The sequence below is a fragment of the Meleagris gallopavo genome, chromosome 20, assembly GCF_905368555.1.
Source record: "Meleagris gallopavo chromosome 20, MGAL_WU_HG_1.1, whole genome shotgun sequence".
Classification (NCBI taxonomy): domain Eukaryota; kingdom Metazoa; phylum Chordata; class Aves; order Galliformes; family Phasianidae; genus Meleagris; species Meleagris gallopavo.
The window spans coordinates 3,823,845-3,945,740 of record NC_139423.1 but is presented as its reverse complement, the minus strand read 5'-3'; the positions used below and the strand labels follow the sequence as shown (position 1 = coordinate 3,945,740).

The 121,896-nt window shown below is 45.4% G+C and overlaps 1 protein-coding gene across 8 annotated transcripts; it reads right to left on the bottom strand.

Annotated features, from left to right (window-relative positions):
* Window positions 1–510: 510 nt before the first annotated feature.
* On the bottom strand, window positions 511–88,825 carry TNRC6C (trinucleotide repeat containing adaptor 6C). Of its 8 annotated transcripts, none has more exons than XM_085240497.1 (23): window positions 87,783–88,825; window positions 73,379–73,478; window positions 72,504–72,525; window positions 51,573–51,896; window positions 33,821–36,412; window positions 27,772–27,981; window positions 26,395–26,561; window positions 25,415–25,495; window positions 24,635–24,692; window positions 24,283–24,428; window positions 19,333–19,506; window positions 17,905–18,051; window positions 17,356–17,475; window positions 16,014–16,097; window positions 15,480–15,711; window positions 13,698–13,865; window positions 12,269–12,460; window positions 11,974–12,117; window positions 9,266–9,382; window positions 7,089–7,283; window positions 6,293–6,363; window positions 5,478–5,617; window positions 511–3,832 (listed from the first exon to the last, which is right to left on the bottom strand). In XM_085240497.1, exons 2-23 carry the CDS (start codon window positions 73,439–73,441, stop codon window positions 3,475–3,477), a joined length of 5,805 nt encoding a protein of 1,934 aa, XP_085096623.1. In that variant the 5' UTR covers window positions 73,442–73,478; window positions 87,783–88,825; the 3' UTR covers window positions 511–3,474. The 8 variants fall into 8 exon arrangements, with proteins under 8 accessions (XP_085096623.1, XP_085096625.1, XP_085096624.1 ...); XM_085240499.1 differs by having other exon boundaries at window positions 19,333–19,482; XM_085240498.1 differs by having other exon boundaries at window positions 27,772–27,978.
* Between the last annotated feature and the right edge of the window lie 33,071 nt (window positions 88,826–121,896).

The following is a 121,896-nucleotide window of genomic DNA, read 5'->3' as shown; positions in this document are numbered from 1 at the left end:
CACCACCTCCTGCCAGCCCATCCACGCATCAGCACACAGCGGGTTGCCATCCTTCCCACCTGCTGCTACGGGCGTCCTTACCTCCCTCATTTCAAAGCCTGAAAGGCCAAACGTGAACCGATTTGAGCTCCCACCTGGGGGCTGCTGGCTCACCCCTTGCAACTCAGCGGCATCAGCAATCTTTATCTAGAGCGCCAAGCTCCCAACGTGGGGATGGATGGGCAGAGCTGGAGGAGCCCTCGGCCTCTGCTCCCAAAACTGCATTCAACACTCATCCACAGCACTGCCGGAGTGACGGACAGAGGTGAGGGGCAGCTCTCCAACACCAACCACAGCCCCTCCGTGCATCCATCTGGATGCAATACGCACTCACTGCTCTTACAGGAATCTGCTCCCTCCACGCATCAAACTCTGCTTTTTATTTTGTCCTTTAGCACCCCCTGCACAAAAGAAAAACACACATCATTTCAACAGCCAAGAAGGGAAAAAAAAAAAAAAAAAAAAAAAAACCCAAAAAAACAACTGCAATTTATTTAGTTCTCAAAGAATCTTCGTACTCTTGAAAGCAACTTTCGGTGCATGTTCTTGAACAATCACATTCTATGAGGAGAGATAACATTGAAAGCCACGTGTTTTGTTGTTCTGTTTTTTAAGTTTTTTTTCTTTTGTTGTTTTTTTTTTTCCTTTTTTTTTTTTCATTTAATCTCAGAGTTACAGACATCTTTAATCCAAAAGGAAAGGCAAAAAACAAAAAAACAAAAAAAAACAAAAAAACAAACCAACCCAAAAAGCCCCCAAATCAAAGCCCCACGCCCTCCCCCCAACCCCCACAAACAGAAATGTTCCTTCCCCGTTTCAAAATACCACGAGTTCTACAACTCAATGCTAAAGTTCAGCATGGAAAATCGTATGTCAGCACGCACAGACACACATACATATTTTATATGAGCGTGGAGAGAGATATAAAATATCCATCCGTGTCGTGGGCGTGCGGTGGCAATGAGATGCAATTACTCTGAGGAAAGGTAATTGAGCTAAATACACTACGGAACCTCGAGAACGAAAGAACAAGTCTTGAACCCAGTTTGTGCATAGTTCATGATCCTCTATAAAACCAGCTTTTGTTAATTTGCAATCTTGCAGGACCCCTTTTACATCGGATAAAACCATTAAAAAGCTCATCTTCCAAAAAAAATAAAATAAAATAAAAAATTAAAGGAAATTAAATGTAATGCACAAGTTTCCTGATCCAAGCAGGCAGGGAGCACAATGTCCATATAACTCTTAGGACATACGCCAGGTGTATGTCGTTCCATTGTCTTTCTTCCTTTCAAAACAATCAAAAACATCGATTTTTTTTTTTTTTTTGTTAAACATAAAGCAATTTTTTTTTTTTTAATATATAAAGCACTCTTCAGACATCTATTTCTTTTTGAGTCCATTATTTGGTAAATATGTAACTGCTACACATTAGATTAGGTATTTTCTTCTTTCTTACTGTCTTTTTTTTTTTTTTTATTTTTTTTAATTATTTTTTTTTTATTATTTTTTAATAATATCTTCAGTGCTAGGAGTTGGGTTTTAAAAATACATGAAATGGTGTGGAGTTGCTCCTCGGGAAACCCGGCTTTCCTGAGACATCTTCCACCATGTGCAAGAGAGTGACCACAACGCCTCGCCGCGCCGACGGAGAGGAGGAAAACAACAACAAAAACAGTACACAGCAATGGCCAAAGAAAAGAATCATACAACAACACTGTTCAATCCCAGAGCTCTGAAGTAGCATATCTTCATTCTGAAAATAAGTTTTCTTTACGATGGAAGTCTTTTTTTTTTTTTTTTAAAGTTCCTTTTTTTTTTTTTAATTTTTTTTAATTTTTTTTTTTATTATTTTAAAGTTTGAAGAAGGAAAAAAAAAAAAAAAAAAAGAAAAAAAAAAGAAAAAAAAAAAGGTCTGTAAACAGGTGAGAGCCGAACGCCCGGCTCCTCCAAAAGCAGTCAAACCCCATGTCCAAGTGCTTGTTTCTGTTCCTGCTTGCAAGGGAACCATCCGCTCTTTACAATTATCTATGGCCACAGTTCAACGAGAGGATTTCTTCTTCAGCTTTAGATCCCAAATGGAAAAACGGTGCAATACTCCGGGAATCGTTTCCTTGCATTAGTCCACAATAAAAAGCCGCCCAAGGTAGATATACATATTATTCTCCAGAGATACACACTGTCATTTTTAAAATGCGATAAGAGTCCTTGAGTAAACATTTACACGTGAATTGTCGCCGGCCCCTTCTATCAGTTTCTTTCTTTTTTTTTTTTTCTTTTTTTTCTTTTTTTTTTCTTTACATTATAGGATGAGCTACAAGAAGGGCTGCGGACACTCAGTGCAAAGTTAGAAGCTAATAACAATTAAACATTTGACCAATGAGCAAATCAAAAGCATATACTGGATAAAAGGAGAACACGCTTTTAGTTAAACCACGTGTGGGCACACACTCACACCTCGCACGCGCACTCACACACACTCACACATCTGCTCAAACGAAAACAGAACGTCCGAACCTTGAAAAACAAATCCTTAGAGCCTGTTGTCTCTGTACTGATGCCAACCTGGAAGTGTAATCATCAGACGTAGCGAGTGTTCACATTTTGTTATTGGCCTGCTGGATTCAAGTATTTGCATGTTTGATATGTTCTTTTTTTTTGTTTTGTTGTTGTTTTTTTTTTTTTTAAAACTTTTTCTGTTTTGTCCTTTTTTTTTTTTTCTTCTTTTTTTTTTTTTTTTTGGAGGGGGGGAGAGGTTAACAAAAACGACATGAAAAAAGTAATGAAACGAGGGTAATGTGCATAGGCAGATCCATGGGAGTAGTGGACACAGATACCCCAGCCCGCCCCCCTCCCCCTTCAACCTGTACAGTCAATAGTTACCATTCAGATTCATCACTTGTCTGTACCAATGGTAAATATCACACTTCACCCTTTCTGATTATTGGGTCCGCCTCTGGTAATGTGCATAATAGTCACAGGCTCATTTTAAATAGGCTTTCATTTCCCCTTTCCCCCCCCACCCCCCTCCCAAGCTGATAAAATAACCCTTTCCAGCCCAAATTCTGAAAAGTGCCCTTCATGATAGACCTATTCTAAGCAGCTTTTATAGTTTGTTTTTAAAATCACCATACAAACATAAAAAGACGACATAAAACAAAAAGCCATGAAAAAAATATAACCTGTCATTAGCACGTGACACTGACCAAAAGAAGCCCATACTGTTGCATTAACAGTTCACAAGGACTTCTGCAGTTTCATAGTCGATATTGGACAGAGGTACTAAAAAAAAAAAAAAAAAAATTAAAAAAAAGGGCTGCCAGTCTGATCGGTTAAAGCTGGATTCTTCATCAAGCCCGGGACTGGAAAGGGTTACAATTTTGTATTTCCTTTAGTGCTGATGATTGTGATTTCCACTCGGTTCCTCTCCGCTTCCTAGATGGACTCCCCGCTGAGAAGATCCCCCGGAAGAAGAGTATTCAGAGGCGTGGGGCTCCCGATCACTCGCCCGTCGTCGGCGCTGGGGGGTCCCCAGAGGCTGCTGGAGTACTGGGGCACGCCGCCCCACAGCAGCTCGCTGCTGCCCTTGCCCCCCAGGCAGGGGCTGTTCCAGTGCCCCGCGTCGCCCCTCACCAGCCCGTGGGAGCCGGCGGAGCCCAGGCGTGGCTGCGTGCTGCCGGCGTTGGATTGCCAGCTGGAGGTGGGAGGCAGCGGCTGGCCCTGCGCGAGGAAGCGGTTCACCTCCTCCTCGCCGGCGAACTCGGCCAGGATGGTAGTGTTACCCAGGACACACCTAGGGATGAGAACAGAAGGCGTGCTGATGTGAGGCTGGGCGCTCGGAATGATGGAAGATCGCGGTAGGGACTCGTGAGGATCAAGCAGTGAATGGACCCGCACGGATTTCTGGAGATAGCTCCGGTTTCTGTAAATCACTGCATTGTAGAGGCTGGACAGGATCTCACGAGATCACTGAGTCCAACTCCCTGCTTACAGCAGGCTCCCTACAGTAGGTCGCACAGGTCAGCATCCAGACAGGCCCTGAAGATCTGCAAAGGAGACTCCACCACCTCTCTGGGCAACCAGTGCTCCATCGCCCTTACCAAAAAGAGCACAGAACTACTTCTGTTCAAAATTTTAGGCCACTGCTCCTTGTCCTGTCGCTACGCAGCAGTGCATCTTCTCTCTACTGTTTCCTATTTACCTGTCTAACCCAGGCAAAAGCATGTGAATGCTCCATCCATCCCTGGAGGTGTTCAAGGCCAGGTTGGATGGGGCCCTGGGCAGCCTGGTCTGGTATTAAATGTGGAGGTTGGTGGCCCTGAATGTGGCAGGGGCTTGGAGCTTGATGACCTTTGAGGTCCCTTCCAACCCAAGCCATTCTATGATTCTATGAAACACAAAGCCAGCTGTGTGGTGCCCACCTCAGTCAGCCAACATCTTCCACAGGAGACAGTCTGCACTCCACTTAAGGAATGATTTTTCACAGAATTTAAAATTCGTTTTGAAAAAGTATTTACTCACTGCTGATCCTCACTTAAAAAACAAAGCTAACCACATAACTGGGGATGCAGTGAGCAAACCGCTCCCACGTCTAATCCAATGGGAGAGATCCAATCTGAGCCTGCTGACTCTGTGATGTACCTTCCAGCCCACAGCAGGGGTTGGAAGATGATTTTAAGATCCCTTCCAATCCAACAATTCTATATTTCTATAATTCTATGACACCTTTTGGGACCCCAATACTGACTTGCTGGCTTCCAAAAATCCCACTGTATTTTGTCACTGTCACGCTGCCAGCAAAACAACTGCACAGACTGCTAAGGCCCTGTCACTCAGAAAGGGCAGGCCTCTCCTTGTCAGCAATGTAACTACAGGTATGCCACAGCCTATTAAAAAAAACAATTACATGGAAGCCTTCCAGATCACTGATCATATAAGGACCTTACCGTATGTATTTTTAATATAAGTACTCATCTTCAAAATCAGATATGAATTTTGCTACTGGCATCATTTCTCTTACCAGATGCACACATCTAACCTGATGTAACTAAGATGGGGTGATGTTACTTCTCTGATTACAGAATGCAGCTTCGTAACATTTCATTAAGGAAAGGTCATCCCTTATCATGTGGTCATGGAGCAGACGATATTTCCTCTACAATCAGTGCTTTTAATCACACTTGTGCTACCAACTGTTGATAAAGGAAATTCTCTTCTAAGTCTAAGCAGATAAGTGTTCTTTCGAAACATCAGTCTTCGTATTCTTCCTATTTTTAATCCTCCCTAATGCCACTGATTATATCACTCAAATTCTCCAACTCTTGCATTCTATATCTATTAGTCCCATGCAGCTAAAGAAGCCCATCTTCTTGCTTTAAAAAGTGGGTTCCTAGATAAAACAGGCTTCATAACAGAAGAAAAACAGGACAGAAACATACATATGCAGAGACTTTTGGGCCTTGGCTGCTTCTTCCTTGGAACTGTATCGGACCACAGCATTCCCTTGTGTCAGGTTCAGGTGGAATGTTATCAGAGGGCCATGCTGCAAACACAGTGTCCGCAGTGTGGAACCATCAATCTGGTCAGAGAGAAGGGGAAAAGGTTACTTTGTGGTTTTGTGACTTTAAATGCCTGCTGGCTGAACAAGTTTGTAAGCTGAAGGGTAAGCAGATGTGAAAGGAAGTTTGTCCTCCATAAGAAGAATTTCATTAAAGACTTATCACTTCTAAAGACTTGCCTGAAGCCCAGTGCACAACCCTTCCCAGTTCACGTGATACGAACTATAGCTATTGTTAGAAGCCTACAAGTAAGTTAAAGGAAAAAACACACGGCTCATAAATTAAATCAATTTTCCCCAAGCATCACTTTGGATGCTTTGTAGCTTACGTCCTTCCTTGTGAATGATACTATGGGGAAGAGTGGAGGGTTTGACAGATTCAGAAGAAAGACAAAACCCTACAGGAGATGCAGATTTCACACCTCTGAATCTGCCTTAAGACAGCATTCACCTCCCAACTTACACATACAGAGATGGTGCATGCTGAACAGCTAATTGCAGAGCCTTAAAGCTCTTACTTCATTTGACAACACTTTAAAAACCTAACAGACTCCCTGCAGAAGACAGGAAATTGTAACATACACAGAATAATTATTTTCCCTTGAAATGAACCAAATCAGCCCAACTGATAAACCTTATCATCTCCTGAACATGGCAAGTTGCTTTACACATCTCACTACATGCAGTTTCATTCACCTGGGGCGTGAGGTTACGAAGAACCAGCCAGCTGCTTGTCCTCCCTGAGCTGTCAGTACTCCATGCAGAACCTGCAACACAAATTCCACAACAGAATGTTTCACCACCATGCAGTAAGCAAGGAAACTTATAGTGAATCACAACATCCTGGCAAGCACTGGTTGTGCTCCGACTGAAGATACAAAGGCATAACCAGCAGCAAAATCTGCTCTTCCAGCTTCAGTATGGTGTTCTACAATGAGAAACTGGACAAGCTGGATGTTTATGGGTGGCATTTGGGAAACTGCAGTACTTGTGCAGCCACATGGGTGAGCACAGTGCTCAGAGGGAGCTCTGGCACTAACAGTGTCTGACCACCAGGTGGGGTTTTGGTGAAGAAAATGGACAAAATAAATGGTAAGAAGAGGGAAGAACATTTAATTTCCAGCTTACTGAAAAGAGATCAATAAAATAGTCAGCTAGATATATTAGGTGTAACACTTACTTTTGAAGCTGTCGATATTTCACTAATAAACATGATGTGTATGCTGCTATCGCCACAATCGTGGCTTCTCATTTTTGTATTTAAACAAGACAATAAAAAAAAGTCTCACAAAATACTACAGCATTCCCTGAGGGCCCTGCAATGCCATCAGGTCCTACATGGCTCACAGGTGCGTTCTGCACCCCAGTGCCATCAGGCCTACACGTGCCATGTACCACCTATGGGCTATTTCACTACAGTAAGACAGGAAACCAACCAACAATTACAAAAGAAAGGTGCTGTGGTGCTATGAAAGACAGAAGCCAGGAGTACCAGAGGAGTAAGAGCTGGTCCAGCCCAGGGGACTGGCACCCCACGTCGATGATGGCTTGGTGTTGGTTAAGCCCGGAGGTGGTCTGGTAGGAGCAGTAGTGTTTCTGGGTACCTTCCATAGTTCATGGGACAGAGAGGCTTGTGTGTGGGAGATTGGGCCAGAGGACCACGTAGACTTGATGTCTGACAGTTTACCTGCAACAGAAAATAAGAGATTTGTGTGTTTTCAATTAGCAACGATGGTTAAACCAAATGGTAATCAAGCTTCTGCATTGCTATATTACTCCAACTTTCCAGGAGATGAAACAGCACTCCGTTACCAACTCACTGCTACAAATGCTGCACACATTTAACCTCCTTACACTGGGATTTACATTTTCAAATAATTTTCTATTTGCTGATTTTAACACCACCTACTATATGCACAATTCCCCTCTTAAGAATTTTCAGTATTATTTTCAGTAAAAGATGACGTGACTAAAAAAAAAGAACCCCCAAAACAGAAAATTAGTTTAAGTATTTGAAATCTCATTTCATCAAAATTACAATGAAAGCCTTAAAGATGATCTTTCAAAGGTTTAACAGAATGTAACCACTTTTTTTTTCCTGTGCAACTCATTTTATATAATGTAAAGTAAGCAGCACATCCATACATTCTGATATACTATTAAAATTTCAAAGATCAAAGACCAATACAAATTGTATTTCTGAACATTCAAATGACACACGTAACGTGGAAGCCTCCAGGAGAGCAGAGCAGATCACAATCTGTCACTCTCTGTAACTTCTCACTGCTTGGTTTACTTCTCCTATCAGTATTTAAACTACTTCAGTACCACTCCTGTCCAATCAGACCTTTATAAAGTCATTAAAACAAAGCTAAGAATAAGGAGTAGTGTTCAGCAGTGAGTTGCACAAACCTGATTGAAGATGAAGATGCTGAACCAAAATCCTTTATTCACCTGTGTGGCAGGTAGTTGTAGAAACCTTTATGTTAGGAGCCCTAACACCAAATTTACCAGTCACCAAATCACAGCCTCTGTTTATATACACTCTCAAAACTGCCTCTGTTTATCATCCAGCTCCATGATTTCACACTGAATCATAGGAATTTAAGTGGAAGAGTGAGCACTTTCCCACTTCTTGTTTGTTGTAGTGACAAAAATAATTTAACAATGATGACGGTGACATTAACAAGGGGGAAAAAAAGTGGTGGTTAAGGAGGAAAGTCTGAGTTTTAGAACTCAGAGCAGCTCAGCCTGCAACTCAGCACACAATGCATGCGCAGGTTAGATGTTGCTATGTCACTAATTCTCATAGCGTTATCACAAAGATTAGATGAGACTGCAAAAAATACAAGTAAATAGAGCAGGAATGCATGGCAGATAAAAGAAAGCAAGCCATCCCTTTCTTTTCCTTTCAGTGAAGCAAAGCATTTCAAACAGAACTTTTTTTGCTTTGCAATCTGCAGTATGCCTTGGGAGGCTGCGGCTTCGTTTGTTCAAAGCAGCAGAGATTCTTCACTAATTAGACATGAAAATGGTAATACAATCCATGCAGTAGCCCCTACACGTTTTTATAATGGAGCAAACAGGATATTTACATAGCCAGTTTTCTATTATTTGCAAGGAGAGAAAGCTCAGAATTTATTACTCATTTATTTCTCCTTAAGGAAGGGAACACATTCAGAACATTTACTCTTGAGGAAGCTTTCCTCGATAGATAGAGCCCCAACTCCAACCCCCATTCCCAGGCAGAGCATCCTCCTTGAGGTACAACCAAACTTCTTCCCGAGCTGAAGATATTTTACAGTTAGCAGTGAATTTGTGAACAAAAAAATCCCATCAGCTCTCACTGGAAGGGTGTAGGACCTTGGCAGAACAGAACATTTCTCTGCAAAGCTGCAATGGAAATAGTCATTAAGACACCTCAATGCCAACACAGAGTAATGGCATTTGGCATCAAGTGGAATAAATACATTTTCCTTAGCACACCTCCAGGCACACCACTCAGTGCCCCCCAACAGAGCCTCCAGAAATGCTGCCTACCTCGCGCAGGACTACAAAGTGTGCTTCTGCCTATAGCAGCACTACTGTAGTAACACAGACAGCACTTTCTAGGGCCTTTTTTTCTCAGAATGCAGAGAAATGTGAAAGTAGAAAGGCCATTTTTCGTACCTGCAATGCTAGGTGCGGATGCAATGCTGCTGAAAGAGCTACTGTAGCCGGAGGCACTAAGCGGCCAGGCACTCGATGAAGGCAGCGTGGCATTCTGAGATGATGTTGGGGATGACCCTGCAGAACCAGCAGAGAAGCAACTAAGAAAGATGGGCATAATGATGTTTGGTGTGACATAAGCAAATCTATTATGTGCAAATACAAACCATGCAAGGCATTTTCCTTAATCAGCCTGGTCTCTGAAGTCTAGGAATGAAATGTTACAGGAAGCATGAGAAAGTGAAGCAGAAGTCTTTAGCAGAAGAGAAAAGAAAGCTGGCACAGTAGTACATGTATTAGTGCCCGTGCAGAAGATAAATTCTGCATTTCCTTTAAGACACACAACTGAAAAAAATCAGCATTAAACTGTTCAGTCTCAAGGAACAGGCTCCATTTATAAGGGTGCTTCACTGGCTGACTTGAGCAATGACAACTACAGATGAACATAAATGTATATGATAAACTAACCTCTTACCACGGGTGATTCGTCCTAAATTACTTGAGGAAAGCACTTCTCCTCTATTCCAATGCCCACAAACATCTTTAGATTTTTGCAGACTTTCAGTAAAGCAAGGATATATTTTAGCAAACTCTTCTCAAACTAATAACATTAAACGAAATAGCCTGAAACCATCCTGGTAAATCATTTACAATCTGAGCAGCTATCTAAGCATGCACACAATTTCCTTCCTGGCAGCAAATGAAAGAAAGTGAACATAAAATAAAATATGTTTATTATAAAGACCAGAAGAAGTGCAGATATTCTCTCTAGCCAGCAACAAAATTAAGTACGTATCCCAGGTGACTTATCATTCCTGACATATGCAGGTACACTGTGATACTGAAACATCTCTACCTGACTAAGAAAGACAGGTGAGCACTTTGGAAGAAGACAAAGTGGTCTACTGGGGCAGAAGAGAGGAAATTAAAGGGCAATCTTAACCCTCACAGATCAACAAAAGTCCAAAGGGCTACAAATACTCATCTGGAACAGAAACCAATGCAATCTCACCTATCCAGACTCACTGTGCTCCCCGAGATACACACACAGACACCAGACTCGTGCAAAATCACTCTCTATTAAGACCCTCTCTGGAAATAATCTACTCCCCACGCAGACATCCCTGAGGAAGACTGGGGGTAAAGAAATTACACCAGATTCAGAGCCCCATACGCCCAAAGAGCTGAAAGCAGCCCTGACTGCCCATGGCTAAAGCATCATTATCAACCAGGGCAAAACAATCACCAAACCCAACGCTTTGGTTTTGCCTAAGAGTTCAGTGTAGCAGCCACAGTCTAACCCTGTGAAGGGATTTCAGCTCTATTAATACAATCTGTGAACACCACATTCAAGATGCAGTATTCCAAGAGCCTTTTCCTGGCAGGATGTCATGAAAATCCTCGTCTCGTTTGAAGGAGTACCAGCAATGACAGAAACAAACACCCAGGTCACGTGAGCATAAAGAAACAAACTCAGCAACTACACTTTGCATTAAAATTATATTATTTGTCTTTAGGAAGATAAAAAGCCAACAGGGTAAGGAAGCATATTATGGACCCCCAGCAGCCACTGCTTTTCATGGGGTTTTGTCTCCCAACAGACTGTTTATTCTGCAAAGATCATCTCTATTGACCCTCCACAAGTGGAGCACCTATTTCTTCATGCCACAGACAGATTATATACGGACAGAGCTGATGTACACCTACATTCTGTAAAGAAGACCTGCAGAAGGAACATCTCAGAGGCAACTCAAAATCACTCAAGGCAGTGGAAAACCCTCCTCCCTCATATTTCATATCCCTTCACTTGAGCTAACGCATTTCAGAGCTGGAAACCAGTTTCTGACTGAATTTTGACTTACAAGCTTTGCAAATATCACAGACGTAGCTATCTACCATAACCAAATCCTGACAGCTCCTTCTTGACAGCCTGATTATAATACTCCTGTCCATAGTAGTGTTTATTTTAATAGAGTATACAGAACTTGCCTACTAAGGCACACTGATCACAATTAAACCGAGCCATCTTTCCTTGATCCCCTTCCAGTACATCTAGCTAGTAAGTTGCATAGTCCCAGTGCTTTATTGTTCTCTTAGAGAATACTTTTAGTTCTGTCTGCCAAGACAAAGGGAATGGAAATAGCACTCAGAAATTGCAGTTTACAAGTTAATCCATTTTTTTTTTTTCCTTTTCTTTCTCTTTGATGGTTTTGGGGAATAAAACAGCTCTAATTTATTTTCCTGAGTGATCTCCTAACAAAGCCACAATCACATATGACAGAAGCCTGCTGCCTCCACAGTTGTGGAACTTTTATATTGTGACTTCTTAAGTATTTCCTGAAGTGCAGGGGGTTGGTCAGAATGGAGAGAAGAATCTTGTTCAAAACAAATTGGTAGGAATTATATATGTTATAAAAACTTCCAGTGACCACAAGAGTTTATATTACATCTCACAGCCCTTCTCAACATAAAAATATTTGCATTCCCAAGGAAAACCAGAAACGTCACAGTTCCATATCGTGTGTTTCTGGATTGTGAGTGAAAGTTCAGAGCAGAAGCTTCTGTAGATAAGATTACATGCAAAAACATCCTACACTCATATTATAGGAAGTCAACTTTGTTGGAAAGAAGAAAGTAAATACAGATGTGAAAGCAACGTGTGTGTTTACCTCCACTCTTGAGAAGATAGCGATTCACATCCTGTATCGTGGTGTTTATGGTAGGCCCTGTTGGGACACTTCCAGGAGTAACATCAGGGTCATTTTCAGGATCAATATTCTGTAGTCCTTTCCATGGCACTCCTGGATGGAATTCTGTTCCAAATATAATAAAAACAAGAGCACATAAAATCACAGTTCTCCAAGGTTTAATTCTTCCTATCGGAAAGCATAGGGATTCAATAAATACAATGTAGAATGACCTTCAACGGCATCAGCTGAACACAAATGCTTTGCGTTTTGTTACCTGGTGGCCAGTTTATGCTGGAGCCATTGGAGATCTTATCACTATCGGTTTTGGCACGTGACCAGCTGTGAGGAACAGCTACAGGTGGGCTGGCAGGCGACTCACTGTTCTGAATCAGATCATAGCGGCCATAAGAGTCATCAATGGAGGACTTCCCCGGAGGACCAATGCTTAAACCTCCAGGTATAGCACCTGTGATGAATGAAATGGAAAGGCTCTGGTTAGGAGTCGGACTAATTTGGGGTATGGGATTTCACCAGTAAGTAATCAATAAAATATAAACACAATAAGGAACAGCCTCTGAAGTCTTACTAAGAATTATAGCTGTGAAGTACACGGCTGGTAAGATCTAGACTCTCAAGCTAGCTAAGGAAACTTGGGTTACTGCCAGAAAGAGAGTAAATAATTCAAATAATCATAGTGAATGGTAAATAGGAATTTGCTGAGGCAGCATGTTACAGAATATCATTGCAGGCACGTCCCCTTCTTGTCATTCTCTAGGTATCTGCCACTGACAGCACAGCAGAGCAATGCCCTGCTGGTCAAACCGAGGGATAAGGAGAAGTACAGGCAGTGGAAGCAGGGATGGGTTGATGGTGGTCCAAAGAGCTGTGGTCAACAGCTCTATGTCCAAGTGGAGGCCAGCCACAAGTGGGGACCCCCAGGGAACCATCTTGAGACCGCTGATCTTCAACATCTTTGACAATGGCACAGACTGTGGGATCAAGTGCACCTTTGGCACTTTGCTGATGACACCAAGCTGAGTGGTGGCTGACACAATAGAAAGGAAGAGACGCCATTCAGAGGGACCTGAGCAGGCTTGGAAAGTGGGCACATGAGAACCTAATGAGGTTCAACAAGGCCATGTGCAAAGGTGCTGCACTTGGCTCGAGGCAATCCCAGATGTGCCAACAGAGTGGGAGAAGAACTAGATGATCTTTAGGGTCCATTCCAACCTAAGCCATTCCATGTTTCTGTGATTTGAAATATCGACAACAATTGGGCATAAGCAGTATAGTATCGATAGATTATTTTTTGCAGAAGAAGAAACTGCTGTAAAAGAGAAATAATTCATGCTGCTTATAATACAAAACAGGATACAAGAGAGTTAACAGAGCATCGTGTTCTTACATAATACTTGCACATGCTGCAAACACTAATGGCTTGTTTTATCTGAACTCCAAGTTCCCAGCAATAAAATTCCCTAAACGAAAGAACCAGAAAGGTCTGCATGTAGGCAGTTCTGTGTGCAAGAATTTCAATACCCTGCTGAATGTGGTTACAGAAATCTTAAAAATGTCTTAAAGAGTGTACCACTGTACCACTTACCAGCACTCAAAGAAAAGAGCAAAATGGGAAAAGATTGGTAATTGCAATGTGACTCAAATTCCAACAAGCCAAACTGACCTAGAAACTAAATGGGACATACCGTGCTTGCTGGAGTTCTGGTCAAGAGAAGAAGCAGCACTAGACAGATTATCCATTGAGTTGGGGTGTGTCCACTGAGGAAGGCGAGACTGGGACTGAGAAGTGTCCTTCACTGACAAACCACCAGTAATGTCCATGTTATTTACATTCATGTTCGGGTTCAGTCCAGCTGAAGGAAAACAGGTCGTTAGACAGCCCTGATACACTGGAGGATTAAAAAGGTGTCTCTGCTTATCAACCCAGCTAAAGGAATTATTAAATACGTCTTTTTAAACATTTATACAGAGATTCAATATGCATGTTTTCAATCTGCTCTCAGAACACTAATTTAGAATAACATTCCTATGAATTCAGAAAATACTAAGTATTGCTAAAAGGAAAAAACAATAAAAACGTAGGGATAGACTTTATATCTGTTGGTATTTCTACTTGCAGTCTTTTCCTTGTCCCAGAAAAGGCATTCTGAAAGAATGCACTGGAAAGCTAAGTTTAAACCAGTGAAGAATTTGCAACATTCCACTGCGAAGCCAAAGTATTCTGAATGTCTCACCAGAGTACTCCTGTGATGTCTGCCATTCTGTTTTGCTAGCAACATTAAAAAAATCTTCAAGCAATTAACTGAAAGGTAACACAAAGAGCTGCTTTTTGACAGAGCAGATATTCAACTACGTGAATACATTCACAGAAGTAGATTGAAAAAAACCACCCCAATGGCTTTCAGAAAGCATATACATAATATATATGTAGGGAATCATTTTAATCTGTTTCAGTGACACAGATCTGGGTCCTTTTTGATATACAATCCTGCATGTTAGCAGATCACAGGAGGCTGATATGGTAGGAACCTCTCACACTCCGCAAATTCTTTTGCCTTCTGATGCTCCCTGCTATAACAGCTCCCCATAGTGGTGAGAATCACTTTCTAAACTTCTGAATGGAAGACAAAGCTTGGCAATTCTATCACATACAGCATAAACAGAGGCACAAAGAGATTACATTAATTCCCCTACTTCATAAAGTCTATGGCATACAGCAAGCAGTCATGAAGAACAGGTCTGAAGTGTCACCATCTCAAGGCTCTGAGTACATTTCTTTTGACACGGATCACATTTGACAGATCTGTGTATCACCTACCACAAAATGCCCAGTGAAGAAGATTTCACAAACTTCCTGGACAATTTTTTTCCAGTATCATACTTCCCGTGGAGCAAATAAATGATTCTTAATGTTTAAGGATCTCTTTTTAACCAACACAAGTTGGTTATTTCTTGCATTAACAACGTGCACATACCACTTCTTGGAAGCTAGCTTTTATGTTTTTGAAGATGTCTCTTGAATCACGCCTTTAAATTGACCAAAGAATTGCATTTTAAACTCAGCACTCATATTTTCAAAATACCCAATCATCTCCACAACACTCTGCATTCCATCAAACCCATCTGGGTCTGTCTTGAAATACATTGACCAAAGCTGACGATTCACTAGTGCTGATTAAGTGGAGATTTCAAGTGACTGTTTATAGATAATATTTGTTCATTTTAGATTTTAGTATTAAATGCACGAAGGGCTAAGTACCTAGATAAGTAATTAGCTAATCTTCTGTTCTGCAAAGCATACAGATCACTAGTACCAAAACCACAGTTTTGTTTAGGCATTTCAGCAGTATTTAATACGCATTTATTTTGTATTTATTATACTGTAGAGCTCGTACTGGAGGACAAAATAATGACAAACGCTCCCTCTGCCTTTTGCATATGGAACTGCTTTGAGGAAGGACACATACCAAGAGGGTAAGGAGCAAAGGTGTTCGGTGAAGACTGTTGCTCTTTGGTCTGCAGGTCAGGAAGGCCGGGAGCCTGGGGATGGGGTGAAAAGCTATCCATGGCTGATTTGCCTGCAGAGGGGTGCAAAGATAGATGTGGAGGGGGAGGCTGCTGCTTCATAAGCAGGGCCTGGGCCAGCTGGCGCTGGTGCTGCTGGATCTGCTGCTGCATGTTATTGATTGTACGTGCAACCTGGCAACAAAAGAGAACAAATCAGTAACTGCTCGATTCGCAATGACTTAAGATTTCTTATGCCTTTTTCTACACTTAGATAGATCTCTTTGCAAATAAAAATTGACTGAATTAAATGCTGAAGAGCTTTCCTCCAACAACTGAGGTGCTGCGAAGCAGCTTTATCCCCCCAGCACTCTTACCCTCCCAATACTCAAACCATGGACTATATTATTGTTTCTAAGGTTTGGTATCATGTTCAATCTCTTTAAGCTTTTGAAACCAAACTCTGATGGTGGAATTGAATTGGTAACCAAACCTACTTGCTGCTCCTGTTGTCTCATGGGTCCGGAAACATTACGCTGAGCCTGTAACATCTGCTGCTGGATTTGTAAACGTTGGTACGCCTACGGGATGGAAACCAGAGGTCAGAGACTCTAACATATACAAGAACCCTAACAAGCCTGCCTGAGCTGATCTGGTATGATACACAATAGGGAAGAAGCACTGGAGTTTTCTGAAAACACACAATGAAGCAAATGTAACGATCTTGTTAAGAACGTATTCCAAAATGCTTTTGTTTAAGTTCAGCATTGTTTCTCTTTAAATCAAACAGGCTACTGAGTAGGTTCACCAGCAGTATGGATTCATTCAACATAGGAACGTGCTTTCCTTCTGAAAAATGTGCCAAAGGACAAAATAAAACATAAGATTATAAAGTTATCCAAATTGGGTAAATATCAACAGTTATTTTCTATTAGTTGTTGTTTTTATTCTGATTGCACATTGCATTTCATCAGTTGTGTGACTTTACTCCAGAAAAATCCCACAACTTTAATGTCGTTCACTGGGCAAGGCATCATTTCCCTGAATCATCTGAATTCAAAATCCAAAGGAGTTCTCTACAGGTATTTCCCAAGTAGCTTTATACTGTCCAACCAATGGCATGAGATCAGTGCTGTGCTTCTCAAAACTGGAACATATGATCAGAAATGAAATACCAAATCTTGTTACTAAGAGAAGAGTTAGACTAGCACATGACATCAGTAATGAAGGTAATCTGTCAACCACCATTTTATATTTAATACAAGCAAACACTAACAAACTGCTGGCACAGAATATAACTTTTAAAGAAACCCACAATATGTGATTAAATAAAACATATATTTGCAAATGTAGCAAAGATACACAACTTTCCAAAAACAAGCAGTCCTTACAGCGTGATTAACATCCATACCATTAATGACAGGAAATGCACCACGCACTTTATTGTTTAGTGAGGTAATGGAATGCAGTTCCTACATAACTCAGGTGACTGACACTGCCAAGCTTTCTGTCTTGTTATGTTGTGACACTAATTTCCCAGTTGGTCAATGAGTTGCACGTGCTTGACTGTAAGAGGCAGATTTAGTGCTGTTTGATAATATACAGTTGCAACAAGACTTTTTAGTTCCCCTGATATGCTGTAAAGGATAATTATTCCACAAAGCCTGAGGCAAAAACCATGGTTTTGTTTCTTTGAAAAGGAGCTCTTCCAAAGAAATCACCATCTAACTGCTTTAAATATCTGCCATGTCCATTTAAAGACTTAGTTGCTGTTCTCTTATTTTACCTTCATGCCTTCCATCCACATTTAGAGCTTACTTGCCAGGTTTTCACACTTACCAGCTGCAGCTGATAGAGCTGGTTCAACATCGTCATATGCTGAGGATTAATTGGCGAGGTTAATAGTGCAGGGTTGAGACCAATGTTTTTTGCTGCAAACTGCAAAAGCTGTGCTTGAACCTAAGGAAGAGCAGTGTATTAAGCACTGTATATTCACTGTTAACACTGGCAGCTGTGTAAGATGTAAGAAAGAATCACAAGGCATCAGCTGAATAATATTACTATTGTATAATTGTGTAATAAATCATTAAAAAAATTAATAGGCTCTAAGTAGGTCTTAGTAACAATGCTCACATGTGTATTTACAGAAAGTAAAAGAAAAAAAGAGAATGAAGTCCTCAGCTTTCTAGGAACACTGCCTTTTGCAAAAAGGAGCGAGAGAATCTGCATACACAGATAACACAGAGTACACAGGAAGAACATTTCACCATATAACATGCTTAATGCCTGCAGAGCCTCAGGATCATCACAGAATAAGCATGCAGAGGAGAAAGCACACGGGAGAATTCTAGGAAAAGGGAGAACATAAGACGGGTAGCTCCACCTCACCTGAGGGGATAGAAACTGAGGCACTTGAGCACGAAGACTAGGCTGGGATGAATTAAGAGGTTGCACTGGCGGTTGCTGCGGCTGTTGCATGGTCCTGGCTTGTGCTGCTCCGCTATTGCCAAACATACCCAGATTGCCACTCGGTATCTGCAGTGGGACAAGAAGGACATCGGCCTTGAAACACTTCACTCAACACAGAAGCTCAGAGTTCCTTATCTGTGCAGCCTGTATCCCCAGTGACTACGACTGGCACAGACAGAGAATCCAGGACTGTTCTGGGAGAAGCCTTGTAGACAATAAGGCTCAGAATCAGGCACTGCAAGCGTTACCATACACCCAACAACACCTCAAACCTGCCAAAACTTTGTAAGGTGTCAGAACAAAAGGCAGCTGAAGGTGAAGATCTCTTTTATAAGGATGCATAAGGCTGGAGGTCACAAGATGAACAATGAAAAGTACTCATAAAAATATTTGTATTTATGCAGGAACAAACAGGAGAACGAAGTCATTAAACTCACATTCTAACCATTAAGTTATCTAGGCAGTTTTTATACATATTCATTTTACAAACCCACTGATAATAGATGTGCTATTAGAGCTGCCTCCTCTTCAGATATGTGTACTGGGTGGTAAGTGCTGAACAAGTACTGCCTTTAGAAAACTAGCCTAGAATATGCATAATAGAAGCCACAACAGAACTATCTCTCTCTCTCTCTCTCTCTATATATATACACACATTTATATTTCTTTTTCTTATTTTAACTAGTACTTCAATTTATACGGCAAAAATAACTTCTACATAAACAAGAGTAGTCCATGACCTCTCCATCTCATTCTGTTTATGAATCTTCCCCTTCACCTCCTCTCCCTTCTCCTGTTCTTTCAGTATGTTCTATCCAGGGGCCAAAACTCCTCTCCTGCACGATGTTGCGTTTGACCAGAGAAAGCACAGCTCCCTTCCTACCACCTGTCAAAGCCGTGAGCTGCCTTGACATTTATGACATGAATAAATAAAACCGCATCACTTCTCACCCATCTCATCACTGAATAATTACTCCAGCCAGGAAAGATGAATTAGAGCAATGTCTCTGTCTTAAAAGTCTGTGACAATTAGCAGTGCCTCAAAAAAGAACCCTCACATCAATCAAGGCTGAGCTACACCGGGGCTTGCTGGTATAAATCCATAACACTACAGCCTCTTCTCAATGCATGCGTGTAATTAGTAGGCTAATTACAACCAAGCAGTTGTTTTATGTCCAATAACGTGAAATGTTTACGCAGCAGGTAGCTTCTTCACTGATATTTCAAGTGAACAAAGACTTTGTGTGCATTTTCAGTTCAAAGCCCCATTTCCAAGGGGAAGGGACAGGCGCAAGCTGCGAGTCCGAGCGCTGCAACTCAAGCTGTGACCTCTCTGAACAGCCTTACCTGTCGAGAAGAATTCAAGTTTTGCATGCCCAGCCCTGAGGCAATCCCGCCCAGGGTCTGATTAGGGAGTGCACTGTTTGAAAGGGGGAGCTTCAGGCTTGGTGAAGGCAAAAATGGTGAAGTAGTGGGCTCTTCCACTAGGCCGCCATCCTGATTGGAGAAAGAAAGGGTGAGCTGCGTGCAGTGCCCAGGAGTGAGCAGCACACAGAACAGTTGCCCATGAGAATATAAAGGGGCGTGGATGAGTAAAAATAAAAAAAATGTGTGTATATTAAAAAAAAAAAAAAAAAAAAAAAAAAGAGGTATGAATGATGGGAATGAAAAGCATGGAGTGAAGGAAGAAGAGAAAGAGAAACAGCATTAAGGTACTGTTTTTCTTTACTTTGTCGCACTTAATCCACAAATGCACAACCACCCTCTGCCACCTCCCAGCAGGAAAGCAGGGCTCGAGGCACCCAGAGCCCCAGGCAGCCCCTCGCTAAAGCTGGGCTGGGGAGAGACCTCACAGGGTTTGGGGAGGTCTGCATGACTCTGCTAAACTCCCAAAGCAGAGCACAGACAGGCAGTGCAGTGCTCCTGCTAACCCTGACAGGTTCGATACGTGAATCTGACACCGGCCTGCATTTGGTTCCACATCACAGCCCTGTTTATAAGAAAACATTTTTGCACTAATCCCCTTTCCTAACTCAGACACATGAGCCTCTTTTAATATTCTCATAGCGGTGACTTATTAATATCCACTCTGAAACACTACCGCACCCACGGAGCACAGACACTTAAAACCAATACTGATAATGTTGTCTGTGTGGCCATGCTAGGAAAGCCACGAAGACACTGCCCAAACCCCCAGGAGGAGGCACATAAGGAGCCCCTCTCCTAACGGGGCTGCAGGGAACCAGGGCTGAACACGGATGTGATGCACATAAAGCAGCCCCTGTGGGGGGCAAACAGCATAGCAGAAAATAGAGCACATCCCATAATCCCCGGTCTAACAGGTAGCTATGTGGGCAGCACTGCGGTGGGGCACTCAGCTCTCTCTCATGCTGGGCTTTGATGTGTGGGCAGCCTGCAGCAGGCACCATCAAACAGTGCTGGTGTACAAAGCACGGCTCCAAAAGCAGGCAGAGGGCAAAGCCCTTTCATTTGCAGCGTAGCAGACTGGTGTTTTTCTAGCAATGTTTTCAGTGCAAAGAAAGGCCTTTGTACAGGTGGGGAGCTAGGTTAGATCAGTCGTTAAATCCAATCCTCCTTTGTTAGCAAAGCAGCCCCGTCCTCAGAGCAGATACCCAAACAAACGGCCTCGTGCAGCAGGGATCTCAGGAAATTTCACGTCCTAAGATAATCTTGAGAAATGCATTTTCAACAGCTCTCCTTTGATGCAAAGAAAGTTTCTCTGCTATCAGGCACACTGACACTCGACATGCTATCTGACTGTCCTAGGGGGACACTGACATTTTCTAATGATATCCCCAAGGCCTTTCAGCTCAAGATATTTTACATTCTACTGGACATCAGTCACACTCTACAAACAACTGCAGCCTGCATGACAGTAACAGGTTCAAGGATTTCTGCTCTGATCACAGACACGTGTTTCCAATTCTGCCCCTCTCTCTTTAAAGTGAAAATCATTTCAAGCTCCGTGTGTGCTCTCTTTCAGGTGCCATTGTTTCCTTTGTGAACAGAACTACTGACCAAAAGAGACCAATGCACCAATGCAATCCCTTCCCATGCCCCAGATTACTCAAATATTGTCCCACTGATACTCTTTTTCCTCCTTTTGGAATGAGGCACTGCTGGGAGAGGTGGAGGACAGCCATGCTAGAGATTTGGGCATCTGATTTCTGCTCTGTTCTGCTCTAGACCATTGTCACCTTGAGCGTGTTCTCTGGCTGACCTACAGCATGTGTCTTTGGTTTTGTTTCTAACACATTGTTTGCATTCACTCGGGTTTGATTTTCTGAATATAACTTAATGCAAGAGGCAGACTGTTGCACAACCCTGTGCCCTACAGCTGGGGCTGAAATCAATTCATTTCACATCAAGTATTCAGCCATTCTCAATCCAGACCAGGTGATACCTTCACTGCAGACAGTGGCTTGTTACCTGTTATTTTTCAGACTTTTTCTGCACTATTTCTTGAAAAGTAGTATTTTTTAACCCAACTTTTCCTGTCCATCTCTCTTCAGTGATGCTCTCACAAATGGATGTTACATTTCTCCCCAAGGTGAAAATTCTGCAACCCCCCTGCATTTGAATTGTTAAAATGATGCTCAATCCAGCACTGCATTTCACTTCATGGAAAGGACTTCGACACAGCTGCACAACGCTACTGGAGGCAGTATTTCCTTCTACACTGAACAAAATGCACCATCCTTATGCCCAACAAAACATTACTTTCAGGACACCGGAAGGTCTCTCACAACAGTTCCATGTACTAGATATGACAGAATACAAGCACTCTTAAGACATTTTGGTGCTACGAGCTATGGACAGTTTAGCAGAGGATTCCTGGATCCCTGTCCACAACAACTGTCACTTCATGAATGAAGGACCTCAAAAAACGGTCCTGTATTAAGGATGAAATACCTCATCTGTTATCCCAAAGACAAAAAAACTGACACTCAGGAGAGACAAGTGGGACCAGAATGTGAGGAATAGGCTGGAAAAAAATCCAACCAACACTATATTTGAATTAGAAACAAGAGAATAGTGCAGACAAGTAGAGTGTTTGTGGAAAACCATGATGGCAGTGAACAACCACCAAGACTTTTACACCTCAACAGCAGAGAAAAAGAGCAGATTGAAGACCAAAACAACAGTGAAAGAGGGCCTTAATTTTCAAGGAGAGAATTTCCTACATGCTCAAGAATTTGGGAGGATATTTGCAAGCAGCATCAGGCCACGGAAGAAAGGACTCTATGCTGGTGATGTGTGAGAAAGCATAAAAAAGAGAATGTAGAGGAACAAAGTAAATGACAAAATAAAACCCACCAAACTTGAGTTCTAATGCTCAGGAATGGTACCCGAGACCAAGCCCAGACAGTTTCAGAAAAGAGCCAATGAAACACATTAGGCTTATTTCTGCTATCCTTCAGGATGCTGCCAGGAACACCTTACATGCACTTCTTTCAAGTCTGATGTCTCCAGAAGACATCACGTAACATCTTCAAGCAAACCTGATGCCTAAGCACAGCATGCTTGCCACCAAGTATAAGGTAATGTGGTTGAGATCACAGGGTACTGCCAGGCTGGATTTTTGTTTTCTCAGAGCCACTGGATTTTCTCCTTTCTCCTTTTATGGCGCTACAGAGCAGGATAATTTCCTGAAAAAATAATGCAATTAACAAAGCACTGTGTGCCAAAGACTGACTCAATGTGACACAGAATAAAGAATACATGAGTTAAATGCTGACACAATCAGCTGACTGAGGCAGCAATGAGCACAGCAACCTAGCTTACAACTTCTTCAAAAAGAACCCTGCATAACTCATGGAAGACTAAAGCTGACGAAAAGGATAAGGACAAGACAATAGGTAAAATGAGGAATGTCAGCTAGATTGCTTTGTGCAGCTGTGGCACCAACCACGGAAAAGATGACCTGATCAAAAAGAGAGGCAGCTCCAGGTTTCTGCTCTGAAGCATTACCCCGAAGGACAAAAAGGCTCTGGAGAAGAGCTACACCAGTAGCATGAGATGTAAATACAGAGAGAATATCATAGGGGGAAAAAAATCTATTCTTAGTAAAGATGCTGTATTTGTTTAATTCACTTAGCAAGTTGCTCAACACTAACAAATATAGTTTGGGATTATTTCCTCTATCATTTTAAAGTCGCTGTGACAGATTATGCCTAGACTGACAGATTTTACTTGCTGTATGAATACTAATCATTCTAGTACTCCCTTCTCAATACCTGTGTTTAACATATGTTTCCATAATTATGTGTTATGCTGCACATAATACACCCCTCCCTTGTGCAGTAAATTTACTGCACAAGATATTGCTATTCAAGAGAAGAAAAGGCTAGCTGGCATGCATGCACTAATTCTGTGACCTCCATGATGAGAGGGATCTTTCAATTAACACTCATTGAGGTTGGACACAAACAAATAGTTTGGCTGTTGTTAAGAATGAATTTCGAGTGGCAGGAAGAGAAAAAGAAGAGCCAGGTAAAACCTCACATGTGAGGGATCAAGGCTATGATGGACACACACTGATACCTAGTGTCCTAGTGCAGTGCCATGCTGATTTTCTTAATACAATTCTTGGGATCTGTCACAGCTCACACCTTAACTTCAACCGTAATGCTACACTTAAGACTGTAAGAAGGGTGGACGATTAGATAGAATGATTATTCCTGGTCAATAAAGTTTTTAATACAGTCTATTAACAAGTTAGGTATCATTCCTGTCTCACATCCTGTAAATAGCTTATGTAAAATGAACTGGTTTCAGCACAGCTTGTAAAAAAGGCACTGCTTTCTGCAACTGAAAAATAAAATAATATCAACTTTTACAGACATTTCAGATAACTCATGAAATAAAGACTGGCACCTACAGAATGCTCACTCCTGATGAACAATTTTGGGTGGAAGGGATTCTGAGGCGTTTCGGTGAGTCTATTTATAGGGCATTGCGTCAGGTTGTCACTCCCATTTCCTACTGAAGATCTGGCTACACTTTTCCCTACATTCTGTTCTTTAGGTACTTTGAATCTTGGACACCTGAACCCTCCTCATTCATTGCACAGTGCTGGAAAATTTGTCATATGTGACCACAGAAAAAGGAAGCTCATCTGAGAAGCTGTTTACGACTGTCTGCTCTTTGACTTAAAAATACCTCAGCTCCTCGTTCCTGACTTAACTAAAATACTGAAGCATTCAGTAGGATTCAGTGGTATTTCTCCAGTGTACAGTCTTAACCTGTGCATCATACTCATACTTCTGAACCTACCTTGTCAAGGAAGGTGGGGCGGTCCATGGAAGACTCTTTGGAGATTGGTGGTGGGCGGCAGCCAAGGGGTTTGGTGACCATTCCATTATAGTCGGTCACTCCCATTCCACGCTTGTCCATTTCCACCTTCTTTTCCAGCAGAGCACCTTCAGAGAAAAGAAAAATGGATTCAAGAAGGTGGCACAAAGACAGTGAATTTGCCAGCATCAGTGCTTCCTGTTTACAAAAGCAAAAACCCTCAGTAAAAACACGTCATCCAGCTCAACTGGACAAGATCAAATTCTCAGAATCATAAATTTTAGGTATTTTTTTTCCATTAAAGGAAAAAAAAATCAGTTGCAGAGACACTTACTCATGGCCTGATCAAGATTCATATTGTTGCTCTTCAAGGCCTCTTCCGCTGGTTCTCTCTGTCAAAAACACAGATCACGTTAAAAGAACTAATTGTGCTTATAAGATTTCAAAGAAAACAGAAAACACATCATAATTCTGGATTTAATATTTACTCAGTGACACAAACGTCTGCATGTATTTTTTTTCTGCTTTTACTAATGCTCACAGCAGTTCAGTTTGTTAAGTGTGTACCACTTCTGCAAGGTCGAGTCACAGTCTTCTGCTATTCCAATTTCTTCCTGTTTTCTATGGTGAACTTAAACATTACTACTATGTGCCCTTCCTTAAAAATACAGCTTTATTCTCGTTTCATCTATGTAATAAGGAATTATTTCCGAACTTCAAAGTAACACCGTAAAACTCTGTTTCCTAAGTTCTACAAATATCATCAAGCAACCTCAGAGAGCACTCTGCTGGCTTATGACAGATTCCTGAAACTGAACTAAATTTCTAATTGTGTAACAGAACTGCTTCCCAGTCTGAAGAAGACATCATCTTTCTGTACTTTCAGTCCGAAACACTGAAAAACAATAAGTTCAAGCTCCCCACCCCTGGAGGCATTCAAGGCCAGGCTGGATGTGGCTCTGGGCAGCCTGGTCTGCTGGTTGGTGACCCTGCACACAGCAGAGGGTTGAAAGTAGATGATCATTGTGGTCCTTTTCAAACAAGGCCATTCTATGATTCTACAATTCTAACAACAGCTTAGCCCCAGGTATGCTGAGCTATGAGCACTACTCACAGGGAAGCCCATATCTGTGAGCTGTTTTATCAGGCGGTTCATGATCCAGGCCTCATCTTGCTTGCTAGATGTCTTCATGCCCTTGGTAAACAAGCAGGAGATTCCATTAACGGTTGGCTTCCCACACCCGTAGTAGTGAGATGTAAATCAAGTACACAAGCAGTTTTTCTTGTTAATAGTAGATACTATTGCAAGATATATCAGTACACTAATTTAAAAAGTATTCAGAGCCCTACGATCATTGCAACTTTTTTCCCTTCCACTACAAATTATCCAAACTCTACAATCACCATCAAACTCCATCTCTGTTCAACAGGTATTCCATGTACCACTTCCTATTTGATTTCATGACCACTGAATTAAAGCCACCTTTGAGTTTAAGTATTTCATGGTAATTTTGGCAGAGAACCACAATGAAATAAAAAAAATCTGACAAGCTTGATTGAATCATTATGCTGATCACAGCCTGTGTTGGGTAACGGAGTAGTAAGTGGACTGATTAAATGCATTCCCAATTTCTTTAAGTTCCAGGCTTCCTTTGTCCTGAAATGAGGTACATGCAACAGAAGATGTCTGTTACATTACTGGGTATGATCTTGCTTAAGCATGGCATCACTACAAAACTGCTTCCTTCTCATATCTATACAAACCTTAAAATTATCTACTTGTTTCTCCAAACAGAAAATAGGTATTTTTTGCTGGACTACTCCATCACGAACTACTGTTTGTTTTCTAGCACTACACAGTGTCTGAAGGCTTCTAACAGTTTTCCCATTGACACATCATCATTTCTTCAGACTTGCCCTGGAAACAAGGTCAGCTGTACTCCAGTATGGAAGCAATGAGCTGTGTTGGTGTTCTGGTGCCAGGGATACATCTATTGCCAGATGTAATGCAAGAGAAAATCTCTAGCAACAGATTCCAGAAATGCTGCACTGTACTTCTACTCATTCCCAGAGACCATCTTTATTTTTTCTCACCTTTTGAAGTCCTTTCTTTGGGGCATTCCCCCAGGAATTACAGGAGGAGCTGCTTTCTTGTGAAGCAGTATTATTCCACATATCTCCTTCTTCATCTTCCCACTGACTAGTACTGAGATTCACTTCATCCCCACCACTGCCCCAGCCTTCTTGCATAGATTTTGAAGCTGAAGGGAAAGAGGGAGAAAAAAATCAGACCTAATTTTATGCAAATTTTACAGAAATAGACTTTTATACCATAGCCTACATGCTAACGTTTAAGTGTTTTCGAGAGGTATAGAGGTTCATCAAATAGCTTAACTGGCATTAAACGATAAGGACTCCTCCTTTGAAGACAACAAAAAAGAGAAGTGCTCTAAATAGAGCTACAGAAGGAAAAAGTCCAGCAGTGGCAAATCTTCCTTTCTCCTAAACAAGAGAGATCTGTGACCCTTCCCGTCTTCTAGGAACAAGGAACCAGAAGTATGACCACACACTTGTGTACAATTCTGCTTTCCATGAATCTCACAATTTCAGCCACCACATTCTTCCACTGGACAAAACCAAATTGCAAGGTTACTCATGGCCAGAAATTCATTCACACCTCAGAAGAATGAGGTCTGAAAGGAGCAAGCAGGCTGCAAGGAACACTGTACAGTAAGTGACGAGGCTGTGTCAGCTCTATCTGTTTTATTGTTTAGTCTGCTTAAAGCAGGGATCATTCATTCTAAGACCTCTCGTTCTTTTCAGGTTTTCTGGGACTTTTAAACTATCTCTCACTGCAGCATTTAGCACAATAACACTTAAAGATTACCACAGCCTGAGTGTTAGTTTAAAACCAGACCTGCAGCCTTCAGGGCCGTTGGAGACTTAAGATTTTTATCAAATAACTTTTGTTAGAAAACAAGAACCAGAAAGCAGCTCATGGTGCTGTAACAGCTGAAGCAGATATCCACTCTTTCAGTATAACAGATGAGTGACATTACGACCAGCCACTTTCATGTGCTTCTTCTCCTCCCAAAGTTGATCCTATCTCGACTGAGCCCAGTTTCTTCTCATCCTAATACAGGTTTCTTTCAGGCGTTGGTCACACAGTCCCGCAGTTTCCTTTTTTTCCCATGCCTGTGTTATTTACGCTGTACTGTCCTTAAAGAACGCAACAAATACCCTTAAGGAACACGCTTAAATTTACTGGACAAGTTTGTTAAATTCATGCTTTTAAATGAATCTGGTATCTGGAATCACAGAAGTTTCGAGAGACCTAAAGGAGCTCTGAAAATGAAATTAAGCAATTCTGAATTAAACACACAGGAGAATGAGAAGCCCTGCCTGCAGTGCTGGCAGCAGCAAACACCTTTGCCTTCTTTTATCCCCACCCCGTGATGCCCACCCACGTACCTGGTTTGCACAGTGCTGGGGCAGCAGCTGGAGCGGCTGTTCTGCCGTAGGTCCCCGCTGGCTCAGCAGGGCTCTCTCCCCACCCTGTCCCACTGCTGGGGGGTTTCCCCCACGCCGACGTGCCGTTATCGACTGCAGCAGAAGGGGATGATGGCTCTCCCCAAGAAGCTTCGCTCTTCGTGTGGACGTTAGGCATTTCTCCCCAGCCTGCTGGAGCGAGGCAAGGAGGAAGAGTGATGAAAGGTTTCTTTTCAAAGTGGGACATTTTATTCCAGCCTTTAACTGGAAAGAGCATGAAACAGTAATAGAGTAACTACAGCTCGTTATTCTAACTATAATTAGTAACTCTCCTATGAAGAAAGGCTGAGGGAACTGGGATTGTTTAGCTTGGAAAAGAGAAGGCTCCAGGGAGACCTCTTTGTGGCCTTCTAATACTTGAACAAACAGGAGGGGGAACGGCTGTTTACACGGGTGGGTAGTGATAGGACAAGGGGAATGGTTTTAAACTGAGACAGGGGAGGTTTAGGTTGGATATTAGGAGGAAGTTCTTCACCCAGAGGGTGGTGAGGCACTGGAACAGGTTGCCCAAGGAGGCTGTGGATGCCCCATCCCTGCAGGTATCCAAGGCCAGGCTGGATGTGGCTCTGGGCAGCCTGGGCTGCTGGTTGGTGACCCTGCACATAGCAGGGGGTTGGAACTGGATGAGCGTTGTGGTCTTTTGCAACCCAGGCCATTCTATGATTCTATTATAAAATAGATTCAAAAATCTCCTTGGTTTAGTCTCGGAAGTCCTTCTCTTTTCTCACACCTTGTATGCAAGATATTATTTGCTTGCTAACACTTTCAACACAGATTACATATGTAGATAACATTCCCTAAAGCTCTTATTACAGCTCGTGGCTGTGTTAACTGCTTGTTCCTTCTCTGAGGCTCTGTGCAATAATCAATTTATTTTATTTTTTTTTTTACAGCAGAACTAGACTAGACTGCAATTAGAATGAGGACTGGCAGGTAGCAGCCCCTGCTTTCCTGCAGAGTATTACTTTAACTCATAAAAGCTACTGTAAAGAAGCTACTACACAACACAAGCTACTATAAAGAAGCTGCCTCAGTCTGGCTTGAACGTAATGCGCTTAAATCCGTGTGCCACCGAGCTCAGTGCCGGAGCTGTGTGTGCCAGGAACTGCTTCTGCAACCTACAGAGTAACACAGAGCAATGCAACAGAATTGGAACTGGAATTTAATGCGTCCCTTACGTCTTACAAAAAGGTTTTTTTTGTCCCAACGTTTTGTGTTGTTTGTTTTTTTAACCTTTCTTTTGTTGCACACAGGAGTTCAGTAGTTTTGTTGAACAGCAGCACTTGAGAAAAGTGTTTTTGGAGCTGAATGTTATTTAAGTGCGTGTGTTTTATTCCAATGAATGAAGGCCCTGCCCATCTGTAGCTTCTGGCTCACAAAATGGAAACAGGACTAGTTAAGAAGGAAACAATTCAGCTCACGAAATCAGCCTTAAACCAAAACCCATGTATGAGAAAGACAAAGTGTAATAAGCTGTAGACTGTAAATTCCAAAGAATCGGTCCTGCTGCTCTTTAATCAACACTGAATTTCGAATGAAGACCATGGACATGCAATGTCCAAGTTAAGTTCTTTAAATGCACTGAGAAGCCATACGGGATTACAAACAACGAGGGAGCTAGGCTTCATTGAAAGATAATGCTTGAAAGCACCCAACACCAAACAAAATGTATTAAATGGAAGTTTTCATACTGTCTCACCAAATCAAGTTCAGTGCAGGAACGAAACAAATACAAGCTGAAGGGTGCTGAGTGCTGCAAAGACGTGCCAATGCTAGCTCTGTCCTCCCCTCTGAGGTAAGGACCCCTCTGCTCACATCACTGTCTGTGTTACCTTTGTATGGCTCTGCTTTACAAACTTAACAAGGAAGGTAAGGCTACACATTCAAGCAGATGCTAAATCCTGAAGTGAAGTGGAAAGAAGATACTTGCTTTGCAGCCTCCAGAAGTCAGTTGTAAATTAGGTTTTTCCTGGATTTTTACAACATCTAGTATGAGTCGTATCTGAAACAGACATCAGTTTGAAGAGCCTGCAGTCCCAGTGCAGCAGATCCCAAATGTTATTGCAGAGGGCTGAAGCAACACGCAGAGCTACTTCTAAGCTCCCTTACACAGCCCTAGGGAAGCAAAACACCTTCCTAACTGTCTCAAATCTGAGCTAGTCTTCCACTTTCAAAAATTCTTACTATTTTCCTCTCTGAAAACAACACACATGTAGGCTTTCCTAAGAAAAAGCCCCACGCTTTTAAAACAAAACTACAAACAAATGTCCCTGCATGAATGCTGTTTTGCAACAGCGTAAGCTCTGCTAAAGGGCTCCTTGGCAAGAAAGTGAAGCATTAATGCTGCAGTTTTTCAACTGTTAGAATTGCAAGAAACAAAGAGATCACAGTGAGTAATGAATACGGCCACATTGGCAGAGTTTTGTTTTATAGAAATAAAAACATAATTAACATTGGGCCTCAGCCAACAGGAAATCCTCAAGGGAAAGTGAAATGTTAACTGAGTTATGGCAGGATGCAGTTGTTTTCCCTCAAAATAACCCTATGGCCATTTAGATGATAGAAACTGTTCTCCTTGAAGTCGTTTGGTCTGTGATATATAGCAGAGCGTATGACTACAGTGCAGGCAAACTGAAGTATGAGAGCCTTATGCAGATGGAGATGGAAGAGATTTAGGAGAAAAAAAGATAGCGTATCATTAGTCTGCTCATGCAGCGAATAAACAAGGTGCAGCAGTGTGTACTCGTGTATGCACCCACGGGAAGGTTCCTGCACCCTTTAACCTCAGGTCCCATCTCCTGCAAGCTTCATGCAGTGGGGCTCAATGCCTTCTTGCATGGCTCGGCACTGGGGAAGCTCTCACTTGGCTCTCAGCAAGGTCATGGCTGCATGAAAGCAGAGAACAGGTTTCTCAGTAACCTGGCCATCTCCCAGAACAGAACTGTCAGAGACCTGAGTACCCACAACATTTTAGGTTCTAAATTTTAGGATTTTAGGTTCTAAATGAGCGCCCTAAAGGAGCTCAGAGCTGCTCCTCCGGTTTCCAATCCACTCTGATGGAAGTTCAAAGGATGATGCACTGCTCCCATCTTTTGCTCCACGGAAATCACAGACTGCAAGTGGCACTGGAGCTGCTCCCAGCAGAACAGCAGGAGATTGCAGAAGCAGCAGAAGAATTCAGACTTTGTTTAGATTTTTTCAAAGGAGAGCATCCAACCCTTCCCAGCATTTGCAGGAAAGATCTCCTGCTGTTTGGGATCCAAAAATCCCTTTCTCACTCATCCCTGTTTTGTCACTTTGTCTTTCTAAATAACCCACTGCTGGCTTGGGATGGAGCTCCTACAACCAGAAAGGAGTACATTTATCACATGATCCATCCTGGTTTTTGTGTGCATTTATTTACAACACGAGAAGAAACTTCTCAGAGCACGATGCACTTCATGAAGTGCGTACCAACATCTGCTTCCCATCAACAGCTTTTAAGCTCCGCAAAGAATGCTGAGAATTTCTGAGGATGGGTGACAACTCGAATAACAAGGCTGTAACTTGGCCTGCATTTCTGAGCTAACACAGCATAAACTTCTATTTCAAAAGGAACTGCTATTCCTTTGTGAACCATTAATTAGTTCTGTACAGCAAAACTAAGAGCTACCTCTTGGTTGTCAGTGTGTGACTGTGCCATCCTACAGCTAAACAATGGGTTTCCCTACTGAGATAGGAACAGAACGGGGATTCTTTATTCCCTGAGCCATTCCCTGAAATAAATGATAACCATTATTGGCAAAGCACATCACGATCCATGTAGAAGACCAAATTCCAGTCTTAACTACTCAGTTCAAATGCTGGAAGATCTCAGATGAGCACTTACCTATGCCCTAAGGCACAGCCTTCAATTATACAATCAAGTTTTGCACAGAAATAATGTACATGGAACAGAACCACTGTTGGATAAACGTGCCTTTGGTTCACAGAAGCGTCCTGGCTACAGGACTTGTTTCCCCTGCTGTACAGGTTAGAAAGGTAAATTCCCCATCAATGGGAAAGGAAATTGGGGTTAAAAAAAATAACATTACACAGTATGACAGCAGCCTGCATCTCACTGCTGTCTGTGAGGAAGGACAATCACTCATTAATTTCTTTTTTTTTTTTAATCCTTTTTTCTTGGATTCTACCTTGCTTGATTACATTCTGAAAGTTGTTCCGGTTTAATATCTTAGAATATCTTATTTCTAATGAAAATCTTTGCAAGATGCAAAATACGGTCATTTTAACTGAGTCATGTGGCATCCTGAGTGGGTGGCTTCAAATTAATATGCATTTCTGACTGCACAAACACACTGCTTCCAAGAAACCCTTCCTTTGCTACCACCTCTGGAGAGGCACTGCTGCACACCAACAGTTTTAGAAACACATGGAATCATCCAAAAATCAGCTTATGGGGGGAGAACAAACCAACCAACCAACCCACGCTAAGGAAAGAACCTTTGCTATAATCCAGAAATGTAAGATCTCGGTTTCGTGGCTGAAGGCCTCAATACAGATGAAATAAGTTTAAGGTAAATGATAAATGGAGCGTGGCCATGTACAAACCTCTTAGAAGATTCCTCTTTCTGGAGCAACAAAAACAGACATCCTCAACTGTTAAAGTATTTGACCAGAGTAAGGAACGTGAGACTATTTTTATACAGACATTACATTAAGTTTGAATTATTTCACAACATCAAAGAAAAAAAGAAATGATGGCAATAAAAGGAGGAGAACAAATCTCACTTGGAGAAAAGCACAGTTAGAAAGCCAATATTTAGGCATGGCCAAGACAAAACAAAAACTTGGACACAAAATCAAATGAGAAATTTTAAAGAGCTCTGCAAGATTGGATTTGAGATGTCTGTGGTTGAGACACAAAGCAGGACTTCCAGTGACATTTATTTAAATACCTCTCCTCCAAACAATTTTTTCTCTGTACCTCCCCCCTATTTTTATTCTTTGCTGCTCATCTACAACAGCACCTTCTTTTTCATTTGAAAAAATCCCATGCTCTTCTCAGACAAACAGCGCTTAAAACCTCGTATCTGGAACAGAACTGAAGTGGAATGGCTTTTTTTCACCACCCTGAATATTAACATCTTTAACCAATCCAGCTTTACAAGAACCTCATGAAAGCCCAGGCTACAGTCCATGCTTGAGACCTGAAGGATGGAAGAGAACCATTTCTCCACAAATGACAGCAAACAGAAGAAACAGCACCAGTCTGGATTCATGCAACAGCCAGAAAAACATCTGCTGCCAAGAGATAGGGTTTGTAGAAAAGAAACAGATGCTCAGTGTCTAAACAAGAATAAAGACTGAGTAATAGTAACAGAAGACAAATAACAGAAGAGAGGTTAGCAAAAAGACATCCAGCTCTCCAAGAGCAGAAGGTGCTAATGAATGGTGAAAGACTTTACAATGAGAATATGGACCAACATGCCGAGGACCCAGAGCTTTAATGGCCTGATACTGGCTAGAGCTTTTCTGACTTTCACTGCACAGCCAGCCAGCCTTCTCTCTGGTGCTACTTCCAAAAAAAATCTCTATAGCAAAAAGGTAAAGCCAAGAGGTTCACCCAGACACACAGTTCAGGAAATGGCTCACCAGGACATGCTGCAATTAGTCTCAGATTCATCGGAGCAGCATTGCCAAAAAGATGAGGGCAGGCAGCAGAAATTGGCAGAAACAGAAAATACCGTGCCTGTGTCTAGAAAGAACTGGAAATAAGGAGTTTGGACTGTGGAAATGTGTCTGCCAAGTTCTATGGGTTCTGTACTCAAGGCCAGCAGTTAACACCGCTGTTTCAGAGTAAACACAAACATTTATGCTATGACATAAACGGAGCACTCCTGTCTTTACCACTCAGTTACACAGCGAGCAGGCCATACAGCACTCAGTAATACTGGCACTGGGATAACGGAGCTTACAAAAGTAGTCATACCTGGACCAAGCAGCGGGGACCGGTTCGGCTGGGCACTTGACTGGTGCGATGGCTGAGGTTCAACCATGTTTGTGTTGATAATGGTGCTAGTGGTGGTGGTATTGGTTGCGGTACTGCTCTGAATGATAGGATTATTTCTATCCCACATGTTTACAGTCTTGTTGTTGTTGTAATTTGGGTCGCCCCAAGCTGAGGTACCATCATCAATCTCCATCTTGCGGCGAATGGACGGTGGAGATGGCTCTTCCCAGCCAGTTGCCTCACAGTTCTCTTTTTGTTTGGCTGGCACTGGCCCACCAACCCACCCCGACCCCGTCTGTTTTACAGAAGCAGCTCCACCCCAGTTACTCACACTGTTGTCCTGGGGTTTATTAGCCCAATTTTGTTGGGGGCCTGGCTTTAAAGATTCCCCCCAACTTGTACCTGTATTAGCCTTGCTGTTTGTGCCATTTCCCCACCCACTGGTCCCAGACCTCGTGGAATCATTCCATCCAGACCCCGACCTATTGTCAGAATCCCACCCAGATCCATTCTTCTTCCCATCACCCAAGTGTCCAGGAACAGACGATGAATCTGTCCAATCTCCACCTCCTGAAGTCCAGCTTGGATTTGATTTCTGTCCGTCTCCCCAGTTTTGAGATTTGGGTTTCTGAGGTTCACCCCAGGTAGGTGATTTGTCCTCCTGATTTGCGGTCCCACTCCAAGTGTGGCCGCTTTTGGCAGCAGCAGCATTATTAACAGTAGTAGAGCTTGCTGACTCTCCCCACCCCCCTGGGCCATTTGGTGCTTTGTTGTTATTCTCTCCCCAACCTGTATTTGTTGGAACAGCTGCAGGTGGAGAGTTGACCCACCCAGATACTGAAGAGGTATTTGTACTGTTCATGATGGACCCATCGTTCTTCCCCCCTGAGTTTGAAGATTGAGTAGCTGCACAACCCCAGGCCTCCGTTCCATTGTCATTCTTTCGTTCAGACCTCGGGGACTCTTCAAATTCCCAGGCAGTGTTTTGCTTTACAGGGGTCTGTCCCCACCCTGTATTGGACAGGACCCTGGGGTCAAGGTCATTTCTTGGCAACTGAACTTGCCCTTGGTCTATCATCCCTTTGTCTCTCCTCCTGCCCTCTGCAGCCCCCTCCCTCCCAGTACTGCCTTCATTTTGACTTCCACCGCTGTCATTGCTTCCTTCGCTAGCTGTGGTGCCAGACGCTGCAGCTTTGGCCCAAGAGTTTATTTGTTCGTTGCCCTGCTGCATGGCAGGATTCGGACTGGTAACACTAGAGCTATCCCACCCCGTTGATCCTTTCCCATTGATGTCGCTATTGGAATGCTGGTTTGGGGGCTTCACCCACTCACCATTGACACCGTTACTGGCGTTACGGTTGGGGTGGCCCCAAGCTCCAGAATGCACACTACCAACACCGCTGTTGCCACTGCCCCTGCCCCACGCCAGTACCCCAGGACCAGACGGAGGCCCTGAATCCCAAGCACTCGCTCCATTTCCTTCCTTTTGCACAGCACTGCTGGATCCATTTTGTTTAGCACTTAATGCTGAGTTCACAGTGTCTCCATTCCCCTGACTGAACCCAGAATTGCTGTTTCCTGTGGCAGGATTACCCGGGGACATCCCCCAAACTGAACTGCCCATTCCTTCACCACTGCCCCCACTGACTTGAGAAACTGATGTTCCATTAGCACCAGGAAGGCCTTGCAGGTGGGGCGGGATGATGGCCCCCATACCAACAGCCATCCCCCAGTTCGGCAGTCCATTTGTCTGCATTGCATTGATAGGGTTTGGTGAAGAGTTCATGGGGTTAGTGTTATTTGGTCCATCAGTGTTAAGGTTCTGAGGTTGTACGCTGAAAGACACATTCTGAGAAGTGGACGTTTGTGGTTCTGTGCTCTCTTGCGGCAGCAAGTTTCCCCAAGCACCTAAGGTGCCTGTTGGGTTCCCATTCTGGTTGCCCATGTTCTGACCTATGGCACTGACCGGACTGCAAATACTGGAAGGGTTGCCTGCTCCCACAGTTCCCTCATGTCCAAGTACAGGCCAGGCAGCTGGATTGGCATTAGGGTTAAGGTTAAGATTAATGCCAGCATTTGAGTTGGAAGCACCCCAGCAGTTTTGACTTCTACCATCTCCAATCATGTTGTCCATCTTGCCATCCCCACCGCTAGCAGAGCAGTGAGCTAGGCCAGAGCCAGAGCCTGCAGCCATGCCCCACACTCTGGCCGAGCTGCCGTTACCGTTGGCTCCACCAGCTCCAAGGGCACTCTGGTTAGAAGTGCTTTGGACGAGTGCTCCGTTGGCGCCATTATTGCCATTAGTTTTCTTTGTATGTCCAGTGAAGTTGCCTTGGGCACTCCCTGTAGCCATGCTACTGTTCTCTGAGCCACAGTTGGAGGCAGAGTCAGTGTCTGTAGTACATTCTGAGGCAGATTCAGTCTCAGCTCCTGTGATGGAAGGCCACGCTTCCTTGTCAGTCCTGTCTATTATCACTTTATCCCAGCTGCAGTTGCCTTCACTCCTGAAAGTGGGCTGCTGTCCCCAGTGGGAATTTTCATAATGGTCTCCCAATCCACTGTGACTGAGATCTGAAAGGATCCAAAACGGTTGAAAATGAGTGCACGGTTCAAGCACCACAAAAACACAGTTAAGTATTGGTTTACATCACTAGCTGTAACGCTGTGCTCTGCACTGAGATGTGAAGTGTCTTAAAATTTGAAGTATGTTTTCTAACATGACACTGCAGTTTTCTTCAGTACAACAAAACACCAAGTTTGTATTTCGATTTTTTATATTGTTGCTGCTTGTTTTGTTGCTTTTTTTTTAATCTGACAAAATTCTCAATTAAAATGGAATAATTCCATTCTACAAGAGAGACACAAAAACATTTTACGTGCAGTGGTATACTAATTAAAATAATAATACACACCATAAATAGAGAGCAAATACAATGACCTCCATGAAAAAATCTAAGAAGCAAATTTGTGAAAAACACAGAAGATGATCTGTGAAATTGATTATTTGACTCAGTTCTCAAAGAGCACCCAGTAGAAAAATGTAAAACGTTCCTCCTGCCATTACACACATTGCAGCCACAACACCATCCACACACTCCATTCACACTTCATTTACATTCTCAGTCCTTCCTGTAAATAAAGGAACAAACACTGACAGCCATCTTCACTATAAAGCGTCAATTATGCATTCAAACACTCCTACTGTAACTTTTAAATTATAGCAGAGAACACATAGGCATTTCATAATAACAGTTTGGTCAAGAAAATCAGCTCTTAAAGGATTTACAAGGGATTTAAATGTGCTTTTTAGCTGCACATATCATCCAAAGTACGTCCAAAGTCCACCCCCCACCCAATGAAACTAATGCTATATTGCACAGATATTCAGAAGGCAGTCTTCAGGGCACATACCTCATATAATATATACCACGTACCTATCCTCAAACAAAGATGCTAATCAAACAATTTCTAAAGAAGCTCTCAAACCTCTAATTGCTTGCTAGAGTGCAAAATGATACTGAAAGACACTACCATTTGCACACTAAGGACTCCAGCTTAGTCAAGTTTTTGCTTTTACTTTCCATCCCAATCGCACTCTATAAAAGATCTTTGGTTTCTTTTAATGGGAACCTCATGGCAAGTAATTCAGTCCCATCCTGCGGATACACGGCGGAGGCCACCTGCACAACACTTCTTCCAACTGCTGACCTGAAAAAAGGGGAAAACTGCAGCTATGCTTTACACATTTTGGATGCCAATTATTTTTACTTGTCGTAAATCTGCACTAACATGACTTTGATTTTTACAACTAATTAATCCACATTAGATTTGAATAAGAAGTGCAAGACTGCTCTGAGGGTAAGATGTATACAACAAACCTCCCAAATAAGCTGTTTAACAGTGGATGACTAATATACATTGATTTGAATCACAAATATTTTGGTGTGATTAGCTCCTCCAACTGCTTCCAATTAAAGGTACTCCAACACTGTGAAAAAATTATTCCAAGAATAGAAAAAGCTCTCCTGAACAAAGTCTCATTATTCACACATTTCACCTGTGGCTCTGCAAACAAGAGCTGTGATTATTAAGCTGCCTCATGCAGGTTATCGGGATACAGAACGAACACACTAACCCAGGACAGACTGCATCTCATCTCAAAATCAACTGAAGACACTTTAAAGGAGGGATGGGAACACAGTTTTAGCTCATTCCCCTCTGCTCACAATGCCAGGACATGCTGGTGTTCACAGAAAGACCCAAACAATGGGCATTTACAGGACAAACTGACAAGAGAATATGAAGCAGCTGGTCAGATAACCCAGATTATTGCCCCTACATGTAAGAAGGAAAGCATCACGTTATATCTGCACAAAACCAACCGCTTACAGAGCTGAGGAAGAAGGCAGAAAATTTACCTGATAATCTACGAAGGTGTTAAACAGAGCCCAGAATCCCAGATAAGGCAGGGAAAGTGAAAGGAAGCTTGCAAAATGACCCAAACTGGGTTGACGGGGTCAGAAATTTGAGCCACGCAGCATTCGGAGCAGAGCAGAAACAAACAAAGGAAAAAAGCTGCAGCAGCCAAGGCCAGCAGATAAGAAGTTGAGGTAACCAAGGAATCAGATAAGAGGAGTTGTGTGTGATTTTTTTTCAGCACAGTGGGTGGTGAGCTTCAGCAGTATGTTTCTGACACGTCAGGAAGATTTAAAAGCGGCTAGAAATACACTTTCAATAAAAAGGTCTCACAAAAGCTGAACCTGAAGCTTCACCTGCGAGCACAGTAGCAGAGCGGTGCTGTGCAGGGCAGGCTGAGGGAAAGGGCACAGCACCCTGCCCAGGGCTCACTGTGCACACGGATGGCAGGAAGAACAAGAAAACAACTTCCAAAGATTCCTCCGTAGGGAGCGAAACGGTTCATTGCACGAGTAGTGGGATTTGGAAGAGCAGCCAGAGAAACAGACGAACCAAAGCAGGAAGGGGAAGAATTATACAGAGTAAGAGCTGACCATCCTAGAACGGTCAGGTATTGCAGCTGGGCTGAGCACACTGCTGGGCAGCATCACACGTTTGGCTCCAGAAAGCAGCATGCATGCAGCTCAGAAACATTCCACTTTCAGAGGGCTTGCAAATCAGTATTTGCTCCCTTCCAAAAGCACGGTTGCCAAGATTCAGATTATGGCCTCAACAACAACAATCACTGACTAATCTGAAAGAGGTTCCTTTGATAAGGATTGTGCTAATTCCAGTACACAACATACAGTGCTCCCACTAACAGCAGCTCTAACACTAAGCTGTGCTGCTCGCTCCCTGCTCTGGTTTCGGCAGGATTCAGACTGGCAGCTCTCACAAGGAACACGCTCAAAAAACAAAGTGGTCAAATCTAAATCCAGCCCTTCCCAGTGCGACATGTGGTGCAGCAGGGTTATCAAATTAAAAACAACAACAAAACAACGAAAGAAAAATGTACTCAGGGATGGTTCCTTGCAGATTCCAGACAGAAGTTGCTCCCAAAAGCTATGAGCAACAAACTCTGCCTGCTTTCCTTTAGCTTCTGGGGTCTGAACCTCTGCTTTCACATCTGTTACAACACGAGGGCAGCTAGCAGGGACCTGATGACCTGCCTTAAAAAAAAGAGCTGGAGGAGCTGCTTGGAAGTTACAGCTTTCTTCCAGCCCCAGACAGGCAACATTTTCCAGAGACAGCAGCTTCACAGCGTCCCAAAAGGTACTGCAGCAATTGCTTTTAACACCGAGTGCTGCTATAAAAACAGTAAGAAAGGGACAGATTAAAAATCCACAAAATAAACAGCAAGTTGTGAGAGCTGTTACTTTGCTGCTAAACAAAGATAACGCACTTCCAGCACAAAACAAGCTCCCAAAAAAGTGTTTTTATACAATGCCTCCAGAAGCAAACATCCAAAGGACGTTTTTCCATTTTCTCTAACCTAAAAGCAGTTCAATCCTACAAAGCAAATAACCGGAGAGCAGCAAAGTTACACTTAGCCCACAAGGATTTTACACCAACAGGAGAAATAATGAAAGGAAAATATTTTTATACAATTAAATCTTGGGGTAATTTTTTTGTTGTTTGTTCGGGGTTTCCTTTGAACACAAAAATCTCCTCTGACTCTCTAGGAAACCACGTCTCCACAAAAACTGCCACGGCTTTATTTTATAAGCTGTTAAGGCTGGAATGGGAAAACCAATAAAATGTCAGTACTTAAAAAGCAGTTCCTCTTTACTCCTGCAAAGCTCTGAAGTAAAGCACCCAGCCTGCCAGGAGCATCAGCATCCTTCCTGGGAGCTGCCGTTCCGAGCAGAGCAGTAAGAGATGAGAAGCACACATCTCATGTCAGACTGCTGCTGCTGCACCGCCAGGTCCAACTGCTGTTACCACCAATATTTTGTGCCTGGAAATCTTCACTACATGTCTTTTGTGAAATACAGCTCTCCTGGCTAACAAAACCTCCAGTAATCAGGAAAGAAAATTAACATAACGCTGAGATTAACGGCACTTCTTGTTAATTAAAAACCAAAACAACAACAAAATATGCAAAACACAACCAAAACTCACAACAAATTGAGTCAAACTCCTGGCATGCTGGCTACCAGAAAATTGCACAGTTCTGACCAGGGCTACCGGTAAGCAGCAGGTGATTGAGTTTTGTTTTAGCCATGTAATGGGGCAATGCTATTAAGCATTGCAGCCGGCTGGGTTCTCACGTTGCAGTTTAGAAAATGTTTCTCCTTATGTTAACATAAACAAATAACTGCAAGATCAGGTAACTGCTTACATAGTCTGCAAATGTAAAGTACAAGCAGAGCAAAAGGCGAGGAGCTGTTGCATGCATTTCTCTAACAGCAAAGTGCACGGCCTGCAGAAATGCAAACACTTTTATCTGAAAGCACTGTTTGCAATCGTATTCCTCGCTGTTGTTTTGTTGCTGTTTTTAGCTCTATCTTTGTAACTTCTATCGCAGTAATTACTTTGAACAACACACAGCACAATTACACACCCTCAACTATAATTTAACATTCAGCTGATTTACGAACCGAAGTAAGAGGGAGGTGCAAAACGGCACCGCCTCGGATAAATTTTTAATGAAAATCTTATTAATAAGTATAGATTTGATTTAAAGCAGAACAAACAAAACAGATTCCCCTCTTCTTATTCCTGGCTGTATTTTTCAATGCATGTTAGTCAGCACAGCAGCCCTGGGCTCACAGGCTCTGGGTTACCTGCCACGTCCAGCCCTGCCATTCCCTGCCCGGGGCTGAGCACAGATCTGGAAGCTGTCCTCTACCTGATGCTCCTTGCCGTCCCCTACACGCCAGCAAGCTGAACTCCTGGGACGCATACATCATGTGCTAAGGCAGACAAAAGATGGAAGCACCAAACACAACAGCTTTACTTTAAAACGAAGCGCAGCTAAGCACACAAGTGGGAAAGCCCGTTAGCACGTTCCAATTCTCTGCACTACGACGCGAACGCGTCGCTCATTTCCTCTGATGCCAGAACCTTTCAAACACGTTCACGACAACAAGCACGAAACACACAGCGCTGTGCTTCTCAGCATGGCTGTGCAGGATGGCACAGCACGCAGCTCAGCTCGGAGCTCTGCCCGGCGCACGGCTCGCTGCGGAGACGCCATTTTATCAAACCTGAAACGCAGCCAAGAGCTGAGCACGCCGCGCTGCTGCTCTCTCCCTGAAACGTTATGTAATAAATTGATTTAACAGCAGCAGATGCTGTTTTCTCAGGGTTAGGGTTCCGTTTTTTTTTGTTGTTGTTGTTTTGTTTTCCTCTCCCCCTTTGGCTCTAAGAAGGGCTGACGGGTAACGAAATACCTGAAGCAAGGAGCCGCCCAACCATCCTAGGAGTCGCTACATTGTGTGCAGAGCTGCTCCTGCATCTACGTCCTGCGCTGCAATATGTCGGCTGTGTGCAGCCTGAGCCTCATCCTGTAGCGCTGCCAGGAGTCGCGCCGAGCCGCGCTGCGCTGGGCCTGCCTGCAGGTTGGGCCCGGCCCCAACCGAACGGTGCTGCTGAGCTTTGATTATCTAATTGCAGCTGACACTAAACCGATCTTCCTTCCTCTTTAAATTCTTGCAACTGTCACAAAACATTTTCACTTCAGGACCCGGCTACAATTAGCGCTCCGGCCGCTTTTCTTCTGGTTTTTTGAAAGTCAGCCAAAAGCGCGGGCGTGCAGTGCCAAGGCTGCCTCCCGCCTTCCTCCTCCTCCTCCTCCTCCATTCCTCCTCCCGCTCAGAACAAGTCCCATATGTGTATTGGCCCGCCGCCAGGCTCTTAATTACTTCCCTGCCTCTATCTCGCAGCGAAGCAGGCAGCAAACAGCAGAGCATATTAATCACAGCCCCGGCTGTTTGTACGCTGCCCAGACAATGCAGCTCGGCTGCAGGAGGGGAACGGCAGCAGCCGCCCTGCTTGTCTTTGCCCGTATGAACGCAGCACATAAAAGGGAGGGCAAGCCAACATAACATCACACGTTATATAAGAGCAGCGTGGAGATCTTCTACACAAAAATCCACACAGCTCATTTACACACAGCGTTCCAGCGCACTTCACCATTAGTCTCCCTCCCCGTTTCCCTTCTCTTCCTCCGCTCTGTCCCAAATCCATACTAATTGCACAGCACACTGTAAATCTGCTGCTCCCATTCCTGTCAGGTGTTTGTCAGAAGGCCTCTCGGTTCGCGCTGGGTCGCACACAACCGATGGCTCTTTAATGGTTTGGCTCTGTGCTCTGAATTGCTGCCACTTCACTACCACAGCACAATCGCTGCTGCTATTCCTGGCTCCAGAGCTGCTCTGCTGAAGCACTCCTGAAAATAGCCAGGCTCCCCATGAAGACATTTGCTCCCTGCTTCTGTGCAGCGCTGTCTGAATGCTGGATGGGCTCGACTTCATTTTAAAAACAACTGATGAACACAAATGAAATCTCCTCTTTGCCTCACTCAGAGAACGCTCTCAAACGGAATGGGAAGAGGAGCCTGAGAGTCCATCTTGCAACCACCTTAAAGGTCAATATATTGTGGTGAATGGTTATATTCTCTTAATAGCAGCGGCTACACTTGGTAGAAATTTTCCTTAGTTAAAATATATTAAATCTGAAGAGAACATGAGGCACATTCTCGTAGTCCTTGTAATTTTCCTCAAAAATGTAGTGAATCTTTTCCTAAAATCTCCTTCAAGTGATGGAGGCAGTGCTTATCAATGGTACCAATTCATGGGGCAGGGAGCAGTAAGGCCACGCAGAACCCAAGGACACTCCAGTGTGTCCCAACTCCCAACACATCCACAGGGCACCTGTAGCCCCAGGAGTCGTCATGGGCACCCAAAGGCAAAAAATGAAGATGTGAGAGGTTATGACCTCCCAACTGAGCTAAGCAACGATTCCCACAGACACCAAATGATGTCTCTTCAACCTACCAAGGAAGCCCATTAACATCAGACTGCAGATCCTCAGCTATTCCATCTCACTTTCTGAGATAGCTTTTGCACTGGTAAGTTTTTCCTAATGCGTACCCCTTATCTTCCTCGCTGAAATCTAAGCTCGTTATTTCTCACCTGATGCACCACAGCCACACAACATACCATTTTTGTCCTTGCAGCAGTCAGTTAGGAATTCCTGCATTCTTAACTCCACTGCTTCCTCTAGACTTAGCCGTCCCAGTTGCCTCACTGCTTGCAAATCTTGTTCTTGAGCTGTTCTCACTCCTAGTGCATTCCTCTGCTCTTTATCCAGTGGGTTCACCTCCGGCTGCACAGCATCCCAGCCTGGACTTGATGTCCCTCTCCTCAGGGATGAGCACACGTGCCTCCTGGAAGCCAGACCTCAGCACGCTGCATCTTCCCTTCACTCTGTGGCTCTTCGTCAGGTTCACCTCCTGTGACCAACTCCAGATCTATTTCTGCAGCACATTTCTCACGTAATCATATTTCTGTACCCAGCTGTTCCCATGAAAATAAAGAACCTTCCCCTTTTCTTTGCTTCTTATTTGATTGCACAATTTGGTCACCGCTGTTCTGTCTTCCGGTTGTCTCACATTCTTCTCCAGTTTGGCATCATTCAAAAACTTAATGAAGGCTGTTGTTCATAGCCAAATGACTGATGCAAATAGCAGAGAGGACAAATCTGCTATCTCAAAACTTAATTGTGTCAGTTCAGGGCTGATAGCTACTCTGTGTCTGCATCCTTCTGAGCAGCGATCACCGATCTTACAGTAATTTAATCCTATACTTCCCACTTATTTACAACAGCACACATCCATCATGCCAAAGCCTTCTGAGGCACTGTCAAAAGCCAGACACAGACTTTATGACATTATTCCCTCCTGTTTTGCAACGCCTGTTGCTCGGCTCTGATACAGGGAACTGCTCTCCTCTGACATGATTTGCTCACAATAAACCCATGCTGGCTCTACTCTTGTTTCTCTGTGATGTTCTACATGTATTGAAATAGCTGTTTTGGTTATTTTTTTCTAGTTCTGTCCTAGAGGACTGCACCGACATATCTACAATTCCTCCTTTTGTGCTTTTAAAAATTGTTTATTTCATTTTTCTATTCTGTAGCTCTCAAACACTCAAAGAACCAGTGAGACAACATTGCTCCAACACATCCTCACTGTATTCTCAGCAATCAATTTCATCAGTTCCATACAATCTGAAACACTTATGTAAGTATTCCAACTCATTAACAGCCTTAGTTTTAAGCCACATATCACCTTACAGATGAGGGAGAAGACACAAAGTATTCTTGATGTCATCTATTAATGCGTCTCCCTGTTGAACATCACACCAGTTCCCTTAGCCTTCCTTGTATTATTTAAGAAAATGCTGTCTTTTTGTCCATTTTTCCTCCCAATAGCTACAAACTGCTTTGCTTTGTTTGTTTCTTGCAGTATTTTTTCCCGAGCTGCATCAATTCACCTTTCCATCACTTTACACACGACATTACTTTCTCACTGCTCCTTCCCCAGGACCACATTCCCATTCCCTGCTCAGTCTGACCTCAGTAGTTGCTTTCTGCCCTTTGCTTATCCTGCAGCTCGGTCTCTCGACATGCTTTGTCAGGAAACTGCCATCTGCACATTACAGAAACCTGCCAGACTCTTTGTCTCTCGATGTTCTTTCCCTACAGACACTTGGACAGTTTATTTATCTGACTACCACTAAATCACAGCCTTCTACAAGAAAACTACAGATAGGGTACAGACCTACTGATTCCAAAGCAAATGCGCTGGCCTTTTGATTCACGATGTTTTTGCACAGCCATGCTCTTTGAAAAGGAGGGCAGCAAAATATAAACGTGTTTCAGTTATTTATCCCTTTTACAGATTTCTATTTCTCCTTCTCCTGGTGAAAAATTCGAATCACTGTCAAATAGATTTGAAACAGCAGATTTATTTTTCATGCTCTGCTGCCCGATGTCAGAGAACATACACAACACAGAAAAATTCATTCCAAAGATTAGTTTGCTGATGAGTTTTAGCCATCATTTTTCATTCATAACGCCCATATTTATGCTACACTAAGCCTGCTACTTTTCCATTGACACTGAAAGCATTATATGGATTTTAGGAAAATTTACATGGGAGACAAAAACCTTTGCTAGCTGTGACTCACTTCCCACAGACCTTCCCATCACTGTATTTCAGAAAATATTAATCACTTGGGACTAAATCCCAGACAGCACCTACTGGCTGGATCCCATCTCCACGTTAACTGCATGCTTTCCTCCTTGCACCAAGTTTTTAAGCTTCCTTTGGTCTAAACATATACCTGACACAAGTGACCTGTGACAACATGGAGCGAAGCACTACTGAATGCTGAACAACGCCTTGAGGAGGAAAACAAGAAATAAGCACAGCCACCATTCCTGCAGCCTCCTCGGGTACCTGTGCATCCTTTTATAATGCTAACTAAATGACATTAGCAGTAAAAGGCTTAATTAAAAAAAAAATGGTGGTTTCTGTATTTTTAACTAACATCATAACATAAAATTTCACTCCACTAATAGAAAAACTTTTACATAACTGCAGTGTGATTAACTTGTGAACGAGCCATACAGGGAACTGCTCTGCAAATTACAACCAACACCTCGTCAAGTGATGCAAAACCAAAAGTATTTGTAAATAAGCATCACGTATTTGTTATACACAGTTGTCTTTCACAGAAGTAAGGATGAAGAAAGAAGAAACAGCCAAATCTGGGGTTTACATCCTCTGAGTAAACTTCTTCCTCACATCTCACCTACACCTCCCCTTTTTGTTTAAACCCATCACCCCCTGTTCTATCACCACACACCGCAGCCAAACTCCCTCTCCAGCTTTCCTGCAGGCCCTTTATCTGATCCTTTGTAAAGGATCCAGAAAAAGAAAACCAATTTTTGAAAAACGTTTGTTTTTATTCCAGTAACTTGCCAATGAGAAGCAAAGACACTTTTGCCAGCAGAGATATTCTGCTAACAGAATTATAGAATACGGGCCCATAAAGTTCATCTAATCATTTCCATAGAGGCAGTTTTCACATGTGCACTTTTCATTAAAAACCAAGCTCTTTGCCAAGCCTCCCGGAAACCAAGCTGAATCTAATTTCAAACTTGAAAAGATCCTGTATTCACATGCTCCAAAACTACTGCGCACACACGCCTTACCTGCAGTGACCACCAAGTACAAAAAGCTGAACTGAGCTCAAACTCACGCTTAGTTTGAAGGTCCCTATTGCTTTCCCTGATCTGATGAGACAGCTGTATACCAAAGCTTATCTGTGTTTCCCAACTACACTGACTGCTTTTAGACAGGATGGTACCTCTCCCTAAAACACCTCTCCGAATTTCATGTGACTGCCTTAAATGATCGCTGTTAGGAGGAATTCTGGAGCAACCCACAGTTAAAGCACGGGATGTCACATCAGGGCAGGATGGAACTGGGTCCATCGGACGTGGATCTGCACAGTAATGGTTGGTTCTTTTCTCCTGCTTCCTCAAAGTTACACAAAGGCAAAGCTAACACCAACATGCCAACGAGAAGAGTTACCCTGCCACGTGATGGCATCTGGCAGCTCCCAGCTGCCCACAGCACTTACTGGACATGCACACACCATGCTACAGGAAGGAATACACAAACTGCAGCTAAAGAAATGTTGAAACATGAAATAAGGCTTCTCATTTCAGAGGAGAGAAAAAGAAAAAATTTTAATGTAGAATCCGGCATCAGATCCTGCTAGGAAAATACATCTCACAGCTCTCAAATTCTCACCTTCCAGAAAACAACAGAGCACAGCTTTTCAGCTTTCACAATGCTTCTTGTGGGTTGCATCTCATTTTGACTGCTCTACGAATTTCTTGCTTTCATTTCTTTTAAGACTCTGCAAACATATGTTACGGATCAGTTCCACAAATCCTCCAGCACAAAAGAAGCGCAGAAGTTTCACCGCAGCTCCCAACTCCTGCAGGACATGGCATCAGATGAATGTTGAGCATCTGATGCTGCTGAACTGCTGAAAAGTGAAAGGCATCTTCAAGAGAACCTGATTTCTTCTTTTGATCTTTGCTCTTACCATCATCAAACGCACAGAGGTTGCCTGGAGATTCCTTTACAAACTTCATCACTTGTAAAGAAACAAAGGAGGATGCGTTCCTTGTTATTTTCATTCTCCCATGATAGCTTCCAGAAATTACCTTAACTTCATTAGGTCACATGGCAAAAGGGCCATTCCAGTGATGGCTCCCACCTTAACGAGGGAGATAGCTACTCACCACATACAGAGTTAGCTGACCAAGTGGGGAGGGAAGAGAGAAGAAGCAGCAGCATCTTTAAGTAGAAATAGCAGAGCGGATATTAGAATACTGCCCATAAATTACACAAATAGCTTTCCCTGCTGTAATCTTGGAAAGGATTACAGAAGCGGTATGAGGAGAACAGGCTTTGTTGCTTCAGATAAAAGTTCTGGAAGAATTACTATGCTACAGAAAATGCTCTTACCGAACACAGTTTCATAATAGTTAACAATGAATTAAAGACTGTTTCAAAGGATAAGATATCTCAAATATTTTATGCCATTTGAAATGTTTCAATATCTTCTCCTAGCAGTTTGCTTAGTTAATGTTTCACAGATTACCTTAAAAGAGAAACAAAAAATCAGCACTCTCATCCACTTTACTGATATTTCCAAATGATAAATCTGACAAAGAATATATTAGTGGTCATTAATTTCCACTTCCCTTACATTGGCAGAACATCCTTTTTAATTCACGACGTTGCAGTTAGAGTTCTGATAAGTGTTTTGGATAGGCCAAGGCAGCAGATAACAGAGACTGATGATAAGAGAATAAAGAGATAAAATAGGGCAATTTTCACAGTGAAGAGGCTGGCAGTGCCTCTCTAACAGCTTTCCCTGTATCTCCATAGCTATAAATAGGTCCTGGAAAGAACGTGGTTGCATAATTTCAAGTTAACTCTGAAGGAATACAACGCTATAAAAATAAAAGCTACAGACATGAATTTATATTCAGCATCTTTTGGATACAAGATTCTAGCTTACAGCAGTCCTGGCTCTCTGATTAATACCAGGTCATCCATCAAAAGAAAGCCACTACTGCTCAATGTAAGCATAAAAAAGCCACATACGGAGACTTGCTTGGACTGAATCCAGTGCACGTCTAACAAGCTCTGCTCAGGCAGTCAGGCTCTGAGAGCCCTCAGCAATGGATGTTCCACTGACTGCCTCTCAGAGAAGCAGCAATGTTTGTGCAGCACGCCCTCTGCTACAATGCAGGTGATATTCATGTAGACCAAATCCCCATTTCCACTGGAACAGACATCTGTGCTCACCTGTAGGAGCAGCTTTCATTATAGTGTTCCTTCCCTTCCTCTGAAAACTTTTATTTCCAAAGCCTTCAGTAAATGAGATATCCCAGGAGCCAGAGACAGACAGAGGAACACAGTCCTCAGTGACAACAAAACATGCAGGAAAGCTTCCAGCTGACAAATGCACTCAAGAATGCTCACTTAAAAAACCTTTACTTTCATATTCACAAAAATGTGAACCAGTTTTAATTAAATTTCATGGAAAACTCGTCGTTAACAGCTGGAGTTTTTCAGAATATCAAACCCTAAAATATTTCCAATCCTAACAGCTGAAATGAAAAGGTTTTGGCCTTCCCTCAATACTCCGTCTTTTGTCTTTATGTTCATCTCAACATGGAGAAGCAGCCATTAAGACAGACCAGGTTTGAATGAGACCATCAAGATGCAAAGAATTCCGTGGCTACAAAGGTCTCTTGGGAATGAGGCACTACTCCTGTCCCAGCCTCACAAAGAAGCCAGGTGCACAGCTGCTGGTGCTATAAACTGAGCTGCATTTTTCCCTCCTGTGACTGCTCTCAGTGGACGAACTGATGCTCCACCTGCTGGAAAGAGACATAAATGAGCTCTGCAAGTGTTTTCTATGAGGAAGATGGAGCCACTTACGTCTCACATGAAACCCTGCTGTCAGCAGATGGAAAAAAACCCAACAAAACAAAAGTGAGCCAAGCACGTAGCTTTGTGAGAATTCCTTCCCTGCTCCAGGAGCTGCTGCAGAACCTCTCAGGTGCCCTGTAAAGCTTTTGGTTTGACTTAACGTAGAAAACAACCTGACAGTTCTGCCCTGTGCACTCACCAGCCTGCTGACAACAGATCAGTGTTTCCCAGTTATACTTTTGCAAAGAATTTGATGTCAATAAACACATTTAGTGCAATATGAAATATAACAGGATGCAGAAATGCTACTGCATTCCTCCCCTTGTACTACTTGTTCCTGTATTCTGAACTGATCCAAAAGTTGACACAGACGTAGCAGAAACACAAGAAAACAAAGTAATTCAACAGTATAAACATCTGCTGACAGTTGCCAGGCTGAGAAACACCAGAAATAAGTGTTTATTTTATACAGCAAGTTGAATTAGGAGTCAGGAAAAGAAGTCTAAAACCTCACAGTACAAATGCATCTGGCAAGATCAAAGGCAGAGAGCGAGCACTGCCCTCCTACCAGGCAAGTTCTTTCATGGATTATATCATGATTTAGAGTGGACTTTGTTCCGTGAGACGTGGTGTGTTCCTTCAAGATCAAAGAAAGAAATTTGGGATACATCTCTGCTGATGCTCGGAATGGCACCACCGAGCCCACACTGACCCTCAGCCAGCCTCAGCCACTCGGGTTCCTCAGCCTGTCTCTACCGTATCCACAGTTACATCTCCAAAAAACACAACAAACAGGTAAATACCAAACTAACACAGAAGATGAGCGTGGCAGTTAGGACACATCTCCATTTTGAGCAGAAGCCATGCATGCCTGCCACCCTCCCTGCTGAACGTGACTTGTACAGAGGATGAGAGCGCTGCTGGAATTGTAGGAACCAACCGCCTTTCGTGTCACTAAAGCCAAATAGTCCAGCATTCAGGAACAGAATCCTCTTCCTCACTCTAAAAATTAAATAATTGCAACTACTTTACGTAAATATACAGTTGTTTTGTTTTTTGTTTGTGCTTCTGGGGAGTAGTGGAATCATATTTTCAAGTGCATCCATAAAGCTGCATTTCTGAAAGAGATTATTTCCTTATCTGACCAAAACTTCTAAGGACAATACTGAATTATTTTCACTGCTGGAGTTCAGCATCACAGGCAGCAAAACTTGTGAAAGATTCCCTAATGCCCAGAGGGGAAAACTGCAGACAGCTCAGATCAAAATTTTGTGATGTCTGACACCATTAGTGAGTGATAATGAGCAACTCTCGAGATCATGCAGAAATTACTAATATTCAATTCTAAAAACAACAACAACAAAAACAAAAAACCAAAAAAAACAAAACCCACCTCCCTGTAGCTTAGTCCAGATAAGTTTTTCTAAGCCATGGACAACTGCAGGTCAGAGTGCTCCCTGCTTTGCCTAACACCACACCACACACACAGCAGTGATGACAAAGCTGATCTGTACCACCTTCTGACAAAGCTCCTCTCCATCTGACAGCTACCTGGTCTCCAGCACAGGGGGACAAATGAGCAGAGAATGCCTCTTGTTTCCTTATCAGCAGCTGCAGAGAAGAGAAAGGCAGCTGGGTGCCTTCCTGCTCACGGTGCTCCTGTCAATGGCCAAAAGGAGGTTGAGGCATCTGCCAGAGGAGAGAACCAAGTGGCAGAAAGGCCTGAGACACCGAACAGCCTTTCCCAAAACGCTACTCTGCCTACATGACAATAATACTGAGAGCATAAGCGTATAGAGGCACTGACATGTCCCAGCACAACACATCAGCAAAGTTCCCAGTTTTTATTTACATACACAAAACTCTTTAAAGATTATTAAGATTGCCAATGTGATACTCAAAAGCTTGGAAAAACCCAAATTAACAGGGCTTGTGAGGGGATGTTCACTAGAAATGCTGTCATGTTGTGGAGATCACAGCCAGTACAAGCACCAAAAACGAAGTTGGAAAAAGACCCCATAGGTCTGAGCATCCAAAGTAAACTTATGGAACTGGGTATGAGGGATGAGAACATTCATTCGTAACTGAGAAAGAAAAAGAGGATCAGCACATGCCTCATTTCAAACCCCGATCTTTTCAGACACATCACACACCCTTCAGCTCCCACACCGCAGCCGTGCTGACAGCGATGGCTCGTCTCACCCGCACAGCACCGGCTCCCCTCCCGGCTCTCAGTCTTACCTGCTTGGGTCTTACTGGGATGATGCTGTCCTCCCGCCCCTGGCTGCGGGGGAGGACTCGCCCCTGCTGGCCCAGTGCCTTGTGCCGGGCTGCTGCTCAGAGTCCCGGTGGGCAGCGGCTGCCCTCTCTTTAAGAGCTGCTTCTGTTCTTGCTGGCGGAAGCGTGGAGGCACCTCGCGGGGCAGGTAGCGGGACGCGGCTGGCTGCTGCCCGTTAGCAGATGCACGCTTGCCATTGCTGCTGTTGGTGATAGTGCTGGTGGAAGTACTGGTACCGGTACCGGCAGGTTGGGGCTGGCTTAAACTGGTCTTAATAGGTTCTGGCACTGTGGAAGAAATAATAATAATAATCATCATTTGATAACAGGAAAAATAGTTTTTCTAAGATTTGGGGTGAGCTCATTGCAGCCTTTCAATACCTAAAGGGAGCCTACAAACAGGAGGGGAATCAACTCTTTGAAAGGTAGATAACTGCAGGACAAGGGGAAATGGTTCGAAGTTGAGGGAGGGAAGATTTAGGTTGGATGTCAGGGGGAAGTTCTTTACTATGAGAGCGGTGAGGTGCTGGAACAGCTGCCCAGAGGCTGTGGATGCCCCGTCCATCCATGGAGGTGTTCAAGGCCAGGTTGGATGGGGCTCTGGGCAGCCTGGGCTGGTGTTAAATGGGGAGGTTGGTGGCCCTGAGTGTGGCAGGGGGTTGGAGATTCATGGTCCTTGAGGTCCCTTCCAACCCAAACCATTCTGTGATTTCTAAGATGTCTAACAGTACTTACCCCAAAAGAGGAAATAGGAACCCAACAAACAAGAGGATGATAGAAATGACTGCTGCTGCTCTCAAGCCACGTAAGGAACATTGATTATTAAATGAGACACGGGTTCACAGGGCTCTTTTTTTTAAAGCTGAGAGTGATGGTGATGGTGAAGAAGCAGCATGCTGGGAAATGTGAAGTTTAGAACGTGAACTGAAAAGAAGTGTGCGCTACAGCAGGGGGAATTCCAGGTAGTAAAAAGCCAAGATTGATCTTCAGGATTAATTTTGCAAAATGGATTCAGAAGTGTAAAACATGAATGTTGTTTCTAACAGTCAGCACTACTTCTCAAAGACAAATTCCTTCCCATCGTTACTGTGCAGTGCCAACTCCTCGTGGTGCAACCACCGTGCTGAGCAGCACACGGGGCAGGCTGAAACGAGGCACTTGTGAGCCAGGTTTACACTGCAGAGAAACAAATGCATGCAGCTGTCTGTAGGTATTTCAGCATAAGATTAACGCAAGCTTTTCTGCAATCTTTTAAGCTTTAAACCTCTAAACATGCTACATACTGTCTTAACTACTCCATTTCCACAGTTTTAGCCTCTAATTTACTACCATGACAACATACAATGTCCAATAAGCACCACTGGAACTAAAACAGCATTTAGTTTTAAGAATGAGGATAAATTCTGGTTATTCTCTACTTGTGCAAGGCACGTTGCCTGTTGCAGTGCTGGAACCTTTCACTCCTTGCTGTAACAAATTTCTGGGTGGGTTAAAGCAGGGGGAGAAGGGCAGAGATACAACAAGTAGTGATGGAGCAGAGCTCTTTTAAAGGGAATGGAAAAACATCCACCCCTGCAGCACCCACTGCCCTTTGGTTTTACACTTTGAGCCGTGAGGCTGCAAATATTAACCCTCTGAAGTACCTATGGGTACTGTGAACTCCATGAAGTATCACTGCCTGCCATCACAGCGGCCCTCAGACAGCTGTGCCAGGAACCAAAGCTGGCGTGTGGCTCAGGACCCAAATCCCTGCTTCCCCAACGCCCGCTCCTGCTTTGTTTGCCTTGCTTTGATGAATCAAAGGGATAACTGATAGAGAACTGCTTTTTATGTTGTCGAACAAAGCAACATCCCCGTTTCATTTGGGAGATGGAGAAGGCAAACAGAAAAATTAGAGCTGGGGGCTATTTGTTTATGTATTCTGAGACATCAGTGTTTACCAACACCGAAATCTCACGTGCTGTCCTTCTGAAAGACAAATGTGTGCTCTGAGGATGCTGGGGACAAAACAGCCCCATGGCAAAGGTGGGAGAGCAGTGCCTGCTCTGCTCTTTTGTCAGCGGAATTAAAACCATTACGTGGCACAACGCCAACAGCAGAGCCCCGTATTCACCTGGCCGTGGGTTTTCTTAAGGAATATTAATGAATTGGAAACGCATTCGAAAGATGGACTGGTTTTTATGAAGTATTATATTCTTAGTGCGATAGGGATAAATGCCAGCTGATAACTCCAAATAGGCACGTACATAAAACACATCTCCAATCCAAGCCACAGAACACGTGCCAATTTTTGCTTTAACGTAAAATGAAGTTGTTTCATCACAGAGGTGTGGCCAGAGAAACCCAGTTTCAGCCTCACAATGTTTCCCTCTCAATATGTGAATGGAGATGAGAGAACAAAGACAACCCAAGTACCAAGCAAGCACTACGTTACAGAACGACATCCCTGCCTGGTAATGGCACTGATTTTCTAATCAGCACAGTAAAGTGCTTTCGCTCCATGCACCAAAATCTCTGTCAGACTGGTGAGATGGAAGGCACCCCTGCAAGAACCCCATGCAGACAATGGTGGTAGCAGGAAAGGAACTGCTGGATGACCCCAGCAGCAGGAAATAAAGCACCAACAATGCAGAAAGGGCTCTGTTCCATATTCCAGCTTCAGATCAGCCTGTTCATATGATATAATATATGGAGAATATCTGTTACAAAGACAATGCAATGACTGTACTCTTCCAAAAAACTCCACGCCTATTTACAAGCCGTCTCTCCAGCAATGTTTAAGCAGCAATTTCCATTGGACATGGATTGAGAAACACCGACTGCTCAAAGCATCCGTACAGATTTACTAATTATTAACTGCCGTGAGGCGTTTGCTGCTCTGAGCTCCCCTAGAAACACAGACACCTCCCTTCCTGCAGGCTGTGCTGAGGAGGGCTGCCCTGTGCCCAACACAGCCCCATGCACACAGTGCTGTGGATGCGGGCATCTCAGCACCCCGCAGGGCCGCCCCTCTGCTGCTCACCTGGAAGCAATGCCCTGCAACCACTGATGTGACGGGCAGCTGCTGGGAAGCTGGGAACTGCAAGGCAGCCCTCAACCCAAGGCTGGGTTGGTTGGAAGGCTAAAAATGTTGTTTTGAGGAGATGGGGGAAAGGAGTGAAAGCAAAGTGATTTTTTTTCCACCCCCGTTAAAAGCACGCAGTTAAAGAGCCAAGAGACCGAGCTATAGAAAGAATCCTGCCAAAATACAATGGAAGGCATCGAATGAAAGCCTCCAAACTGCTTGCTCTCCCCATGTTTGTGATGGCTATCTGCTCATTCTGCAGCCAGAGAGCTGTACATATGCAAAACAATGGGCTTGCTTGTAATAATTATCAGCACTTAATGGTATCTAAACTTCTTAATCCAATTTTACCCAAACAAATCCAATAATTACTCCGCATGCTTTCTGATGATTACAATCTCGGGAATCCCGACTGCATAAAAAATTGTTATGTGCAATTGTAGGTGGATTTTATTAATATAATGAATAGGATCAGTCTAACAGATTTCAATTACAACAATAGCTTTTAAGTACATTTCTATGACATAAGAAAAGAACACGCATAAATGAAAGAAACTGGTTAAGCCACATAATACTGATTTACGGCAGCTTTTTCCTTTCATTCCCCTCATTAACATCTCTCTGCATTTCTGAATCCTGCTCTCCAGCTCCATCAAACTTGCATTTCTAAGGGCTTCCAGGAGCAGACATTCCAGAAGAGAAACGGTTAAGCCAGAAATGCATTCTTGGCTGCTACTGTGACAGGATTTATTTACAGCTTCTATTAAACACAGCAGCTCCATTACAAAGTGCTGCATGTGAGAAGAATTTTTGATTATACAATGCCAATGCCTCACTGCGTTAAACATATCATGCCAGCGTATTATTTTTTTTTTTTCCTTCAGCAATTCGTTCAGGTCATTGTTTGATGGGTTTATGAATTCATTACAGGAAACAGATGGATCCCATAATTCAGAGCTATTCTCCCAGCCAATCATGTGGGCAATTTTTTTTTCTCATCTCGCTCCCCCCTCCAAATCAACCTTAATGAAGCCACTTCCTCCATGCCCCATTCCCTGCACACAGACGTTGCTGTGAGCTCTGCTTGTTGGAGCAGCACCCAAACGGAGAGGCACGGAGCGCAACGTGGAGCAGCAGAGCAGGCAGCCCTGCTCAAGTCAGACAGAAAGGCACAACTTACCCAACTCGGGGGGAGGCAAACAGAAAGCACTGAATGGTGCTGGGCAGAAACGGGCGTCCGGTTGGTGAGAAGTCCATTTTTACCTGATTAAAAAGGTCTTTTTTTGTTGTTTATAGAAGGAAAAAAAAAAATACTGCCCCCCAATCTACTTTCAAAGGATGAATTTTCATTTAGCAAATTACCTCCTTTGTCTACTAAGCACTGGCATTTTTCATCCACAGTGACATCTACTGGCAAAAGCAAAGGTATTTCAGAAAACTTGCAGAAAACCTAACGCTTCTTAACATTTCTACACAAAAATGGGCGCTTTCATGCTGTGTTCTTCCCCTCCCCCAGCACACAAACTTCTGGAAAAAAAGAAACAAGAAAAGACAAACTGCAGAGCACGGCCCAATGCCAAAAGAAATAGCAGAACTTGCAAAACGGCCATAGGCAGAAGCTGCAGTCTGACAACCAAGCCCACAGCCAGAGTAAAAGGAAAAAGACAGAGCCTTATTACGGCTTCAGAACTTTAAGATCATTTCAATTTAGTACCTGTTCCTGAGCACAACATTCCTTACATGCTAAGGACAAATTAAGTCTTCCAGGCGTAATTTCATCCCCCCTCCCGTTTTGTCTCCCTGCTGACTGCTGCACACCTCCTCCCACTTCACAGCATTCCTTCTCCCCTTCCTTCTGGGTTTAGTAGTGCTTCTTTCCTCCTTCCTTACTCCTTCACCATTTTTTCTGAACAGGAAATTTCAGAGCCAGGATGGAAATTAACACAGAGAACATCTCTACCAACTGTCAGGCTTTCATCCTCAGTAACTCAGTAGCGCTCAGCACGCTGGTAGCACGTTACCAAGGAAGCTCCATAGAGAGAACAACCGTCCCATCCCTCACCCTGCTTTAAGCAGAGGAACACAAGGTTGGGTAACAGGAAACACTTCTTCCCAGGGATGCACTGCCAGGCTGTTCCAGAACAGTGGGTTGAGGATCTTAAAGGTCTTTTCCAACCTTGGTGATTCCATGTCACAGCCGTGCTGAGCCTCCAGAAAGCAGCTGCAGCTCTACCATGGCTTGTATACACTAAGTGCAACGGAACAAAAATGACTGTGAAGTTACTCAAGCCCCTCTTGCACACAGCACGCTTTACTAGAACAGACAGAGCTTACAATCCTGGAAAAGACAAAGAAATCAAAGCTCTGAACACACTGCTGATGGAGCTCTCCAGCCTTAAGGAACGACGTTTGGGTTTGCTGAGGTCTCTGCTTTGGATGAATTCAAAAGCTCTGCAGCTCCTCTATTTTTTGCAGTCTGATCTGTTCATCTGAGAGCATTTCACAGGCTCCATCAAGATAGGAGCATAATTTATTCTAAAGCTATATTCAGACACAGAATCGTTGCGTCAAGTTAGCAGATAACTACCCACCATAAATTGATAGATATTAAATGCTGAAATGTATTTGTTATCTATTCAGTGGATTTCAATTCAGTCAAAAATTAATTCCTAATATAGATGCTGGAAAACCTCCTTTGAAAATATGTCATCCAGAAAGATTTTACAACCATCTGTGGGAAATCAATATTTTATGAGGGAATCATAATAACTTATAGGGCCCACAGTGACAAGCTGGTCGCAAATCACCTTCCCAAGAGTGAACTTCCATATTACTTCTTATAAATTAAAGGTTTTATTTTAATCTTCGTTCCTGGATCCGCTAGAACCATATAAATATTAAAGCAAGCTGGAAAGTGTATTCCATTTGGTTGTATTTTGTGAGTTTTGAAGAACTAAACAGTCTTTTCTTAAAGATATATTGGCATTAGCAGTACTGTGGCTTGTTCCACACCTCCAGCATGCAGGGTGACCTGCACAGATCCCACTGTGCTCATGTTAAGGATGTGCTGAGAGGGCTGAGCAGATGGGACAGGGAAGAAATGGCACTCATACACAAATAGCCTCTGTCCTGCACCCAGCTGCACATCTCAACGGGGTTTGTACCTCTGCACCTCCTGCCTCGTGTGCTCAGAATCCAACACAAGTTTCTTAAGCTTTAAGTGGGAAGGCCAACACGACCCAACCTCATCAGCCTCATTCCCTTAGGAAACCAGACGAAAAATACACGCAGCACAACTTGTTGATGAGAGCATTTTTCCCCACAGTTGTATGCAAAATGCTTCCAAAATGATGAATCTCTGCTATTTTCGTAGAAGTTTATATTGATAAATTTTGTACCAGTGAAGAAAAGAGTGGAGAAATCGTTTTGGAAAATAAACTCTAACAATTAAATGATGGCTTCACCCTTCCTTCTGGTGTGTCACCATCAACCCCAACTGCACATCTCAACTCTGTAATGGCTTCTGACATGAAATTATTATGTGATGCTGTCATAAGCAAATTGGAGGAATGTGAGCTAAATGCAAAATTGGCTGAAATATTCTCTGGGAGAATCAATGGTTTGCTGTCAAAACGAAAGCATATTTCAGAAAAGATTCCATCGGGACTTGATCTGAGCCTACGCTGCTCAACATTTCCATTAACAACGGCATGATGGACTAGAGAATATCCTTATTAAATCTGCAAATGACACTAAGCTAGGGAGAAACAACATGGGGGTGATGAGATTGCTGTGGGACAGGATCAGAATTCTGATAAACTGTCGAGAAATCAATGATAAACTGGAAAAGTGCTGTGAAAGAAAGCAGCTGCAATTTGGTAAGGAGAGCCACATTATCAAGCAGGAAGATTTAAATGCAGAACAGCAGGCAAGTGACCCATGGCAGATCTGCAGAAAAATACATTTAGGCAGATCACAGACTAAACTGAAGTTAAAAGGTCAGGCTTGTAGGAAAACAAGCATTGTAACTGCATAAATACCAAGCTACAAGGCTGAAAGTAACCCTTCCACATCTGTGGCATGGTACAGCCCTCACTAAGCAGTGCCATACTCGTGGTCAACCATCTCCATTCAAAGGAGAGCTCCAAGACCTGGAAGTGGCACAAAGAAACAGTCTGAAACCTGGAGACACCGACTGCCACGGCACAGGGCAGCTGCTCAGGGTGGCAGACTCTGTGCACACACTGCAAAAAATAAGTACAGAGGAAGAAATAACTTGTTTCATCACACGGTGAGTAGGACAAGACTTGCTGGGTTTGAATAGCAGCCTCAAAGGTTAAGGTTTGCATTTCTAACAGTAAGGATCATTAAGGACTACCTGCAGACTTGCTGCAGGTGTGGTGCAGGAAGCTCCCCATAAAAACATACATCCTTGCAAACCTCTGCACTCCAATACCAAACTGTTTCACTTCCTTGATCAGCACCTACATACTTTGCTTTCATATCAGTATGCAGAGCGTGCCAAATATTTCTCTCAAGATACAAAATCTATTTTTTTTTTTGCTAGAAATATGCATTTTTTAAAGTTCTTTTTTTTTTTTTCAACCCCACTCTACACTATTCTGGTTTGGTTGTGCATGCAGCACTCTGAGGAAGAATACTCACACTTTTAAGAGCTCCCAAGATTTTCCTTACTGCTTTCCTCCATGTTAGCACTGATTACAATTTTAATTTTAAATTCACGATTAATTAGCCGTGCCATTAAAAACGGTACAGCTAATTAGGTTGATACATTGTCACCAACAATAGATTGATAATCCAAAGCAAATACAATGCTATTTAGCATCGGATTCTTTCATGGCAAGACAAACCCTCGAGTGTTTATTGTAGGTTCTGAGTGCACACGCATGGTTTACCATGGCCTGGCTGATGAATGGATATTGGATCATATACATCAGGCCTCAAATTTAGAAGTCCGAGCCATGAATCAAAACCGAGTAATGGAACAGTTAAATTATCACAGCTACATTTCTTCAGGATGTGAACTGATAACAGATGGTAACTTTCAAGGCTTAACACTTTGTCTGCTTTCTTTCAAACAGTATTTCTCCAATTTGCAGACGTTAAGCAGTATTTATGGATTCACATAACTCCCAATTCCAATATTCATCACGTCCATCCCTCTACTTTTGGATTTGTTCACCGGAAAGCAAAGACAAATCAGTAAACAGATGCATGGTGCTTCCCAGCCTGCTGTTCATCCCAAAGAGCAAGCCCCCAACACAGACATGCTTCACCCAGCACATCAGCATGCACTGACCTAGAATTCAGACTGCTGTAAACTCAATGCCCACCCAGAGAGCAGCACCACGTACACTCTCCTCCCTCGACAACACGCTGACATTAGAAGGCCAGCTCATCTACCTGGCTCTGTCTCTCCATCTCATCCATCTGTGGCACTGCAGCCCCATCCGTAACGGCAGTCATGGGCAGCAGTCAGCTCAAAGATGAGTGACACAATGCTAACCCCACTGCTAGCACTGCTGGGAGAATCCCAGCTTTGTAACAACAGATTAAATAGCTCCGTACAGGGCTGCATAAGAATTCTGGGCAGAAGTGGGAACTCGATCCTTCAATTTTAAGCTGTGTGCATTTAATCTTATTAGACAATGTTTTACATACAGTTTTCATATTTAAAGGATTTTTTAAAAGCAAATTTACAAAAGGTGCAAAGTCATCACATCAGCAACATTCTTCCTTAATTCAATCACAGCCACTCCCAGACTGAATGGTAAGTATCTTTTGCAGGAGCAACCTGCTCACAGTTATATCATTTGTACAAATAGATAACTATGACAATTGACAGTAACTGGTATATTTCTAAGTAATTAACAGCTGGAATAATCTCCAAATTGATCGGTTTTCTGTACACAAGAGCCTAAAATTTCATTTCTATCTACAGTTCCCATGATCAAGCCCTGAGTCCTGTTAAAAGCATGCAGAAAGCAGAGCAACCTGGTGGGCTGCCTGCTGCAGGTTAACATGTAGTCTGTTAACATGTAGCTGAGGCAAAAATCTTCAAATTAAATTCAATTTGGATGCCCATGCTGTATCACAAAGGCTTGATATGTTATAATATGTTATTTTATCCATACAGAGAAGTGTGTATCAAATCTGTTGTGTCTTACATAGCACAGACACACTATATGCATGCACACACTTTTGTTCTGCAAACTAGGAATACAACTTCTCCAATGACTTATACTTTAGAGGCTGGAAGCATGGGGAAGGAGTTGCACTGGCATTTAGCTCCTTTTAGACATTTCCATGTAGGCAGTTATCAACAGCTGCAGATCAGGTATCTGCAGGATGAGAGTTCAGCATGGTCAGGACATGACGTGTCGTTTTTATTGACACTGGCTGTGCTGCTGAAATCATGGGACTCTGCACACATGTCAGCCTGACTGTGTAAACACAAAGCTTTGGCTCTGCTGTCATGGACATTTATGGTACCAAATAAATATCTTAAGAGCAATACTAAAATAGTAACAAATCCGTGGGCGAGAGCAATGTTTTAAATAAACCAGTAAAAAGACTCCGTAAGTTTGGCATAACCCTTTAAGTCCGTGTTTTATCACAAGAGAAGGGTTAAGAATAGCTCGTCCTGCAGCTCTATGGACAGCCAGGGCCACCCAAACCATCACAGCACTGCACTGACATCTTCACCAAGGACTGTGTGCAGCCAATTCAATGGAAGACCGAACTGACAGACAGATACTTGACCAAATGTCATGGATTTTATTTCTAGAGGAACATCTGAGGTTCCATATCCTATTTTGGATGCAGTCCTCAGTACTGGAAATGGAAGAGGTCTTGGGGAATTGCCATTCTTGTGGCTTCCCCAAGTGATCAGACGAAAACAATCTGGACCCAAAAATGATTCCTCAGTCAGATAAGCCCAATTAAAGCCATGCTCTAAAGAAAAAAACAAACACTGCTGAAGTCAGATTTCCAGCATTCAGACCTAGACACAAAAAAATACACTGGCATGAAGTATGCATTTCAGTTCTTTTGATACCTCCCCTTTCCAACCTAAACACGGTTTCAAACATGCAGTTGTGAGCTTCCCAAAGGCAGCCCTGCATGGAAGCGTTCTGTTCAGAACTGAGGACTCACCATCTGACTGCAGCAGCTCAGAACCCAGAGCAGACCCTATGCTGATGCTGCTCAAGCCGAACAGGTCTTTTGTGTCTTTCCAGGGCCATCGTGCATTAATCTCATATAAGAGAAACAGGATTTAAGTTATTGAAAAACAAAGAAAGTAGTTCCAGCAGTTTTCATACTGCCTTCCCTCCCCCCTCCCCAAATCTACAGGAAAATGCCCTAAATAAAAGCCAACCAAGTTCTGATTGGGATTCTGCAGTCATTTTCCAGCAGCCAAGACGAAGCCAAGAAAAGCTCCGTTCAATTTGTTGAACACAGTGAGACAGAAAACCTCCTTTGTGGGAAGGCTGCAGCAGGGCCAGTAATGACCAGGCATTCCCAAGGAAGCTTTTCAGTCCTTGCAATGCAAGTCGGGCATCTCTAAAGATGTAAGCAGCCAAGCTCATGAAAGGACCACGAGCAGAAGGAAGCAGGGAGCAGTGCTGCTCCATCTGGCAGTGTTTACCTCCCACAGCAGCAGTGTCACTGCACAAAGTGCTGCGTTGGTTGGGACAGATGACAGCTCGGGTGATGGGGCTGTCACCATAGCAACTTTCAGCAAGAACTCACAATGCACCCAAACGAACTTGGAGCTAAATTAACTTATTGCATGTCACCAGTGAGAAATGACTGTTCAGAGGTAATTTTCTGTACTAATATGTAATAGAGTTAACTCTCTAAATTGAATTAAATTAATTAAATGCCACTCCCAGTAAATCAGATTCTATTACATGAATGTTAAAAGAAATTAAAGATGTTTTAATAAAGATTACTAATAATAATTTTATTACTTCCATTCAAAATTTTCGCTCAGTTTATTTTAGGCACATGTCTTCCCCTCACCAGGAAGGAACACCTAATTACTCCCATTCACTGCACATATTTATATCAGGTAGACAGATGTAGCCAAAGGAAACCACAGCAGCATTGTAAGGGTTGCTCATCAGTGAAATACTGCTTGGTTTAACGCGTGAAAGCCCAAGATTTTCTTTCACCACACACACTTTGATGATGTCAGTAACTTTGGACCATTTCCCAAGCCTTCTAAGATTGTGCCCAGTTTCCATTGCAGAGGAAGAGGAAAATCCCAGAGCTGCCTAAGCAGACTGCAAAAATAACAACTTCATCATGGCTTTACAGAGACCTAACACAGTAACTTTGGGTTTTAATATAGTATTCCTTGCACATGAGAGCAAGACAGCCAGCTGGGAGATGCACCTAAGCTGCCTACGTTGCCCAGTGCCAATAGGGGCAGGCTGCCATGGCCAGCTAACAGCACCGCAGCTCATTAAACTCACCCAGCGCTTCAGGCCCAAGTAGGCCCCACCTCACCCCCATCATCCCCTGGATCATCATCCACCTCTGAGATGAGGTGGTGACAGCATGGAGAGCACACAGCCACTGGGGTGACAGCAGCACCAGCTGTGGGTGACCCACAGAAAGAATACTGTGCCAAAAACACTGCGTGTTGTAAAACATGTTCTGAATCACAATCGAAAAACAGGCCTGCATCAGAAGTGCAAAGCACAGGTGCAGCAATGCAGTGAGGATGTAATGGACTGGAATGTTGTAACCTTCAGCTGCCTAGATCCCAGCTAGCAGTAAAATGAGATTGTGGTTTTAAGTTTTCGTTACTATTAAGTATCTGATTGATTATCCAGAAATTCTGTGGTAGAATTAGATATTTTTCCAGTCCTCGTAGCCATAATGAGTTATCAAATAATGAAGTCTTCCCACTCAAAAATGTATTCAAGAACCAATTTGAAGAAATACTGCATTATTTCCTTCCTGTCTCATCCAGAAGACTTCCTCATGTAGAGGAAAGAGCCCCTGGTGGGTGCCAGCCAGGAAGGAGTGGGGTCTGCCTCACACCTACAGAGAAAAGAACTGGAGGGGATGTGGGGGCTGGGGGTCAGCCTCACCTCCTGCACCACCAGGAGGTTTTCCCATCTTTCGTCAATCAGATATAAACAACTGCAATGGAAGCAGGAGAGGAATAAAAGCAAACGCTATATCTAAATGTCTGCTTCAGAGGACTCCCAGCAGAGAGAAAATGGTTAGTGAATGAAAAGGAGAAAGGGGGAAAGGAGAGCTGGAAGAAGAAATGCTGCACGATCAATTCAAGGTGTTTATGGTATTGGAGAAGAGCCCATCTGAAACTGGGAAGCTCCTTAAAGCAAGCTGGGTTCAGAGAGAGAGAAATGAGCTAACATAACCAAACTGGAAGAATCAGCAGCAGCACTGCTATGCACATGTTACAGAGCTGTACACTGGACTCAGCCTGAAAGACACAGAAAGCCTCAGACTGTACTTACAAACAGCAGTAGTAAAATTACACAGGTTAACTCAAAACATTACTTAATAATCATTACATTACTAGAAGGATTTCTACAGGAGAGAAACAAACAACTATGGTTTGGAAAACGGTTTGAAAGCAGCAGCACGAAGTCAGACAGATGGAGCTGCTAAGTAAAGAAGATCAACAAAGGGCTGCTGCAGAGAAGGGCAGCTCTCCACATACCAGGCACAATCAGACAAGAATGGGCTTAAATTACAGGAAAGACTGTTCAGGCTGAGTAGGAGACTGCTCTCCAACAACAAACAAAATGCCTTTCAAGAATATCTGTTGGATCCGTCTGACAGCGTGGAGATGGACACGACAATCTCCTCTTGTTAGCTAAAAGGGCTACGTGCAATGCCCTGAGCCCAGAACTTCAGTGTGGCATTCAGAGCTTTTAAAGGAGTTGAGGACTTGTTGATCCTGGAACTCAGTAACTTGTCAGCTTCACATCACACGTCCTGGAGAGGCCAAAGGTCTGGCTCCATGAAGACTGCTGGAAAAACAGACAGCAAAGCAGCCAAACCCCAAGTGATGCCAGAAGTGCTGAGGGCATCCTGATACAGGAGGGGAATCTTCAGGAAGCTCTGTGTGACAGAGGAGAACGACTACTGCCAATAAGGGAAGAGGCGATCAAGAGGCTGAGCTGCACCTCGGGTTCAGATGTTCCTCTAGGGGAAACAGCAATGGATGCTGACATGCCCCGTGCAGCTGAGAAGTGCCAGAAGCATTCTGTGTAGCTGTTAAATGCACGTCCCACAACTCTGCTTAGCATGAGCCACTGCAGCCAGACCACAAAAGCTGGGGCAGGATGCTTACAAAGAACATCACCTCCTGTCCTGGTGATCCTGGCCCTGCAATCAGCCCCATGAGTAACCATCCTTAGGAAGCAAACACACTGCACTGCCTGAACCAGGTCAGGAAGAACCAGAAGGGTCGGTCAGCTGCACGCTGTGATCACAGCCACAGTGCTTCCCAGCAGCTAAGAGAGCAAGCTAGTTAACTCCCACTGCAAGTATGCCTGTAGAATTTGCTGTAATTAAGTATGGGCTACCATCTTTAACAACTCAGGAAAAGAATTAACATAATCTTACAGAGGAAGTCAGGAGGCTGACGAGATTCTCAAAGCAGAGGAATGCCAACAGCAGGTCCCAACATAAGGTCCCTCAAGCAAAGGCTCCACATTGTGTCAGAACATCAGAACGCTTTTTCATTTCCTTTGTTTCCCCAAAATAACACTCCCCAGAATCTGCAGAGTAACTACCTGAGGAACGTGCAGAGTGTCACAGCACAAAGCTGGCTGCACCCTTTCCAGGGAACGGGTCAAGCAATGCTACAAAGCTGGCATGCACCTCAAACCCACCCAGCATCCTATGCTCCAAACCAAGCCTATGTTTGTCCTTTGCCCAATGAACTTCTCCTTCAAGCTTATGGTTTGCAGATCTTATAGACATTATATCTACATGGGATACAAGCCTCCTGCAGGCAGTAACACAATAACCTACCAACGGAGAGCACTCATCACACGGCAGGTAAAAGAAAGCTGAGAGCTTCTAACAGAGATGGCATCAGACAGCAGTGCTCCCCATAAAAGAATGGCCTCATAAGGCAGTCCTTAAGTTAGACAAAAATGTGCATGTAAGGCCAACAACTAACAACCAACTTTAGTTCAGAACGTAAAGGAGAACCAAACTGATGGAATCAGTTAGCTGTGCATAATGCCACGTGCAACAAAAGCAACCTGCTGGGTGGGTTAAACTCCAAGCTGAGGGTCCCAGTCCATCCTTCTCAGCAAATACAGAACACTGTGATGGCAAGCTAGCAAAGAAAACCTCCTCTGGTCTACAGTACGAGAGCATCTATCTCAGGTGGACAGGAAATATCAGACAATATTCTATTTCTAACTGGTAAATAGTTATTAGATAAGCAGACTACAGAACAGAACACATGCTACTGTCCAAACTGCTGTGACACCAGAAGAGGCAGCAGTTTGACCATTTCACAGTCTACACGGTTAAATACACTGCGTTAGGCAGTGCCTGTTACTGAGAAAGAGGCCTATTGCTGAGTATGAAAGCACACACTGTGGGCAGATAAATAACCATAAAACAGCATGCAGTTTGATCTTAACAGCCACTATTATCATTGTGTAGCTGTGCTAAAATTTATATTCTATAATATACAGTTGTCAACAACTGTATTGGCAGTTGTTGTGTTTCCAGAATGCAAGTCGGGGATTTTTATCCGAGAGGCATCAGCACCAAGGGGCACCCAGAGAATTAGGGCTAGAAAAGCCAAACTGGTGTTATCTCATTTGTTCTTATTCTCTTCACAGAGTGCTCCCGTAGAGATAATGTCAGGACTATTTATTAGACAGTGGACAGTGTAAAGAGACACCTGGTGAAAGCATGCAGTCTTACTGCCTTCAAACAGGACAACGTTTAGAGCATTTGACAAATACTTCTCATTGTTCCTAGTATGAGAAAGCTCACGTTTTCACCCTGTTTTAAAAATAAATACACTTGGAGCTGTTACCATCCTAAATCTGGTAAGCCCAGATCACTTCCCAATTGAGGAGACTGAACAAGGCAAGCTACGAGGAAGAGCAGAGCAATATTCTCTCTGCACTTACAAGTACACACCTAAATTTCCATGATGGGCAGCTACTGCAAGCTGTCACTAAGGGGTACGTGAAAGGAACTCAAAAACTTTAACAAGGCACACAGGGAACAGAATTGGAGGTGCTTGCATGAGCTGTAAGGAAAAACAGCATCTCTGTGCAAAGAAGTTGAAGCATTTTTCTACTTCTTTAAGGATCAGCTGCCCTGTAAACCCTGCTCAGGACAGGAGCACATTAAGAATATTGTTTCTGTTCTATTTTCAAATAATCCTGGAGTGAAATGCTTGTGTGTGCTGTAGTTTTGTTGTTGTTTTTTTTTTTAAAGACAAATATTTTTTATCAACCACAAAAAAAACCATCTACACTACTTGTTTTGATGCCTAATTATCTGAAAACATTCATCTGAAGGCTGAGGTTTCACAAGAGCTACAGAAGACGTCAATCTTCAAAACTGGCAGCCCCCACTTGCAGGGCTCAGGATGCCCAGCTCTGCCATACCTCCACCTCTTCTGCCAAAATCCACCTCTGCTTGCACACAACTGGCCTCTCAGTGGACACCTGGGATTAGAAAACCAACAGGACCCAAACAAAAGAACGCAGAACAGGAGTTGTAGGAAAAGTTACCCATAACTTACTTGCTACAGTAGTTTTTTTCTCTTTCACTTCAAAATGAGAGGGTTGAACTAAAGATACTCATAACGTTGCCTACACTTGTGAGAAGACAAGGCATATTAAGTAGTTCTGAGCTGTTGTCACTAGAAACTCCAGCTGGGTTGTCACAGCCATCCCACATTCGACAGCAAGCAGGAAACCAGAGTTTCTCTACCAGTTAACTCCAAGCAACCCGGGCTCATCTGTCGTCTTCCACATGCAAATTTCTCCTCTAGATGTGCTGTCCCACCTTCTTCTTCTACCTACCATCTTCTTCTCTTTCTGACCAATGTTATGGATGGACTCCATGAATTATCTTCACATTCTGTTCTTTTACGTTGTAAAACTGTAATTACTTCTCCTCTTAGAGAAGTGACATATCAGCCAGCTACGAATGAAACACATGCAATTTCTTTAAAGACTCTTGTAATAGCAAAACAACACAAAGATAAGGTTTGTCAGAAAGAAAACATTTGTGTTACAAAGCCTTAACACATGGCAGTGGGTTATCAGTAGGTTATCACATGACTGCATATTATGACCTAATTGAAGAACTTATTACAGCGTTTCCCTTCCTCCTGCAATGATGATTTGTGGCACATTTTGTCACCACGTCGTTGAACTGCTCCATGCAAACACAGCACTGAACTAATAGCAGGGGGGGTTGGAACTAGGTGATATAAAACCCAAACCATTCTAGGACCTTATGGTTTCTCTTACTTTGGAGGAGGCCACAGAATTGTAAGTTTATGTCTGCAATCAGAAACCAAAAGTGCCTACTCCAGTTTGGAGGTCACACCGAGACACACAAACTGATAGGATGCTAACCTATCAGTAGTAAAGAGATACCAGACCCCAAATATCATCCAGTGTCTCTTACTTCTTACAACTGAAACGTAAGAATTTTACATTTTACATCTGCAGAACCACAAGGGCAGGAAGGGACCTCTGGAGATCACCACATCCAACCCCCTGCTGAAGCAGGCAGCCTACGGTAGGGCACAGAAGAAAGCACCCAGGTGGCTTTTGATTGTCCCAAAACATGTATGAGCAGCCAGTTCCAGTGCTTTGTAATCCCCACAGCAAGGAAGTTCTTCCTCATGCCCCACCAGAACTCACTGTGCTCTTGTTTATGCCCACAGCCCTTTGTCCTCTTGTTGGGCACAACTAAAAAGAGCCTGGCATCATCTCTAAAGTGAAAGTTAAATGGTTTACGTTTGTAACCTCTCAGTCTGCAGATATGCAACCTTCCTGCCTCTGCAAGCTGTACATTAACATCACCATATGACAAGGATTCCCAAGAGACACGGCACAGACTGCCTGGGGGAGCAGAAAGCTCCAGAAGCAGACAAGAAGAGAGGGGAATGATGCTGCCACACCACTCCATCATAGGGCAGTGATGACAGGCTGCTGGGTCCCACATTCACTGCAGCTGTTCCAGCCACCGTAACCTTGCCTCGTCCCGCAAGCAGAGAGCTGAAGGTCCCATTTTTCCATTTGAAAGCCATCATCCCTTTTCCTGGTCATATGCCAGGAATACACAGCCCTGCACACACCACGAAGTAAAAGGGACAGATTGGCCCCCTATGCTTTACAGTGAAGGAAAAAATGTTCTGCAGACTACCTCTCCTAATCAAAGAGTTAGGAAAGAATATTCTATGGCCAACTAAAAATGGTAAACAGTTAACTCTTTTCACCTGTACATTTGGAGATTCAACACTTACCTTCACTGTAGATGATGCTGGAGAATTGGGTACATAAATTGCAAGGATAGATGCTTCAGTAACACAGTATTATCATCACTTCAGCTTCTTTATACTTAGAACCTGAGCTTTGATTTAGACAGAGCACGTAGAATTCAGCTGGGATGGGAGCAAAGCAGCCAGAGCCAGGGACTTGAGCACCTCTGTGCTCCCTAAATCTGCAGTGAGACAGCTGGACAAACAGCAGCAGCAAAATACCTTCACCTCATAGCATCTGTCACCAGCACAGCTCTCCAGAAAAAGTCTCCTGTAGTTATGAAGTACCAGCCATTCCCTGCAGCAGGAACCAAGCTCTTCTTGGTAGTTACAGCTAAATGCTTTCATTACAAAAGCCTTTATACGTATAAAAAGTTTCTTCATCAAGCGCACAGAAAGCGGCGAGAGTTTACACATCTGAAATGAACACTAATGGGCTGTGTTCAATGGTGCTGCTCTCAAAAGATTACCATAAAGCAGTAACATGGGAGCACAGCGTGCAATGGGAACGTGTTCATTTCCCACCTCATCTAATTCTGCAGCGCTTCTCTCCAGCTTAACAGGAAGACTAATTTGTTTTCAAGTAATTGAGAAACAGCTCCTTATCACTTCTTCAAATGTCTTTTTTCCTTTCACACATAGCCTACAACTGTTGCCAACAGTGTACTCATAAGAGATTCAGCCTGGAAGAAAATACCAAACAATGCTGCAGAAAAAAAATTAGAAACTGAAGAAGCTCCTAAGTAGACAAGACTTAAAAGAGCTGGTTCTTCATTTAAACAACACAAATAACTTGTTTAAATAGACACGAGAGCAACACAAGGGAGCACTTCCTACCCCTGCACCAGTGACTTCAGAGGCAGCCACATGCCTTCCCTCCATTGGTGGAAGCACATGTTTATTTTGGAAGGGTTTGTGCTGCACACACAAATGCAAACAGCCAGCCTGCTCCGAGCTGACAGCACACCATGCTCACACCCACAGGAAACCTCTTTCCTCCTTCCTGAGGCCTCACCAGAGACCAAACATGCAACAGCTTCCAACGAGCCACAACCACACACACGGAGCTAAGAATTAATTGCTAGATGGAACAGTATCCTCTTTTTTTTCTTTTTTTTTTTTTGACTGCGCTAAGAAAAAGTGAGAAATGCAATATTTATAAAAATTTTAGAAGCCTCTTTCTCACCAGCACACAATAAGCCACCCAGAAAAGAAATCCTTCTCCACTGCTCCAGTCCCGCAGCTTCTCCCATTCCAGTTACTTCCAAGAACTGCCTTCTCCCTCACAAATACAGCCAAGAGCTAATAAGAAACAGCATAAACATGTTGTCCCAACCAGCTGAAAAACAGAAACTGAAAACTGTCTCCCCATGCCATCTTTATATGATTTTCTTCAGCCTTCTCCAACAGAACCCAAGTGGTGGCAGTACCTCCCACTGCCACACCACCCACAGCTGCACAACAGAGCCATGCCTGCACCAACAAAAGGAATCTGTGCTCCCCTGCCAAGCTGGCACGTTCTGACACAGCTTCCCCTGCACACCCAGGCTGGTCTCAGTCACTGGAAAGATCACAGCAGAGAAAGTAACATCCATGCTGCAAGCAGCTCTGCTATGTCACTCCTTACCTGCCCCAAATCCAGATGCAGTAATGTTCTGCAGAAGGTTCAGCCCCCACTTGGCTTTAATCTTTGATTTAAAACACCCTGCATACGCAATAACTGCTGCAGGCAGCTCACCCACCTATGGTGTCATTCTGCCTTTACAATGAATTTAATTGCTTTCTCCTAAATAGGAAATAAAATAATTCGGTGTTAATCCCTCTGTTGCCTTTAGTTTAGCTGTCGTCATTCAACCTTGGAAACAAAACAAAGTATGGGTACCAAAGAGACAAAGGTAAGGGTACTGAACTCACAGAAATGCAGTCCCTACATTTAAAAGAAATCAACTCAGGCGCTCCTGAAAAAAGCTTGGATCCATATCACCATCTTTATGAAACCTTACGTCACACTTGATGGTATCAAACATAAATACAAAGTTATCACAGCAAAGACAAAAACCACACTATGCCACTCAGAAAGGAGATGGCACTGTGGCTCCGTGCTACCAGGAATCGAGGCCCATTAGTTATGTAAAAACGAACATAATTAGTTACTCTGACAAGAAAAACATCTGCTACTGAGATATGATATTAAAGTCATTGTAGCACTGAATCTTTTTCACACAGAAATGAGTTGACAAAAAATATTACATATTTTGGAAACTAAACTACTTCTTAGATAGAAATCGTACCTTAATTCCAAATTTCTCACATGCTTCAGATTCTGAGAGGAAAGGTCACAGCTACTGCTATCTCCCTTACTGCTATGAACCACAGGGCAGATGCAACACAATTCAGATTGAAGCTTTCTGATTTCACACACTTCTCATGGGGGAAAAAGTTGGGAGAAAAAAAGTGTACTGATAAATTATTTGTCCTAGTTTCTCCATTGTGTACTTAGAAGATTGTTTTTCAGAATTCAGTATTACTGAAGAGAGAATTAATTTCTGCTATATAAATACATAAAAAGCGTTTGAAACATAAGTTGTTTTGTCAATCCCATATGCTAGACTTGGCTCTTTTCTAATTCCCAGCCTTTGGAATTTGAGAAGCTGCGCTTGCCAGTCTGCCACCTAATTACACAGCAATAAACGTGCATTAACCAGTTCAACACCAAGCTGCAGCCCTGACTGCTGTGCGGTGACAAACAACCCAAGGCGCAGAGCAGATGGCAAAAGGCAGCAGCTGCAGAAGGTATCACACCTGCCTCACCTCCTCACCTCCGGTAAGGCCCCAGCTTCACCACCATTTCCTCCACCCAGCTTTCTCATGAGCTCCAGGAACCGAATTTACTCACTGAGTTGAACTGGGGGTGTAGGAAGGGGAGATGTACACTTTCTGGTGGCAATTAGGTGCCTTTGAAATAATAACGGCTAGAAACTAAATTGAAAACTACACCTGTCCTGACACGAGGGGAAAATGATAACAAACAGTGTGTTGTGTTCCAGTTATTTCATCTATGCGTTCCTACCAAAAAGGAGCCATGTGACACCCAAAGTAGAAACTTACTCTGAGAATCCAGCGTGAGCAGTCGGCTCCTGCAACAAGGGTTTAGGAAAACAACTAACGAGATATTCCCTCCTCATTAAAAAGGAACAGAAAGAACAGAACACACACACACACGCTTTTAAACAAGCTTTTAAGACATCACGTTTCACCGAATGAATAAACATAAATTTACCTTTGGTTTTTTGTTCAGCAGCCTGAAAGAAGAACAGAACAACAAAAAAAAAAATCAACTATTTGTCAACATTCAAAAGGATACCTAAAAATTGCAGAGCTGCAGTCCTGACCTTTTGCAGACAACGCTTACATAAAGCCAGCATTAGGTCTAATTAATGATAGGAACATTTAAATTCAACTTCATGTACGGGGAACATAAGAATGGCTATCTCTGTCTGACAACAGCCCAAAGCTGCTGCTTAACAACAGTAAGAAGCACAGCAAGCACCAGCCCCCACCCAGCCTTCCCCCACCCGAGGCTCAGAGATGCCAAGCAGGTCTACGAAACACTCAAAGAATTCAGTTCCATGAACTTGCCCAGTATCTCTTGTGAAGTCCCATATTTTTTGTCTGTTTCAATTCTACCCACTTTTCTTTTTATTTGAGGTGTAGTTTTTGTAGCTACCAGGCAAGCGAGCAGTTCCTACCTACACCCTCAAGCCCACATATGACTAAAACTAACTTCATATACATACAGAAATAGTAATAATTAAAAGGCAAGAGAATGCAAACCACATTAAAAATGAAGTGGCCTTGGAATCCACAGCCACTCCAGCATCAATTTAGGGTAAGGCAGCTCACTGCGCACTGATGCTGACAAGGAACATGCACACCATGCAGCACTGGAAGCAGTCACCACCACCCATGGATGGCCAACAGCTCAGAGCTTGCTAATGAACTGGCACAACTGCTCTCCCTGAGACCACAGCCTCACTCAGAGCTGATGGGGCTGCTCACTTGTCCAGGATTAGTCAAAGTAAAGGTTACAGAGCAATATCTGTATGATACAAATAAATGAATACATCGGCAAGGAAAAAAAAAAAAAAAGCAAACCTTTTTCTGAGCACCTTCCTTCTTTTTCTTTTCTTCCTGCTTTTTCTTTTTCTTTTCTTCCATCAAATGTTCCTCTTCTTGTGTTTCTTCCTCTTTCTCCCTGAGGGAATAAAGGGTGGAGAGAGCTTTTCAGTAAGATCAAATTTACCTGGGAAGGCAAATAATCCATACTAATGTTGTTAGCTTTCTAATTCGCATGTCTAAAAAGGGCTGCTTCTAATGCTGGAAAGAAAACATTACAAAAAGAAGCAGTTAAAACCAAAACGAGCAACAACTAAAACAGTAGGGGATGGAAACTCTGAAATAATAGATTTGGAATCCCTCTCCTCCATTACTACTTAATACTACAACGCTGTATGGAAAGAAGACTTGAAGCTAGGAAAAAAAAGAACCAAACCAACTCATTAATGCTGATTTCCTAGTGCTGTGATTCACAATGTACCTTAAAGATTATGCACGAGTACATTACTTCTGAAATTTATTTTTTTTTTAATCAAATGCTTGTTTTCCTCAGATGCATCAATTTTATTCTCCAGAGGAAAAAAAAAAAAAAAAGAATCATAAAATAAAGTCTGGATTAATTCAAACTACCCTATTTTCTGTTTATCCTATAAATTCTAGCTGAAGGATGTGCATGGCTATACACCACCACTTGTCCACAGGCACCTTGGTTAAAGATCCCAACTTCAGCCAAGCAGCAATTCATTCCAAACCAAGGACATGGACCTGAACCTCCACCACCTGAACCTCCCCTTCTGTGCCCTCTTTGTCCATCACTGCACTGAGCATCCCTAACAAGGAATCCCCCGCAACGCCCTGCCAAGCAAATACCAACAAGCAGTAAATGAATTATTTGCAGTAACTGTTTTATCTTCCTTGTCAGCTCTTCAGAGCCTGCTCATTTATCAGCCTTACAGATCTTCTGAAAAGACTCCGTTTCTGATCGGCTGAAACTATTGCTGCTATTATTGGATTAGAGCTTCTGAGGCATGATTTGATTTTCAGCTTTTCCAGTTGCCTGACAGTGCAGGCTGTGGCCATTACAGATAATGGAATGCTTGCAGAGCTGTACAACCCTCCCAACATCCAAAAGCAGCTTTCCTCTCCGTATTACCCAAACACCAAGCACCCCATTGCCAATTCCCAGCTCTGAACACACAGTAGGGCACTCCAAGTACTCACAGAAAGGACACTATGGCCACAGCATAGCAGTGAGCTCAGCACAGCTGGAGGCGGGACCTCAAATCACATCCCATGTCACCACAAACTCAGTGCCCATACAACTGCCCACATTCACAGCAGTTCCCAAGGGCCACGTTCCAAACACTGCACTCTCCATGCTTAAGGAACACTTGCAAGAGCTGCAGCTAGGAATCAGCACGGCGCATTCAGCATAGCAGGCTGAGATGGGTACTTGAAACGGCAGCTTTAAACAGACTCTCGTAGGACTCTGCAAAAAATGATGACTTATGCTGCCAAAAGAAACAGAGTTGAAACCGTAATAGCTGTGACTTTCTTCCTGTTGGCTCAGTAGAACAGAAGTCCCCCGGATTTCACTGACTACAAAGCAGCTGCATCCACTCCCTGCACTTCCAGCGCTTCCTAACGAAGTCCTACCACACTCTACAAAGCCCACACCTCCAAGTGATCAATGCCAGGCTGCCACCAAGGGAAGTTCCAGCCCTTCTCCCGTGTTAAAGCAGGTGACTGAAGCAAGCCAAGCGGGAAACAGTTTGGTCTCCTGCTAGTACTTAAGCAAACCAGCGATGTGACAGCAACTCCAGAAAACCACAATTACGGTTAAATCCCTTCTAATAATCAGAGCAGTGTTTGAAAAGGCAGGAAAAAATAATTGAAAAAACTTTAATTTCAAGTTCCCTTTCAACTATGAAATTACATGCTCCCCAACTTTACTGTTAGGACTCTGAGTTCCTTGAGCCAAGCCGGACTCAGTGGCACACCTCTCTGCTCCCACCTCTCTGCTCCCACCTCTCTGCTCCCACCCTGCTGCCCTCCAAAGCTGCTGCTGCTCTGAGCCTCCCAAGCACCACAATGTGCCATTCCCTCCCCTCCACCCCTAATACACCATATCAGAGGATTTTCTAAATCAAAGGACAGCAAACATGTTGCTTCATTAAAAATACAGTGTGTTTTATTACCGTATTATCATATCAATTACAACATAAGAGGTAGAAGTGCCACTCCTAGCAGAAACCTGGTTTTTTTATTTCATTTCCGAGTTTAAAATAGCCTCAAATTAACTCAGAAAACGATACTATAATTTTTAATGGAGTTCAATTTTCAGAACTGATTTACATAATGACACTTCTGAATACATATGCTTTAAATACGCTTAAAATAGAAATAAAGCTCCAAGTGGCCTCTGGGATGGCAACACTCGCTGTCACTTCTAGGCAGAAATTAGTCATCCCCGAGCAAAACAACAGGAAAATAATAAAAACATTGCTATATAAAGTTTGATTACATTGTCAAAAGCCATGTGTTGTAGTTTTACTTCCCGAGTGACGATTCAATCCTTATTACAGGAAGTATGCTAAAGAAAAGAGAATACAGAGCTCATGAGTTAAAGCAGAAGCATCTTAGGATATATTTGCACGAGCTTGCCTTTTTCATAGAAATAGATCCAAAGTATCAAAGGCACGGAAGATTCTTTATGAGCAAAACTCAGTTTTACTTTGGTGTTGTTTTTAAAGAATGCAATTAGCTCATTAAATCTGAGCCTAAATCCAGGCTTTCAGCAAAGCATTCAAGCTGAGAGGCTCTCCTGCAGTAGGAAGGTGAGCTGACAGGTCAGTGTCTGTAACTGCGGTTACTTTCTGTCAGTCTGTGCCCATTAGAGTCTTCTTTTTCCCTTAAAAAAAATAAATAAATAAAAAGGAAACCAACCTAGGTTGATTTTTTTAAGCCCAATGAAAACAGTTTTCCAGTTGGCATCAGATATCGGATCACTTTCATGTCTGAAAGCACAGCTGGCACCCTGCATTGCTCCAACCTGACATCCTAACGGGATTCTGCAAGAAGCCTTTTGGGAATACAGCATTCTGATGCAAACTTCAAGGGCTGATCCACGTCATTACATGATACACGTCATTACATAGGCCATTACATGTCCTATGCCTCATCCAGAAGCACTGCAATGGCCAGCCATGGGACAGAGGTACGTCCCTGTCTGTCCTTCCGTGTGACACAGCTCCAGTCTGAGGGGTTTGGAGAGCAGAGGCACAAAACACAAAATAACCATTCAGAAGGTTCTCTAGGATCTGGTTCCAAGTGGCAGCAACGAAATAGGGAAAGAATACATAAAATAAAAAGCAGTGAGTACTGGAGAGGCAGGCTGCAACAATTCAGGACAACCGAGAAATGCTGCTGCAGAAGAAAAGAGCCAGGTGCTGCTTCTTGGAAATGACAAATCCAAAAGAGAATGCAGACACTCCAGCCCAGAGGAGGAATGCTGCCAGAGGTCCCATGCCACCAGCAGCCCCTAGTTTCAGAGGGATAAACCAGGGCTCCTCATCAGCCCCGCTGCTCACGCTGCTTCCTCCCTCATCCTTGCTCTGCCCAGCCCTCTGTGACCTGCCTGCAGCTGATCCCAGCAGGAGGCAAAGAGCTGGCAAGAGTTAACCAGCAACAGGCCTTCTCCTTGGTACCAAGGCTCAGTCATTAATTGGGAAGTCAGACTTGTCCCTAATGACCAGCTTTCCAATCACCTCAAAGAAGAAAGAAATCCATAAAACCAGGCCAAATGAGAATGAACACAAAACCAAAACAAACACAGGTTAAAAAAAGAAAAGAAAGTCAATAATCAATTAGCACATTAGCAGTGACAACAAAGCTAAGTGCCTTGGGAGCAAGCAAGAGGAAGAATTTGTTTCGATGATGCTTCGTGGCACAGCCTGCCCAGGAGCAGGTGAAGAACAGGCAGCATCTGGGCACATGCCATGCGGTGCCAGCAGCATCCCCTGCTGCCTTCCTGGCCATAAACGGCCAGAGAACACAGCCCCAAGCAAGGATCCCGTGGCACGGTCCTTCAGTGCCTGCTCCCCGACCCTGGGGAGACAGCCCAGCTTCTGAAGTGAGCTCCCACGGACTGGCAAAAGTGGAAACACATGGGGCAGCAAAAGTAGGAACAGCTTTAAAAGTCTTTAAGAGAAACCAGATGGTTTTCCCCACTCTCTGGGCCTGATGTAACTTACCACAGGACAACTGTATCCAAGTCATCCTGATTACCTGGAAGGATCTGCAGGAGAAGGGCAGCACCCCAGAAGGCTTGCAAAGAGGCAAAGATTGCACCTACAACTTAAAATGGGAAGGGATAATGACATCACTAACAGCTAACAAGGATTTGTGAAGAGAAGCTACATCAAATCAGCTTGTTGTTTTCCCCATGGCACAGCTACAGCCATTTTTAACAGGGAGGAAAGAAGATGCAACAGATATAATTTATTGATTTTTCAAGCAAGATGTACAGCTTTCTTTAAGAAAAAACACTGTGCTTTAGCCATTTTCTAAGAACAGGGTAGGGAAACACAAGCTGAGTGACACTGTGGCACAGTCAGCACTTCCCCTTCCAAGCAGGCAGAGATCCCATGGATTTGGTTGCAGTACATCACCCATGTCCAGCAGCATTCAGTACTTCTATTAATCACTTCATTGCTGGAAAAATGTGTGCACTGAGCTTCCAGAACACATCAAGTCATGAGGCTGCAAAACTCAGCCAGACAGAATTCAGGAGAAGCAGATACACCCGGGATGTGGTCTGAATAACAGCAGAATGCAATTCAGCAACAGCACAGGGTACCACGCTCAGCATCAGTGCGGCAGGAATTAACTGGGAAACCATCCTCAGCTACACCACGGAGGGCAAGGTAAGCTGATCAATGTGCTTTACGCACAGGTATGCACGTTCAGCTTGAAACTAAACCCTTAATTTGAAAGTCTGGGTGCAAAATGCGTCCCTGCAGGGAATCATAAATGAAGCTTGAGGAGCATTTGTTTGACCTCAATTTATGGTTTATTAATCCCATGCTTTGGGGCTTCTGACTGTTAAATTACGTCCCTGTCCTGCATTTGTCACTACTTAGTACATAATTTGACTTGACAGGATTTCTCCCTTCATGTGAAACATCAAAATATCATCCTCTGCTAACTGTGGGTCTGGTACTTCGGTTTTCCCAGTATCTGGTCAACCGACCTTAAAGCATGCAAGACAAAACCAATCATTACCAGGAACAGGGCCCTGGCTTTTGAAGCCACAGAAACCCCATCAAGAACCCTGTACATAAACAAATCACGACAGCCCTTGGTCTTCCATGGACTGCAGAATGCAGCTTCAGCTCTACGGCATCCTGGTGTGCATTTGGTTTTGTCTGCTGATTTGTGTGCAGAGTACTGGTGGGTATCTCCAGGTCTCTGATGCTCTCTGAACTCTCCTCAACAGCTGCCAAAAATTGTGAGGGATTACACTTGATTCCTATACACCCCATTTCAGGCTTTCTTGAAATCACAGCCCACTTCACTAAGGTGGCCAGACATGCACAGACAACTGAATTCACTGCTGAAATTTAAGCAGAACGGAGCTGCCATTTAAAGACAACAACAAACACTACAGGTTTGGCTGAGACTAGGATGTGAAAAGCATCATATTCAATTAAAATATCTTACTGAAACTGTGGGAGATTATTGGTCACCCAAGAGACTGAGTTAATAATCCTGCTCTTAAAACCTTTACAATAGAAATCCCATCATCAGGTGAAAAAAAGAAAAAAAAAGAAGAATGCTTGGCTAAGACATCCCAACCTTCAGCAGCTGGTGTCTCCAACGGTGCCATTTTGGATCATTGGTTAAAGAGCATCTCCGTTGTGACAGCACCTCGAGGACAGTGCCAAGTGCTATTTACTGCAGGACCCTTTCAGTTTCCAATTCACTCAACAATAACTTTTGGTGACCCCACTTCATATACACATAATAGAAGCAACCATCACAGCAAATTAAATTAGAATAAAAATAACGTGGGCTCAACAGAAATTATCATTCAATTAGAGATTAAAAACAAAGTAATAGAACAAACCATGGAGCAACCTGGCCCTGTTTGAGCTTCTACTATCCAGCCCAGGGGAAATCTCAAAGAGAAAGGCTTTCCTGACCAAGAATGCAGACTGACCACAAGGAGCAGGTCAGATGCCTGAGGTCTGACCACCATCAGCACTGCTCAGTCCCAGTGCACAGCTGTGGGCTTTGGGGTTTTGCTTTTCATCCACAGGCTGCCTTTCTCACTTTCTCAAGGATCACTGCCAGAGCTCCAATGAGAACCTTCCAACTGACGTGTCAGGTCTTTATTACTGAGTACCGCAAAGCAACGCTATGGAGTTGTACAGCAGAACCGTGGGTGCAGAGGATATGGCAGCCACACATCCAGCCTGAACTGAGAAGGCTCGTTCACACTGCATTCACCACCCAAAGCAGGCGATCAGCAGCTGAAAACACGTTAGGAACAGTTCCTCTTGCCCAGCAAACTCATTTCTTGAAAAATTAAGCTCTAGACTGAGCAGTGAGGTTGAATTGATTTAGCCTCACAGCACTGCCTCCCATCCAGGCCTGCTATCTACCAGCAGACCAAGCAGCACACGGGGCAGAGCTGCCCTCTCCCCTCCCCAGTTTTCCTGGGACATAATGCACGATGGAGAACAGCTTTGCAATCCAGCAGCAGAGCAGCATGTGCTCATCTCTTCCAGGTACTACGTTTGTCTTCTGCAAACACTTGAGAAGATAAGAGCTCAGTGACGAGACAAAGCCCCCAGAGCAGCCAGCTGCTCAAATAAACATCACCCATCAACTGACCAAGCAGCAGAGGCAACCCATGGACAAGCTGCTGCTCAGATGTTTGGCAGGACCTGAAGAACATGTCAGAGCAGTGCACTTCCAGCACAGCACAGCACACACAGACACAGCTGAGGAGGAGGTCAGGGAACAGAACAAAAGCAGGAGATCTTCTGCTCCGGGCTCTGAGTGCTGATCTCTGCCATAGCAGAGCTGGAGCAGCCAGGCAGCATGTCACTGCATCACCAGGCTTTGGTGACAGAGTGAAGGGGACCATAAACAGTCAGAAAGAAGCTTCTATGCAGGACTCCTTCATGCAAACACAGCTAAAAGAGATGACAGGTACGCTCGCACAGCTAACACGACGCATCATTTTGCCCGTAAGGTTTGCAGTGCCCTCAGCTCTCCTTTCCATCACAGCCACACAGCAGCACTCAGCTACGCAGCCACGTCACCTGACTCAGCTGTTGCCCATCTGTGATCCCCAGAGGCCCTTTCCACTCCTGTGACATTAAAACCACTGCACAGATGAGCCACGGGAGCCTACAGAAGGCAGTCCTGGGAGATGGCATCCTGCACCTCTGCCTTGCCCGGCTGAAAGAAGAGCCAGAGCTGGCACGTGGCACCAGGACGGCAGGCAGAGCTGATGGGGAACCACGAGGACAGAGCCCACTCGGGACCTCAACATCTGGGGTTCAGAAATAAACAACTGCCATTCTTCATGCAGTAGGGCTCCAAATGGTACGACACAACTCAGGGATCACCAGCATGAGATGAGAAAGGGAAAACAGGCATCAACAGCACCCCTTCTTGTAGAAGCCAGGAGGGAAGCAAGACCAAAGGGAACACAAAGACAGAGCTATATGCTCTCGTAACATGTTTATTCCTCTAAAAGATTTCAGACTGCAAGCCCTTAATTTCCTCCTTCTGCGTTTTCACACTTGTTGGGAGAGCTCATTGAACATTCAAGTTGTTGTCTCCGAGTTTTCCAAATACCATTCTATTTAAAGGCACTGTGAATAGGGAATTCAATTTATCAAGTGAATGAAAGAAGAATTCTTAGCAGGAACCCTGGTGAGCTAATCAAGAGTCACAATAAAATGTCAGGGGTCCTGGAATTCTCGGCAGGAGGTTAACACCAAATCTGATCTGAGCAAAGGAAGACAAAACACACTACAGACTAATGAACTGTGCTCAAAAACTGCACGCTGCAAATATGTGGGAGTTTAAACACAAATGAAAAAAATTACTTGTTTTTGTATTAATACATCCCTAGCATTTAACTACAAAAACCAAAACATTGCCCTCCGTGACTATTTTGCTCAACTTAAATGCATTTTGAATCAGTTTAGTTGCTGTTCCACTGCATCTTCAGTTGCAGCACGTTGCTGAACAAGTAATCCTTCTTTCCATTAAGTTTCCAAGTTTTCTGCTCCACCACTTTCCATAATAAAAGCATCTGGGTACCAATTCCTGCCAGTGATAAATCTATCAAGTACTCAATTAACAGCTGAACTCGGCATTTTTATTATATACTGGAATATCAGACCCATCATCAGAACGGATTATCACCATGTTTCAACCCAGTAAACGAACAGCCTCTCCACTAGGGAACCAAACTGCTCCCAGCTGCAGTAAACACCACTTTGGAAATCAATTTATAGTGAATCACCATCTCTGCAATGACCATTTCATGCCTTCAGCTAGTCCATAAAATGCCCAAGGGAGCAAATACTCTCAGAAATACACAGGTTGCTCCAAAAGTAATGCTCCCTATTTATTTCCATCGAAAGTACAACAGATCCAAAGAGCACGAGAGCATTATTTGGTAGAGCAAATTCTCAGCTACTGTTTTGCAATACCATCAGCTGTGCACTTCCACTTGTGACGAACAAGAGCCTGCATGCCACACTCAGGGGAGGTGACCGCTGTTGCTCTGCCTGGCTGTGCTCACACCCACTCCATTCATCAAGCCCAATGGCAGTGGGTGCCATTTTTTCTTCACAGAAGAATTCCACATTTTTTTCTTCACGTGCTTCCATGTTAGATGTCAGGCTGCTCCTCCGCTGCCATCTGTCACACAGCAACAAAATGTAATGGGTTACAGGTGGGAAGGTTCAACCTCTACTGCCCTACCACCAACATGTGCTTCCAACGGTGTGGGCCAACATCAAGCAGTAGGAGGCATTACTTTCAGAGCAGCCCTCCCATACTCAAAAGGTCTGCATATTATCTGATCAGAAGATGCAGACAGACCTCCAGAAAGATGAGTTGCTGCTTGTTTGGATGCTGACAGAGGGGACAACTTCAGTGCAGCTGGACTGTCAGAGCATCATCACCATCCGGACAGCAGAGACCAACAGCTATCAACCACCTCACCTGCTTCCAAATACATGGGGTTTTGTTGTCACCTTAGTAGTTCTTCCACCAATGCGTGAAGAATGTTTTATCTTCATAAATGCATTTTATTAAGCAAATTGCGATGGATTCACCCAGTAATACAGCCATTGCTTTATTCGAATATAATGCTTCAGTGTAGCAGTATTAATATCAAAAGCAATGTGTTCTTGGTGCCCAGTGAGATGAGACTTGGGATTGCCGTTTTCAAAAGCTTCAAAAAGCTTGATTAGAAGAATAACTACTGGAGAAGTAATTGTATCATACTTTCACTAAGCTCTTTTACTCTGCTATTTATACAGAGTCTTCTCTTGACTGCAGCAATCACAGACCAGATTTAGTCCTACACCTGGATTGGACACCCACACTTGATGATCAGCATACTACAAAATATTCAGTAGCATTTAGATTGCCACAAGTAGGCTCTTCTCCTGTACTACAACATGCTATAGCTTTTAAATGGCTTAAGACAACGAACCTCTTCACTGTATATATATTTATTTATTTATATTTATATATTTATATTTATATATACACACACATCAGTTAAGACCACAAAGAGAAACCAAACTGTTTCACAAGCAGGAAAATGAAGAGGTACATTATAGACAGATGTGATAAGCACTCTTAGGCCAAGGGGTTATTTTGAATTAACAGGAAGTTTTTGCAGCATCACAAATCAAGACCAGGACAGAACACAGCAGAAGATGGAGACAAGAAGGACTAAACATGCAGATATGGGGTATTTTGCAGCCTGGGTAGAAAAGAAACTGTCAAGTGAATCATCCATTTCAAAGCTGAAAATGGGGCCGAACCCAAACTATGCCTTTTAGAAGCAATTCTCCTGCATTAGGCAAGCTTGTAACTCATTAGAAATAGGGAGAGGAGAGGAAAGTTGAAACCTGCAGGTGCACAGAATGACAGCAGAGGAAGGCTAAGAAGGCATGCTGCAGGCTGGCCTTCCCAGCACACTGCACCTGCAGGGCTACAAAGCCTTCCAACACCTCCTAACTTCGGACCGACATCTACACTAAGAAGAACGTCTACAAAGTTACTCTTCCAAACATATCCTGAGCTCTATCAGAAGCATTGGAAGCAATAGCAAAAACCTGCTCTGGTTCTTTGTCAATGGCACAGGAATAGGGCACAGCAAAAAGGCAGGCAGCGCTGACCCGTCCGTGCAGCTGCTCTTAGCACTGCTGAGCTGCTTCCTCTTCCTGCAGTGCTTTGCAACGAAGCACCGCGCTGCTGCTCTGCTGTTCACCAACAACCACTGCTTAAAAACACTCCCACTGTCAGCATCTGAAATTAGCATCAGCCATAGAAACCTTTTGGGATTCTGAGGAACTAAGAGCCCCAGTCAGACCACGCACAGCATCAGGCTGAGCTTAAAATAGAGCAGGCAGTTTGAACTCGTTATTGATATGAGGACACGCTGACCACACAGAGCAGCATCCAGGGCGCAGCCAGCACTGCATCCATCCCAGATAAAAGTTCTGCTCCTCTGCTGCGCTGCTGAGAAAAGCGTAAACTTCCAGCAGAAACAGGCAGGCCGAACACAGGAAGGGGAAAAGGAGGAGGAGGGAAATCAGTGCAGCTAAGGAGAACCAGACATGCCATTTGGGGGGGAAATTTTCTTGACCAGATCCTAACACAGGCGCTCCCTGTGACGCCTTTGGAAAGTCACTATGGGAAAATGCACACAGACCTCACTAACAAGAAACTAAGGAAAATTCAGGATGGCTCTGCCTGCAGAAGTGCCCGTGGGCACACACTAAGCACTCCATAGCCCAAGGTGGTTTTTTCTCCCTTGGGCTGAGGGCTCTCTTCCTCCAGCTGGTAGTCGCATGATAACTATTTCGAGACCTATAAACATATTTTTATCTGGGGCTTAATTACACAAAGGGATGCCAATCGACTTGACGAGTCAATCTTCCTCCCAAATGAAAGAAAAGTCTCCAGCAATCCAGTGCTTACTGCTAAGAAAGCAAACACACACACAGCCGTGGGATAAACATCACCTATTTTAATACAAGGCAAAAAAACAACCGTTCCCATTTCATAGAATCACAGAACGGCTTGGGTTAAAAAGGACCATAATGACTGCTTAATTTCAACCCCCTGCTGTGCGTGCAGGGTCACCAACCACCAGCCCAGGCTGCCCAGAACCACATCCAGCCTGGCCCTGAATGCCTCCGGGGATGGGGCATCCACAAGAGTGGATTCTCATAAGCGAGCTTCTGAAACAGAATCTCCTGATTGAGACCGAAGTCGATGCGAATGTACTTCTCAATCCTTTAAGCGAATGTGCGTTTCAGAAGCAAACTGCAGAGAGCTGTTTATTACAAACGACTTCCACCTCCACAGCCCTCAAAGGCAAACCCTAAAGCTGTGTGCAAAGCCAGACAATCTGGGCACCCAGCCATAAGCCAGCACTGCTGCAGCACAGATAACTGTTCTCACTCTCGAGCCATCCTTGGCTGCAAACCCATGGGGAAGACATCCAGAACGCAGCCCTCACTGCCGCCAAAGCTTCTAATGTTTTATGAGCTTGAATTGCAACTACAGCTGGGAATACAGCACTGAGAAATTACGGCGCTGGTTCACATCCAGAGTTAAGAGCAAAACCGACTCCGACGTCGATTCCTGCTGCTCCGAAGGAAGGCTTAAAGCACATCGAGCCATCTCACAGATGTCTGCGGTGAAATTTAGTGTCCCTGCACGAAGAAAGTGATGTCACATTTCAGAAAAAGACAAAAGAATCAGCAGCGCGTTCTGAACTGCCGCTGCACTCTCAGCAAATGATACCAGCTTTGATATCATCTGAAGCTGCTCTGTAAGCACTCTGTGCAGGAGAAGGCAGTTTGTTACTGTGACCAAACTCAGACATTTTTATCTCCTGCAGCAGACATTAAAATGCATTGGTGCCAAAGCAGGAAACTGCACGCTAATGAGGTTTCACAAAACGCAGAACTGTTTGTTGGAATCCAAGTGATGTTAATCACAATTAAGCAGTGATACCATAAGCAAAGGTCTACCTACATCCAGTAATTAAGATGTAAAACTAAGCCGTGTCTTTGGTAGACGTTTTTCATAAATAGCTCAGAATCCTAAAGCAAGATCAAACAATACTTTGATTCCTCTGCTTTCACACGTTAAGAACCATCTTTCATTGTACCACCAGCACTGCCCAATGAAGAGACCGTGCAAAACACACAGACCATTTAATAACGCAATTTATTGTCACTTCTAGATCACCTTCCCATTCAATAAAGTGTATTTCTCTTCTAAACACTATTTGCTGTGGCTGATATCTTCATAACACAGCTGAACACCCCAAGCCATTATCACTAGAAGGCATCAGCTGATGCTAAATTGGCTCGACTGCAGCGTCACAGGCATTTAAGAGGTTTCCTTATCATTCATCTTTAATACCAAAGGATCGACAGGCTCCTACCTGCAGCTTCTAGGCCAAAGGGAAACCTTCTAATGGTATTACCATTATCTTGTCATCTGCATTTTAAACAATTAAAACAATAGCCCTTGTGTTGCACATCTCCACTGTAACCAAAGATGATAAATGTTTAATCACTCACTTCTCATGTTCAAAGTCTTACATACAGCACTGATTATTTAACAAAACAAACAACGTGAATTCTACCTTCAAGCTGCTATACCTTCCAACAGCAGCAGCACATGCATTAAGAGATGAGTAACGGACTGCTTCGGTTCGTAAAGGTTTGAGCATTTTATTTTTAAAGCTGCAGCTCCGGTAGCCAAGACTATCCAGCAATTCTTTCCAAATGAAAGCCTCTTTTTACTAAAGGAAAGGATGGCTCCACCCCTGACCTCCTCCTTCAGCTTGTTTTGGAAAGGGGCCAGATGACAGCATTTGGAAAAGCGCTTGTTTATCTCTGCGAGGCCAGCTGCTAGGAGGAAATAAATGTAAGTTAACATATTACCCGTTCCCACATAGACGGCTCTTGGTTAAGGCTTCGCAGCTCAAACCGAAACCAAACCCTTCTGCTGGGTTTTAATACCAAATGGCCACTGAGGAGAGGAGCTGCACCTCGCTGTGAACGGGGAATTGTAGGTCAGCCCGAGCTGACAGCAGGCAGCAAATCCCTACCGGGATGAAGAGTCTTTTCTGAATGAAGGGAGCCAAAAGCATAAATAAAATCCTTCTTTCCTATCCTTCTAGGCTGCTGTAACACTCCACTTTCTGTAAGGTTAAGGCTAACCAACAGTTTGAGACACGGGGAGATGCTCTGCTTGGTAAAGCCTTCAGCCTAACCCCGCTTCGCTATTACTGTTTGGCAAAGTACGGAACTCGGAAGCTCCGAGTGCTCCGCCTTAGAAGTACTTTTGTGCCCAATTACGCTTTTATGCTTAGGAAATGTCAAAGTCTTAGAAGGCCCAAGTACAAAAGGCCAGGACTGCTTCCTCTAAGGGTAAACAAAAGACGATGGAAGTCAGGAAAAGCACAAGTTCTTTCATTAATAGGAAAGACTCATCGTAGAAATGAATAAAACCTAAAATGAAGACAGACGGCAGGTTTTCCAACCACCCTTCCATCCGGCAGGCTCCGGGCACCACCATCCCAGCCGGGGCCGAACGCTCCTCCTCGGGGCCGGGCCGGGAGCGCCCGCGTGTTGCGCAGCTCCGCACCGCGGCGAAGCGATGCCCGGGGCTGCACGCAGTATAACGCTACGCGGGCGGCGTAACCGCACTACGCGGATGGCGTAAACCCGTCCGCACGCGCAGCGCTACGCGCCCGGCGTAACCCCTCCGAGGCGGACGGCTGCGGGAGGGAGGGAGAATTCTGCAGCAGAAAGGCCATGACGTAATAAGGATTACGGCTAAATTTAAACAGGCCGTGGTGTTGCGGGACGAGCGGCCTCGCAGCCGCACGCTGATCAACTAGCCAGGAAGTACGACTAGCAGCGTATGCAGAGAAAGACACTGAACTCTAAGGTTAGCAATTAATTCCCATAACCAGCCCTGCAACACATTAGGGGATCAGCCTTCAATACGACCTAACGCTACGACCGCAACCCCCGGGGTTCGAACCCGCGGCCCCCGAGCCGCACACAGCGCACTGCAACAACGCTCCGTCCGCCGCAGTCAGAACGCTGAGCCCCGCGGGTCCCGCACAGCCCGGCGCCCTCACCTTCTGGTCTGCTCTGTGCGGGGCTCTTTGGCAGCTTTCGGTTCGGTCTCGCTGTGAGGAAACGAGCAGGGATGTCGTCTACGATGGAGGGGTCTCACTGACGCGTTCCTTTCTTATTTTAAAGGTTGTTTGTTGTGTTGGTGGTGGTTGGTTTGTTTTGTTGGTGTTTTTTTTTTTTCCCTCTCTTTCTGTAATTGTACCCGTAATTTCACGAATCGATGCGAAAAAAATCTCACACGGCCAAAAATAATAATTAAAAAAATTTAAGTTTTTTTGTTGTTGTTGTCGTCGTTTGTCGACACCCCCTCAAAGAAGAAAATAAAAAGAAAAAACAACGGCACAGAGGAGGAGGACGCGCACGGAGGCGCGGGGCAACGGCGGTTCCCGGCGGAGCGCAGCGCGGCTCAGTCCGTGCCTGGCGCGCACGGTCCGCGCTGCAGCGAAGATCCGAACCGGGTCGGGAGGGGCTCTGCCGCGTCCCGGTGGGTTCAGTCCGCGTGGACGGGCATCTGAGGAGGCGAAAAGTGCAAATCAAAAAAAAAACCAGGAGAATCAAATCAGCGAAATACAGCGCGGCCCGCCGGGGCACGGTCCCGCAAAAGGACCCCCCCCCGAACAACGCCCGGAGCGGCGTTCGCTGCGCCCTCCCGGGACGATCCGCACCGCGGGGCCGCCCCGCAGGAAGCAGCGGGAGGGGAGGATCCGGCGGAGTCCCTCCGGAGGGGGGGGGGGAAACGCAGCGGAGGTGCCCCCGGGGCGGGGGTTCGGGCCGGGCTGCAGCAGCGGGTGGGGGCCGCTCTCCGCCGCTCGCTCTCGGTGTCCGCTCAGTGCTGTTGAGCCGGGCCCCCGCTGCTCCTCCGCGCCGCCGATTCGGACGCCACCTCCGCCGCCGCCGCCGTCCTCAGGAGCACAGCTGCTGCCGCCGCGGCCATTTTGTTGCTAACTGACAAGAGCCGCGCCGGGCAGCGCGAGAGCGCGGGGAGGCTCCGCCGCGCTCCCCGCCCCGCCCAGCGCCGCTCTCAAACAGGAAGTGCGCCCCCCCTCCCGCCTCTCCCCTCAACGGGCCCCGATCCTCCGCCCCGCGCGCAGCCACGTGACAGGGGAGCCCCCGCCACATGCAAATGAGCGCCGCGGCCGCAGCCAAAGAGCGGCGAGAGCGGATGGCTTCGCCCCACCCCTCCCCCCGCGCTCAGCTCCTGCCCGGGGGGTGGGGGGAGGGGGGAAGGAGCCGCGCGGTCCGTGCGAGCGGCGGCGGTGCGGTGTGCGCAGCTTCTTCCACCACTCCCCCCCCCCCGCAGTGCAAATGGCTATCGGTGCGTGCACAGCCCCCGCCGTGCAAATTAAGGTTGGTGTTGCACGGCACGCCACCCCCCCCCCCCTTCAAACAGGCATCGGGGCAAATGGGTAGCAGTGCTTTTATAGCCCCCCTTCCCCTCCCCCCCCCCCCGTGCAAAGAGGCAGTGGTGCATTCGCGTACCTCTCCTCGTGCAAACAGCGGCTGTGCCAACGGGTACAGTGCATTCATAACAAGCAGCGGTCGGTGCATCCATCCCCTTTCCCCCCACCCCGGTGGTACACGGCCGATGGCGCATTAACACTCCATGCAAATAGGCTTTCGTGCCCAATTATATATTAAAAATACATAGATTTCAAGCAGGCATCGGTGCATCACTACACACACCCCCCAACGAGCAGCACGCTGCAAAAAGTGGGAGGGGTGCACAGAGTGCTGTTGGGGTGGGGGTGGTGGGAGAGGTGATGCTTGGGCCCATTGCACCCCGGAGCTGCAGGGAGCGACACGCACACAGCTGGCACTGAGCAGCTGGAGCCGTGTGTGCACGGATCTGCGTGCATCTGCAGCTCCGTTCCATACGTGCACAGCATAGGTGTTACATACATGCACTTTATGCACATACGCGTCCATCTGCCCGTGCACGGCGCACACCTATGCATGCACAGCACAGCTCGGGGCTGTCCTCCTGCACTCCCTCGGCCCTTCTCTCTGCACGGTCCCTACACGGCTGGCACCGGGCACCCCGGGGCTGTCCCACGGCCGCTGGAGGGAGCCCACATGGTGCCAGCAGCAGCGCCAGCACCGAGCAGCATTGCGCGGTGGGCTCATGCTGCTCACACACATCGGTATCTCCCAGCACAAGAGGTTGCAGACCCCGCATCGGCAAAGCAGAGCAAACCTGAGAATGATTTATGCACCAATACATTCGCGTGGCCCTGGCACAATCACCAGAAGTGTGACATGACTTCACCTGCTGACACAGCACCCACTGCTCCCAACGCACCACGGCCCCAAAATACTATCTGTGAAAGTTCTCTCTATAGTACAGTTATTCCCTTTCACCTGAGCTGCTCATCGTTAAACACAGAGCACTGTGCTACATTTCCGTGCTTTGCTCTCCTCGCAGTGCTTTGCCCTATTTTTGCAATCTGGGCACATTTACATGGGTGCAACATTGGCAATGTGCCCTGGGCTGAGCCCTGAAGAGCTGCTGCCCCAAAACAAGGGTGCCCATCAGTCTGAGCAAAAATCCCATAGGCTGATACCCATTTTTTTGCAAGGTTTACGTGGCCAAACCTTTTGATTACTGTATTTTTCTGTTGAAATTTGGAGTCGGTCTATATTTTGGGGTAAGAGATAAGAGCATGTCTCTACAAACACGCACCTACATTTTCTCTATGCACCTGGATGTGAAGGTAGCTACGTACACTACCACTTCTGCACAAAAATACATTGCTGCCCAGCAATGCAACATCTGGATTCAATCCTCCCCCCCAACCCAAGAGGCTCCAACCTGCATTTCCCATGGGGAGATGTAGCACGATGCTAAACAGCATCTGGGAAGGGGAAAACAAGGTATGTTTTATTCCTGCTCTTGGAGCAGAGCTATTGTATAAACAAGAACATGAATGTCCCCAGGCCAAGCAGCGAGCAAGGAGAGCACAGCTCTCCCCTTCGTGCTGTGGCACACAGCAGCTGTGATAACACGTTCTGCCTGTTATCCATCGCTGCTTAACATCACACACAGCGTGCCCTGAATGGAGGGGCAGAGCCCCGGCCCTAGAGAGTGCTCTGGAGGAAAGGAGCCTCCTTCAGACAGCTGGGTTCTGTCTTTGTCCCATAGAACCTCATGTGTGCACGGGGAGCACAGGAGATTTTTCCTGATGTGTTCATTGCTCTCCTTAGGGCAGACGCTACTTTGCAATGGGATTTTGCAGCAGGGCCCCATCAATGACACAGATAGCTGACCTCAGAAGGCAGCAATGAACCAGCCCATGCATCCAGCCCCGTGCCCTGCTCCTTTTTACACCAGGTGCTGAAAGGTGCCAAAGTGGCAATGCTTGGTGCTGAGCAATTGTTTGGCCCCTGCATTCACGTCCAGGGCAAACAGGAGTTGGTATGGCCTAATGACCGGGGGGAGATAAAAAATAAGATCGTTTGACCATTTGAGTTGGAAGGGACCTTTGAAGGTCATCAAATGAACTCTCCAACAACTCCCTGCATTTCCAGCTGCCCATAACACCCATTTCTTCCCTTCTCTGATTAAATTAGAGACAGAGTTTGCTTTGCTGGCAAAGGACATTTTGAAGGGGTGATATCAATACTATGATTCTATGGTTCTAGTGTCCATTTTTGGCATGCCTTGGGATCTCAGGGTGAAAATGCTCTACTATTGGGATGACTGTGCTGCACAGATTTCCCCATATTTGGGATAGGATTGCACTTGGGGTATCTTCTGCCTTCCTGATAGGATATATTCCTGGGGTAGAAGTGAGACAGAGCGAATTGTGTGAGACAGATACTAGTTGTACTGTTTAACGAAGCTCTATAGGGTGCTCAAGGAAATGGGATGGAGTCACAGCAGGGAACGTCGCAGTCCTGATAGGCACAGCCCTAAGCCAGGACTCAGCTGCTCCTTGGAATCCATCTCTGCTCCCTACATCACTCACAGAGCCACTGGGATGGCAAAGAATTTATCACCACCCACCCACCATCCCTAAAGTTTTATGGCAATGTGGATCCATTAGAAATCCATTTTACAGAGGTATTAAAATAATGAAGGTGAGAATTAAGAGAGCAGCATGTTCCTTTGAAAACCTGCTGATCATAATATACGGCTTTAAAGAAAGTTATCATGCAGTCCCCTTAAAGAAAGTTATCAATTAGTCACCGTATCCGACATTGGAAAATTGTTCCCTGAAGAGGATTTTAGGAGAAAAGCCACTGCCTAAGTGATGAATTCATCACTAGAGGTGCCATAGCTAAGATGGCATGGAGAGAGATCAGAATCTTGGTAGCTCCTGGTGGGACTGGGACTGGAACTGGGATTGGGACTGGGACTGAGGCTAGGACTGACACTGGGATTTGAATTGGAAAGGGTCCTCATCCTGTATGGTCACAGAAAGGTTGGGGATGTTTCTCAAACCTGGAGAAAGCCCGATATTTCTGTGAAATTGGGATAAACCTGCAAAATACTTTGTTTTGACCCAAAAATGCCTTTTTTGGTGCAGCACAAGGAGACTGCATGGCCAGGGGATTGTTATGGCCATGGGGCTGAGATAGTTGTGGGGCTGCATGGCCGCAGGTCTGTATGGCCATGGGGTTGGTATAGCCATGATGTTGGTACGGCCATAGAGTTGTTATGGCCATGCTGTTGTTATGGCCATGGGGTTAGCATGACCATAGGGTTGGTATTGCCATAGAGTTGTTATGGCCCTTGTTGGCATGACCATGGGGTTGGTATGGCCATGGGGTTGGTATGGCCATGGCGTTGGTATGGCCATGATGTTGGTGGGACCATGATGTTGGTATGGCCATGATGTTGGTATGGCCATGGGGTTAGCATGACCGTAGGGTTGGTACTGCCATAAGGTTGTTATGGCCATAGAATTGCTATGGCCTTGGTTGGCATGACCATGGGATTGGTATGGCCATGGGATTGGTGTGGCCATAGGGTTGGTGGGGCCATGGGGTTGGTGGGGCCATGGGGTTGGTGTGGCCATGATGGTGGTATGGCCATGGGGTTAGCATGACCATAGGGTAGGTATTGCCATGGGGTTGTTATGGCCATAGAATTGTTATGGCCTTGGTTGGCATGACCATGGGGTTGGTGTGGCCATGGGATTGGTGTGGCCATGGGGCTGAACAAGGCAAGCACCTACTTGTCTCAGCTGGGATGCACAGTGTAGCCCTGACACATTGCTGGGCTCTCCTGAGATCAACCAAACAAAAATATTTGTGTTTACTGTGGGGATTTGTCTGTGCATAATTATGCATTAGTCATTACGAGGACTACAGGAGAGTTTTACACATGTAAATATGTTCCACTAATTAGACAGGGCTGGCGTGGGTTGGGTTCTCTCTGCAGCCCGATCCCAAACTCAGCAGAGCAGAGCTGCCTGAGCCCAGAGTGTGCTGAGGCAGGTTAAACCAACCCTTGTGGTTTTGTGCTGGAGCCCCACTGCACTCAGTGCACAATGCAGCAATGCAGCCTTCAGCTGCTCCCTCCTGCACCTGCCCCTGTGGGCAGAGATACTCTGCAGATCACATTCGTAAGGCATTATTTCCTCCCAAAACATTTGAAGTGCAGCAGCTTTCAGTAATCTTCCAGCATCTTCTCCTAGTGTGACAGCCTATTAATGCCATTTGCATGAGAAGTACACAATAAATCATCCATGCACGGTTTAGGACAGGTTATGTGTAGCAGCCTCGCTGTGATGGCTGGAAGGAATCACAGTGGCTCTTTGCTGGATGGAAATGTGCAGCCCTCCATCACAGCTATCCAAATGGGTGCAAGGGAAAGCACTGGGCACCAAATCCATCACCCCCATGCTTGCTGCATGGGGTGCAGTCAGCCTAGGGCTGAAGCTGCGTGGCTCTGCTGGTTGCAGAGGTGCTCTGTGCCCTCTGAACTACCACTGAGTAGCTCTGGTTGCTCAGAAATCAGCCTGAAATCCAAGCTGCTGTGCCCAGAACCTCTGCTTTCCCGCAGGAGTGGCTGTGCATGGAACCAACACAAATGATTTCCTTGTTCCTGATTTACTGGACAACTCAGGCTCCTGTGCCCTTAACAACTTCTTCTTCCCACTGACATTCGCTTGGTTTGGGAAACAACATTTACCATAGAAGGATGCAAAGCTCCTGCAGGCTCTGCACATACTGGGAAAGAAGACAGAAGGAGTGTCCTGCAATGCACAGCACCACCAGGCAGCACCGGGCTGCTCTGCATGGCCCCATCACCACCGCTGCTCACCCAAATGCCACGGCCGTGCAGACGGACAGCTTCTCGTCTGCTCATCTCCAGTGTGACAGCTGAGATCTGTGCTTGTTGCTCACCTGTGTGTGATCTCTGTGGGGGTGCACCTTCTGAGAGCTGATGTGTCACGCCGAAGTCACACGTTCCCAGGCTGCTGTTTGATGCTCGTAACGAACGTCATTCTGAACGCTCTGCCTAAACAAGAATTAATTGTGTTCAAAATTCAGGTTAACGAATGCTGTAAGAAGCTGTCTTAAGGGAAATAAAAGAAAAAAAGCCAACACGGGCGCTAATGATCAGAGCAAAGCCCCAACGTTGGGAGGACTGGGTCTCTGTGGAAGCAGGTTACTCATCATTTCCAGCAGATACATGCCCGCATTGCAAAATGTTTATTTTGTACTCTCTGAAGTGGTTAATCTACATGTGGAGCAATGGAAAGGTGGCTTATTAGGCTAATTGCTAATAATAATAATAATAAAAAAAAAAAGCCCAACCTGAACTACTGTGAGCAAATATTTAAAAACAGGCACAGAGGGCGGTGAAAACAAACAGCATCTCAGTTTTGCATGGGGTTTTCCCACCAGAAATCAGGCGGTTCGAATGGTTCACTTGGCACCTCCGGGCGCCGGGCTGTTCATTACCACCACGTAACTCCACCATGCAGAACTGGATGGATGGAAAGGTGACTGGGAAGGCGCCCAGGGACGTGCTAATGATCCACGGAGATGTCCCTTCCACCAGGACCCGGTGCCACGTTGTCACTGGGAAACGCTTTGCAGAGGGGAAGGAGATGTCATCGCCGAGCGGTGCCGCGATGGCGAAGCCCGAGATGGAAAAATAATTGCATGCATGTTTTTTAATACAACAGGATTCCCCCAAGCTCATTAAAGCAGATGGAAGTTTTCGAACCTGTATTACTTTAAAAATTAATTTACAGCTGTGGGGCTCGGTGGCCCAGAGAACATTAAAATGATAAATCCGGAAAGGTGATGTGAGCAGAAGGGAGGATTGCGTCGGTCACAACATGGCTCGGTGTGAGGCACGGAGATGTCAGGTTTTGTTTGAGCCTCTCCACGGTTCCTCCCGTGCTGTTGTTTCCAGGCTTAACCCAGATTCCAAACCATTGTAGCAAATTATTAAGATTTCCTCCCTAATGACGTGTGATCTCAAAACCGTGCTGGTGGCTCTGCTGTATCTGAGCCGGGCTACAGGACAAGGGGATGTGATGCTGAATGCCCATGGGGCAGCAGCAGGATGTGCTCTGGGCAGATCCGTGCCGTGGGACTGCAGCTGGACACTGAGCAAAGTGAGCTCAGCCCTGGGGATGCACCGTCCTCCCCTTCCTGCAGCTCTGCTCATGCATTTATTGCCATGTGCAGCTGGTTTCCTCACTGTACCCACCAAATTAACTTCCCCACCAAATTAACACCATTCCTTTACTGCCCAGCCCGGAGCAAGGCGCATTCTCTGTGGTGTGTGGGGCTGCAGTCTCCCATTGAGGACTCAGGGCAAACAAAGCCCCCATTCAGTGCCTGGCCCCTCTGCCATCCCTTTGAGCCCAGGCTGCTTTCTTTTTATTCTTTTCCCCAACATTGTTGGTTAATTTCATTGACAAAATTCATAACTCAGGGCTGGAGAGCTTGCTGCTATTCAGCTGCTGGGGGTTTTGTTTCGCTTTTCCACGCTCCCATCCCACCCTGCTCCCACCTCCCCCCCCAGTGCCATGCGGGGGATGGAGCCCTGCACGCAGCATTTGGAGGTTTTCAGCTTTGGGATGGAGAAGGAAAAGCAATCGAGCAGAATGGGAACCCAAACCATGAGTGCAGGAGGGCTGGAATCACACACCACAACCAAGCGTTACAGGTACTGAACCCAGGAGCTGTTTGGGCGCCTCTGAAGGACCTGCAACACTTTTATATGTGCACATAGTTGTATTTATAGCCATCAGAGCAGAGCACTCAGCTGGCACCTAAAGCAAGGCTCGTAATGGTGTGTGATGCAGCAATTCCTGCATTTTCTTTGCACGGCCCCTGCATGGAGTTGGCAGTGCTGGTTTGCAGGCTCAAGGCAGGATCTGGGTGCTTTGCACTGCTGCTGCCACAGAAAGAAATCCCTCCCAGTGCTTCAAACACTGGGAGCATCTCAGCTGTGGGGTCAGCGTGTCTGTGATGCTCCCAGCACAGAATGGGACCACATCCCAACATGTGGGGGCTCTGCAGCTCTGATCCCACAACCACAAAGGCTGCGGTCCCCACACTGAACCAACTGAATCCCTACTCCAGAACCAACAAGATGCACGTGCTTATCCCCAAAGGGCAGTTTATCACATAACCTACTTTTGAGACCTCCTTCTCCTTTCATACAAAAGATTGGAAAAGACCTCTAAGATCATCTAGACCACTCATCAGCCCACCCCAGCCATGACCACCGAACCACGTCTCCTTGCTCAACGTCACCTCCACAATTTGCTCTGCCGCTGCTACCCCGAACATCGCTCCCCTCCAATGGCACTGAGTCACCTCCTGCTCTCAGGGCTCGTATCACAGTGACAATGAACGACCCGCAAGGTCCTCTCCCAGATGCCTTTCACTGCCTGGGTGCCCCATAGATGGGACCAGCATCTCTCTGCTTTCTGTGGCCACCCCCTAAGCACCGCCAGCCCCTTCTGCCACGTACAGATTGCACTGCATTGAGTCTTATTATATACCAGAATACCTTCCTCCCTCATCAAAGGTCAAACTTAGATCCAATTTCAGCCAGGAGGGAGACGTCTGTCAGACAAGCACTAATCACTGTTTAGTATTCATATTCACCTATTAGAAGCTCTGTGCTGTAAACATGTCTATGAATTAACAAGGCATCTGGCCTCTCTTGTACAATATGAGCAGCTTGGAGCATGAAGTGTCTGCAGAAAAGAAGAAGTGCCTTCCATCTGTCTCTCCCAAATATCTCTGCCATCACCAAAGCAAACAGAGCCACCTCCCAGCACGTGCTGCTGGAGCTGGGGAGAAGGCAGAAGGAGGAATGGAAAATGTGGGGTTGGTTTCCTGCAAATGCTTTGGGTTGGTCCCACTGGGGGCACCAGTGACCAAAGGGAGGTGTCAGTGCCACCATTCAGGTCACCAGGCTCCTTCCATCCATCCTTCTGCTGCAGAAAAGCTGTTGGAAAGCAGTTGGGTTCCTGGCTGGGGGTTTGGCCTGGGCAAAATCAATGGGGAATGGGGGGAGGGGGCTCAGTGGGCTCTGCATGCACCAAGAAACCCTTCAAGCATGAAAGCTCATTTACCAGGATCTCCTCGTGTTCGGAGATACGGAGCATGGAAAAAGCAGGACAGATCTGGGTATATTTTAACCGAATGACGGCCCACCGGGGGCTGAGCAAAGACCACAAACGTTCTTTCCCTTCCCATGGAGGCCAAGGGGATGGAGCTGGGTTTCACAGGATGGTTCCCATCTGCAGCTTCCCATCTTCCCTCCCTCCCTGTGGAGGAGCACGCGGAGCCCAAACAAAAGCTGTGCCCATGAGTTCGCTCGGTTGGCAGCGAGTGCAGCAGAGCTGCAGCCACGCACAGCAGAACGCAGCTCCGTTCTCTGTTCAAAATATTCTGTTTAATTGATTTTTTAAAAAAATCTATTATGCTGCTCTCGGCTCGGCTATTGATCCGCAGCGCTGGAGAAGTAATGAAGAAGCCTTCAAATCAATAAGGCCAAAGTATATCTCAAACTGTATCTGCTCCAGCAGCACAACGGGGACGTGGCTGGGCAAATTCCCCAGACGGGGCCACGGGAGTGAGCAAAACCTCCTGATGGCGGCCGAGATTTATTTCTATTGGCATAAACATAACTAATGAAACCCCGACGACTCTTCCCTTCCGTGAAAGCTGATAATATATTGCAGTGCTCACAATGAAACGAGCAAGAACACATTTGCAAAGTAAAAAAAAAAAAAAAAGAAAGAAAAGAAAAGAAAGAAAAAAGAAAAAAAAACCTCCATCAACTAATTTTCTTCCCGGTGCCCTTGGCTCTCCTCCACCCCCTTCCCTACCAGGATAATATTTCTCCTCAGAGCTGCCCATGGGTTTCAGCGAGGCTTTCAGAACTCTCCGAGGCTGAGTTTGAGTTCTTTCATCCCTTGCTGTCAGCACGGGGCGGGTTGGCAGCTAAACTTAACTGATAGCATTGTTTGGGGCTAACAGCCTTATCTTATCTTGGTTGTATTATTCATATTACCTTCGATAAGCCACCTGGGGCTGCACACAAGCAAGACTCAAGGCAGTGCCCTCGTTTAAGTTCAACACCTATCTGCTGTAATGAGAGCAGCACTGAACTGCGAGCACGGCTGGCACCTTCCATCCAGCACCTCCCAGCAGCAGCATTAAGCACTACCACCACTTTCTCCCCTAAACACACAGTCCTGCAGCAGCATTCCGGCTGATGGACTTACGCTGCTCCTGTTGAAGATCACAGAATCATTATGGCTGGAAAAAAGCTCTCAGACCCCCAATCCCAACCGCAGCCCACCGCCATGCCCACCGACCACGTCCCTGAGTGCCACATCTCCACGTCTCTTGGACACCCCCAGGGACGGTGACCCCACCACCCCTCTGTGCAGCTGTGCCAACGACGACCCCGAATGCAGGAGAGCAGCAACCAGCAGCCAGCACTGCAATTCCTACTGCAGTTCCTACTGCAATTCCTACTGAGCACTGCTGGTTGTGCTTTCCTAACCCAGAAGGCCCCCAGCACCGCACAGACCCTGTGCTGGAGCCTCTGAGCACTTCAGGCACTCCAAGCCAGCAAATTAATCTCCTTCTTTTTTTTTTTTTTTTTTTTTTTTCTTTTTTTTTTTTTTTTCTTTTTTTTGGGGGGGGAAAAAAAAAAAAAAAAGAACCTCCGAAGTTTAAAAATATGGTAATGCAATTAGTGGCTTTGGCAGGCTAATGAAGCCACTTTAAACCCCTGCAAAAATACCATTAAAAGAGAATGCTTAAGAGCCTCTTCAAACTTTCCAAAATGAGAAGTACGTTCATATGCAGAAGATGCCAATCTAGTCTCCTTTCTCCAAGGTTCAAGATTAATTAGGGACTTGTTTAGTGCATGAATGAGGAAACAAATGAACTCTTGGATCGCAGAGCACTGGAACCAATTTTTTAATCATTTTTTTTTCTTTACAATTACATTCCCATCAAGAAGGTCTTCATTTGACTTTCTGTCACAGGGCCACATCATGCCAGGTAACCACGACAAGTGCTCAGCTTTCACCCGGAGATTGAACAACACACTTATTTAACACAGCACTAATGCAATAAAATGCTGCTGTGTTTTCATAATAACCACACATAACCCTTTCTTCGAGACTCCCTCAAAACAAACGACTTAGAAAAGACCAACAGTATCTTCCCCAGCACAAAGCCAGGCTGGGTATTTAAAGATTACCTTCGAGAAATGTATTAATGCCTGAGAGAAGAAGCGCCATACAATGGCATGAGATTACCAAGGTAAGCAATAATAGATAGGAAGAGAGCGAATATGTTTGAGACTAATTGTTAAAGAATGGGTTTTGCATGTTTAATGGAGGAGAAAGGAGAAAGGAGGCTGCTCTGCGTGCTCGATGAGGGCTGGGTTGGGCTCAGTTTTGGCTGTAAACCATCCCCATCTCAGCCCGGTGCTGGGGAAGGGATGGGAAACACATAACGATGACTGGCAGCTCTGCTCACTCCTTCACATTAGCACCCATTTATCATTAGGCAGACCTCTGCCAGGGTGAACTGATAATGTTTTCCTAAGTGGGAAGGCAAGGGTATAATTTTCATAGCTGATTTGTTCGTTTCTCTCTCTCCCGTGTCCTCTGAGCAATTGTGAATCAGACCTGTGCTTCCCAGGACACACTTCTGTGGGCATTTATGAATCAAGGATCACGTCACCTCTTGACCACACTCCCTAACCTTGGCAGCATAATAAAGTCCCCGCAATGGATACTCCTGATGGAGAGGGCAGGCCGAGCAGTGATTGTGCTCATTACTTCCTTCGCATTAGCAAAATTGTGAGATAGATGGGGAGGAGGGAGTTTTACTCCAATCCACATCCCAACGGCTTGCCGGTCTCTATAGGAGCTCGTTGGGCATGCAAAAAGCAATACCACCTCTGTCATAAAGCCTGGCATGTCAGGAGGAACCGGGAACGATGGTGCTGCAGTAATGACACTTCATTAGCCAGGAGAGGCCACGTTTTCAAAGGAGCAGAAGAACACAGAGAAACGCCTACAGCTGGACTCTAAATAACCAGGTTAACTGCTGGCTGCACACACAAACCCCGCTGCCCTGAACCCTGCTGCTGTGATGGAGTTTTAATAGCTCCTGCAATAAAAAGCAGTGAGTCCCAGCGGAGGGCTCTCCATTTACTCAGAAGGATGGTGGGCAATTCCTGCACGCAACGCTCCTGCTGCAACGTGTGCTGCTCCTTCCTGCAGCTGGGGAAAGGCAGGGCACAGCATCACCTGCGTTCAGATGTGCAGTGCAATGGCACAGAGCAGGGTTAAACGATGCACGGGTCCCTGCACACACTGTGCCTTCTGATCAGCATCTCAGTGCTGCTCTCAGCCCTGGTGGTCATTCGTCCTTTTCCCCTTTCACTTCTCACCTTCCCTTTCCGTGACATTTCCATGAATTAATGCAGCAGTGTGTTTTTTCTGCTTTGCAAATGCAGGCTGGAAAAAAACCCACCAACCTTTCCTATTTAAGTAGAGCCGCGTGGCAGCTGACATGCCTTGAAAACACTTTGAGTCACACTAAGCTTTGTAGATCCTCTCATTTTCTTTACAAAGTGGTTAAAGGTGTGCGTGCTGCAGCAGCCTGGGGACAAAAGGGGACAGAGGGACATTGGTGGCTTCAGGCTCTGTCCCAAGCGTGCCACAACCACAGCAACACAGCAACAGGTCTCTTTGCTTCTAACCAACGTGGGGGCTGGGAGAGCAGAGCAGCAGGAAGAGCGGAGCGAAGCAGTGAACCGTGCAAAGGATTTCTTTTTGTTTGCTGCCTGCACTCAGCTGCAATCCGTGCCTCTGCGCCAGCAGCGGGCACTGCTCCGTGGGCTGTGCTTTGTGCAGGTGATGGTGGCAGTGAGGGTGGGTGGGTGTTGTCCTGTTGCACCTACACATGTAATGAAAATATCACTGCTGATCCAAACCTATCCATGTTGTACATGGCTGAGCTCGTTTGACAAGTGAAAGAAATACAGCATTGTACACACTGGGTTTCCTAAATTGCCTCCCACTGCCATCACGGGGACCTACTGTGTGGGGGCAGACCCTGGTTCCCCCCAGTGCCCTGCTTTGCTCCCAGTCTCTGAAAAACATCCCACCATTTGCCATTTGGGTGTGTGTGGATGGCACCAGGAGGGCAGATATTTGTTTCCTTTTGGAAGAGCAACTGCCTGCCTAGGTCACCTCTTCCCAGGATGAAAGCTGTGGTCACAAACAACGTGGTGGGGATGGGTCCCAGACAGGGCACTGCAGTGGACACCAGAAGCAGTGAGCAGTGGTAGGATCCTGTTCCATATCCTAGATGTATGTGGGGGCTCTTCTGACCCTGAAGCAGGCTAGGTCCAGCACAGAGCCCTGACACCCTCCCAAGAGGTCTGGCTGCAGAGGAGGGGGCTCAGCAATGAGACCCCTAAAATGCAGCCCCCAGGCTGGGTATCACAGCTGGCAGCAGACACGGTGCTGTGGGGTGAGGGATGCTGCTCTGCTGCTTTGCTGCAAACTCACCCCTTCTAAAGGAGCACTTCTTGCACTACAGTGCTGTGCAGCCCCATGCAAGGCTATGGTACACCTTCCCATGTTCTTCTTCCAGTGGACAAATCATCCCTCCCCATCACTGCACCTATTGCACCACACAGTTTGTGGCATCTCTGCCAGCATCGCACCCACTGTAGGCTAAAATCCCTTTGCATGATGCCAGCCTAACAGGGGCAGACCAAGGGAGCCTCAGCTCCCTGCATGCCTGGTGCTGGCATCAATGGCAGCACTACATGGACACAGCTTCAAACCCAGTTTTCCAATGGGAGCCAATTACAAGTAAAAGCATCAGCAAAACTGTTCAACAAGTGGTGAAAAACCATCGTGCAATGACCTTCCAAGCAAAGACCTCACCTTCCTGTGTGACAGCCAACTTCACTGGGCATCAGAAAGAAATGCACAATTGGCATTGGACTGGGAGTGGGCTGCTAAAGAAGCAAGCTGCAGCAGGGCTGCCCCACTGAGTAGTCAGCACAGCTCAGCAGAGACCAGTGAGAATCTATGGGGTTTCATCTCCCCAACAGAGCTCCGTGTACACAGGGCTGAAGCAGTGAAGAAGTTCCTGCCCCCATTCATCTGAGCCAGCACCATGTGTTGGGCATTGGAGAACTGGGACAGGGTGGGAAGGAGCACAATGAGCTCCTTGCAGTTCCTCACGGGATGTCTGGGGACAGAGGTGTGCCCTGGCAAGGGTAAGGTGGGTGGGAGAAGTGAGATGTTAGAACAGGGAGCAGCCAGCATCCAATCTGCCACCACGTCACCTCCCACCCACAGTATCCCAGTGACAGCACCATATCCCCAGGTGAACCCAGAGCTGCTCCCAAGGAGTCAACTAATGGAGAAGAAGGCATTTTAACGGAGCTAAAGGGCTTCCAGCCACTTAAAATCTCTTGGCTTGGATGAGCTGCGCGGGCACAGCCTGGCCCCTCCATCTTCTGTGCAAAATCACATCTGACAAATCTAAAGCAAGAGAAAACTGAGGCCTGACTATGAAGGACAACATCAGGCCAAGCCTGTTAAATTATCTCCCCACTTTCTGTCATATCTCATTTGCTCCTGAGCTGTCAGATCCCACCCCTCATTGCTGGCTCCACCGCCTTGTGCTCCATCCTCCACCTCCTGCTCTCTCCCTACCCATCAGCAGGGCTCCCCATGCACATCCCAGTATCCCCCACCCTGCCCAAATACCACATCCCAGCTGGAGGGGCTGCAGGCTCCAAACGTTGCTCAGCGTGGGGTCTGAGCAGACCAATGCCCCAGTGAGCTTCTGCTCCAAATCAGTTGAGCACTGCTTGTTCTGAACGTTCTGCAAGGGAAAATGTATTGCAGGTGGTTTCAGAAGCAAACCCTCTGCATGCGATAGCAATCACGTTTCCTAATGTTAATTTCTTATCTCACCTCTCCAAAGCACTTTGCAAGGTTTTATCCTGTTGGAGGGAGAAAATCCATCCCCCTGATTTTCCCAGGCTTACAGAGAGGCAAAGAGAAGTATTGATCCTAATGAGAAAACGCCGACAAGAAAACTGCAAGAGCTGCTCCTATTTAGCGTGCACTCTGCATTCATCTGGTGGGAAAACCAGATGGTTATCAATTACACATGCAAATGGGAGATGTCCAGTGATACCCATGGTGGCCTCCCAGTTCCAGCCACCTCTGGGTTCACCTCCCATTTTGCTCTTTCAAGTAAATAAAGCAGAAATCTGACTCTTACACCCGCATCACAGAACCACCACCACTTTCATATTAAGAGAACGTCTGGTGGGATTTTAATCTCAAGAAGTAATGTGGACATTTGTCATCCCCCATCTTTCCTTCCTGCCACTGTCCATGGTGCCAGGAGCCGTGAAATTGCTGCTGCTGGGGAGCACACCGGGACCAGGTTGGGTTTGGAACAAGGTTAGAGGGCAATCCTGGTGGTAAGGGGACTGGTGGTTGGACTAACTAGATGATCTTAGAGGTCTTTTCCAACCTTAATGATTCTACGATTTGGGGCTGACACCACAGCCCTGTGTTAGCAGGTAGCAAAACCCACGTGCGAGCAGATTGCTTCAAACCCAGCGCTTTCTCTACGATTCTCATTTGCTTTGCCTTTCGTGCTTCTTTCTCATCTATAAAAGGGGAACCGGGGGGAAAAGAAAGGGAAGAGAAAGGCACACGAACACCTGAACATCTTTTTCATATACCTGCCACTGCTGCCACTCAGTGCTGGATCTGAATAAAAGCGGATGGGAGGGAGGTGGGGAAGGATGAATAGCTTTTCATGCCCTGTAGTCAGACATCATTGCAGGTGGGAGCTGAGCGGGGCTGGGCGGCACATCCTGCTGGAGCTGTGCTTTGAACGCTGGGCTCTAATTTCTAGGCTGCAATTACTGCACTGGAAATAGTCTATCAGGAAATGAGGTCACCCAATGGGAGCGCAGATGGGTGGGCTGTCCTGGGGTCCCAGTAGGGGATGGCCTGGGGACTCATGGTTGGGTCCGGCTGTGTGGGCTGGGGTTGTCCCACTGCTATTCCCATCAGTCTGTGATAACAACAGGGCCTGGGGGAACAGTATGGAGCTGCCTCAGGGGAGGGTCAGGTGGGGCTGAGGAAAGGGCTCTGTCTCCGAGGGCAGTAGGTACGGAGCAGCTCCCCAGGGCAGCGGGCACAGTCCCAAGCTGCTGGAGCTCAAGGAGCTCTAGGACCTGCGCTCTGACATAGGGTTTGGGTGGTACTGTGTGGGGCAGGAGTTGGACTCAGTGAATCCTTGTGGGTCCCTTCCAACTCGGGATACCCTGTGATTCAATGACTTGTAGCTCTGGTAACATGAAGCAATGATTGTTACGGGAAAGATTTCCAAGAAGCACAGCACAGCAGTCATTTTTGAAAGTTTGCTGATGCTATCCAACAGAACCATGATCATGGCTTGGGGAAGAATTGGAACCCCTCTTTCTACCTCCCCCATAACTGTTCTGTTATGAGGATAGGTGACATCCAACCCATACCACTGCCTCCAGGTGGGATGTGCTGTACTTCTGAGCTGCCCCAATCCCGCTGCTCACCACAGCCCTGTATCACTTTTAGAGCACCTAAACCTGCACACAGGCACCCAGCAAGAGTACAAAAGCAAACCTGTTTAGGTGCTTTGGGAAATTCCTTTGGGGATTTAATTGAATTTGAAACTTCCTATAACAAGTGAATGTTGCAGCTGCAGAGGAGTGGGTGAGGGCAGAAGCCTACATGCCAAGGTAGGGGAGCACATGTCGGAGCTACCCTACTTGCCATGGGGGCCTAAGGAGGGGGAACCCCACCTCTCCACCTCTTTATTCTCATTTTCCTTGGTCAGGGCTCTCTGTGCCCTCTAGCCCAGCTCCTTTCCACTCACCTCGCTGCGCTGCCATATCCATAGCAAATTCATCCTTCTCCACTCTGAGAGCTGCCCGCACTTCATTAAATATCTTAAAGGTGCTAATGACTTTTTAAAAAAGACCCAAACTGTCTGATGTTTTTCCAGCTCATTTCCTGCTGCTATCTCCCCAAATCCAGTGGACAGTAATGACACGTCTGAGGCAGAAAATGGGATTATGATGAACAGAGCGAACACTGCTGATATGTGGACAGCATTAAACATTTGCAGCCTCTCTTCTCTACCTTTCCATTCTGCAGGTACAGGAGTGATCCCACTGCATCCCCTTGCACTGACTCTGCTGAGCTGTGGCTCATAAAGAGGGGATGCAAAGCTTTTTGGCACTGCATAGAAGTGGGATTTTCACCAGGGAAGCACTGTTTATCTGTTCACAAGCAAACTGGTAGATAAAGCCACATTACTTTTTCCCTCTGTGAAATGCTGTTGGGATGCTCGTGGCTTGTCTTGGGACAGACATTACTAACATTCATAAGAGAGAGGAACCAGCTGGGACTGGTACTTCAGACCACAGGTTTGGGGTTTCTGTAAGGAAACGCAGCAAGGAGATGGGAGAAGAATCTTGGGAAGAAACCAAGGGCTTGGGTGACTTGCACAAACCTACCCAGCTGAGGGGGAATTCAACCGAGATCTTCCAGTTGTTGGAAATAAATTTCACGCTGTGCAACTTTTGCTCCAAATCTCAGAAAAAACAGTGCTTTTCAGAGAGGAAAAACACGCAACAAGTTCATTTAGTGAGCAGGTACTTTTGCTGCCTATGAGTGGCTCTGATGGAAGAGGAGGATTTTTCTGGACTTCTCCTTTCCCCTGTGACTGTGTCTGTGTGGGGAGGGATGGAGAAAACAGAGGGAAGTTCAGATCAGAGAATGTCCTGAGCACAGTAAGCATGTGATTGCCAGAGGTCTATGGTACAGCTGAATCTAACCCAATTTCTTTCAGAGCACTGAGAAGCACTTCCAAGTGAAGGCTCTTCCCAGCCCAAATTTTGTCTTTGAAAAATAACACAGTTAAAGGAAATAACTTATTTTGTTGCCTTTGGTAATGCCAGACAGTGATCTTACACAAATATTCCAATGATTCAGTGCTGTATCCAAATCTCAGCCCAACACTGCTCCAGGACATCAGCATGGGCAAGGTGTCCACTGCCCTGCTTGAGACCAGTCCTGCCTGCAGCCTACCTGGTTTTAGCAGTGATTCCCAGCTCACTGCATGCCCAGCTCATGGCAGAGACCTAAATCCACACCAGAGCTGGAGGAAACCTGGTCATGAATCCCAACAAGGAGAAGCCACCAGGTTTCCCATCACTGCGGTAGTCAAGGTCCTTTCAAATGCATAAACCATGTGCTTGCACTGGGAAAGTCCCTTCCAACTCAAATGATTCTATGACTCCAGGATTCTATGATCCTGTGATTCCATGATTATATGATTCTACAATTCCATGATCCTATGATTCCATGATTCTACGATTCCACAATTCTGTGATTCCATAATCCTATGATTCCATGATCCCATGATTCTATAATTCTATGATTCTATCATTCTCTGATTCTATGCTTCCACGATCCTATGATTCTATGCAGGGTGTGCCACAAGATGCCCCAAAACCCAAAGCCATGAAGAGGACTATGGAGAGCTCAGCTGAGGGTATGGACATGGCAACCTGCTCGTGCTCCTAGAGCTGGTACATGCTCAGGAGATGAGTATTTCTCCTAAAAATTGGACGTGAGCCCCTTGCTGTACAGATGACACCCACAGTCCCCCACCACCATTGCCAAGCCATTCCTGGGGGGAAAATGGAGCCAATGCCCCCAGTTTTGCCATGGTGTGCAAATGAGTTGGAGTTAAACTAAAGGCTGCTTCTACCCTGCTGCCCGCTCCCCTCCCCGCAGATCCCACCAAGATTGCAGTTCTAAAAAGCACTCACTTAAATGTGGGAGGAAGATTGCCTGAGCTTTCATGCGTTCACTGCTAGATTGTATTGTTGCTGCTTTTAACATGTTTCGCTCAGTTAAATAGCAACTGATGACAGCTCTGCGCTGAAATCCTTTGGTGTTTTTATCGTGGATTTTATATATATATATCTTATAAAGAACAGCACACTGCAAGGCCTCTTACCATATCAAAAACAACAAAAGAAAGCCCCCTATTTTTGTGTAAAGTATCAAAGCAATAACGTGTGCCCGTGCAGCGCAGGCAGCCTATCAGAGGTTGATCGGGTTTTATTGGCCTTGGGCAACTCTGCGCACGACGGTCTTTAGAGTGACATGGAATTTATTAAACTTTTCCACAGCCTGACAGTCTTCTCCCAGCTTGTCCCCACCCCCAAGCTCTTTTCTTTTGAAAAATGATTTCTGCCAATCTTGTGCTTTTAACGTTTGGTTGGTTTTTGTGGTTTTCTTTTTTTTTTCTTCCTTTCTTTTTCTTTTTTTTTTTTTTCCTCCTCTCTTTTTTCTTTCTTCTTTTTAATCGCCAGACGCTGAGTGCGACTCTTCAAACGTCCATTAAGATCCCACTGCAACAACAACAACAAAACACCAAAGAGAGAAGCAAAAAAAGCAGCCACGCAGCCCATTACTGCCTGGTTCAGCCTTATTGCACTACATTACCCGATATGACAAGCTCTGCATACATAAAACACACACCAAGGGTTTTTTTTTTTTTCCCCTTCTCCTGGATAGCCTAATTTGGGCTTTGCACAGTGCCCTGCAATAAATTTCCTCTTGCAGACAATAGCCTGTCGCTGTCAGCTGCTTGCCCTGCTCATAACCCAGTGCTGCTCAAAGCATCGCTCCGCTTGCACCCATTGCGCCTTCAGGGGATGCCAGCATTGCTGTGTGCACCTCATGCATGCACACTCATTAGCACAAGCATCCAGCTCTTTGGTCAGCAGAGGGAACAGCTATGTTTCTGTTGTGTTTCCTAGGTGTGAACTAGACTTGTGTAGCAGCTCAGGGATGTGGCACAGCACCTGACGATCAGAGAATTGTAGCATGGTTTGGGTTGGAAGAGACATTAAAGATCATAGAATCATAGAACGGTTTGGGTTGGAAAAGACTTTAAAAATCACTGAATTGTACAATGGTTTGGTTTAGAAGAGACCTTAAAGATCATAGGATCATAGAATGGTTTGGGTTGGAAGAGACCTCTAAGACCATCAAGTCCAACCCCAACCCACTCCCACCACGTCCACTAACCATGTCTCTCAGTGCCACATCTCCACACCTCCTCCAGGGATGGTGACCCCACCAATTCCCTGTCTGATGATCTTGTTCCAACCCCCTGCCATGGTAGGGGTGCTCATATAATGTGTTAAGCTCAAACAGCACTGAAATCAGGGTGTCGGGCTCTTCAGCTGAATTGCTTCACACAAAATACACAAATCTGGCTTTTCTGCACAATTTTCCCATCTGCTGATATAGAAATTTGGGATCTGAGATTGAAACCTGCCAAATTAAGATGCATTTGCTTATAATGACATTCACTGACATGGGTATCTTCAGAATTATTCCATTTCTCTTCTTCTTTCCTAAGGAAACAGAAGAGAGAATTGCCTCTCTTAGCTGGTAATTAGCATTAAAATAGTTCCACAAGCTGTGTAGAAACAGCAGAAATCCTCCCAAATCTTTTGAAACAGATAAACATGGATTGTGGGACCATGGGTATAGAAAGGTATTCAGTGGCTGCAGGATTGGGTGAGGGTGGGAGCCTGAAGGGGAGTTGGGGGGCACAGTGCTCTGCCACCCCCCAGCACCTCCTTCACTAAAGGCAAAGATGAACAGCAAAGCTCCTCATAAAGGTTGGCCAAAAGAATGGGAGAAAGGGAACAAATGATGATAAGCATCACTGTGACATCACCAGTGTGCTCACAACGCCAGTGTGATGCCATAGGAGTTCATTCCCAGAGTGGGGATCCGTTCCCAGAATGAGGATCCATTCCCATAATGGGGATCCATTCCCTAATGGGGATCTATTCCCAGAATGGGGATCCCAAGCCCCTTCGGTTGGTTATTCCCAAATAAATGCTCCAAGTACAAAGCCCCAGTTCCCTCTGAATCAAAAAGCAAATGCAGAAATGACAGTGATGCTGAAGAATTTGCACAAAACCATAAAGCAAAGGGTACTCCTGAGGGCTCATCTTCCTGCAGAAGAAAACATATGGTGCTCAGATGGGCAGCCAGGGAAAAAAAAAAAAAAAGAAAGTGGCATCATTAGGATATAAATAAGGTGAAGGAGTCAGTGCATTGCTGTCTAGGAGCAGCTTTGAGTGAAGATCACACATTTTTCAACAACCTCCAAAACAAAATTAATTAATGGAAGGAAGGAAGGAAGGAAGGAAGGAAGGAAGGAAGGAAGGAAGGAAGGAAGGAAGGAAGGAAGGAAGGAAGGAAGGAAGGAAGAAGGAAGGAAAGCAATCATAAAATAAAGCCCCCATGTGTGTGCCATTGAAGGCACGCAGCAGCATCCCACTGCCAGGCACACTGTTCACTCCATCCACCTTCCCTCATTTGGTTGGGCTCTAGGGCAGGATGGAGCCCTGTAAAGCTGAGCACACATGCTGGGTAGGACGAGGAACCCTTGGAGAGGGGCAGTGCTGGTGGAAGGACCCTTGGGTCCCCATGGATCACAGCCCTACCAATCCCACAGTGTCCCTTCCCAGAACCAATGCTCCTGAGCTGTCTCCATGTCTCACAGATCTTTCTGCTATGCTTCTCTTTATTAAATAAAGAAATAATCCGGCATCTCTTTGCCCTGGAGAAGCTTTCAATAAGATGGATAAATATATATAATTAGCCAAGGAAAGAGCAAACTCCAGTGAATACAATACACCCTGCAAGACAACCCTCCATTAAAAGCCTCCTTGTTTAGACTTCAATATTTTAGCAACAGAGAAACACGGAGGAAAGCATTTATACTTCACTTTCCCTTCCAACAGGTTCATCGGATAATTCCCTGCCAACCTCACGCCTTGCCTGTCCCATTCCTTCCCCAAAATGTATGCTTTCTCAGCCTTCCTTTCGAGCCCCGATTGCCTGCTAATTTAAACCTGTGAGCTCCTGCTCAGTTCTGCATGCTTGCACGTAGCCTTTGCCTTTTTGACCAGCACGAAATGCAGATATGTGACAGTGCTGTGGTTTTGGGGTCTGTCACAGCTCACAGGTGCAATGCCTCGCTGCACCTCTCCCATCTTCTGCTGCCCCATTTGGGAACTGCTGTGCCTGGAAAAAGGGAATGTTTGGCCATTCTGGATCTCGAAGTGGGTTGCAATGGCCATAGTGAACAGCAGGCTGAGCACTGAGGTTGGTCCCAGCTCACAGTCGGTGCCTCGTCTCTTTTATCTTATTCTTCACTTGGGAGAAGTGAACCCAGCGTGGCACAGCACACCACACCAGCCCTCCATCAGATGGTTTTCCCGTTTAGTTCAGCTTCCATTCCGAAGGGTTTTCACAAAGCTGCACTGCAACTGCTGCTGTTCCCACCATGGTTTATTGCTGTTACACCGCTGTCGCAATTACCTGCCATTACACTCAAATTTATATCAGAACAGGAAAAAATGGTTCCTCAGAAATTAAACAGCACTCCCTGGTGGGATAATTCCTTCTCCCAAACTTCCCAGTAATGAAAGCTGTAAGTAAATTTGCCGTAATTCAGGGTACAGAAGACCATCTACCATTAAACCAAAGTCTAATGCTCGTAATAGGACAACGCCTCGACGTTCAGAAGGAAATTCCCATGGGGCTCTGAAGCTCTAAGCGGGTTCCTACACACTGTTAAAACATCTCCAGCACCTGGCAGATGAGGAACTTCCATAAATCCCTCCAAAGCTTAGAATCACAATATGGCTTGGGTTGGAAAGGACCTGAAAGATCAGTCAATCCAACCCCATCTGTGGGCTGGGTGCCCCCAGCTCAGGCTGCCCAGGACCCCATCTATGGCCTCGGGCACCTCCAGGGAAAGGCAATCAGCTTGTGCAATCAGCAGCTTTTTGTAGGTTGTAAATGCTTCTGACAATGTGACACCTGTGGCCAATGGTGCTGATACTCAGGGGGACCTTTGTGCCTTTTGGTGCCATCAACATCCCCTTGGTTCCCGTCCCACAGGACAGGGTGGCTGTCAGCCCCTGATTTACCTCCCCTGCACAATTTACTGCTGACTTCTTTATGTGCACGGATCATATCCCCTCGTATTTATCTCATCTTTAAAATAAATGTTCCCCCTCCCCCTGCAGCCTCCCCTCCTGTGGAAGCCTTTCTGTGTCTCCAATCATTTTTGTTGCCTATCTCCTGACCCCTTCTGTTCCTGCTATATCATTTTGAGGCGGATTGACCAGAGGGGAGCACACCATTCCAGGCAAGTCTGCAGCACTGATTTATGTGCTGGCACTATAATGCTCTCAGCAATATTTTTAATGTCATTCTTCCCTGAATTTTCTTCAGATATCTGGTAGTGCTTATTCAAAACCAGCAGAGATTTGCTCACTGTCGGTGCTGCTGTCCCCTTTTCAGGTGGTCCCAATCCATTTAGAATCAGCATTGTGCTCCCATTGCTCCTCTTGGGTACAGCACAGAGTTTTGCCTCCCTGCCCAGCTGTGCCCAGGCAAAAAGTTTTTCACCTCTTTCCTCGACCAGCCCAAGGAAATCTATGGCACTTGCAATTTTTGCTATTGTTTATTCTCAGATCAATAAAGAGTGCCCTATGCAGGACCAGGTCCATACACATCCCCGTAGCATCCTGCTGGTAAATCTCAGAACAGCTTGAAGGCTTTTCTGTCCTCTCCAGGATAAAGTATTTGAGGCAAAGCAACTGCACAGGATGAGATGCTGGGAATACCACGCAGGGAGCTGGGCTGGAGCTCCAGTTTCCCCAGACAGTAAGACCACAGCAAGAAGGCAGAATGGTACAGATAGGAAATAGAATTGCAGCCACCTGGGGCCAAATAAACTCTCTGTTTTTGAGAAGAACCCACAAGGACATCATGCTGCTCCACACCAAATGCAGTCCCCAGATGTGCTGGGTGAAGAGATGGGTGCAGAGCTGGAGGCATCTCTGAGCCAAACCCTCTGCATCTCAGCGCTGGGGCTGCGCTCCCCCTCACCATCTTTCTATTCAAATCACTATCAGCCATTCTGCAAGATATTTGCCTTCCTGCATTCATTTTCCAATAACAAAGCTGTCTTCTGCTCTTTAGAGCCGGTATTTTTATTTTATTTAGTTAATATTTTTAAACATTACTACCACTGTAATAAATGTTAACTATTTCCGCAGAGCTCCCGGTGCCTTGGCAGGGGCCTTTATACGTGCAAAATAACAGCAAATCATAATAAATAATAAATTATTATGGTTGATTACAGGGGAAGGCGCTACATTTTTATAAGCTCCAGACCACCTACAGCTCACAAAATATAATGGGAAACATTAAGCCTTTAACTGGTTTTATCCATTCCCTTCCCCCGCTTCCACTCCCTGTGTTCTGTAATAGATTTACAAACAGTGTAAAGAGAAAAAAAATATATCTTCCCTTATAAGAATAGCATCAAAATTCTCCTCAGCTTTCCAGCTGCTGAGTGTTTCTGAAGCCTTCAGTGAAATGCAATTAGTATCTTTTACCGCCTGCCTTCTGGGGATACTGACATTATTATCTTATTGCAGGTTCACCTTGACATGCAGATCACAAGGCAGAGAGCTGGGTTGCGTCTGGAGCAGCCTGGAATGGTGGCATTGCCACAGATGGCTCGGGGACGTGGGGAGGAGGCAGAGCCTCTGGCTCACCTCTGGAACTCAGCTCTCAGAAAGCATATGAGAAATAAAGGGACACGGGAGGGGACAGCCCCACGTAGGGTGTGTGCCCCCATCCCTGCAGTTTGCTGGGGGAACAGCTAGAATCATAGAATCACTGAAGCTGGAAAAGAGCTCTAAGGTCAGCAACCCCAACCTCACCCACCAAACCCTCTGGCCACGTCCCTCAGTGCCACATTTCCACGGTTCTTGGGCACCTCCTGGGATGCTGACTCGCCCACCTCCCTGTGCCAGCACATCACCCCTTAGAGGTCCTCTCCAGCATTTACGATTCTGTGACCCTAAAAGGCTGCACTGTTGCAAGCCTTCCTTTGGGAAGGGGACATCCTTCCAAACAGAGCGGGCTCCCCATGGTGACACTGTCACAGCACATGGCCACGGCGTCCCAGCACAGAGCCATCCCCAAGGGCAGCATTCCCTGCAGCCCTGCTCCTGCTGCCAGCACGTGGACGTGCCACGCTGCAGAAGGACCCAGCTGCTACCAGAGACTGTTACTTTCAAGATTCTAGAAGAGGATCAAATGAAGGAGAAAATTAAATTAAACAAGCAGCACTTAATTACGTAGGCTGCTTTTGTACTCTCCCCTTCCTCTGTGTAGTAGTTTTCACCTGAAAGTCCTGAAGTGCATTAGAGGTAGTAATTAAATCTCAGAACTACTGCAGAGCAGGATGCGAGGGGAAGCGCCCGCCACCTGCTTGATCTCCTCAGTGTGATTATGCATTAACTTTGCATCTCTGCAGCCCTCTGCTCTGCCAGGACACTCCTGGTGAGTGAACCCAAGGACCGCAGGTGCTCGTTATCGTGTAATTGCATTCTTGGAGCAAGGAGTCCACTGAACAGAGCCCCAGGGGATCTCTCTGGGCATACTGCCCACATCAACACCTACTGTGCTCCATGAGTACCCAACCATTATGTGTGCCAAACTTAACACGGCAATGTCAGCTTGGGAAGCCACGTCCCCTCCGATATTCTATTCGGGATGTTTGAAACCAACAACATAAATGTGGGGACCACCAAGAGCCAACTCCATCCTTCCCAAGCAATCCTTGTAGGACAACACCCAGGAATAGCCACGGCCACGCTGGTTGGAGGCACCATTCAGCAAACCTGAGCAGTTCAGCACAGTGCGTTTCACAAACCTGATTTCTGCAATGAGTGCCTGGGCTCCCATTGCCCTGCGACTCCCAAACCTGGTTCGTTTGTGATGCACGCAGCTCAGGTCGGCCTCTTGTGCCTTGGTGACATTTGCATGATTTTGGTTTTAGTTGATAAGACCTATGATTTTAAGCACTCATGACTGTCAGCAAATACGGGAAACAGGGAGTTCTTATTTGCCAGGGATTCATTGTGGTGTGGATGGACGTCACTTTTCCTCCACTCAAGGTACCCAGCAACAAAGCCATAAATAGCAAAGATTTAATCACTCCCATTCAAAAGACAATACTCTCTTTAACATCCAGCAGTGCCACCCGGGAGATGTTTCAGTACCAATCGCAGCTCTCACCCTGCACCTCCAGTACAGATGTCCCAAGGTCCCCCTCTGCCCTTCCCTTCCTGAGGAGCACATCCAACTTACACAAATCCCCCAGCGATCCCAAGCCCTGCTGTTCCCCAGGACTCTCCTGCGATGCTGAGGGCAATGGATGAAAACAACCCAATTTTTCTTCAATTTATGCCCCCAAATCCAGCAGCGGAGGGCTGCCAGCCCCTGATAGTGCCCGCACCCCATTTCTTGTCCTGCTGCAGGAGACCGGGATGGGCCAGAGGAAACGGTGCTGCCGGGAGATAAGGAGGTTTTTCCTATGCAAAATAGCAGCCCAGCTGGCGGAGATCGAGGCTCGTTTCAGCCTTTGTGTTCCCAATGCCAGGCAAACCCATGACAATGCGTGGAGCCACCCCTGACCTGCGGGGTGAATGGGGAAGAGCCCGAAGTACGGCTTCCAGAGCGCGGGTCTTCAGCTGGGAGATGAATAGGAAATGCCCGGTGCTTGCCAGAGAGAAAGGGAAGCGATGGGGCCGGAGACAGGTGTGAAGCAGCCCTCATCCAAAGGCCATCAGAGGAGCCATAGTCTTGCAAATCCTACGACCTGTATGATAATGGAGCTCATCGGGATGATAAGATCTGCATCCCTCCGCACCACGCCAAGGCTACGGGAGCAGCGCTCGTTGCCCAGCACAGCTTCGCGAGGTGCATCGCCAAGGGACAGCCGGGCAGGAGCTCTCGTTTCCAACACGGGAACGTGTATTCAGCCAACACAAACAGCTCCGAATGCAGTTATGAGCTCTGCTCGTTTACTCTGACATCAGCCCTTCACTCCGGCACGCTGATGACCTGCCTTTCTGGGTTTGGTCGTGAGCTTTTTTTCCCCTTACAGGAAGATCTGTTCATCTTAAAGCCAAATAAACGCCAAGAAACTCACCGTATTTAGGACCAAAATAACCATTTCTTTTGTTAAGTTCCAGCAGTAACAATGGCCTGGAGATCTGAGTGCCAAGTGCTTTCCGTGATTCCTCCCTCAAAAAAACCGTTCTTTTTTTTTTTTTTTTTTCCCCTTTTTCCTTTATAAGCAGGTACTTTTCAATGGGGATAATTTGTACTACAAACTCCTGAAAAACTCCTGAAAACACTTTTTTTTTTTTTTTTTTTTTTGCATCTGTACATACGGTTCCTTAAGCTCAAGTTCTGAAACACCAACAGGTAAGAACACCTTTGGTGGTCTGATTTCTTTAGGGCACAGGGGCTTCCTCACGCCCATGCCCAGGCCGTGCACTACTTTAGCAGACAGGGTTGAATGATACAGAACCTGAAGTGTGGGATCACCGGACCCTGAAGTTCCTAAGGCTTACCAGAACTCCTTACAGCAGGGTAAGTCTACCTCAGATATTTGCTGTAAAGTATCAGAGGGAAAACACCTTCTGTCACCTTGCCAGCTTCCCCCTAAGAACTGAAGCCATCTGCTGGGCCCTTGTTGTTTAGGTTCCAGGACTGTGATCTCTTCATTTTCCAAACGAACTGAGATGTGATCACCCATTATTTTGACTTTACTGAGGGGAATCTCCTCTGGTGAAAATGCCATCTGTACACTGACACACTTTCACCCTTGGCTCTGGTGGAATTTGTTCTAATTCATCCTCCAAAGCCTGATGTGACAACGTAGGGCTATGTTTGATTTCCTGGGGTAATCAGTGTACTGCATTCTGCCCAGATAAAAGCAAATCTCCATCCTCAGCTGGGAGTGGGACCATGAAAAATATACTCTCCTTGTCCATGGCAACCATCCAGAGATGCACAGCTTCTACTGCAAAAATAAGATCTGTAAGAGAGGAAAAAACAGTATGTAAGGGTCTGCTATTTTTCATTGCCAAGTCATTCCACAAAGGGCAAGGAAACCCAGACTGACATTACCCCAAATGCTGGCTCTATAGGCTCCAGGTTATACAGATCATTCTGTATAGGAAAACTAAGATAACGTTCATCCTAAGGAGTCCATTCCTCCTGGGCATGGTACCTGGCCCTAACAAGTACCTCATCTCCTTGTCTTCTGAAACAGTGGGGAGGTCAGTGATGGAGTCGGACCCTGTAGGGTTAGGGAGAAGCAGTTTGGGATCACCCAAGCACAAGGTGGTAAAGCCATACCCACGGGCCCAGCTCTGACAACCAAAATAGGTGTTTTCCCCCATTAGGCACCCATCTGTGTCAGCCAGCTCTAATTAAGCATCTGCTCTCCAAGAGGCTAACAAGTCCTTGTGCTGATAATCCCGACCAGCTTGGCAGCATTATTTATAATGCAGCACGGTGAGCCTCGGCTCTGCTCAGAGTCACTTCATTGTTAGAATAAGATGTAACTATATCATTATTTTAGGAGACATCTAAAATATAATCCAATTATATGGTGGATACGTGGAATTCCCAATGATTTGAGAGCACGCCACTCTACTGAGGGTGGGGGAAAAGATTTAAAGAGACAGATTGTCACCGGGCATCAAAGGATTTGGAATGATATTTAGGATAACAGTTTATAGACACGGAGCAAATCCTATTATAATGCCACATGGCCGTCAGGCTGTCACGGAGGCAGGTATGCTGTGTGTCTGAGCAGGAATGCCAGCCCAGAGCACGGTCAGATGGGAGCTGCTGTGAGCTGCAGCAGGGATAGGGGATGCTCTGCGTGCTGGCAGCCAAAGCACAAAGCCAGTGTCTGGGCTCTCCCAGTAAAAGGTCAGGAAAAGGCATGCAAATGCAACCAGATGTGAGGAAATGGGGTTTTCCCAAAGCGTTTGCTCTGGATGCCAGTGTTGTGACCCCTTGGCATGGCCCTGAGCTTCCTTTGCAATGGGGCTGATGCAAGCCAGTGGACAATGAGCCCTCCTGTGCACTGAGCTCTGGCAACACCTGCAGTGTCCTCAGCTGGGTGACTCCTGGGCTGATTCTCTACCAGTGGCTGTTCCTCCTGCACTTGGCTCTGCAAAGAGAGATATGGGCGAGCCCAGTGCATCCAAACATAGAAACAACCCCGCACAGATCCGCAGAGTGCACAGGGCTGCTATGCAGGCGGGTGGAGCGCAGCTGCCGGATGGGCCCAATAAAAGGCTCATTACACCTCCATTTCAGACCGCTGGGTGAAAGCCCTTGGTAAGTATCATTGTTATGGTGCTCTCAATCAAATCGAGCAGCTTTATGACAAAATCAAAAGTTGTGATCCAGGGAGGAAAAGGATGGGGCGAGCAGCCTGTTCATTGTGCTTTGGGTTCACAGTGAGGACCCGGCGAGCTTGGAAATCATTGCAGCACTCTGCCCTCGGAGCCCAGAGCATCTCAGAACCCACAGTGAGGTTATGCCAGTTCACAGCTTAGAAATATCCATTATTACTGCAGGTAACCCAAACAGCTAATGGGTGCATGGCTACTGCAGGTAACCCGACCAAGTAATAGGTGCATGGTTACTGTAAGTAACTCAGCACTGAGGTCATCCTGTCCTCCATCTCCATCACATGGCTCTGGGTCACTCACATCATGTAGCCTTTTCCCCTTCCCTCTCCCCCCAGATAGGTGCTGTGGCTTTGGAGAGGACCAGCTCTCCTTCCTCATGTGCATCTCCATCACTGCTGGCATCACCTTGGAGTTGGAGAGCTGTGACAGGGGGCTGCTGGCTGGCAGGGAGGGAAGGAGATCAGAAGATCGCTCTCTGAAGAATTAAGATTTTAATCTGTCTTAAGCTGCTGAGCGCGGGCTGGGCCCTCCTGAGCAGCATCTCATCAGCCAGGGTGAGCAGCGAGGTGCAGGCGTGGGGCACCCGGCCACAGAACTGCCTCACAAAGACAAGATCAGGCTGCAATTAGACTTTGTCCTTCATTACCTCAGGTTACTGCTGCCCTCGCTCACGAACAGCCAGTGGGAAGGAACTGCGGGTAGGAGAGAGCATCAGAGAGATTATACACAGCAGAGCTGTGCGAGGACCAGGCTCCCTCTGCAGCATCGGGCTCAAGGGACAAAGTCTCTTCCTGCCACCAGACCCGCAGTGCTCTTCCCTTTGCACAGCACCCACAGCCCCAGTGGTACAGCACAACCCAGGGGAGTCCTTAGCCCTGGGGGACTTGGAATTTTCCTTCTGCTCACAAGCATGAGGGGGAACAACTTTTTAGACAGTCTGATGGTGATAGGACAAGGGGGAATGCCTTTAAACTGAAAGAGAGGAGATTTAGATCAGATGTAAGGAGGAGATCCTTTACTCAGGGCAGTGAGGCTGCTCAGAGCTGTGGGTGCCCCATCCCTGGAGGTGTCTGAGGGCCCTGGGCAGCCTGAAATGGGGGCACACAGCCCATGGCAGTGGGTGGAACTGAATGGTCTTAAAGTGCTCTCCAACCTGAGCCATTCTATGATTCTATGAATATTGCAGCATTGCTGAGTTTCCTCACTTGTTCCCACATCCCAGGCAGCAGCTGGAAATGTTCCAAAGGTTTTGGCTTGTCCCAACCTTGAGAAATATGAATAGTTACAAACGCATCTGCTCCTCCTGCTAGGCAGCAGCAGAGGATGCAGATGAATTCTACAGTGCAACAGAGAGGAGGAAAATCCCAGCTCCTTTCCCAGGGCAGCACTGCAAGGCATCTCTGGGAGAGCCTGCTTGCATTCTGCCCCATTAACCAGGGAAAAATGATGAGAGTATTTGCAGTTTCTCTCTTGTGCAGAGGCACACACACACACAAATCCCTGTGCCCAGTGAGCTCCTGCTGGTGCTGCAAGGCTGGCAGAAGCACCAGGACCACAAAGCAGCAATGCTCCAACCAGGTCTGTGAAACGGAGGGAGGGAAAGGGGAAAGAAGCCTAAACCCCATCCTCAGTTGGAAACACTGCAATCCATTGCAGGTGGGATGAAACCAACCCTGTACAACACTGTCCAGTTCAGCTGGCGGCCCTGCATTATTCCCAGCTTGCATTAAGTAGCTCTGTAGTGTTAGCGCTGTTCTGGAAAGATAACTTCACCTTTCACCCCTTAAGCTCTGAGATACTCCTAAAAGTACCAGCACGTTATTATGAACAGGAGAGCGGTGTTAATGCTGAAATGCTCTATCTTTTTCTCCTCCCTTCTTGTCACTGCTGGATATTAAAACACGGCATTATTAGCAGGAAAATATATGCTGGGAATGGCGCATCCCTCTCTGCATAGCCACTGCCATCCCCAGACAGCAAAGCCTTTGGGGGCAGGAACACGCTGTAATCTGTGTTTGTCAAGTGCCATGTAAATGGTGAGCTAAATGTGTTTGTTTTCAACTGCTTATTTGTTTTCCAAAGAGGTTGTTACAGGGGAGCGTGCAGCTGAATAAGCAAGTGTGTGCACAGAGCCTGGTGGAAGGCAGCCATGGTTGGTTGGGTGAGGGCAGTGATGAATGGGTGAAGGCACACTGTGCAGGTGCCACCAGATGGTGTACCCTCCTGTCCCCAGCTTTACGTTTGGGATAGGTTGGGGTTAGCCTCAAGGGCAATGTCACTACCCCAAAGTCATCTCCCAGCTCCAAAAGACAACCCCGCAACCCCAAAGCCAACTCCACTGCATGAAAGTACAAAGTACAACCCAAAGACAACTCCACAGCCCCAAAGATAACCCCAAAGTCAACCCTGCAGCTCCAAAGTCAACGCTATAGCTCCAAAGACAGCCCTACAGCCCAAAGACAACCCCACTATCTTAAAGACAACCCCCAGTTCGTCGGCAGCAGATCCCTAGTGTGTGTCCAGGTGCAGGCTTCCATGGGGGATTTATTCCTGCAATGTCACCATTGTCATTGCTTTTCGTCATAGCTTTACACTCTCCCTGTTTTTTTTGTTTTCTCCCTGATAGTTCCATGCACGATGCTGAATCGGGCCCCTCCTGTGGCTCTTTCCCTCTTACCCAGCTCTTAAGGTAATGAAATTGTAATCGCTGCCATAGGAGCATCTGCAGTGCTTGGAGTGCTGAACTGAGCTGGTCCATCAGAAAACAGCCTGATTAAAATGGAGTTTGGGGAGGGGGCACTTTGCCTGAGGCTGACACCGTCTCTTACACTTGAAATGAAATGTGTCTGTGTTGAAGAGCAGCAAAGAAAAGAGAAAGATCTTTGGCCCCTCCAGAGGTTCATAAGCCCTTAGGCTGTTGGCCACTGGGTTCATGTATCAGTTTCAAATGGAAGTGCCTAAAAAAGCGAGGAACTGCTATGTGGTGGACTGGAAAATCTCCCCTCACCTGCCATACACCGACAAGGATATCATGTCATAGAGTGAGCAGCAGTATCGTGCAAGGTAAAGATGCTTCTTTGCATATATTAAAGGCAGCCCGAGCCTTAAATGCACCCTAAAGAAGATGGATCTCCTTGGGAGGCTGAGATCTATTCATCACAATCTGATTTATAAGTGTCAATTAATCTTACTGCTCGTGTGTTGTTCCCCAGCCCTGACACATCCCTCACTGTCCCTGACTTGGAAGAGTAATGGGAGACAGTGGTTGAGTATATAAAAGATAATTAATAGAAAATATCCTCCCTTTAAAGAACAACAACCGAACCAACCCTTTGGAATAATAGGTCTTTCTTCCAGCATCCTTTCCCACAGACACAACTGGCCTTTGAGGAATGTTAATTGCCCAATAAGAATCTTGGGTAGTTTTAAAAGGGGGAGAGTCATCCTGCAAAGTATGCAACCGATACAAAAGAAATGGTGATTTTTTTAACCATCTATTGTTCTCCTCCCCAACTCTTCCCCAGCTCTTGCTCTGAGACTGCAAAAAGCCCTTTGTTTGGCAAGATGCGTCTTCATCTTCTAAGACCACAGCAAATTAGCATAGCTGTGAGGCCTAGGACACCTGATCCAGAAAAGTAAGTGACCCATAGAAAAAGGTGTTCCTGGACATCTTCATTGAGTCATTAAATCACGGAATCAGTAAGGTTGGAAAAGACCTCTAAGATCACCTAGTCCAGCCATCCACCTACCACCAACACTGCTCACTGATGTCCCTGAGTACTACATCTATCCTTTCCTTAAACACATCCAGGGACGGTGACTCCACCAGCTCTCTGGGCAGCCTGTGCCAATGCCTCACTGTTCTTCCTGAGAATAAATTCTTCCTAATATACAACCTGAGTCTTTTGGGTTCCTGTGCTGGACCTCTCTTGGCTTCATTTGGATCTGCCAAGTGTCACCAATCTGTGAAAACAGGCTGTGAGTTCTGGCATTTCAGGTTTCTCCTAGGATTCCATCATCTCTGCTCACAACTCCACCCCACAGTGCAGAAGACGCAGAAATGAATCCTAATTAAGTCTAAATATTAACTTCCAAGTTCTGAGGCTTAGTGAAGGTTCCATTTACATTTCTGGCAAAGGTTC

Bases quoted from the DNA above. Each gene is read 5' to 3' on its own strand.
- TNRC6C (XM_085240497.1), bottom strand. From the start codon at position 73,441: ATGGAAGAAAAGAAAAAGAAAAAGCAGGAAGAAAAGAAAAAGAAGGAA. The intron at 17,476-17,904 runs GTGAGGTGGAGC...GCTCTTCCTTAG, and splicing joins CTCAGTTTCTATCCCCTCAG to GTTCAAGCACAGCTTTTGCA. The intron at 5,618-6,292 runs GTGAATGAAACT...CTCTCTGACCAG, and splicing joins TTCGTAACCTCACGCCCCAG to ATTGATGGTTCCACACTGCG.